At 36.2% G+C, this 144,179-nt stretch overlaps 2 protein-coding genes and 7 pseudogenes across 4 annotated transcripts; 2 read left to right on the forward strand and 7 right to left on the reverse strand.

Annotated features, from left to right (window-relative positions):
* Positions 1–3,837: 3,837 nt before the first annotated feature.
* Positions 3,838–4,823, reverse strand: LOC121210042 (protein argonaute 4-like; annotated as a pseudogene).
* A 20,915-nt stretch (positions 4,824–25,738) lies between these two features.
* Positions 25,739–26,634, reverse strand: LOC107892210 (germin-like protein subfamily 1 member 14; annotated as a pseudogene).
* A 3,147-nt stretch (positions 26,635–29,781) lies between these two features.
* LOC107961905 (germin-like protein subfamily 1 member 14) lies at positions 29,782–33,113 on the reverse strand. The gene is made up of 4 exons (XM_041082118.1): positions 33,010–33,113; positions 30,737–30,767; positions 30,452–30,635; positions 29,782–30,335 (listed from the first exon to the last, which is right to left on the reverse strand). Exons 1-4 carry the CDS (start codon positions 33,111–33,113, stop codon positions 29,782–29,784), a joined length of 873 nt encoding a protein of 290 aa, XP_040938052.1.
* Positions 33,114–36,608: 3,495 nt separating this feature from the next.
* On the forward strand, positions 36,609–37,700 carry LOC107892220 (germin-like protein subfamily 1 member 7). 3 transcript variants are annotated; one of them, XM_041080385.1, is made up of 2 exons: positions 36,609–36,813; positions 36,885–37,700. In XM_041080385.1, exons 1-2 carry the CDS (start codon positions 36,686–36,688, stop codon positions 37,495–37,497), a joined length of 741 nt encoding a protein of 246 aa, XP_040936319.1. In that variant the 5' UTR covers positions 36,609–36,685; the 3' UTR covers positions 37,498–37,700. The 3 variants fall into 3 exon arrangements, with proteins under 3 accessions (XP_040936319.1, XP_016672728.2, XP_040936320.1); XM_016817239.2 differs by having other exon boundaries at positions 36,609–36,809; positions 36,944–37,700; XM_041080386.1 differs by having other exon boundaries at positions 36,609–36,806; positions 36,944–37,700.
* A 21,147-nt stretch (positions 37,701–58,847) lies between these two features.
* On the reverse strand, positions 58,848–59,590 carry LOC121210043 (protein argonaute 4-like; annotated as a pseudogene).
* A 21,576-nt stretch (positions 59,591–81,166) lies between these two features.
* On the reverse strand, positions 81,167–82,007 carry LOC107892201 (germin-like protein subfamily 1 member 14; annotated as a pseudogene).
* A 3,928-nt stretch (positions 82,008–85,935) lies between these two features.
* Positions 85,936–91,704, reverse strand: LOC107892166 (germin-like protein subfamily 1 member 14; annotated as a pseudogene).
* A 1,164-nt stretch (positions 91,705–92,868) lies between these two features.
* LOC107892175 (germin-like protein subfamily 1 member 7) lies at positions 92,869–98,699 on the forward strand (annotated as a pseudogene).
* Positions 98,700–141,385: 42,686 nt separating this feature from the next.
* LOC107951659 (protein argonaute 4-like) lies at positions 141,386–142,214 on the reverse strand (annotated as a pseudogene).
* Positions 142,215–144,179: the final 1,965 nt, after the last annotated feature.

The raw sequence follows: 144,179 nt of genomic DNA on the forward strand, positions 1-144,179 counted from the left end.
GCATCATGAAGCATAGATGTACAAAATATTCTAACATTTCCATACAAACATAAATAATATCATTAAGACAAAACTAAATAACATGAACATGCGTTTAATGAAAAATCATACTAGGGTAAATAATAAACAAATAAAAACATGAGTAAACTAAAAGAAAAACATAATACATGCAAAAATTATACAACAATATATATCATAAAATAGCACATAAAAGAAATAATTAAACATAGCATATAAAAAAAATGAAACTATGCACAAATAAGATAAATGACATACACTAAAAAAATGAATAAATAGAACATTTACAAATTATGAAAATATAATGCAATAGTTCAAAATACATAAAATGATAATATAATATATATACATGCATAGAAAATATATATTTGAAAATAAACTATATAAAAAGGTTAAATATTATAATATATAAAATACATAATCAAATGTATAAAATATAGGAATAAATATACATATTTGAAAAATGAAGAAATTAAAATAAAAAAAAGGTTGAAAAACTAAGATAGACGAAGAATAAAATAAGAACAAACCAAAGAGAGTAAGAACGCAAGAGGGAGAGAAATTTGAGTGGATGCTTTCAAGAATTCTTATTGCTTCCCAAAACTCAAGTCATTTACAATGAAGGGAGAGGCCTCTATTTATAGTTGAGTCTCCCCAAATCCAACGGTATAGATCAATTACATCAACGATTAAGATTAAAGGATATCTACAAATTAAATCTCCAAGATTACAAGATCATATCTTCAAGATTGCATATCATATCATATCATATCTAAGATTGCATATCCTTAAAGATTATATTTCCATATAAGTCAAGCTTGTAGATGGACCGTAAATCTTTTCAAGTAATGGGCCATTCTGATCGAGCCAAATTATATTTGTAATTCTGGACTGAACTTGGACTTCATTTTTTTTGGGTTTATTATATTTTTGTTTTTGGACTTATTTCTGGGCCCGGGCAAAATTGAGTGTCTATAGCTGCCCCTCTTTGCTCATTGCTGTGTAACAGGAATCGAGCAAAGACTCATAGAAAGACTAAATTTGCCCGGCCTGATCGGATCATAGTCCACAATCTGCTCATTGCAAACTCAAGGCTGTCATATTGATATCTTCGATCTACTCTCCGTCGAACACAGAGACGCCAAATCTGCTTCTTCGATTTGTTTTCTGACAATACAGAGATGCCAAATCATCTTAGATCTGCTTCAGCGTAAACACATGAAAGCCAAATTTGCTGTGTCTTCAAATTGCTCCTTGTGAACACAAGGATGCCAAATCATCTTGGATCTGCTTCAGTAAAATCATCTGAAGGTCAGATCTGCTATGTCTTTAATCTAGTTCTTGTAAACTTATGACTGTCCTGTTGATATCTTAATCTGCTCTCCGCCGAATACAGAGACGCCAAATCTATTTCTTCGATTTGTTCTCTAACAATACAGAGATGCCAAATCATCTTAGATTTGCTTCGGTGTAAGCACGCGAAAACCAAATCAGCTATGTCTTCAATTTGTTCCTTGTAAGCACAAGGATGCCAAACCATCTTGGATCTGCTTCAGTCATCTAAAGGTTAGATCTGCTATGTATCTGCTCTCCGTCGAAATGGAGATGCCAGACTTCGATTTGTTCTCTGATAATGCAGAGATGCCAAATCATCTTAGATTTGCTTCATCGTAAGCACGTGAAAGCCAAATCAGCTATGTCTTCGATTTGTTCCTTGTAAGCACAAGGATGCCAAACCATCTTGGATCTGCTTCAGTATAAACATCTGAAGGTTAGATCTGCTATGTATCTGCTCTCCGTCGCAATGGAGATGCCAGACTTCGATTTGTTCTCTGAAAATACAGAGATGCCAAATCATCTTAGATTTGCTTCAGCGTAAACACATGAAAGCCAAATCAGCTATGTCTTCGATTTGTTCCTTGTAAGCACAAGGATGCCAAACCATCTTGGATCTACTTTAGTATAAACATCTAAAGGTTAGATCTGCTATGTATCTGCTCTCCGTCGAAATGGAGGTCCCAGACTTTGATTTGTTCTCTGACAATACAGAGATGCCAAATCATCTTAGATTTGCTTCAGCGTAATCACGTGAAAGGCAAATCAGCAATGTCTGCAATTTGCTCCTTGTAAGCACAAGGATGCCAAACCATCTTAGATCTACTTCAGTATAAACATTTGAAGGTTGGATCTGCTATGTGTCTGCCCTCCGTCGAAGTGGAGATGCCAGACTTCGATTTGTTCTCTGACAATACAGAGATGCCAAATCATCTTAGATTTGCTTCAACGTAAACACGTGAAAGTCAAATCAGCTATGTCTTCGATTTGCTCTCCGCCAATACAGAGATGTCAAATCTGGTATCTTCGATCTGCTCTCTGACAATACAGAGATGCCAAATCTGCTATCTTCAACTTGTTCCCTATAAGCACAGGGATGCCATGCTGAAATCTTCGATCTGTTTCGCTGTAAGCACAGGAATGTCAGATCTGTTATCTTCGATCTGTTTCCTATAAATACAGGGATGCCAAATCTTATTTCTTTGATCTACAGTGTCCCATAAAAGACATAACCTGTAGAATGCATATGAGTTCATGCCTAATAATTAGGATGCTATGATCGAAGTGAGTCAAATTCTCCTAATTAGACATGTTATAATGCAAAATGTTATGAAAATGATTCCTATTTCGGATCACTCATTCCTTCATCGAAGTTTATCCTTACTTCTCTCGAAGTCTCATTCCAACTCAAGTTGTGGGTTTGTACCATTCTTCAAATGCTGTGACCCGCTGAAATGTCTGTAAGATGATCATCTCTTAGGATCGAATCGTTTGATTTGTTCAATCATCATTTAGACTGAAGAAGAAATTTCAGTTTTCCTGAGTACATCCGACCCTCATATATGGGAATTCCTTAAACAATTGTCTTGTTTCAGTTTCTTATATTGTCTAGAAATTTCCAGAGTAATATGCAAAACTTCATTTGTAAAGATATTTTAGTTCATCTATCATTATTTCAATGCAACATGCTTTATGAATAATGAGAGACAAATAAATTGATCCTGAGGATAATTAGATTTGGACAAATTATTGGAAGGAATACAAAAAGATTAACTTGAGAACATATCTTTGCGAAGAAAAAGAATCCAAAGATAGTAAATAGGACAGAAATCAGATGCCCCAGATATCGCCGCTTGAGTGTCTATACACCAGCTCCATGAAGACTTTCTTGAGTTCAACATGTGTTTAAAAGATCCAAATTAATTCGTTGATACCTCGATATACTTCACTTCTCTTCGAATCTGGTTTAGCAAGGTCACTGCATGACTTTCCAAATTTGAGCTGCCCTTTCGGGTTTTCAACTCAAAACCCCTTTGGTCTCAAGGCGCCCTTTGCGGGTTTTCACCTTGGCCTTTCCATTTTTCTTTTTTCTCTTTTTTTATTTTTATTTTTATTATTTCCTTTTTTTTCTTTTTTCCTTTTTTTTTTGAAATAGAAGTCCCAAAGTGCCCTTTGCAGGTTTTCACCTTGGCTTCCCTTCTCCTTCAGACAAAGTACTCCTTGACCGAGTCCGAATGCACTGGATCAGATAAATTCTTCCTATTCATTTCTTGTCAAAATCAGTGCACCTCTAGAGAAAGCCCTCTTCGCAACATATGGCCCTTCCCAATTCGGCATTCTTTTGCATGGGAAGGATCTCTTTCAGCACAAGGTTTCCTTTATGAAATTCTTTTGGACGAACCTTCTTTGTCATAAGTCCGTGTCATCCATTCTTGGTACATTTTCTTAGGATGAATACTTTCAAGTTAAGTTTACTAGAGGTATTCAATTCTTGATTCCATCAAAGCTTGAAGGAAAAATCTTGATCCATAAACCCATGAGAAAGGGATTGCCCCAGCAGCAATCCTGGTTGTTGTTTGTCAAACCCTACAAAAAGATGGTTCAATGATTCTCAGCAGACAAGAATGAAGTTGCTGACTTTATCCTTCAACCTGGAAAGCTGAGGTACAGGGATTACTCCCAGAACATACATCCCACCACGACTCGATGATGTTTCTGAAGCATCCCTAATCTTCATAAATTGCCCCCAACTGTGAAGCTGCCAAATTAGCGTAGCAAATAGGAGCCACAACAACTATGGCTGTGGTGCTCCTTTGATATATATAGGATAGAGAATGAACAAACTCTTGCAGATCATCAGCCGAAAACCTAGCCTGGTCTAAGAGAACATGATAGTGGGTCTGCCTCGTGATTCCAATCATTCTAGCATGGGTATCAAGGTAAAAATCATTGTTCTTTGGATGGCATACTTTGTTGTCAATGATAGTACCATGTAGCACATTGTCAGGAGATCACTGCTGAAAAAACTTGGTATGATGGTTTTTCGTACAACAATAACCACAATCTTTAGGGTTCCACTTCTCGTCAAGGAACTTGCAAGCCTCAATATCTTGATCAAAACTTGATTGAATTGAGACTCGCTAACTCCATCCCTGAAAATAATGATTTGATCAGGTTTCCTCTTCCCTGAACTTGTATAGAAGTCTAAGAGAGCTTCCTTCATGATACCGTCATCCACTTTATCAGAAATTGATTTTGAAGAAAGAATCTATCATTTTAAGCTTCAGGGACTGTGTACGGCCTGATGCCCCATAGCTGGAAATCAATGGCCACCGCCTGGAGCTAACCATCACAGCTGTTGACGGCACATCAGACTGCTCAGGAAAGCCAAACAATGCACCCATTCCAAGAATGATGGTTGGAACCTTTGAAACAGCTGGAATTGAAGGTGTTTGCCCCAGCGTAAGCATAGAGAGTGGGCGATAGTTTCTTATGCGAATTTTTACCAGTCTCGGTCATCTTCTGTAATTTTTTTCTTCTTTTTCTTTTCTTTTGGCAACCTTTGTTGTACTGTGGTATGGCGCATTATCTTTGAAAAGACTACAAACTTTTGGCATTGTGCAGTTATATATAATCTTTTTTTTCTTTTTTTCTTTTTTTTTTGGAAATGGATGACTTTTGACTTTGTAATATTGGCATATGAAGCTATCTCCCCCTCTTAATAGAGTAGTTGACGTCCACAAAGATGAGTCATTGTCAGCTTGAAACTTTTGACGAGTTCGGGCCCAAAACATACATGCCCCATAAGTCTTGACTCCTTTAAATTTGGCATTCATTGTACAACTGATGCGATCCCTTTCCATGGTGGACCAACAGTGCCCCAAAACCTCATGTTTATCCTGGCAATTGCAAATTCTCTTGCATGCGTCTTTGGACCACATTTTTGAATTCCCATAATAGTCTCAACAAGGTCTTGTTTTGTCTCCTCAGCTAATTCCAATTTCGCAATCTTTCCTTCCTTTAAGGCTATATTTCCTACCACCACTTCATGGAGTAAAAGCCATTTTCAACAAATTCAGAAACAAGTCACAATTTCTGTCACCTTCAAAGTACTGAGATTCTTATAAACACATATCGCACTCAAAAGGAACTCTGAATCTGTAGTATCATTGCCTGTGTCATTGATATCTAGGGATCTATGATAGGCACACAAAAGAATATACAAGGAATTCAAGAATGACTATTTACATGAAATGAAAATTTATAAAGAATGTCAAAGGTCAAAAGAATCAGAATGAAATAATATTTACTCAGATAAATAATAAAAATATGTTTTATTGAAAATAAAAATGTCTGAACATGAGCCCACTTCTCAAAAGAAATCTCATTACTCCTAGGCTTTAGAGCAACAAGAGTGTTCTAAATATTACTCCGCAAAAATCCTAAAGATTACAGGAAGTTCTTCTGCAGTCCAATTGTTTAAAGAACTTCCCGGTTCGTAAGGGCGAATGCCCTCAAGGTTTCTTTGTTCAGTTCCTTCCTCATGTATGACATTGATGGGATAATTTTCATTTCCAAACATCCTCTTGTCCGGGTAAGCTATCCCTCCTGACACAAAAGTCAGGGATATGTAAGGGAACGTCGTTAATTCCTATTCAACTTCTTTTTCACTCAGCCGTGACCCTCTTCTCTCTCTCTTTTTCTTTCTCTTTTTAATAACTTTAACTAATTAGGGTATTTTTATAATTTTGAATGCAAATGATGTAATGAAATGTTATAAGGTGCAGATGAATGCAAAAGGTATCGATCTCGATTCAATCTCATTTAGAAAACTTTATTTAGAAAAAGAATATCTTTACATATAAATGGATTACAAATACGCTTTCGCCTTAATGCCCAAAGTTTTAACTCTATCTAATAAAAGGGCTAACTCTCGTCCTATATCCGATGACGATCCATACATTAGACTCAATACATCAGCTCGTATTGCCAAATCTTGCACATATTCTGCAACCTCTCGAATCTGGGCTACGGCTTCACCAATGACGTGATCCCTTTCTCTGACCTGTCCTCTAGACTGATGAAGCTCTCCTTTTAGATAATCTTCTCGCGCCTCGAGCTGCTCAATCCGAAGTTCACCATCATGCAATGCTACTTCCAAATCTTCCACCTTACTTTTTAGCTCCTTTAACTCGACCATAGGATCATGATTTCGATGCCAACGAAGGGAACTTCCAAGCTTAGTTACCTTGGTCTTCAACCCTTTATTTTCTTCCTCTAATGTCAAATTCTGCGACGGCATCTCTTGGAGCTTCCTCTCCCAATACTCGGCTTTAGCTTTTTCCTCTTGGACCTCTTTCTGCAACTGATCCGAAGACCCCCTTATTCTCGCTCTCCTCAAGGATACTTGTGCCTTTTTGTAATGCTCTTTCAAATCATCTCGATCTTCCTCTTTTCTTTCCTCTCTTTCTTGACCTCCATCTTTTGAACGTCGACGTCTAAGTTCAAGTACATCTTTTCTTCTTCAAGCTTTGCTATCCTTTTCTCAAGCTCTAAGTTATTTCTCTCGAACTCTTGCTTCATAATTTCTAACTCTGAGGGCATCATTTGCAAATATTCCTCTATCGGTCGAGCTCCTTCCACTCTTGGCTTAGGGATGTTATCATTAATCCTTCTACCTCTCCACTCGATATACTCCGGAGTCGTAGCAGGGCTAATAACTACTCCCTTTAATTAACAAGTCTTGTTCCAAGCACTAGAGATCTCACTGACCTTCCTCTTGTAGTCAGCTCCTCTATACATGAACTCACTCTGAACCAAACCGTAAGTTGCCGGTATGAACTGTCTCAATCCATGTTGCCTCAACACAAGCAAAGGGGCATAACTAATGGCACCCCAAATTCCCAATAAAAGAACCCAATCAAAACTGCCGCATCGGTAAAGAATCTCACCAGGAATCATCTATGGAGCCCTCCACTCCACATCCTTTGACTGCAGGTTCTGAAGTAGCGCTATCTAATTTTTTTAGGAACATCAACTCTCCTAGTTGAAGCTGCTATGTCCTTCAACGGGGAGTAACCCTCGAAGAAGACCTGACAAACCACTCTATCTATCAATCGGAAGTGACTGTAGAACTAAGCTAAAAGTAACTGAGCACAACCAACAAACCTGCCTGCACCAGCCCTCTTACATGCACCTAAGGACCTGAATATCTCCGCCAAAATCGCAAGGACGGAAGTGACCTTTTTACTGAGTCGATGAAAAAGATCCATGGTTGCCTCGCCCACATATCCCAAAGCCCTAGGGAAAACCATCAGTCCATACAAACTTAAGGCAAAAACATCTACCTTCTTCGTCTCATCGGGGTGTGTCAAAATCAGATCTTTTAAAGCATCCCATGAAATGCACTTGCACTCACCCTTCTCTTTAATTCTGGTCGTGATCCACTGCTCGCTCATCCCTGTAATAGTCATTAATTTCTTCTAAAAGGTAGGGACACAAGCAGCTCGAGAATAGATCCCATCACTCAGACACTTGGGACAACGAAGTAAGGCAATGTACTCCTCCACGGTAGGTACCAAGTCTACTTCCCCAAAAGTGAAACAACTGTAGGCTGGGTTCCAAAACTGAGCAAGGGCTCAGAACAAGTGCTCATCTACCTGAACATCAAGCAAGTAAGGTAAGTCTCCGTAACTATCGTAGAAAAACTGTTTGGTCTCATTGCCCCACAGATCCCAAATTTCCTTAAGCTCTTGGAGATTATTCTGTGTGACACTAATACGAGTATAACCTAATAGCTCTGACACATATCCCATAGTTATACTGTCCCCATTTTCTAGTTGAGTTTGCTCAGACCATCTATGGACGGTAGCATTGCCCTCCACTCTATCAAGAAGTCAGTTCTCCATAATAAAACTTCCTAACTTAGAAACTGACCGTGAATCGATACCTTTGTAAATGCAAAATAACATGTGAACAAAAGAAAAGAAATAGTTAGTATCACATGATATCAATAAATCTCAACGATAATTTATAAGGGTAATATCTAAAGTTTAACTTTAACCAAGTTGGGCTCTTACGGTTTTTCTATATGAGGTTGGCTCTAAAGTTTGAGGTACCTGAACCAACAGATTTCTCGATTCTCACCCATTATAGGCTCATTTGAATCGAGTTCAGTTCAGGGGAATACATTTCCATATGGCTATACGGAGATAAAAATCTCATGAAACCATAGGTACGGATGTATCCCGAAAGTGATCCACTATCTTGCACAGAGGCGAAAACCTCACGAAGGTGTAGTTTCTCACTCCCACTTAAGGGTGTGACCACAACGGTCATGCAAATGCAATGCGCATCAGAATATAGCAACACATGCAATAATACAAACACATGTAATGTAAAGAGGATTAGATTTTTAAATTTTTAATTTCCGACATTAAGATAAGAGATAATCAATTACACGGCTTGACTCTCTTATGGAGTCCCCAGTGGAGTCGCCAAGCTGTCGAGACCATTTTTAAATAGAGTTTTGGAAAATGATAATCGACTTTAAGAAAAACGAAAACGGGAGTCGCCACCAATCTCTTTAGGTGTGATTGGATCACCTTATAAAATGTTTTGTTTTAAAACATTAATTTTGGTCTACGAAAGTCGAGAAAACGGATTCGAGAGTCGGTTACGTACGAGGAAGGGTTAGCACCCTTGTAACGCCCAAAAATTGGTACCTAATTGATTATCAAGTGTCTTTAATGTCGGAAATTTGAAAGTTTTAAGATGCAAACCTCTTTTAATTAGAATGTCTCAATTTTGAAAATTAAGGCTCACTTATTTCAAATGAGTCAAAACATCACATCCAGTAAGTTAGGACGCAACATTTTAAAACCTTCGAAACTAAGCTCATCTTTCGAAAATTTCTATCTTGAAACAAACAAAACGCCATATCCAGTAAGTTAGGACACTATGTTTTGAAATCTCGAAATAATTGTTTAAGTTTTGAAAACTCAAAATCACTTAGAAGGGTGCTTGACTATTCGAATTCAACGAGAAAAGTCACAACCCAGTAAGTTAGGGCACTACCTTTCTCGAAGTTTCCAAACATCAAGCATTGCCTTTTAATTTTTTTTTAAAAAACCTTGGAATATTATTTTAAATGACGTTTTAGGATGACATATTAATGTATCATGAAGCATAGATGTACAAAATATTCTAACATTTCCATACAAACATAAATAATATCATTAAGACAAAACTAAATAACATGAACATACGTTTAATGAAAAATCATACTAGGGTAAATAATAAACAAATAAAAACATGAGTAAACTAAAAGAAAAACATAATACATGCAAAAATTATACAACAATATATATCATAAAATAGCACATAAAAGAAATAATTAAACATAGCATATAAAAAAAGTGAAACTATGCACAAATAAGATAAATGACATACACTAAAAAATGAATAAATAGAACATTTACAAATTATGAAAATATAATGCAATAGTTCAAAATACATGAAATGATAATATAATATATATACATGCATAGAAAATATATATTTGAAAATAAACTATATAAAAAGGTTAAATATTATAATATATAAAATACATAATCAAATGTATAAAAGATAGGAATAAATATACATATTTGAAAAATGAAGAAATTAAAATAAAAAAAAGGTTGAAAAACTAAGATAGACGAAGAATAAAATAAGAACAAACCAAAGAGAGTAAGAACGCAAGAGGGAGAGAAATTTGAGTGAATGCTTTCAAGAATTCTTATTACTTCCCAAAACTCAAGTCATTTACAATGAAGGGAGAGGCCTCTATTTATAGTTGAGCCTCCCCAAATCCAATGGTACGGATCAATTACATCAACGGATAAGATTAAAGGATATCTACAAATTAAATCTCCAAGATTACAAGATCATATCTTCAAGATTGCATATCATATCATATCATATCTAAGATTGCATATCACATCTAAGATTGCATATCCTTAAAGATTATATTTCCATATAAGTCAAGCTTGTAGATGGACCTTAAATCTTTTCAAGTAATGGGCCATTCTGATCGGGCCAAATTATATTTGTATTTCTGGACTGAACTTGGACTTCATTTTTTTTGGGTTTATTATATTTTTGTTTTTGGACTTATTTCTGGGCCCGGGAAAAATTGAGTGTCTACACCATATATTTAAATGAACTAATTGTTGTCCTACCAAAATTTGGATTGGAGATAGGTAACAATATTCTTGTCCAACTGGAAGGCCTTAGTGAGAACATCAGGATTAATAGGAGGGTTAGAGCCAAATACTGCATTTGCAATCGTGATAACTCTTGGATTTTGGCTGCTAAGACCAGCAAATGCAACTACTTTGGTATTCCCGATATTGAACTGGAAATGGATGAGATCGACAGGGAAAACAAACACATCACCAGGGTTTAGGACTTTGGTGATGAGGCGGTTATCTGTGTTAGATGTAACGAAATTTGGTATTTGATTTTGATTTGGCTAAAATTTGATAATGTGATATGTTTTATGATTATTCATAGCTAAAGACAGCATCGAATCCTTGAAAGGGAAAGAAAAAGAAAAAATTGTTGATTAGTGATGCGTAAAATTTAGGTTTGTACATTTATGATTTATGGCCATTTTAATTTATTGCATTTCATGTAAATCGTATATGGGAGTTTCAAGTTGAGTATTTAGTGATAAATTAAACTACTAAATTGAGCTTGAATTTGAATTTCTGAAATAGAGGACTAAAATGAATAAATTGTAAAATAACATGAATTGCTTGAACTATGATATGTATTATGGGATTTGAGTGAAGACATATGGTAAATGATATGAATTGCCTATGTTATGTTAATAAATTGAGTTGTGACAGTGAATATGTTTAGTGATCGTACTAAATTGTAAATAGAATTGAATACCCTATTAATTAGTTGGGATGCCATAGATTGGATTGAGTATGGGATTATGTGCTTATGCCCCAGGATGCATATCATGTGCTAGATATGCGCTTTTTACTCCAGAATGTGCTTCGTGCGCCATTATTCACATTCATGCTAGTTTACCGTATTTTAGTTTATCCGGTGATGCACTTCGGTGCTAGTTTGGTGTGTTAGTTGGATGATATTGAGTATTCATCTGAGTTTGAGTCAAGTTAATAGGGGCTACATATAAGAAGTTAGTAAATGATTCGGATAGAGTAATGTTTAATACTATCGAGCTAAACTTTTAGTTATGTGAATTGAAATAAATAAGATATATAGTTATATTGTGATTCTAACTGAAAATGAGCCCTGAAGGCCAAAATGAATACGAATAAGTCATTAGATTCCAGAGGCGATTCAAAAAGTATGAAATTGGTATGAATTGATTGAATGTTAATGGCTAAATAAGTTGAAACTAGTTATAAATAATGAAATATTGGTAAGGTTATGTTGGACTTAATATAAGTATGTGTACATATGTAAGTTGATGGTTATAATTTGCTTGTCACCTTAGATCATGAAATTTTTTGATTAATATGTGCATATAAGCATGTTTTATATTGAATTGTAATGTTAATTCTTGTAATTATATATTGGATCCTAAATGTACCATTGAGCCCTATTACTCAGTGTAGAGTCTATTTTCTCCGTGCGCAAGTTTAGGTGATTTTTGAAGCCTCAATATTTGAAGCCAACATCCAGACTATGTGTAACACCCCGAACCCGAGACCATCGCCGGAGTCGAACACGAGGTGTTAACAGACTTCAAACCACTTATTAAAATTTTTCCAGACAAGCTGTCAATCTGCGTACTAGTCGCTTTAAAAATCATATCTTGAGCTCTGGAACTCGAAATCCAGTTCCGTTAATTTTCCCTGAAACTAGACTCATATTCCCATCTAAATTTTTTCTAGAATTTTTGGTTGGGCCAATTAGTACAGTTTATTAGTCAAAGTCTCCCATGTTACTGGGGTCGACTACGCTGACCTTTGCGCATTACAACCTGGATATCTCCCTGTACAGAGCTTCAATACTGATGCCGTTTGTTTCTATAGAAACTAGACTCAGAGAGGAATCTATACATATATGGTATGACTCCTAATTATCTCTGGTTAATTTATAATGAATTTCCAAAGTCGGAGCAGGGAATCCAGAAACCATTCTGACCCTGTCCCACGAGAACCTGATTATCTCTTAACATACTGTCCATATGATCTTTTCGTTACTTCTATATGAAAATAGACTCATCGAACTTCGATTACATAATTTATTCATCAATTAATTTCACTCTTACTATTTTTAGTGATTTTTCAATCTCATGTCACTGCTGCTGCCAGCATCTGTTACGAAAGCAACTATGCCCACTTCGTGTTTACTCCTTGATCTAACTAATAATTCATCATGCATATCACAAATTATGATCATGACTAACCATGCCAAAGGCTAATCATTGTCAAACTTCCCCCTACTACACTATTGCCATATCATGAATTTTAACACCAAAATAATCAACCATGACGTATGGCATAAAAAGGTCGAATTATCAAGATTTGCGACCTAACGTATGAATCCAAACCCAACCGAACATTTATGCCATTTTCGCATGGCTAAAAGATTACATACCAAAGTTCAAACACAACATAATAGCCTATACATGCCGAAATGTTCTCCTAAGCCAACTAAGAAGAAAGTACCAAAACTTGCTTTCCGGTGTGATGACTTCGATGACGGCCCGACCACGCAAAAAGAGACGAGTCCAAGAAACCTAGTATGGGTGACAAGGAAACACCGAGTGAGTTTATAGCTCAGTAAGTCATAAGCAATACACTACCATCCATTAATAACATTATCACAAGAGGAAACAAAATGGAACGAGGCTAGTTACTCCATCCATACCGAACCATACCATAGTTCCTCCGACCTATCGGTTCAATCTCATACCAAATCATGCATTCACATTCCATATACTCATCAATAGGATATTCGAGGCATTTTCATAAATCATTTTATTTTCGTTACAATCATACAACTAAACGGCCTTTCACCCATTCCACGATCTTATGTACGTGACTTCAAGTATATTCGTCACATGGGTTCAAACTTACCAAGCTCAACTCCAAATATAGACATAGCACCTATTAGCCATGAGCTCAAGATACTTACCCGATCCGCTGTCCGTGATCGACTCAATAGTGTCGCACACTTAGTGTCCAAAATGATTCAAGAACATATTAAGTCCGCACACTCAGTGCTATATAATCAGCTCGCACACCTAGTGCTACATAATCAAACTCGCACACTTAGTGCTACATAGTCAAACTCGCACACTTAGTGCTACATAATCAAACTCGCACATTTAGTGCTACATAGTCAAACTCGCACACTTAGTGCTACATAATCAAACTCGCACACTTAGTGCTACATAGTCAATTCGCACACTTAGTGCTGCACAATTTAAACCCGCACTCTTAGCGCCAATCTCATGGTCATACTTGTTTATACCCGCACATTTAGTGCCGAGATCAACAACTCAATACATCTCACCTCTTTTCTTTTCATTCAACACTTTCATCATCACATACGTACATGCATATATATATATTTATTCATTCCATTCAGCATCATTACATAGACGTTATGACCATTTGAATTAATACCAACTATATGCTTAATGACTTACTTTATGTTGGGTAAAATAATTCCGAGTCGGCTACTCGATGACCTTCGATTTCCCCTTGTTGGACGCCTCTCCTTTAGGTTCTTGAGCTTAAATAATACAAATAAGAGTATTCAATATTTAACCCAATAACATGAATTTATTTATCACATTCGGCAATCACATATCATTAAATTTTCAAACCAAAATGTCATTATATGACCACATATACACATATCCATATACTTAAGCTCAATAATTATAATGTAATATCATGTACCCACTTTAAGTATTTTGCTGAATATACTTAATCATACATACACCTAACCAAAACAATTTCCTAAAATCTTTATATCATTTATACACTAAGCCGAATACTCTCACCAAGTTCACCTATATTCTTCAACAATTCCTTCATTGATCAAACACATATTCGGCTAAAGAAATGGCAATTTTAGCAACCTTCGATTTAGTACTTAACTTTTACCACATATCAAATAACTCATTTCCTTACTCATGTGACCACGTATATTCGGTCATGCATACACACATAAAATCAATTTGGAGACTCTATCAATCCAACATACATTCGGCACCTTCATCCACCATTCTACCAAGCATGTAATATTCAAACACAACCAAACTCACATTCGGCCCTAGCTCATAACAAGGTAGCCGATTATTTTTATAGTTCAAACACTCCTCTATCATCATTCACCTAACTTTCACATGAAACAACAAAACTCACCATTTCTCATCCAAATAACATGAACAACAACCATTTCTTGAACACTTTCTCATGACCGATTGCTCATGTTACTAACAAGATTCAAGATTTGAACATGGGCTATTTAGAACTCAAGTCAATTACTAAAACATGCATGCATCTCAAGGACAACATCAAACATACCTTAGTCTAGCAAACCACCATAGCCGATTTTCTCAAGCTTTTCCCCTTCCTTTCTTTCCTCTATTCGGCCAAAGATGTTCAAGAATGAACACTTTTTTTTTGTTTTCTTTCTTCAATTCACGGCAACAAGGGGGTATGGATGAGACCATATTATTTTTTTTTCATCACCCTTGCTTTCATTATTTAATCACCATGCTCATTATTTTATTTTTCTTAACATACATCACTAGCATAACATGTTGGAGACATGTTTCCACCCATAGCATGGCCGGCCACTATGCTTTAGTTTGGCTAATTTGACATGCAAGGACAACACTTTCCCACTTTAATACTATTTGGTCCTTACTTATTTACCTATCATAATTTTCCAAGTCTTTCAACTAGATCCTTTCAAGCAAAATTCACATTCCTAATATAAAATTAAAACATCAAATTTTTGTACAAGTACTATCACACATATAAGATATGCAAATAAAATTTTAACTAAATTTTATGACTCGGTTTTGTGGTCCCGAAACCATATTCCGACTAGGGTCGAATTAGGGCTGTCACAATTTTCCCCCACTTAAGAAATTTTCGTCCCCGAAAATCTTACCGGTAAATAGGTTTGGGTATCGTTCTTTCATCGAGCTCTCAGTTTCCCAAGTAGCTTCCTCGATCCCGTGTTTGAGCCATAACACCTTCACTAACGGAACCCTTTTGTTTCGCAACTCCTTCACTTCACGAGCTAGGATACACATCGGTTCTTCTTCATAACTCATATCGGCTTGAATTTCAACCTCTGATGGGCTAATTATGTGCGATGGATCAGATCGATAGCGTCGAAGCATCGAAACATGAAAGACGTCGTGAATCTTTTCAAGCTTAGGGGGCAAAATTAATCGGTATGCAACTAGTCCAACTCGTTCGGATACTTTGTACGGGCCGATGAATCTCGGACTCAATTTGCCCTTACGACCAAATCTAAGCACCTTCTTCCAGGGTGAAACTTTGAGAAATACTTTATCTCCAACCTGATATTCAATGTCTTTTCTTTTCAAATCTGCATACGACTTTTGACGATCCGAAGCGGCTTTCAAACTTTCGCGAATTACTCGAACTTTCTGCTCGGCATCCTTAATCAAATCAACCCCAAAGATTTTACTTTCACTAAGTTCAGTCCAAAATAATGGGGTACGGCACTTGCGACCGTATAAAGCCTCGTAAGGTGCCATCTTAATGCTTGATTGAAAGCTATTGTTATAATCAAATTCAATCAAAGGCAAATATCTTTCCCATGAACCACAGAACTCTAAGACGCAACATCTCAACAGAGTATCTGAATTGTTCGTTCAGATTGACCATCGGTTTGGGGGTGAAAAGCGGTGCTAAAATGCAGCTTGGTACCCAAAGCTTCTTGCAATTTCTTCCAAAATCGCGATGTAAATCTTGGGTCTCTATTTGACACAATAGAAATAGGTACTCCATGTAATCTCACAATCTGAGAAACGTACAATTCAGCTAGTTTATCCAATGAAAAATCCGTACGCACGGGGATAAAGTGAGCCGACTTAGTCAGTCGATCGACAACAACCCAAATCGCATCCTTCTTACTTGCTGACAATGGCAGCCCGGACACAAAGTCCATTGTGACTCGATCCCATTTCCACTCGGGTATCATGATCGGCTGAAGTAATCCTGAAGGCACTTGATGTTCTGCTTTCACTTGTTGACATATTAAGCATCTCGAAACAAAGTCAGAGATGTCTCATTTCATACCATGCCACCAAAACTTACGTTTCAGATCATTGTACATTTTAGTACTACCCGGGTGGATAGACATTCGGCCACTATGAGCCTCATTCAAAATCATCGAAATAAGTTCCGAATTCCTTGGAACACACAAACGACTTCTAAACCTCAAACAATCATCATCATCCATTCGAAACTTCGATTCCTTGTTCAGAACACACTCAGCCCGTTTTGCAACCAATTCATCATCAACTTTCTGGGCTTCACGAATTTGATGAATCAACAATGGTTTGGCTTTTAATTCAGCTACTAACACATTGTCGGGTAGAACAGACAAGTGCACATTCATCGCTCGTAAAGCAAACAGCGATTTTCGGCTTAAGGCGTCCGCAACCATATTAGCCTTTCCCGGGTGGTAATCAATGACAAGCTCGTAATCTTTCAACAATTCAAGCCAACGTCTTTGTCGCAGATTCAAGTCTCGCTGAGTCATCAAATATTTGAGACTTTTGTGATCCGAAAATACATGGCACTTCTCACCAAATAAATAATGTCGCCATATTTTTAAAGCAAATACGATGGCAGCTAGTTCGAGGTCGTGGGTCGGATAATTTCTCTCGTGTGGCTTCAATTGTCTCGACGCATAGGCCACAACTCGACCTTCTTGCATCAACACGCAACCCAACCCAAGTAGGGATGCGTCACTATAAATGACAAACTCTTTGCCTGATTCGGGTTGCACTAAAATTGGTGCTTCAGTCAAATGAGTTTTCAGTTGATCGAAGCCTTTCTGACATTTCTCCGTCCATTCAAACTTAGCATCCTTTTGAAGTAGCTTCATCATTGGTGTGGCTATCATCGAGAAACCTTTGACAAATCGTCGGTAATAACCGGCGAGTCCCAAAAAGCTCTGAACCTCAGTAATATTTCTCGGAGGTTTCCAGTTAAGTATGGCTGAGATTTTGTTCGGGTCAACTCGAATACCCGATGCGGATACCACATGACCCAAGAAGCTAACCTCTCTTAACCAGAACTCACACTTACTAAACTTAGCATATAACTGCTTATCCCGCAAAATTTGCAACACTAAATCTCAGGTGTTCAGCATGTTCAGTCTCATCTCTTGAATAGACCAAGATGTCATCAATGAACACAACTACGAACCGATCCAAATATGGTCTGAAGATCCGATTCATCAAATCCATAAATACCGCAGGGGCATTAGTGAGCCCAAACGGCATCACTAAGAACTCGTAGTGACCGTACCTCGTTCTGAAAGCAGTTTTGGGTACGTCCGAATCTCGAATCCGCAACTGATAATAACCCGATCTCAAATCTATCTTTGAAAACACTGATGCTCCCTTTAATTGATCAAACAAATCATCAATACGCGGTAACGGATACTTATTCTTTATCGTCACTTTATTCAGTTGACGATAGTCAATGCACAACCTCATGGTTCCGTCCTTCTTTTTCACAAACAATACTGGTGCACCCCAAGGTGAGAAACTTGGTCGAGCAAAACCTCTATCCGTCAATTCTTGCAACTGAGATTTTAACTCTTTTAACTCGGTTGGTGCCATACGATACGGAGCTATCGAAATCGGCGTAGTCCCAGGTACAAGCTCAATACCAAACTCTACCTCCCGAACAGGTGGTAAATCCGGTAATTCTTCAGGAAAAACATCCGGGTATTCACAAACCACCCGCACAGATTCGGGTTTCTCTTCTAATTCTTTATCATCAAGTACATACGCAAGGTATGCTTCGCACCCTTTTCTTACATATTTCTGGGCCAACATTGCTGATATTACAGCTGGCAACCCCTTCAAATCCGTAGACTCAACTCGGATTACCTCGTTATTTGCGCACCTCAAATCAATAGTCTTGCTTTTGCAATTTACAACCGCATCATGCGCGGTCAGCCAATCCAAACCAAGAATAACATCAAATTCATCAAACGGCAAAAGCATCAAGTCCGCCGGAAAACAAGAACCTCGAATTACTAGGGGACATCTCTTACACACTTTGTCGACAAGCACGTAACGACCCAAGGGATTTGACACCCGAATTACGAACTCAGTAGACTCAACGGGTAGAGTCTTACTGGATGCTAAGGTTTCACATACATATGAATGAGTAGAGCCAGGGTCAATCAATGCAATCACATTCGTATCAAAGAGAGTGAAGGTACCAGTAATGACGTCAGGGGAGGATGCCTCCTCTCGTGCGCGGATGGCATATGCTCTAGCAGGAGTGCGGTTCTCGGCTCGAACAGCCGTATCAGAGGCCCCTCTCTGACTACCACCCCTACCTCCTAAAATTCTCGGTGGTCTGCCTCTAGTTGTCACTCCACTAGGTCTTGCACCTTGAATCTTATTCTTCTCATCCAGCTCCGTGCAATCTCTAATGAAGTGGTCCTTCGAACCGCATCCGTAACAGGCCCTGTTAATAGACTTACCCCAACATTCACCTATGTGTCGTCTTCCACATTGGGGACATTCAGGTTTCTCTAGACGATTATTGCCCACACTAGCTACCGAAGTAGCTCGGGAGTCCGTCGATGGTCTTGCTCTGATGGAAATTCCCGCAGTCGTCCTCGACTTATTAGTGTCCTCCCTGAACTTCTTTACGGCTGAGAATGGGGCTTTACCCGTCGATCTTTTACGGTAGTCTCTAGCTTCAAATTCAACCTTCTTCTTCTCCTTTCCAAGTTCTTCCGCCTTGCAGGCTCGTTCGACTAGTGTTACGAATTCTTTTATTTCCAAAATACCCATTAGTAGCTTTAAATCCTCATTCAATCCTTCTTCGAATCTTTTGCACATAGCAACCTCATCAGCTACACACTCCCGGGCATACCTACTGAGTCTTACGAATTCATGTTCGTATTCAGATACTGTCATACGGCCTTGCTTGAGTTCCAAGAATTCCTTACGCTTTTGATCAATGAACCGTTGACTAATATATTTCTTTCGAAATTCCGTCTGAAAGAAGTCCCAAGTTACTCGTTCGTTTGGGACTATGGAAATCAGGGTCCTCCACCAATAGTAGGCTGAGTCCCGCAACAAGGATATAGCACACTTTAGACATTCATCGGGTGTGCATGACAGTTCATCAAACACCCGAATGGTGTTATCAAGCCAGAACTCGGCCCTTTCAGCATCATCAGTAACTATGGCCCCGAACTCCTCAGCCCCGCGCTTCCTAATCAAGTCTACAGGTGGCTTACTCAGCCTCACAGGATCAGTAACTGATGGCATTACTGGCTCCGGGGGTGGATTATTCAAATTCGGGAATTGTTGGACAGCCGGATTGGTTCGGGCATATTGCGCGACCCACTCATTCATCATGGTAAAAAAGGCTTGTTTAGCCCCCTCACCTTGATTATTCGCAGATGACTGAGGTTCAACAGGCGGCGTCCCTTGTGCAGGAGCAGCCGCTACGCTCTCAACGTCATCCGCTAAGGTTCCTTCTACACCGGGGTCCATTTACTAATCAAAACAAAAACATTTTAACCGTCAGAAGTCATCACACATTTAAACATTAACATTAAGGCATGTATAGCTAGACTCATACGTGCTATGGTAGTCCTAGAACTGACTAAACCATAGCTCTGATACGAATCAAATGTAACACCCCGAACCCGAGTCCGTCGCCGGAGTCGAACACGAGGTGTTAACAGACTTCAAACCACTTATTAAAATTTTTCCAGACAAGCTGTCAATCTGCGTACTAGTCGCTTTAAAAATCATATCTTGAGCTCTGGAACTCGAAATCCAGTTCCGTTAATTTTCCCTGAAACTAGACTCATATTCCCATCTACATATTGTTTTCTAGAATTTTTGGTTGGGCCAATTAGTACAGTTTATTAGTCAAAGTCTCCCATGTTACTGGGGTCGACTATGCTGACCTTTGCGCATTACGACCTGGATATCTCCCTGTACAGAGCTTCAATACTGATGCCGTTTGTTTCTATAGAAACTAGACTCAGAGAGAAATCTATACATATATGGTATGACTCCTAATTATCTCTGGTTAATTTATAATGAATTTCCAAAGTCGGAGCAGGGAATCCAGAAACCGTTCTGGCCCTGTCCCACGAGAACCTGATTATATCTTAACATACTGTCCATATGATCTTTTCGTTACTTCTATATGAAAATAGACTCATCGAACTTCGATTACATAATTTATTCATCAATTAATTCCACTCTTAATATTTTTAGTGATTTTTCAATCTCATGTCACTGCTGCTGCCAGCATCTGTTACGAAAGCAACTATGCCCACTTCGTGTTTACTCCTTGATCTAACTAATAATTCATCATGCATATCACAAATTATGATCATGACTAACCATGCCAAAGGCTAATCATTGTCAAACTTCCCCCTACTACACTATTGCCATATTATGAATTTTAACACCAAAATAATCAACCATGACGTATGGCATAAAAAGGTCGAATTATCAAGATTTGCGACCTAACGTATGAATCCAAACCCAACCGAACATTTATGCCATTTTCGCATGGCTAAAAGATTACATACCAAAGTTCAAACACAACATAATAGCCTATACATGCCGAAATGTTCTCCTAAGCCAACTAAGAAGAAAGTACCAAAACTTGCTTTCCGGTGTGATGACTTCGATGACGGCCCGACCACGCAAAAAGAGACGAGTCCAAGAAACCTAGTATGGGTGACAAGGAAACACCGAGTGAGTTTATAACTCAGTAAGTCATAAGCAATACGCTACCATCCATTAATAACATTATCACAAGAAGAAACAAAATGGAACGAGGCTAGTTACTCCATCCATACCGAACCATACCATAGTTCCTCTGACCTATCGGTTCAATCTCATACCAAATCATGCATTCACATTCCATATACTCATCAATAGGATATTCGAGGCATTTTCATAAATCATTTTATTTTCGTTACAATCATACAACTAAACGGCCTTTCACCCATTCCACGATAAATCTTATGTACGTGACTTCAAGTATATTCGTCACATGGGTTCAAACTTACCAAGCTCAACTCCAAATATAGACATAGCACCTATTAGCCATGAGCTCAAGATACTTACCCGATCCGCTGTCCGTGATCGACTCAATAGTGTCGCACACTTAGTGTCCATAATGATTCAAGAACATATTAAGTCCGCACACTCAGTGCTATATAATCAGCTCGCGCACCTAGTGCTACATAATCAAACTCGCACATTTAGTGCTACATAGTCAAACTTGCACACTTAGTGCTACATAATCAAACTCGCACACTTAGTGCTACATAGTCAATTCGCACACTTAGTGCTGCACAATTTAAACCCGCACTCTTAGCGCCAATCTCATGGTCATACTTGTTTATACCCGCACATTTAGTGCCGAGATCAACAACTCAATACATCTCACCTCTTTTCTTTTCATTCAACACTTTCATCATCACATACGTACATGCATATATATATATTTATTCATTCCATTCAGCATCATTACATAGACGTTATGACCATTTGAATTAATACCAACTATATGCTTAATGACTTACTTTATGTTGGGTAAAATAATTCCGAGTCGGCTACTCGATGACCTTCGATTTCCCCTTGTTGGACGCCTCTCCTTTAGGTTCTTGAGCTTAAATAATACAAATAAGAGTATTCAATATTTAACCCAATAACATGAATTTATTTATCACATTCGGCAATCACATATCATTAAATTTTCAAACCAAAATGTCATTATATGACCACATATACACATATCCATATACTTAAGCTCAATAATTATAATGTAATATCATGTACCCACTTTAAGTATTTTGCCGAATATACTTAATCATACATACACCTAACCAAAACAATTTCCTAAAATCTTTATATCATTTATACACTAAGCCGAATACTCTCACCAAGTTCACCTATATTCTTCAACAATTCCTTCATTGATCAAACACATATTCGGCTAAAGAAATGGCAATTTTAGCAACCTTCGATTTAGTACTTAACTTTTACCACATATCAAATAACTCATTTCCTTACTCATGTGACCACGTATATTCGGTCATGCATACACACATAAAATCAATTTGGAGACTCTATCAATCCAACATACATTCGGCACCTTCATCCACCATTCTACCAAGCATGTAATATTCAAACACAACCAAACTCACATTCGGCCCTAGCTCATAACAAGGTAGCCGATTCTTTTTATAGTTCAAACACTCCTCTATCATCATTCACCTAACTTTAACATGAAACAACAAAACTCACCATTTCTCATCCAAATAACATGAACAACAACCATTTCTTGAACACTTTCTCATGACCGATTGCTCATGTTACCAACAAGATTCAAGATTTGAACATGGGCTATTTAGAACTCAAGTCAATTACTAAAACATGCATGCATCTCAAGGACAACATCAAACATACCTTAGTCTAGCAAACCACCATAGCCGATTTTCTCAAGCTTTTCCCCTTCCTTTCTTTCCTCTATTCGGCCAAAGATGTTCAAGAATGAACACTTTTTTTTTTCTTTCTTCAATTCATGGCAACAAGGGGGTATGGATGAGACCATATTATTTTTTTTTCATCACCCTTCCTTTCATTATTTAATCACCATGCTCATTATTTTATTTTTCTTAACATACATCACTAGCATAACATGTTGGAGACATGTTTCCACCCATAGCATGGCCGGCCACTATGCTTTAGTTTGGCTAATTTGACATGCAAGAACAACACTTTCCCACTTTAATACTATTTGGTCCTTACTTATTTACCTATCATAATTTTCCAAGTCTTTCAACTAGATCCTTTCAAGCAAAATTCACATTCCTAATATAAAATTAAAACATCAAATTTTTGTACAAGTACTATCACACATATAAGATATGCAAATAAAATTTTAACTAAATTTTATGACTCGGTTTTGTGGTCCCGAAACCACATTCCGACTAGGGTCGAATTAGGGCTGTCACACTATGGTTTCCAACCCCACAAATTTTGTATAAAGTGACTCATTTTGGTCTTTTGGGCATGTACCTAGGAAGCTTAGGCTAAAAGTCTCAAATGTTAAGTTACATATGATATGGTCTTTTGTTAATTATTTAAACTTGTGTTGAAATGAATTCTAGTTGGTGTGGGATATATATGAATTGGTTGTATTAAAATGTATATATGTGATTTTAGGTCCCTTTTAACTTGTAAACAAGTTGATTTTGGAAGAAATAGATTGTCACGTTGCGATGATGAACTTCTAACATCGCGACGAGAAACAAAGCAAGGTTCTTGCGATGACACTGTTGCTTTGAAGTCACGACAAGCACCAAACAGAGATTTGTGTCGCAACAAGGAACCCTTGGCATTTTGATGTCAACCTAAAATTTTGGAATCCTTACAATTAGGTTCTTTTTCGACCTTAGGTTAACAAAAGAGCTTTCATAAACTCGTATAAGATTCGAAAATGATGATGTATCGTGTTATACACATGTTTTAGTTATATTTGAATGTTTAACAATTTGTAATTTGATCTTAATTGCTCTGACAATGAATGTGGCACATTATAACTCAGACCCGATGATCGAGTTGAGTATCGGGGTGTTCCATCTCTCAAAAACTTAGTACATAAACCTATTCAAGTCTCTCAAATATATAGGACTTTTTGAGACTTGCTAGCATACCAAAGATTGACCACAATCCCTTCTTGACAACAACTAAAATTGCTAAATAGAATATTATAACAATGACCAAAGTAAGTTGGGTTGTTGGAAGATAAGTTTCAAGTTTTGTCTCAATCTAACATCCTTAATTCAAGGAATTTGGTACACTCGATCCAATCCGATCCTTAGGATATGCTTCTCTAAGTGAATTGATAATCATTGATGGACTTGAATAATCCCACAATATAACACAACCTAAAAATTTATTTCAATAAATTGACAACTTTCAAATATGGCAAGCTGCTTTCTTTGATGCAGTGGTGATGGAAGTGGGTATTTTCATTGGCAAATTGCAACGATATCAAATATTTGCCTCAACACCACCGTTAAATGGTAACAAAATTTTAATGGTGAATTTCCACGTTAGTCACGCTAAAATTTGTGTAAACTACTACCTATTAATCACTCAAAATAAGGGTCATTCCTATTTTGGTGACTCCAAAATTTTTCATATAAATGCACCGTAAGTCTTCCATTACCATTTGTTAGTGGAGTGACCAATTTGATAAATTTCTTATTTAGGTGACTAAATTTACAAAATAAAAAAATTGGGGTGACCAAATTAGAGACGAGCCCTATTTAGAGTGACTAACGATATAATTTACTCTAAATTTTTTGACATACAATAATGAGACATACAAATATAATAATTTAATTGATTTTAAGGTTTGAGCCTAATTTTGCTTGGGTTGGGGCTAATATTCACGTAAACTTTCCCAACAATAATGGCCCTAAGATTCAAACTCAATCCAAATTCTTAGGGAAAATGTCTAGGGCTACTTTTTCCAACCATTTGTTAGTATAATTTAATTGATGTATATGATATATAAGATTCACCCATGATTTATTAACCAATAAAGATTAATAATTATAAATAATAATGAGTAAAAATTGGTTAATTCTAAAATGTATAGTTTTTTAATAAATAAAAAAATTAGTAGAAAAATGATTAAGTTAATTATAAATATACTATGATGAGTCATAATTCTCGTAATAAAGTATACATAATTTTTTTAAAAATATAACTTACAAAATGACCTAATATTATAGCTTATAAGAAACTATTAACAACGAAAACACCATGTGATATGCTAAGTGGGAGGTTGTAACACCAATTTAAAATAATCACTATCTAGAAAATTAGCAACTAAGCAAATCTTAATACAAAATGCAAGACAGAAAAAACTTAACATGAAACATGAGTCACTAGCTCTTAACATTGCAAGTAGACTAGCAGACTAGAAACCATGCCATAACCATCAGATCAGGCACATTATTAATAAAAACACACATTATTTAGAACAAAACAATCATAACTTCTTATGATTGAAGAAATTTTATTCCCATATATTTAAATGAACTAATTGTTGTCCCACCAAAATTTGGATTGAAGATAGGTAACAATATTCTTGTCCAACTGGAAGGCCTTAGTGAGAACATCAGGATTAATGGGAGGGTTAGAGCCAAATACTGCATTTGCAATCGTGATAACTCCTGGATTTTGGCTGCTGAGACCAGCAAATGCAACTGCTTTGGTATTCCCGATATTGAATTGGAAGTGGATGAGACCGACAGGGAAAACAAACACATCACCAGGGTTTAGGACTTTGGTGATGAGGCGGTTATCTGTGTTGGATGTAACAAAACCGACATAAAGTGTGCCTTCCAAAACCACTAGGATCTCCGTTGCACGAGGGTGCGTGTGAGGAGGGTTTAGGCCACCATATGGAGCATAGTCAATTCGGACTAGAGATATGCCGAGAGCTAAGTCCCGGTATTTGTGCCACATTGACAGGAGTCACAGTTGATCCAACCGGATTTGAGGTGTTTCTAGGGATATTAAGCCCTGAATAGAAGAAGTCTTCTGCATTGGCAAGCTTTGGGTCCTTGCAGAACTTTCCATTTACAAACACTGCATGAAATAAAGTAAGGTTAGTCAATATCGTGAATCCATGCAAAAGTATGAATTCTTATGAAGAACATGTTACTTCAGATCAAAGGCTCTAGCGTCTTGCATAATTATGGACTTAAAGATACTAGTCAACAAGAGAGTACTGAGAAGTACCACCATTCTTGGTGTCATTGATGGCTACACAGAAGCCTTGCAGGGGGCTGGGATCAGAAGCTGAGGTTAATAAGGGACTGAAGGCCAAGATGGCAAAAGCTGCAACGAAAAGTTAAAGTCGTTTCATCATAATTGATGTGCAAGCACGAAATGTATGCTACCAATTGGGAGAGGGGTGGGAAATCCTGCATGGCAAACAGGTCTATATATAGGCATTGAAACAAAAGAACTCGTCCTGATTTGCCTTTCATCAAGAACGTCAAGACTAGGCGTTTGCCTTCACAATTAGTTATTTCTTATTAGGAGGTGAATCATTCTTCAACCACTACACTTTCTAGTTCTGTTCTCCTCGTACATCATTTCAATATATGTCGTGGAATTGGTCTTAATTCACTCGCAGTTCTAAACATTTTCTTATCCAGGCTTTGACTTTTCCTTCTCAGACTAAAGTTGATGGGAAAAGGAGGTGCTGAAAATACATTGTTATCTTATAATTTGCTAGTGACAAGAAAGTTTTCTTGTAAAATACTTCTTTCAAATATATATATTGCATCAAATATGAACTCAAAAATAATTCCATCTGGCCTTAGGCAAACAAATATATATATATGTAATTTTTTATTCAGATTGTGGGGATAATTTAATTTAGATTTGGAGTTGCTGCAAGCAGCCGGCAGTTTTGAATGTAAAACTAAACTCGGTCATTCTTTTAGTTAGCATGATCAAGGAAATGCTATGGAGACAAAAACTTAAGCTTGATTAAAGGCTTCTGATTTTGTCTGTAATCAACATGTTATACGATCTCAGTTGACATAGTCTATTCTGGCATGTTCATTTGTTCTGACATCTGTGCTTATCACATCCACAACATTGTCAATTTCTTGCAAGTTCAATGAAGCATGCATGCAAGAGCGAAACTTTCCAAGTCTGTTGATCACTTCAAGTACCCAAAAATGAGCTTTGAATTAATCACTGATCCAATTCGTTGCCAACTTTGTAATAAAATATTTTTTAAGCCTAATTAAAGACTTGAATTTTTCCTAGTACAGAATAAACTTCAAGGCTTCAGTTACCTCACAGACTTCGAATCATATTAGTTTGAGTGATCACACCGCTTTGTTTAATACAAGTTTATTGCTAGTCAGTAACGCCATGAACTAACAGGTACGATATGATGCAATAGCAAAGAGTTTGATATATTAAGAAAGTGGTAAATTTGGTGTAGGCTTATCCAATGTTGTCCAAAATCGAATATACAGACTTTACCCAGTCAAAATCAAGTGATTAGGTATATGATATATTCCACTTCTGGATTAATCAAAGTGATTAGGCATGTTTGGACCTCCTTTACAATTTTATCTAATTACATTAACATTTTATATCTATTCATAATTCTCTTTCTAATATTTAAATTTAAATATGTCAAAGGTTCTTGTACTCTTTCAAATTTAAAAATTTAGTCCCTATATTTTAAATTTCCATGCTTTTTTATTTAAAAATTTTAGTTCCTTTGTTTAATTTTCCCGTTAAAGTTAACATTGTTAAAGGTAAAATAACATTTTTAGACTTCAATATTTACAATTTTTTTTTGTCAATTTGGTTCTTACCCTTTAAAAGTTCATAATTTTTTTTAAAAAATAATTTATTTTTCATATTCTCTGATTTTTAAATTTCTAGCTAGAACGATGGCTCACCATTGGCTAAAGGCAGTTAAGGAAGGGGTTTTCGTTAATAAGTGGACTTGCAAGGATGACTTAATCATATGTGTCCAATGTTGTTGTGTGTTAAAGTAATTTCAATATTCGGTGGGATCCCCATGTAAAAGGAGCTTAGAAGTTTAATGTTGACGATTCCATTTTCGAGAAACTAGGGACTTCAGGTTGAGAGAGTATGTTGCATTATGATTGTGGGGCTGATAGGATTTCAAGATTCTAAAGATACTAAAATTGTAACCGTTAAATGTGCCCTTAACTTAAACTAAAAAAGTAAGATAAAACTGGTCATTAAATAAGATTGAAGAAGTGGCTTTCTCTATGGTGTTTTGAGTGGCTAATGAGATAGCTCACTCTTTGGCAAAAGCAACATGCTTTAGGGGTGTCATGTTTTCTATTTTCTAGTAGTGATGGAGTGGTTCTTTTATTATTCATGTAATCTATTATAATCTAGTTTATGTAATCCAATGTTGCTTTTTTAAGGTGTGTCGAACTGCATTGCTTGATTTGCAAAGTAGGATATGATAATTAAGAAAATTACCTTTCAACGAAAAAATTGTATATTTAAAGGGAAAAAAAAACATTACTAGCTTATGCTCCTATAGTCGAACTTCATGCAGGATTGACCTAACCTTGCATTCCAAATAGAAACTTCTTGCACCAATTAATGCTCATACTTGCTTATGTTCCTATAGTTAAATCAGCTAAGGAATGGTTGTCGCTAAAGTGCTCAACAATTTTTCCTCTTAAGTGGAATACGGGTACATAATAAATATAGCTTAAAACACAAGAAAAGAAAAAGTCAAATCATTAAGGAAACTATTTAAAAACATAAAAAATAAAAAGTAGATATAAGTTTAAAAAAACTATTTAAAAATAAAAGATAAAAAGATGTTTTAAAAACTATTTTAAAAACATAAGAAATGCTAAAATTTAATTCTATTTAAACTGGACCAGATCGATTGGGTCAAGAACTAGTTAGGGTATCGATCCGATGAGAGGTAAAAAATTAGTTGACCTGCAAGTTAGTATGAACTGGTTAAACCGAGCTAAAAAATCCGCTGAACTGGAGGTTGATTCGTTTTTTATATTTTTTTTTTATTTTTCAATAATTTATTTGCTTTGAATCGATCGGATTAGTTGTTCTAGAAATCAATTGCCTAGATCAATTAGAAATCAGTTCAAACTATTTTTTAGCTCAGTTCAAGCAGTCCATACCAATTTTAAGCCAACTGATTTTTTACGTCTTGTCGGCCTAATACCCAACCGGTTCCCACTCCGATCAGTCAGTCCAGTCCAATTTAGATAACATTAAATTTTAAGTTTTTTATATTTAACATCATTTGAAAGAGTTTTTTTTTTGAATTTTTTATATTTAAAAAGCATTGAATCTACAGTACTACCATAAAAAATGAAAATTGAAAACAAATTATTAATAAAAAAAAGAAAGTAAAAATAGCAATAACGAAAACAATAAATTTCATTACTTAACAAAGAAGCTTACAGCAACATAAGCAAATAATTTTTATATTTATTCTTTCAAAAAAAATTATTATTGTAGAAAAGGAAACAAGTCAAAGATTATTGCAAACAAATTGTGAATTTGAATCCAAATTGAATTATACCCTAATTGTTAGCCCACCAGAATTTTGACTGAAGATTTTTCACCACATTCTTGTCCAATTGGAAAGCCTTGACGAGAACATCGGGATTGATGGGTGGATTTGATCCAAACACTGCATTGGCTACGGTAATGACACCAGGATTCTGGCTACTCAAAGCAGCGAAGGCAATGGCATTGGTTTTCCCCACATTGAATTGAAAGTGAATGAGACCAATTGGGAAAACAAATACATCTCCAGGGTATAAGACCTTGGTAATGAGACGATTATCGGTGTTGGATGTCACGAAGCCAACGTAGAGTGTGCCCTCCACAACGACTAGTATTTCGGTGGCACGAGGGTGAGTATGAGGGGGGTTTAGGCCACCATTTGGTGCGTAATCAATTCGAACCAATGAGATGCCAAGAGTGTTAAGCCCTGGTATTTGAGCAACATTAACTGGAGTAACAGTCGATCCCACTGGATTTGATGTGTTTCTGGGGATGTTGAGCCCTGAATAGTAAAAGTCTTGTGCTTTAGCAAGCTTTGGGTCCTTGCAGAACTTTCCATTAACAAACACTGGAGTGGAGACGAGAAGAAGAATGTTATAATTTCATGTACCATGCCATGAAGAGGTTGTAGAATGTTTTATTTGAAGGTCAAGTTTAAGAAGAAGAGATAAAAACAAAACTTACTAGCATCCTTGGGGTCATTGATGGCTACGCAGAAATCTTGGAGAGGACTAGGATCAGATGCATAGGCAAATGGGGAAGCTAGAGCCAAGAGACAAAATATTAGGATGAAATGGGCAGTTTTTATTGTGATAAATGGAATTTTGATTGCTTTGGAGAGGATGAGGAACTCTGCTGCAGAACATGACTATTTATACATTACAGTCTTTGAGCTAGTCTATGTTTTTCCATTTCTGATGAATTGTTCTTCAACTACTACCCTTGTCTCTTCCCACTTCTAATGCTTACATCAGTATCATTGTCATGGAAGTAGTCAAATCTGTAATTAAATTATGTCTTTTGTATTACTTAATACAACTTGGTCCATTCGAACGTTGACTTTAGGAGATATCCAAGGTTGCTATGGCTGCGGGCAGGCAACCCTGTTCATGCAAGATACAATGAAAATAATGTTAACAATAATCCAAGTTGGAAACATTTTGCCATTTGTGTTGGTGCTGTAACTGAAACTAACAGATTCAGTGCAAACTTGTCAAGCAAGTCTCAAGACTTGCTGAGCAAACAAGAGAATTCGAGCAAGAGAAAGAAAGAAAAGCTAAGAAAAATGAAGAGAAAAATTGATGAACAAACTGAACTTCATTCATAAATTGCATAATGGCACAATGCCAATACATAAACCAAGCACTAAGCTTGTCAAAAACAGCAAATAATTACCTAAACATCACCTACCTCCACTAATGACATGGAAACTTGAAATTTTGGCTTGTAAACTTATACAAAGTTGTGTTTACAGCTCATACATAAGCTAATTACATCAGTCAACAACCTAACTTAGTTAGAAATGAACTAAGATTACATTTCATTGACTAGGAATTACAAAATAAACAAAATAAGCTTGCATCAGCAGCTCCTGCATGACTTGGTCTTCTTGGCCTGCATGCTGTCGAGTTTGCTGCATGCTGAACCAACTTCATCACTCCTCATTGGTTTGCATGGAGCAAACACCTAGCTTCTTTCTTAGACATTCGAACCTTGTGACACTAAGGGCTTTGGTTAAAATGTCTGCAAGTTGATCCTCTGAATTACAGTGGATCAGCTTTACTTCCTAAGCTTGCTCCATTTCTCGAACAACATGCAACTTGATGCTGAAATGTTTTGTTCTTCCATGGAACACTGGATTTTTAGCAATTGCTACTGCAGATTGGTTGTCACAGAAGATCTCAGTAGCTTCCTCTTGATGCACATTCAAGTCAGCCAATATTTTCCTTAGCCATATGGCTTGGTTGACAGCACTTGCTGTTGCCACATACTCTGCTTCAGCAGTAGATTGAGCTACTAGACTTTGCTTCTTTGAGCTCCAACAAAACATGGCTGAACCAAGGTTAAAAGCATACCCTGAGGTGCTTTTCATGTCATCTATCGAGCCAGCCCAGTCACTATCAGTGTAGCCAACCAGCTTCAGATTTCCTTCTTTGCTGTACTTCAAACCATAGTTTAAAGTGCCTTTGACATATCTCAGCACTCTCTTTGCAGCTTGGAAATGCTTCTCATTGCAGCAATGCAAGAACCTTGAGAGCAATCCTACAGCATACATGATGTCTGGTCTAGTGGCAGTCAAGTATAGCAAGCAACCAACTAAACTCCTGTAGGTTGTTTCACAAACTTGCTTAAAATCACCTTGGCTCGATAGTTTTTCTCCAACAGCAACAGGTGTTTTAGTTGCCTTGCTGTTTTGCATGGAGAACCTGGTCAGAATCTTTGTGGCAAAGCTTCTTTGGCTTAAAAATATCTCATTCTATACTTGAGACACCTCCATTCCAAGAAAATATGACATCTCCCCAAGATCAGACATTTCAAACACTTCCTGCATCTTGGTCTTGAAGTCAGCCAGCACTACTCGATCTCCTCCTGTCACTAGAAGATCATCAACATACAGGGACACAATGAGTTGTATTTGTGTCCCTTGTTTCTTGACATACAGTGTTGGCTCACTCTTGCTTCGATCGAATCCCAGATCAGTCAAGTAGCCATCGATTCTGCTATACCAAGCCCTTGGAGCCTGTTTTAATCCATATAGGGCCTTCTTCAGTTTGTAGACCATATACTCTCTGCCAGCTATTTCAAGCCCTTGTGGTTGTTCAACATAGATGTCTTCATCTAAGAAACCATTTAGAAAGGCTGATTTCACATCAAGTTGATGGATCTTCCATTCGAGCTGTGCTGCTAAGGCAATCAGCAGTCTGATGGTGTCGAGCCTGGCCACTGGTGCAAAGGTCTCCAGGTAGTCCAAGCCATACCTCTGACTGAACCCCTTAACAACTAGCCTTGCTTTCAGCTTGTTCAAGGTACCATCAGCATTCTGCTTGGCTTTGTACACCCATTTCACCCCAATCACCTTCCTTTTGACTGGCCTTTCAACCAATTCCCAGGTCTGGTTCTTCTCAATCATGCTGATTTCCTCAGCCATTGCCTGCTTCCACCCTTGCTGAGCCTCAGCCTCTTCAAAGTTGCTTGGTTCAGCTATGGCTACATGAGCCCTTTCATAAATCTCAGCCAATGACCTTGTTCCTCTGACTGGTTCATCATCAATATCCATTTCAGGGACATTTTTGGTCTGGCTCAGCTTGGTCTGCTGCAAGTTCTTCAGAAACTTCTTCAGGTTCATGTCTTTCCCAGTTCCAACATGACCTCTCATCAAATACCACATCCCTGCTTACTGACACTTTGTTTGTTGAAGGATCTAAAATCCTATAGCCCTTCTTAACAGTGCTATACCCCACCAAAACACCAGGTCGAGCCCTTTCAGACAATTTGTCCCTTTCAACAGCAGGTACATGTGCATAACAGATGCATCCAAAGACCTTCAGATGAGCCAGTGATGGCTTGATGCTAAACCAGGCCTCGAATGGAGTCTTTTGATCCAAAGCCTTGGTTGGAAGTCTATTTTGAATGTATGTTACAGTGTTAACTGCTTCTGCCCATAGTGCTTTAGGCAGATTCTTCTAAATCATCAAGCACCTGGCCATATCCATCAAACTCCTATTCTTCCTTTCACTTACCCCATTCTGCTGAGGTGTATATGTGTTGGTAAGTTGATGTTTGATGCCTGCCTTATCACAGAAGGCTTGGAACTGAGCTGAGGTGTACTCAGTCCCATTATCAGACCTTATGGTCTTCAGCTTGCAGCCTGTTTCAGTCTCAGAAGCAGTCTTGAACTTCCAAAACACAGTGGCCACCTCTGATTTCTATTTTAAGAAGTAAATCCAGCAATATCTCGAGAAATCATCAATGAACAGTATGAAATACCTGTTTCCACTTAATGACTCAGTCTTCATAGGGCCACACACATCAGTATGCACCAGTTGGAGTTTTTCAGAGGCTCTCCAGGCTTGATTCGAGGGAAATGGGAGTCTGGCCTGCTTTCCTAGCTGACATACTTCACATACATCATCATGGTCCACTGAGTTGATGAAATTTTCAGCCAGGTCCTCTCTGACCATTCGGGCCATTGATCTGAAGTTGGCATGTCCCAGTCTTTGATGCCACAGCTTGGATTCATCTGAAGTGGCTGTGTAGGCAATGTCTGACTTTTTTGTCCAGTCAACCACAAAGCTCTTATCAGCCATAGGGACTGCCATCAGTTTGGATCCACTTGGATCACTGATTTGGCACTGGTGGTCTTTAAACACAACTGAATAACCTTTTTCCAGCAACTGAGCTATGCTGAGCAGGTTTCTGTCAATTTCAGGCACCAACAGCACATTTGAAATTACTTTGCTACCTGTAAGGGTTTATATCAGCACATCACCCTTGCCTTCAGCTTGAATAAAATGACCATTTCCTATCTTGACTTTAGTTCTGCAGCTTCTGTCTAAAGACTTGAAGATTGCAGCATCAGGTGTCATGTGGTTGGTGCATCCACTGTCTAGGAGCCAACCAGATGAGGACCTTTCCTGAGCAGCTGAGCATGACACAGCAAAGACTTGCTCCTCTTGGTCACTGTCCTCCTTAGCTACTCGAGCCTCAGCTTTCATCTGTTGAGTCTGATTGTGCCTTGATTTGGCCTTGCTCTTACAGACTCTCTCAACATGACCCTTTTTCTTACAATGCTGACACACAGTATCTGGATTAAACCAGCATTTTTCTTCTGAATGACCAGCCTTTCTGCAGTGCTTGCAAGTCTGACCTTCTCTCCTTGCAGCATCATTCTTTGGCTTGTCTCTCCAGGCCTTCTTGCCTTTGTAGGCAGTATTTGTTCTTGCCTAAAAGGCACCTTCTTGGTGCTCCTCCAGTCTGCTTGCTCTCCTCTGCTCTTGAGCATATAGAGCATTGATCAACTCTATCAGGGAGATGGTGGACAGATCCCTTGAGACCTCGAGAGATGAGATTTTTGCCTCATACCTTTCAGGCAGAGTTGCTATAACCTTCTCCACTATCCTAGCTTCATTGAACTGCTCTCCAAGGAGCCTGATGCTGTTAACCACAGCCATAATCCTGTCAGAATATTGCTTGACAGTTTCTTCTTCCTTCATCTTCAAATTCTCGAAATCTCTCCTCAAGTTTAACAACTGTTGCTGCCTTGTCCTCTCTGTCCCTTGAAACTCTTCCTGCAACTTGTCTCAGGCCTGTTTTGGTGATTCACAGGCCATAATCCTTGTGAAAATCACATCAGACACTGAGTTTTGGATGCAAGACATAGCCTTGTGCCTCTTGGTCCTTTCATCAGTATGCTGCCTGATCTGAGCCACTGTTGGATTAGCTCTAAGTGGCTCTAGTTCAACATCAGAGTTGACCACCTCCCACAGATCGAAAGCCTGCAGGTAGGTCTTCATTTTGACCACCCATATGTGATAGCCTTCTCCATTGAAGACTTGAGGTGCAGCTGGTGAAAAGCTTGATGAAGCCATGGATTTGTGTAACAGATCCCTTAAGAAATAGGCTCTGATACCAATTGTTGGTGCTGTAACTGAAACTAACAGATTCAGTGCAAACTTGTCAAGCAAGTCTCAAGACTTGCTGAGCAAACAAGAGAATTCGAGCAAGAGAAAGAAAGAAAAGCTAAGAAAAATGAAGAGAAAAACTGATGAAAAAACTGAACTTCATTCATAAATTGCATAATGGCACAATGCCAATACATAAACCAAGCACTAAGCTTGTCAAAAACAGCAAATAATTACCTAAACATCACCTACCTCCACTAATGACATGGAAACTTGAAATTTTGGCTTGTAAACTTATACAAAGTTGTGTTTACAGCTCATACATAAGCTAATTACATCAGTCAACAACCTAACTTAGTTAGAAATGAACTAAGATTACATTTCATTGACTAGGAATTACAAAATAAACAAAATAAGCTTGCATCAGCAGCTCCTGCATGACTTGGTCTTCTTGGCCTGCATGCTGTCGAGTTTGCTGCATGCTGAACCAACTTCATCAATTTGGCAGTGTTTACCAGCAGCTGGGCTTGGTTAAAGTGTGAAAGAGATTGCCATTGTGGGTTGAGGGAGATTAACTATTGAAACCTTTGACATGATCTTTTTCCCTCATTATCATCTCCTTTTGCAATTAGTGATCTCAATTTTATTTTATTTTTTAAAAAAATTAGAGGAACTTTTTTTCCAGGCCGGCTTATTAACCAGCTTCAACATCTATTAATTAATTCAAATAAAATTGCTTGATTAAGTAAGAAGTATTTGCAAGAAAAGCGCCTCGGAGTGATTCAATACTTGTGGTTTTATATCTCTCTGAAAATACACGTGCATGGACATCTTCATGAAAGCCCGGTTGCATTAAATGTAATCTGCATATAGTTTTCACCGTTCTATGGATATATAGGAGCACTGCAACTTTGAAATACTGCTAGAGGCTAATCAATTGTGTATATATATATATTATATATTTATATATATATGTACACATTCAAAGTCAGTAGAGTAGTTAAGACGACATTCGGTATGTTAAAACGACCAGTTCGACGAGGTTGAAGGTGTAGAGTAGTTGAAGAATGATTCCTTCAGATTTCTTTAAAATCCAGTAATCGCTTCAGACTTGGCAAACCTCTTTTTTTATTTTCCTTTTTAAAATGGAATTGTTAAAGAAATAAAATGACAATGGACCTGTTCAGTGACTACTATCTATAAATGGACATGCTTTGAAACCAGAATTATCACCCCTCATAAAGCAACAAATCCTAGAAGCTCAATTTGATCAGGTTCAGGACTGTTGCTTACAACAATGAAAGGTGTTCAATTCCTTGTAGCATTTGTCCTCTTGGCTTTGGCTTCCAAACTTGTCTCAGCTTCAGATCCCGGCCCTCTTCAGGATTTCTGTGTAGCAATTAATGATACTAAAGACGGTGGTGTGTTCTTATAATTCTTTGAAATTTCATCTTTGCGATATATTCGTTTTAACTCTGAAAAGTGGAGAAATATAGCAAGTACAAGTATTGGACAAGTGTCCAAGTAGTAAACTCTTTTCTTTCCATTTATGCAGTTTTTGTTAATGGCAAGTTCTGCAAGGACCCCAAGCTTGCAACCGCAGAAGACTTCTTCCTGCCTGGCCTCAACATTCCTGGAAATACATCAAACCAAGTAGGATCAATGGTCAATCCAGCCAATGTTCAACAAATACCTGGACTTAACACTCTCGGCATATCTCTTGTTCGAATTGACTATGCACCTTACGGTGGCCTAAACCCTCCTCACACTCACCCTTGTGCCACCGAAATTCTAGTCGTTGTGGAGGGCACACTATCCATCAGCTTTGTCACATCGAACACGGATAACCGTCTCTTTACCAAAGTCCTTTACCCCGGAGATGTATTCATTTTCCCCGAAGGTATGATTCACTTCCAGTTCAACATAGGGAGTACGAATACGGTTGCCTTTGCTGCTCTTAGTAGCCAAAACCCAGGGGTGATCACCATTGCAAATGCAGTGTTTGGCTCTGACCCGGCCATCAATCCTGATGTTCTTGCCAATGCCTTCCAGCTGGATCAAAATATCGTTAAACAACTTCAGTCCCGGTTCTGGTGGGACAACAACTAGGGGATACTTCTAAACCCCATGAACCTTACTTAGTAGCTAATTGTTTGGATGATGTTTAACTTATTTTTCACGTTGAATTTAGTTGAAAGAAAAATAAAAAAGATAAAAGAGGTTTCTCATGTACCTTAGCTTATTGTAACCTGTCGTAATATTATTTTTGTCATACCATATGGAGTCTTGCAATTACAATTTATTTTTAGTTTGAAGTTTGGATTTCAGACCTTCGTTTAGGGATATGAATGAATCACTACGATTGAATTCTTATATTAAATTGATAGAACGAGTTGATTTCTTATGTACTTAAAAAAGTTAGTTTATGATAAATTTAAATTATTTAATTTTTTATTAAAATAAAATTTATATTGTTTTTATTGCCACTAAAATCAAAATTCTTATTAAATTGAAATTGCTTAATTAATTATATTTATTAATCTATTAAGTTTTTTTCGATATCTAAATAGAATTGAAGTTTTTTATGGTTCCAACTAGCCTATCTCTATTCTACTTATCATCAACAAAGATGTGCTTTCACAATCAAATGGCTAGGCATTTTAACTTAGAATAAAGCGAAACACATGAATGAGTTGAATAATATAAAAATTGGTTTGTTATGTCTCTCTAAGTTATTTCTTTTATATATATATATATATATAACCAGTTTCCTTCACATTCAAGATGTATAATATCATATTCAAGACACAAGGAATTGCCGAGAGGGATGAAGGAATGGTTAGACAAGGGTATGGAGGTTCAAATTATCCAGGCGTGAAGGTGGTTTATCTGTGTCCTAAGATCTTGTGCTTTGAAAAACATACATTTAGTGAATGATATGTTGAAAGTTATTGAGCAAAGCATTTCATATCACAACCTGCAAGTCCAGATTGCTTATTAGGTATTTCTGACAAAATTTTACTTTAATTTTCTTTCTTTGAAAGGCTAAGAACATTTTATACAATAAACAAGGGGCACAGAAGCATATAAAAAAATGTTATTCAACTAAAAATATTTTTCCTCAACCACAAATGAACATTTTAATTGATTGGGAAGGTAGAATATAGTTGTTTCCATTGAGTTTGTGACCTATGATAGGAGTATGAAAACTTTCAAATCCATCCTGATTCCTTTTGGACATTGTTTCATGTTTGGGTGAGATATCGACCGACAACTCCATTGTTTTTTTTCTTCAGTCTTGCAATTTCTAGTCATTGGGAAAAATTGGATTAATGATATATGTTTTGGAATTGATACCTTGAAGAATTTGAAGAATGAAAAACTATTTTATTCTAATTGAAACTATTTAGATGCTAAAGTGGGGAAAATTAAGAAACTAATATACTATTTCACATAAAATTAGGGAAAATATCAATGGCCGATTTCACAAAAGTAAGTTTCCAAGTAAATCAGATTCTCTGGTTTCAATATTTCCAACTAAAATGATGGCTTACTACTGGCTAAAGGCAGTTAAAAATGGGGGTGTCATTAATGAGTGGACTTTTTAGGATGACTCAAGCTTGTGTGTCCAAGACTGTTGTGTGGTTAAAAACAAATTTGATGTTCGGTGCGATCCCTATATAGAGGGAGTTTTGAAGTCAAATGTTTTTTTTTTGGCTTAATCAAGATATTACAAATTTCAACATTTGCAAGAAATGCTAACATTCAACAAGATACAAAATTTCCCCAACGAATACAACCCTAACCCAAGATCAAAAAACCAAACTCAAACAGATAATAGCAAACAATAACCCACAAAAATCCCAAAAAACCCTGTCTATTGAACAATCCTCAAAACAAAACAAAAAGCTACACAAAGCACCCCATAAAACCACATAACAGCTTACAAACACACCAGTAGGAACACAACTACATCATACCAAAAAATCACCACCATGCCTTAAACATACCCGGCCTTTTCAAACCTGCAAGCCAGCGTAAATGCCATCTTATTACCGTGCTTCTCTACTTTCGAGAAGGAAACATTGCTAACTCTAGACAACCTGATTTCAATTTCCTTAAAGAAAGTATACAGCAACCACGGTCTCAAACCTTTGTTCTCAACCCAACTAAACACCTCAATGGATCGAACTTCAATGATTAAAGAACCTTTACCTTTCCAGCCCATCGCTAAAAACAAATCCAAAGCCATCCTAATTGCACCCATCTCAGCTGCGAAGAAGTCTTTCACTACAAATAGTCCAAAAAATAATGCCCTTGCCACCCCAGTCGAATCTCTTAAAACCCCTCCACACCTGACTTTATCATCAATCTCCATACTACAAACATTAAATTTTACCCAACCAACACTCAGAGGACACCAAAACCTGCCACTAAACCCAGATTTTCTAAAATCACTCTAGCTTCTATATGGACAAAACCACCAAATTCTCTCATCCACTCTTAATTCATCATGCACCGATCTAATCCACATCAAAGCCCACAACTTTGAATGAAAAACCAAACTGGATGTTGTAGGCCACTTTCTATCAAACACCAACTCATTCCTTGCTAGCCACACCGACCAGCAAACCGCTCCATTCCACCTTCCACCATTCAAAATTTTTTCTCCAAAGTCCCTCAATGAATTTGAATCAGAAAAGGAGATGCACCTCTTTCTCCGGTTCTCTACTGCACCAAGGGCATCCACTCTTCATTTGGCTAATCTTCACACCTCTTCTAATTAGGAACTCCTTAGTAGGAAGTCGATCTATTGAAACCAACCATAGGAAACGTCTCACTCTAGGAGGCACCTTTAACTTCCAAATCTTATCATAAGCAAAACTAATGTTAACCAAATCTTCTTTTATCAATAATTCTGTTAATTTCTTTACCAAAACACCCTATTGCTATCATGAATCCAAATTAATCTATCCTCCTCCTCAGGTATCAATACATTACTGCTAACAGCTTCCTTTAAACGGACGACCATATTCAACTCCTTGCTCAATTATCCTCATTAAACCTATTTGAAATCGAAAATTTTTTTACCAACTCTTTCTTATTCATGGTTAAATGAAACAGCCTTGGAAATTCCACTCTCAGAGGCTTGTCACCACAACAAATATCCTCCCAGAACAAATCCATATTACAGTTCCCCACCAGCCAACGAAAAGACTCATTCCCCATCCATTTAACCAATTTTGAGTCTTTCGCATTCTCCACAATACCCCTCCAAACCACCGGCATATCTTTTAAATTGCTCGTTCTAAATCGCCATTGTTACACGGGGGAACCATACTTCGCAACAATAATTTTTCTCCACAAAGCTCCTCTGTCCATCTCGAATCTCCAGCTCTATTTGGCCATGAGTGACTTATTTTTGACCCTGAAATCCACCACACCCACGCCCCCTTTTTCCTTTGGCAAACAAATCTATTTCCACTTTACCTTCACCATTTTCCTCCTACCACCTACACTACCCAATAAAAAATTCCTTCTAATTTTGTTAATCTTATTGACCACTCCAATAGGAGCTTGAAATATTGACATAAAATAGATAGGAAAAGAGGATAACACAGCATTAATAAGCACAACTTTGCTTGCCCAAGAGAGAGATCTACATTTTCAGTTCGATAGTTTCCTCTCTACTCCTTCCACAATTCCATTCTAAGAAGAAATCTTCCTTGGATCAGCTCCTAAAGGTATACCCAAATAATTGAATAGCAATTCCTCTATCTTACATTTACATACTGTAACCATTCTAAATAAGAACTCCTCTTCAGTTCCAAATCCCACTAAGCATGACTTCCGAAAATTAATACTTAATCTAGAAAAATTTCAAAATAGCGAAGAATGTACTTAGTATTCCTTACCACATCCTTTTCCGCCCTTAAGAATAAAATGGTATCGTTCGTAAATTGGAGATGTGAAACTAAATGATTCCACTTTCAGAAAACTAAGGACTTTAGGTTGTGGGGTTGTGTTTCATTATGATTGTGGGGTTGATAGGAATTCAAGAATATGAATATGCTAAAATTGTGACTGTTAAATGTGTGCCTGACTTAAACTAGAAAAGTTTGAATCTCCAACATCTTCTCGAATAAATCCCTAAATTTTACTCGCCAAAATAGAAAGAATGTCCTTTAAAATAGTCGGACTGGCATACTGTGCATTTTAAGGGACATTTTCTAAGATAATTACCCCCACATCTTCATTATAAGAAGCCAAGAGTTTTATTAGTTCAAGAAAGTTACCTTGATATCCTGAATCTTGTGCTTCATCGCGTCCCTTAAAGGCACAAGCTTGAAATACAAGTGACTTAACAACATCTATTGACACCTTAATCTGTAGCTGATTTCTTGCAACTTGTTCAGAATTTTGTTTCTCAATAATCCTCTCAATATTTTGGAAGGAATTACAAAGATCGAGATAACTTTTCATAGCATTCATATGTAAAGAATTTGCATCTTTACTCATATGAGTAGCAAAAGGACATTTAGATCCTTCATTGACCTTCTTCCATAATCAAAATCCTTGGCTTGTAAAAGTATTTCAATGATACCCAAATGGCTTGTTGAAGAGAAAACAAGAAAGGAAATACCAAAATAGCATTCTAGAAATTCAAATTTTGATGAAGGCATCGATACTTTAGGCCTAGGTATTGATATCGATGTTAAAAACGATACCAAAATCACATTCTATTTTGGAAATTTTGAGTTAAAAGTTCCAAATCAGTTAAAATTAGTTAAAAGCTCACTAAAAACTCTACAATATATTGGATTCAACTCAACATTTAAAACCAATTCAAGATGCATTTAAACTACTTAAAATAACTCTAAATCAATCACAATTATTACTTTCACAAAACACATTTGCATACATACTTATAACCTCAATAATTCATTTCATATAGAACTAAAATACTTCAAATAAAAACCAAAATAGATAGAGTTTCAAGATTTAGCATTTTAGTCCCTAACACTTGGGAACACTATAACACCCTAAATCTTAATGTTTCTGCTTTTGCGACTAATTGACACAAGTGTGTATCTACTTCAATGGTTAAGTGTTCTGGGTGTGTGTGAGTGGTCCTAAGTTCAAGCCATATCTTTGGATAATTTTGGCTTTTTCCTGAATTAAGCCTTAATTGCTAGTACAACAGGCTTATATTAAGTTATTTGTAATTTCATATCAGAATGGGCCTACTGGTCTGGTGGTTAAGTGATGTGTTGGTAAGCTAATGGTCTTGTGTTCGAATGCCAGCACGAGCAAAAACGATATATTTTTGCTCGATGTTGTGTTAGAGTTTCGGTCAAACAAAAATTTTGAGTAGTAGGAGAGAAGTTAGGGATATGTGATCAGTTTTCCTATTTCCCCAAAAGTCTCCTTTCTTTCTGACATCAGAACCCTTTCCTTCTTTTCTCTTTACCAAATTTTGCTTCTTACTCCCCCACTTTGTTTTGTTTTCCTTTTAGTTTCCAGTTTGATCAGTGATTGAAGGCACGTTTTGTAAGTATATGTTTGTCTCTTTTTATCATTGTATGGCTAGTTCTTTTAAAAGGATTGTTTTGGTTATTTTGGTTTAGGCAAAACTCAAGAACCAGCAGGTACTCCATAAATGGTTTGAGTGTTAGGGATTTTCTGTCGCTGTCGGTAAGTGTTTAGAGTACGTTTTGATATTCTAATGGTTTTATTATGAAATATTTCAGTTTAGTGTTCGCTCATCTTACTAAATTTGGACCTTGGTAATGTCAATCATAGGGTCTGGAATATGATATTGCATTTTGAGAGTGAAAATAGACTAGGTGTGTACCTGAAAACACAGAAAACAAGAATCGATGAAAGCCAAAAAATGAAACTGTTGACACCACACAGGCGTGTGGTCACCCGTGTGGTAGGCCATGTGGCAGTATACAGGTGTGTGATCGACGAACCAGGCAGTGCGCGCGTGACACAGGTGTATGACACGGGTGTGTGATCTACGAATCAGGCAGTGCGCGCTTGACACAGGTGTATGACACGGGCGTGTAAGGATTGGTGAGGCCGTGTGCTAGACACGGGCTGGACCAATTAGGCCATGTGGGACACATGGGCATGTGGGCCCACACGTGTGAACCACGCGTGCGTGTGTGATTCTGGGCCAGGCCGTGTGATCCACACGACCAAGGATAATTTGGGGCGTATAGGAACACATGGGCAAGCCATATGAGTGTGTGAACCTAATTTTCTAAAATACTCTAAAAGGTTACTTGGGTCCCCAAGTCGATTGGAACCTACTGTATGGTCGGTAAGAGTTATGTGACCCCTGATTATGTGATCTGACTATGTGATATATGTGCTCCAACATGTTACTCTTGGCATGTAGACCGATTTGTATTTATGATATGTTGATTGCATAATTGCATGTCATGTATTGTATGCCGCATTACATAGGGGTTAGGTTAATGTATATGGAGGAAGTATTCTGAAAGGCTCCTAAGCCTGATATCTAACAGAACAGCTACAATTATCTAATTATGAGCCGTATTTCCAGTATAGCATGGTGTGTAGGGATGGGTGGGTCAATTATATCCCCACATGGTATGTAAGGCTGGATGGAGTTGGTGTGTAGAGGCTAGTAGGTAGGACTCTATTATTCTACTCTGTTTTGCATGATATATCTAAGATGGGCTATGGTCCAGTTCGTATCTGATTCTGGATTTAAGTGAACTAATATTTACACCGGTTCTGTAAAAGGGGTCAGGCATAATTATCTGATATTTGGACATACGACTAATTTCTGCTCTTGTGTGTATTTTCTAAGTAAAAGATAATAATCGGAATGATTTTAAGGTCAATGTGTTTTCAAAAACACTCTCATGTGACATCGTTAGATTCGGCCATAACGTCTAGGCTGGGTTTGGGGTGTTAGGTTTAATGGTATCAGAGTCAGGTTGCAAAACTCGGCTATGGATTTGGGTTTTAAAGATTGGTTTTAAAGAAATAATTTGTAAATAATTAGAAATATTTTTGGAATAAGTATGTGGTACACCGAGTCTCCAGCACCGATCCTGTAAGTTTTCTAGACCTCTGTTTAAAATTGTGTGGAAGTATGATTAGAATATACTGAAACTACTTTAGTTAGTATATTACACTGAAAACACTTTAGGAAGTGTAAACTAAAAACTGTAGTGAGACTACAATTCGCGATAACAGACTCTAAACTTTTGATACTGTTTTACATAAAATATTAACTGTTAACTAATACATAAAACTGTTAATACAGATAAATTCCAAAATTTACGATGAGCACAAGTGGTACTAGAGGCCGAGGTAGAGGCCGTAGAGGAGCTCGAGCTGAGTCCTTTTCCATGGATAATATATCAAATTTGGACACGAGTGAGACGCCATTGTCGCCTGCTGCTGAAATTGGGTCTCATGATCGTATGGCCGGGGACGATGCATTGTCCCAGACTATGCTCAGGATTTTGGATAGGGTCGCTAGGCCCAATGTTGGATCTGAGGGCCGTGGGTCTATTACGGAACGACTTCGGTCTAATAGGGCTGAGTTATTCAAGGGTGTCACTGGAGTTGCCCCTAACGTGGCTGAGTATAGGATGGAGGCCACAAAAAGAATTATGGACGACTTGGATTTTACTGCTGAGTAGAAGCTTAAGGGGCTTGTTTCTCTATTACGTGACGAGGCATACCAGTGGTGGCTCACGGTTAAGGAGGGCACTCAGCCCGACCGATTGTCCTGGGATTATTTTAAGTTTACGTTCCAGGGTAAGTATGTGGAGGCCAGCTACATTTGATGCCAGGAGGCATGAGTTCCTTAATCACACTTAGGGAGACTATTCAGTGGTTGAATATGAGGCTGAGTTCATGAGGTTGAGCCGTTATGCGTGAGGCATGGTGGCGACTGAGTATGAGTGCTGTGTCCAATTTGAGGATGGTCTCAGGAATAGTTTTCGAGTCTGAATAGCTCCGCAGAGGGAGCGTGACTTTTCTGCCCTATTTGAGAAGGCAAAGATTGCCGAAGAGGTAAAATGCACTAAGCCCCAAAACTAAAACAGGAGGAAAAGTAAGAGGGATTTGGAGCCCTTAAGTTTTAGGATGAGGCCTAAGAAAAGGGCCAGGTCGGATGGGCCAGTGAGAGTTGGGCCCCTTGTGGCACCTACTGGGGTGGCGCTTTGTGGACATTGTGGTAGACGCTATCCGGGCGAGTGTTGGAAGACTACTGGGGCGTGTCTGAGATATGGGTCCATTGAGCATCGTGTCAAAGATTGTCTACTAGAACCGATCAGATGCAAGCTACGGGTACTGGTACTGTGCAGCCGCCGAGAGTAATTCAGCAGCCACCTAGGGGCCGTAGTCAGACAAGAGGTGGTAACGGTATGGGCCATGGACAGAAAGCACCGGGCAGAAGGTGCTGGACATGCAGAGGCGAGGTAACCTGCACTAGTTTATGTTGTTGGTCGCCATAAGGACAGAGATGCGCCAGACGTCATCACGGGTACATTTTTAATTTATAATGTACCTTATTTGGCATTGATAAACATAGGCTCTACTCACTCTTATGTAGCTAGTACTGTGTCTGAAACCTTGGGTATTTTGGTTAAGAGTACTTCTAGCGAGGTAACTGTTGTGAGTCTGCTGGGACAGTCTATCTGAGTAAGTAAACTGTTTAGAGATGTTCTACTAGAGGTCCAAGGGACAGTATTTCTGGCTAATTTAATGGAGCTTCCATTTAAGGAGTTCGATCTGATTTTGGGAATGGACTGGCTGGTTAAACACCGAGTGAGTCTAGATCGTGCGACAAAAAGGGTCGTCTTGAGGACTGAGGAGGACAGTAAGGTAGTGGTGATTGGGGAACGACGAGACTACCTGACTAATGTGATCTCTACTTTGGCAGCAAAAAAAGTTCATTCAAAAAAGGTGTGAGGCATTCTTGGCATACGTCAGTATTTCTGATTCTGGGGACTCTTCGGTTAAAAACATCAGAACAGTGAGAGATTTTCCAGATGTGTTTCCTGATGAGCTACCGGGGTTACCTTTGAGCCGTGAGGTGAAGTTTAGGATTGAGTTATTTTCTGGCACAACTCTGGTGTCTATCGCCCCTTACAGAATGGCACCAAAAGAGCTGACAGAACTTAAGGCTCAAATTTAAGAACTGTTAGACCGTGGGTTCATTTGTCCTAGTTTGTCTCAGTGGGGAGCACCTTTTCTATTCATGAAAAAGAAAGATGGGACAATGAGGATGTGTATTAACTACCGTCAGTTGAACAAGCTAACGATTAAGAATAAGTATCCACTTCCAAGGATAGATGACTTATTTGACCAATTCAGAGGAGCATCTGTGTTTTTAAAGATCGATCTGCGATTATGTTACCATCAGTTGAGAGTTAAAAAGACCGATGTATATACGACAACATTTAAGACTCGTTATGGACATTACGAGTTCCTAGTTATGCCCTTTGGGTTGACTAATGCACCAACAACATTTATGGACTTGATGAACTGTGTGTTTCAGCCTTATCTAGACCAATTTGTGGTGGTATTTATTGACAACATTTTGGTGTATTCTAAGACAGAGGATCAGCACGATGAACATCTCAGAGTGGTTTTCTAGATTCTTGGGAGAAACAGTTGTATGCGAAGTTCAGGAAGTGTGAATTCTGGCTTCATGAAGTGACATTTTTAGGACATGTGGTTTCTAATGAGGGGATACAAGTTGATCCTCGTAAGGTTGAAGTAGTATTGGATTGGAAATGGCCAAAGAATGTGTCTAAGATCCACAGCTTTCTGGGGTTGGCAGGTTATTATCGGTGCTTTCTAGAAGGGTTTTCCTTGATGGTAGATCCGTTGACTAAACTTCTACGAAAAAGGAGTACATTTCGTTGGGACTGATGCACAACAGGAGAGCTTTGATAAGCTCAAAACTATTTTAACTCAGGCTCCTGTTCTGATACAGCCTGAGTCTGGTAAAGACTTCATAGTATACTGTGATGTGTCGCATGTGGGCCTGGGTTATGTTTTAATACAAGACGGAAAATTAGTTGTTTACGCGTCTTGACAGTTCAAGACTAATGAGGCTAACTATCCGACGCACAATTTGGAGTTGGCAACAGTTGTCTTCGCTCTGAAAATCTAGAGGCAATACCTCTACGGTGAGAAGTGTACTATCTACACAGATTACAGAAGCCTCAAATATCTCCTCACTCAGAAGGAGTTGAACCTTAGGTAGTGTAGATGGGTTGAACTGCTTAAGGATTACGACTGCACTATCGAGTACCATCTTGGTAAGGCCAATGTGGTGGTCGATACATTACCGATCTGAGAGCGATGTTTGGTCAACTTAGTCTCTTAGATGATGGGAGTCTGTTGGCAGAACTTCAGGTTAGACCGACATGGATTGATTAAATTAGAGATAAACAGATGGGGGATAAGTCTCTGGAGTTGCGTTTCCGTCAGGCTGAGAGAGGTACTACTATGGAATTTGGGATTAATAAGGATGGGATATTGTGTTTTCACGGTCGGATTTGTGTACCGAATGATAAGGACTTGAGACAGTCGATTCCGAGGGAGCCGCATAGTAGCTTTTATGCTATGCATCACAGCAAAAATAAAATGTACTGAGATATGTGAGATGTATATTGCCGCTAGGATTGAAGCGTGAGGTTACTAACTTTATTTCCTGTTGTTTGACTTGTCAGCAGGTTAAATCTAAGCATCAATTACCTTCGGGTTTGCTGCAGCCGATTAGGATACCGATGTGGAAATGAGAGCGAGTAAAAATAGACTTCGTTTGTGGGTTGCCTCTAATACCCACTAAGAAGGATTCTGTCTGGGTCATTGTGGATCGATTAACCAAGTCTATGCACTTCATTCCGGTCAGGATAGACTTCTTTGCAAAAATTTGCCAAGCTTTATATTTCTGAAATAGTGAGATTGCATGGGGTACCTGTCTCGATTATTTCTGATAGGGATCCTCGTTTCACTTCTTGGTTCTAGAAGAAACTTCAGGAGGCTCTGAGCTCAAGATTAGACTTCAGTAGTGCTTTCATCCTCAGACAGATAGTTAGTTGAAGAGGGTGATTCAGATACTGGAGGACATGTTAAGGGGTTGTATTATTGATTTCTGAGGCAGTTGGGAGAAGTACTTGCCATTAATAGAGTTCGCTTACCATAACAGCTACCAGTATAGTATACAGATGGCATCTTACGAGGCAGTGTATGGTTGTAAGTGTCGTAATCCCTTATGCTGGACTAATTCAAGTGAGTGAGGTATTCTGGGTCTAGAGTTGGTTTCTAAGACTAAGGACAAGGTATGTTTGATTCGAGATCGATTGAAAGCGGCTTCTGATCTATGTAGATCTGAAGGGTCGAGAGATAGAGTATTCTATGGGAGACTTCGTTTTTCTCAAGGTCTCGCCATGAAAGAAGGTTCTGAGGTTCGATCCTAAGGGTAAGCTAAGCCTTAGATTTATCGAGTCGTACCAGATTCTGAAGCAAGTAAGGCCAGTCGCCTATCAGTTAGAGCTACCTCCGGAGTTGGATCGCATACATGATGTGTTCCACGTCTCAATATTAAGATACTATCGCTCTGATACCATGCATGTTGTTTCTGTTTAGGAGATCGAGGTTAGGCCAAATCTGAATTTCGAGGAGGAGCTGGTGCAGATTTTGGGTCACGATGTAAAGGTTCTAAGGAGGAAGTCTATCCCACTGGTTAAGGTTCTATGGCATAACCATAGCTCTGAGGAGGCTACATAGGAGCCGGAGGATGCGATGCAACAGCAGTATCCTCATCTGTTCTGATTAGGTAAAATTTCGAGGATGAAATTTTTTTAGGGGTAGAGTTGTAACGCCCCAAATCTTAATGTTTCTACTTTTACAACTAATTGACACAAGTGTGTATCTGCTTCAGTGGTTAAATGTTCTGGGTGTGTGTGAGTGGTCTTAAGTTCGAGCCATGTCTTTGGCAAATTTTGACTTTTCCTGAATTAAGCCTTAACTGCTAATACAACAGACTTATATTAAGTTATTTGTAATTTCATATCAGAGTGGGCTTGTTGGTCTGATGGTTAAGTGATGTGTTGGTAAGTTGGTGGACTTGTGTTCAAATGCCAGCACGAGCAAAAATGATATATTTTTGCTCGGTGCTATGTTAGAGTTTAGGTCAAAAAGAAATTCTGAATAGTGGGAGAGAAGTTAGGGATAAGTGATCAATTTTTCAGTTTCCCCAAAAGTCTCCTTTCTTTTTGACGTCAAAACCCTTTCCTTCATTTCTCTGTATCAAATTTTGCTTCTTGCTCCCCCTTTTTGTTTAGTTTTTCTTTTGGTTTCCAGTCTAATCAGCGATAGAAGGCACGTTTAGTTAGTATATGTTTGTCTTTTTTTTAGCGTTGCATGGCTAGTTCTTTTCAAAGGATTGTTTTGGCTCTTTTGGTTTAGGCGAAAATCAAGAACCAGTGGGTGCTCTACGAACATTTTGACTGTTAGGGATTTTTGTTCGCCTTTGGTAAGTGTTTAGAGTATGTTATAATGTTCTAATAGTTCAATTATGAAATATTTCAGTTTAGTGTTAGCTCGTGTTACTAAAGTTGGACCTTGGTAATGTCAATCATAGGGTCTGGAATACGAGATTGCATTTTGGGAGTGAAAATGAACCAGGTGTGTACTCGGAAACACAAAAAATGAGAATCAACGAAAGCCAAAAAATGAAACTGTCAATGCCACACGGGCAAGGGCGTATGATCGATGAACTAGGCCATGCGCGTGTGACAAGGGCGTATGGCACGGTCGTGTAAGGACTGGCGAGGACGGGTGCAAGACATAGGCTGGACCACTTGTGCCCTTTGGGCCACACGGGTGTGTGGGCTCACACGGGTGAACCACACGCGCGTGTGAGATTCTGGGCCAGGCTTTGTGATTCACATGGCCATGGCCAATATGAGCAGTGTGGGCCCACACGAGCAGACCACATGGGCATGTGAGCCCAATTTTCTGAAATACTCCAAAAGGTTGCTCAGGTCGCCCAAGTTGACTGGGACTTACTGTAGGATCGGTAAGAGTTATGTGACCCCTGATTATGTGATCTGACTATGTGATATATGTTCTCCAACATGATACTCTTAGCATGTAGACCGATTTGTATGTATGATCTGTTTATTGCATATTTGCATGTCATGTATTGTATGCCGCATTCCATCGGAGTTGGGAAAATGTATATGGAGGAAGGATTTTGAAAGGCTCCTAAGCCTGATATCCGGCAGTGCAGGTGCAATTATCTTATTATGTGCCATATTTCGGTACAGCATGGTATGTAGGGATGGGTGGGTCGATTATATCCCCACATGGTGTGTAGAGCTGGACGGAGATGGTGTGTAGAGGCTAGTGGGTAGGACTCTATTATTCTTCTCTGTTTTGCATGATATATCTGAGATGGGCTATGGCCCAGTTCATATCTGATTCTGGATCTGAGTGAACTAATGTTTACACTGGTTCTATAAAAGGGGTCAGGCCCGAATTATCTAATATTTGGACATATGACCGGTTTCTGCTGTTGTGTGCATGTTCTGTGGGGATTATACACTAAGTTTGTGAAAACTCACCATTTTCTGTTTAATCTGTGTAGGTAATCCCCAGACTTGACGAGTCGGCGCAGTGGAGCACTCGACGGTGGCCACACATATTTAGACTATTTTAAACTCTATTTCGGTATTTATTTCTTAATTATTTTCTGGGTTGTTTTGATGTAATATGGGGACTTTATGGACTGTTGGACTTTATTTGGATTTTTAAACTGTTTATGGGATTTTAGTCTAAACCCGGTTTTAATCAAAATGACGGTAGTCTTAAATATGAACGGTTTTCCAAAGACGAATTTTATCAAAAGCTTCCGTGTAAAAGAAATTTTTTAAAGCAAATCAATTAGACCTCGTTTTCCTGAGCTAAGTAAAAGATAATAATTGGAATGTTTTAAGGTCAATGCATTTTCAAAAACACTCTCATGTGACATCGCCAGATTCGGCCATAACGTCCAGGCTGGGTTTGGGGTGTTACAAACACATTTGGCCTGCCTATGTGTATGCCATTTTAACTCAAAATATAGTACCTACTCTTGTAACTCTTGAGGATGTGATGAGATGAAAGTCTCCTAGCCTGACTCTAGCTCTTCAAGTCTAATTGTACCTACGCATTAAAATAAACGCATTAAGCCAGTGAAGGCGTAGTAAGCACTACAAGAATAAATAGGTAAATGAATCGTAACATAATGTTTAAAATTATTCAATTAGTACATGCTTACACACATACAAAATTCATTCAACTATACCTTGCTTTAACAAAATTTAACTTGCCTTTGAAAGTTACTAAACTTACCTCAACACTTTGATTATTCACTTTTGTTCACATTTCATATCTTTAGCCTATAGTAGACTTTTTCTTATAAATCAAAAAATTGTTGGTCTTTCTCTAATGAAGAACTCTTTCTTTGACTGGTTACCAGAGTAAAAATAATGTAATGGAATAGAAGGGAAGAAACCCCACAATAATAACTTTACTTATAAAGCTTACAGCTCTCACAATAACTTATACATGGCTGACATGCAAAGTTGACTCACCACCTTAATGTGACCAACATAGTAATTTCTAGGAAAATTCTACCATAATTATTCGTTGCACTTTAGTTAATTTACAACTAGATCTTAACAAAAACTCAAATAAAATTGTACAGAAAACACATGCTCAAGCAAAAAACTATCAGGTCTACAACTCAACAATCTGCCATTGGTGTTCCCAGAAAATATGGGGAAATTTTGCACTTGCACACCCCTGACAGTTCCACAAGAAAACAAAAAAATACAAATCCATATAGAATAAAAGGCGAAGAAAAACCTACCTTTAATGTCGAATGACATCTTCGATTTCTAGTTGCTTTTCAACCACTTTCAGTCCTCCTACATCACCTTTCTTTCCAATCTGAGCAGAGATAAGTTCAACCATGTTGTTGACCGATTTCGATAGGGGCACTCGAGAGCTACTTGACATCTTGAAATGGCTCCCCCAATCTCACTTTGTCTTGTTAAAAATTCTTCCATTTCTGCCAGCACTGACTTTTCCTCCAGTGATCTGCCTTTTAGAAGTCGAATCATCGTGCGCAACACCTTCGCTCGATCATCATCCACTAACTCAAATAGATTTGAGTGATTATTTTCCTTAAAAATAGTTATCGACTACTTTGCTGGGTCAAGTACACCTTCTTGCAATGTCATCGTAACCTCCAATGGAGCATCAAAAGTTGAATTAAAGTGACTAATTTTCACAGAGCTATTACCTTCAAAAGGCCGATCTCTAGTTGCATTGCTAAACTCACCTGGGTCTTTTCTAGAAACTACAGAAATGAAAGAAGTGGATGCATCTTAGGTTCATGATCCTTCATTTCGAAACCCTTGGCTTGTAAAAGTATTTCAATGACACCCAAATGATGCGACATTCTTAGTTGGAGAAAACTCGAGCCAATCTAGGAATAACTTGCACTAAGATGGGAGAAATTAGCGTTCATTCTTGTCAATATATTGAGAAGATGTTGGTGCCTCACTTCGAGGAATCAATTTATATAGCCCAAGCTTAAAGTAAGCTTGACGGAATTCATCCTGTTGATTTGGAGGGTAATCCCAAATAGAATTTCGAAGTCCTAGATCACACCCTAAAGAAAAAGCATAAAACTCTTTTTTTTCTACTTCGACGCCTTACGATGATGTTCAAGAACTTGAGAAGACTAGATATCTTGTTCAGGAGTGTGTAAAAACTGAATATCTCATTCAAGATCTTGGGATTGAGAAGACTAGATATCTCATTCAGGAGCTTAGGACTGAAAAGACATGATATCTTGTTTAGGAGCTTGAGAAGATCTGATATTTGATTTTTCTCCACTAATAATAGAAGGTTGAGGAACCGAATGATCATTATTGCTTTCTGACACCCATTTCTTGAAAAAAGATTCGATCTTTTTGTTGACCATAATTTAATCGAAAAACCTGAAAACTGTAATAATATATTAAACAACTACACATTAAGAAAAGGAAAAATAATAATAAGTCAAATAAATAAAGAACATAATTTATGCAAAAATGTAAGGAGTCGAGAGAAAGATAATTTATATTTTTTTTACTCTGTGTTCTCAGTCTAGGCATCAAACTACTTTCTTTTTTCTCTCAGCAATGTCGACAACTTACCAGAGTAAGATAATTCCTTAACAAGACAAACAAATCAAAATACAAGAAAGTCAGTAACCTAATATGTATGGGTATAGGCCAAATCAATTAATTCTTGAATTTGAATTCAAAGTGCATATGGAGCATCTAAATTTAGTTTTTCAAGACCCATCAAGTATTAATATTTGATTATTATTAAAGTTATATAATTAAAAACTGAAAAATACTTTATTAATATAAAGTATAACCTTATGGCTTAATGGGGCGAATTATATGAGATACAATTTGGCCAAGGGGGTGAATTTTACACAATGTAGATATCAATCTAAAATACATGATAATTTATATATAAAATTAAAAAAAATCTAAAAATTTCAAAGGGGGGACCACCCCTTGGATCTGTCCTTGCTATGAAATAAATTTGGACTCAATTATGTCAATTTCTATTTTGTTTATATAGGTTCTTATTAGCCATGTTCACAGTAATTTGAGGAAAAATACTAGCATTATATGTGATTCAGAAACATATGATTCCTTATTCTTCATGATAGCAATGTTTCTTGTGAGAGATTGTCACGGTAAATACAACTTCATTAATAATACATACTTCTTTCCTAGGCATTTGAACCACGTTCGAAATCTAGAGTCGTCATTGTTGGGAGGGCTTTATCTGAATACCACCTTCAGCCCGAACAAGAATAGATTCAGACCGTAAAGCGAATGAGGACATTTGTGGTTATGTGCCAAAAAAAATGAATAATATATTCTAGAATATGACACACTTAGATGTAGGTGAAAAAAAGAATTATATAACAAATATATTTGTAAAAATTTGATATAAATAACAAATAAATTTCTGGTTGAATTGGTGAAGTATAAAGGTTAAAAAGCCATAAAGGCTTGAGTCTAAATCCTATTATCTGTGTATTTTTTTATATGAAAGATATAAAATGACAAAAAGAGCATCGAAATACTTCAATTTACTTTGAAAATGTAAAGATATTTTTTTATTATACCCAGTTGACTTGTGACACCAATTGAGCCAAATACTTATAGTTTAAATATGCCAGTGGTCTTATACCCGTTCAAAATTTAAAATTTAGTCCCTATACTTTAATTTTGAACATTGAGTCCTTATACTTTTTTTTTAGATAAAAATCTTGATGCCTCCATCTAATTTTGTGGTTAAAGTTATTTGTTTTTGTTGAAACCATTTTTTAAAGGGTTGTTTGAAAAACGGCATTCAACTTTTTGAAAAATGAAAATGGGAGTTGCCACCAACCTTTTTAGGTTGATTGGATCACCTTTATAAAACATTTTGGTCTACAAAATTCAAGAAAATAGGTTCGGGAGTCGGTTACGCACAAGGAAGGATTAGCACCCCCGTAACGCGCAAAATTGATACCGAATTGATTATTTATTGTCCTAATGTCGAAAATTTGAAATGATTTTAAATTTTGAACAATTTAAAGTTGAAACTTGAGATTCTTTTGTTCCAAAAGTATACAAACATCACATCCAGCATGTTAGGACATGATGTTTTAAATCCTTGAAACTAAAATTATCTCATGATTTTGAAAATTGATTAAAAAGGATATTTGGTTATTTAGTCAAACAAAAAAATCGCAACCCAGCATGTTAGGGCATTATTTTCTGAATTTCTAAACACCAAACATTGCCTTATTTAAGAAAATTTTTTTTAATTAAATGAAATATATTTTTTAAAAAGAATGAATAATATAGAATTTAATAAATAATAATAATTTGATATAATGCTAAAATTACTAAAAAATAAAATATAAAAGAGAATTAAAAAATCAAGGAGATAGGGATTAAATAAAAAAGGTTGAAAACGAAGATGAAAAAAGAATAAATAAGAACAAACCGTAGAAAATAAGAACGCAAGAGGGAGAGAAATTTGAGTGAATGCTCTCAAGAACTCTTATTGCTTCCCAAAACTCAAGTGTGTTTACAATGAAGGGAGAGGCCTCTATTTATAGTTGAGCCTCCCCAAATCCAACAGTACAGATCAATTAGATCAACGGTTAAGATTAAAGGATATCTACAAATTAAATCTCCAAGATTACAAAATCATATCTTCAAGATTGCATATCATATCATATCATATCTAAAATTGTATCATATCTAAGATTGCATATCACATCTAAGAGTGCATATCATATCTAAGATTGCATATCCTTAAAGATTATATTTCCATATGAGTCAAGCTCATAGATGGACCTTAAATCTTTTCATGTAATAGGCCATTCCGATTGGGCCAAATTATATTTGTAATTTTGTACTGGACTTGGACTTTGTTTTATTTTTATTTTTTGGAGTTTATTATTTTAAATACTGAAATGGGCCGGGAAAAAATGGGCTATTACAGCTGCCCCTCTTTGCTCATTGCTATGTAACAGGAATAGAGCAAAGACTATAAAAGGACCAATTTTGCCGGGGCTCGCCGAGTCTTGAGTTTTTGATCCTTGATCTTCTTCTTGACGGTTTCAATCTGCTTCACTGCAACTCAGGAAGGCCATATCTGCTATCTTTAATCTGCTCTCTATCGAACACAGAGATGCTAAATCTGCTTATTTGATTTGTTCCCTAACAATACAGAGATGCTAAATCATCTTAGATTTGCTTCAGCGTAAACACGTGAAAGCCAAATCTGCTATGTCTTCGATTTGCTCCTTGTGAACACAAAGATGCCGAATCATCTTGGATCTGCTTCAGTAAAATCATCTGAAGGTTAGATCTACTATGTATCTGCTCTCCGTCAAAATGGAGATGCCAGATCTGTTATCTTGGATCTGCTTTGGTGTGAGAACATTCGAAAGTCAAATCTGCTATGCCTTCGATTTACTCTCCGTCGAAGATAGAGAAGCCAAATCTTGTTATCTTGGATCTGCTTCAGTGCAAACATGCGAAGGCCAGATCTGCTATGCTTTGGTCTATTACCCTACTGCTTAAGGGTTAAGGTGCATTGTCTTCGATCTACTCCGCTACTGCTTAGGGATAAGATCTGCAAATTTAACCTGTTACCCTACTGCTTAGGGAGATAAGATCTGCAAATTTAACTTGTTTCCCTACTGCTTAGGGGATTAAGGCAAGTCATCATCGATCTGCTCCGCTACTACTTAGGGAGATAAGATCTGCGAATTTAACCTGTCACCCTACTGCCTAGGGGATTAAGGCAGGTCTTCGATCTACTCCACTATTGCTTAGGGAGATAAGATCTGTAAATTTAACGCGTTACCCTACTGCTTAGGGGATTAAGGCGGATCTTCGATCTGCTCCACTACTGCTTAGGGAGATAAGATCTGCGAACCTGTTACTCTTCGATCTGCTCCACTACTGCTTAAGGAGATAAGATCTGTAAATTTAACCTGTTACCCTACTGCTTAGGGGATTAAGGCTGGTCTTCGATCTGCTCCACTATTGCTTAGGGAGATAAGATCTGCAAATTTAACCCGTTACCCTACTGCTTAGGGGATTAAGGCGAGTCTTCAATCTGCTCCACTACTGCTTAAGGAGATAAGATCTGCGAACCTGTTACTCTTCGATCTGCTCCACTACTGCTTAGGGAGATAAGATCTGCAAATTTAACCTGTTACCCTACTGCTTAGGGGATTAAGGCGCTAAATTTTGTAATTTTCAAGCAATCTGGCTACATTGTCCACTGGGGAATCCACCTGTAGAATTGATTTCCTGGAATTTATGCTTATGCCTAATAATTAAGATGCCATGATCGAAATGAGTCAAATGCTCCTAATTAGACATATTATGATGCAAAATGTTTATGAAAATAACTCCTACTTCAGATGTTATCACTCATTCATCTATCGAGCTTTCCACCTCATTCTTTCGACATATCAATCATACTCTGCTCGTATGCCTCGAATCTTCTCCATCAATTTGGTCTACCGTACCATTCCCCAAATGTTACGACCCACTGAATATGTTTATGAAATGATCTTTTCTTAAGATCAATATTGCTTAAAACATCCAACCACCTTTTGGACTGGAGAAGAAAATCTCTCGAGTATCTCCAACCCATACATATGAGAATTCCTTAAACAATTGTCTTGTTTTAGTTTCTTGTATTATCTAGAAATTTCCAGAGTAATATGCAAAACTTCATTTGTGAAGATATTTTAGTTTATCTATCATTATTTCAATGCAACATGCTTTATGAATAATGGGAGACAAATAAATGGATCCTGAGGATAATTAGATTTGGACAAATTATTGGAAGGAATGCGAAAAGATTAACCTGAAAACATATCTTTGCGAAGAAAAAGAATCCAAAGATAGTAAATAGGACAGAAATCAGATGCCCTAGATATCACCGCTTGAGCGTCTATACACCAGCTCCATGAAGACTTTCTTGAGTTCAACATGTGTTTAAAAGATCCAAAGTAATTCGTTGATGCCTCGATATGTAACATACTTCACTTCTCGTCAAATCCGGTATAGCAAGGTCACTGCATGACTTTCCAAATTTGAGCTGCCCTTTCGGGTTTTCAACTCAAAACCCCTTTGGTCTCAAGGTGCCCTTTGCGGGTTTTCACCTTGGCCTCTCCATTTTTATTTTTTTATTTTTTATTTTTTATTTTTATTTTCTTTTTTCCTTTTTTTTAAAATAGAAGTCCCAATGTGCCCTTTGCGGGTTTTTACCTTGGCTTCCCTTCTCCTTCAGACAAAGTACTCCTTGACCGAGTCCGAATTCACTGGATCAGATAAATTCTTCCTATCCATTTCTTGTCAAAATCAGTGCACCTCTAGAGAAAGCCCTCTTCGCAACATATGGCCCTTCCCAATTCGACATCCTTTTGCATGGGAAGGATCTCTTTCAGCACAAGGTTTCCTTTATAAAATCCTTTTGGACGAACCTTCTTCGTCATAAGTCTGTGTCATCCATTCTTGGTACGTTTGCTTAGGATGCATACTTTCAAGTTAAGTTTACTAGAGGTATTCAATTCTTGACTCCATCAAAGCTTGGAGGAAAAATCTTGATTCATAAACCCATGAAAGTGATTGCCCCAGTAGTAGTCCTGGTTGTTGTTTGTCAAACCCTACAAAAAGATGGTTCAATGATTTTCAGCAGACAAGAATGAAATTGCTGACTTTATCCTTCCACCTGGAAAGCTGAGGTACAGAGATTACTCCCGAGCATACATCCCACCATGACTCGTTGATGTTTATAAAGCATCCCTAATCTTCATAAATTGCCCCCAACTGTGAAGCTGTCAAATGAGCGTAGCAAATAGGAGCCACAACAAATATGGTTGTGGTTCTCCTTTGATACATATAGGATAGAGAATGAACAAACTCTTGCAGATCATCAGCCGAAAACCCAGCCTAGTCTAAGAGAACATGATAGTGGGTCTGTCTTGTGATTCCATCATTCCAGCATGGGTTCCAAGGTAAAAATCATTGTTCTTTGGATGGCATACTTTGTTGTCAATGACAGTACCATGTAGCACATTGTCAGGAGATCAATGCTGAAAAAACTTGGTATGATGGTTTTTCGTACAACAATAACCACAATCTTCTGGGTTCCACTTCTCGTCAAGGAACTCACAAGCCTTAATAACTTGATCAAAACTTGATTGAATTCAGACTTGCTAACCCCATCCCTGAAAATAATGATTTGATCAGGTTTCCTCTTCCTTGAACTTGTATAGAAGTCTAAGAGAGCTTCCTTCATGATACTGTCATCCACTTTGTCAGAAACTGGTTTTGAAAAAAGAGTCTATCCTTTTAAGCTTCAGAGACTATGTACGGCCTGATGCCCCATAGCTGGAAAATAATGGCCACAACCTAGAGCTAACCATCGCAGCTATTAGCGGCACATCAGACTACTCAAGAAAGCCGAACAATGCACCCATTCCACGGATGATGGTTGGAACCTTTGAAACAACTGGAATTGAAGGTGTTTGCCCCAGAGTAAGCATAGAGAGTAGGCGGTATTTTCTTATGCCAATTTTTACCAGTCTCGGTCATCTTCTATAATTTGATTTTTCTTCTTTTTCTTTTCTTTTGGCAACCTTTGTTGTACTGTGGTATGGCGCATTATCTTTGAAAAGACAACGAACTTTTGGCATTGTGCAGTTATATATAATCTCTTTTTTTTTCTTTTTTTTTGAAATGGATGACTTTTGACTTTGTAACATTGGCATATGAAGCTATCTCCTCCTCTTAATGGAGTAGTTGATGTCCACAAAGATGAGTCATTATCAGCTTGAAACTTTTGACGAGCTCGGGCACATAACATACATGCCCCATAAGTCTTGACTCCTTTAAATTTGGCATTCATTGTACAACTGATGCAATCCCTTTCCATGGTGGACCAACAGTGTCTCAAAACCTCATGTTTATCCTGGCAATTGCAAATCATCCTGCATGCGTCTTTGGACCACATTTTTAAATTCCCATAATAGTCTCAACAAGGTCTTGTTTTGTCTCCTCAGCTAATTCCAATTTCGTAATCTTTCCTTCCTATAAGGCTATATTTCCTACCACCACTTCATGGGGTAAAAACCATTTTCCACAAATTCAGAAACAAGTCACAATTTCTGTCACCTTCAAAGTACTGAGATTCCTCTAAACACATATCACACTCAAAAGGAACTCTGAATCTGTAGTATCGTTGCTCGTGTCATTCATATCTAGGGATCTATGATAGGCACACAAGAATATACAAGGAATAAATGAATTCAAGAATGACTATTTACATGGATGCAATGAAAATTTAAAAAGAATCAAAATAAAAGAATATTTACTCGGATGAATAATAAAAGTATGTTTTATTAAAATAAAAATGTCTGAACATAAGCCCATTTCACAAAAGAAATCTTATTTCTCCTAGGCTTTAGAGCAACAAGAATGTTTTGAATATTACTTCGTATAATTTTTGAATACTACAAGAAGTTCCTCTGCCTTCCAATTGTTTAAGGAGTTTTCCAATTTGTAGGGACGAATACCCTCCAGATTTCCTTGTTCATCCTCATCTTCCCCAATCACATTTACCCCCTGATCGCTATAGTTTGGCAATGGGTTCTCTGTACCAGGCTTATCATCAAACTTTATAACACCCATTTTGGTGACTTTTTCAACCAATTTCTTGAAGGTAGTAGAATTTTCTATGGAATGTCCTGTTATCCCTGCATGGTACTCACATTGAACATTTGCATCATACCATTTGGGATATGGAGGTTGCATTGGTTTTAAGTAGAAGGGAGCTACCACGTGTGCATCAAATAAATTCTAATAAAGTTCCTTGTACGTCACTGGAATGGGTGCGAACTAGATCTTTTTAGAATTCTGTCTCATACCAGATTCATTCCTTTGCGAACCCCGCTGTCCTACAGTTACTGCTCTTGGTTGACTAACCGTAGCTGATTTCGAGACCTCATTTCTCCTTGGGGTTAATCTCTTAGCAGTTTCCCCTTCTATCTTACCGCCCCTTATGGCGTTTTCAATCATTTCCCCTGCCATAACCATGTCAATGAAACTTTTTGTAGTATTTCCAATCATATGGGTAATGAATGGAGCCTTCAAGGTGTTGATAAAGAGCATAGTGGTTTCCTTCTCCAAGAGCAGTGGTTGAACCTACATAGCAATCTCTCTCCATCTCTGTGCATATTGGCTAAAGCTCTCATTAGGCTTCTTCTCCATGTTTTGCAACGTGATCCTATCCGGACTCATGTTAGTCATATGATTGTACTGCTTCATGAAAGCTTGCGCAAGATCCCTCCATGAATTTATTCTGGCCCAGCTCAACTGATTGTACCACCTGGTTGCTACTCCAATTAGGCTGTCTTGGAAACAATGGATCAACAGTTGATCATTATTCACGGAACCCGTCATCCTTCTACAAAACATCGTAATGTGGGCCTTTGGGCAAGTAGTTCCATTGTACTTCTCAAACTCTGGCATCTTGAATTTGTGAGGAAGCACCAAATCTGGGACCAAGCTTAGATCTTTGGCATTAACTCCCTGATGCCCTTCAGCACTTTCTAAGGCCTTAAATTTCTCCTCCAACCATCTGCAACGTTCCTCTAACTGTTTTGTAGATTCGATTCTTGTACCTTCCCTTTCAGCCATATCTAAGTCAGAAACGAGAGGATTTGCAGGATTGTCCCCCAAATTGAATCCCAAGCCAGTTGGGAAATTTATGGGGATCGTAGCATCGACTTGACCCTGTTGAGGCCTTATTGTGATAGGCGGCCCTCGGAGATATGCCTCAGGTTGAGTTTGTACGTGAGGTGGAGTGAAACCAGGAGGATGACCTTCGTTCTCTTCTTCAGTGATTGCCATGGGAGCCTTTCCCTTATCAGTGGCCCTCAGTAGTTGAGCCATCTTAGCCATCATATTCCTCTGAGCTTTTAGCATTTGTTCCCTCATGTCATTTTGCATTTTTGCCAATTGCTCTTGCAATTGGTCTTGCATGTCCTTCTGTAGCTGTTCAAATCTTTGGTCCATATTCTTCGACTTAGCGCATGTACCATAGGGATGTGTTGCTTCCAGATTTTCCCTAACTTTGTAGTAATTTTAACTAATTAGGGTCTTTCTATAACTTTGAATGCATATGATGCGATGAGATGCTATGAGATGCATGAATGCAAAAGGATATCGATTTTGATTCAGTTTCATTTTAGAAAACGTTATTTAAGGAACAAAAATCTTTTCATAAAATGAATTACAAATACGCTTTCACTCGTAGGCCCAGAGTCTTAACCCTATCTAATAACAAAGCTAACTTTCGACCACGATCTGACTGTAGCTCATATTGGTGCTCAACATGCTTGCCCTTTCTACCAGTATCTGTAAATGATCAGGTACCTTTTGAATTTGAATTACGGCTTCACCTATGAAGTAAGCTCTATAGCCAAAGACATCTCCTCTAATGTCTGTGAAGTTGCTCTGATTACCTTGAAAAAAAGATTGGCGAACAAGTAGGCATTCCCGCTCCGCAGCATACTGTCTTAAAATTATATCAAACATCCTCAGTTCTTCTTGAGAGTCTTCAAATTTCTGCCCCCACAGAACATTTTGAATTGCTTGCATGGGTATCTTCGCAGCATAGCTAATCTCCACTTTAAAAGTCTTTAAACAATATGATCTTCTTTAATTTCTTTCTTTCATGCTCATTTGGGCTGTCCCGACCATTAGGTCTTACATTTCCATTATTTCTGATAGGTACAACATCCTAAAGTACCACAGTAAATTCCAACTTGCTGTTTGGTAGCAATCCTATAGTAAGTGAGCCTTTCTACCATCATAAGCAAAATTCTTTCCATCCAATTCAATTTTGTATGTCTTATACCCCTACCATCCACGAGGTGACTATCTTCATCTGTAATGGTAGAAGTGTCCCTCAGTACTCCCCACGCTCACCTTGAATTGTTCATCTATCTTCATGTCAAGCAAACACTGCAATTCCCCATAACTGTTGTAGAACAACTGCTTGGCTTCGTTACTCCATTAATCCAATATTTCCTTTAACTCTTGGAGGTTATTTTGCATCACACTAATGAGAGTGTAATCCCATAATTTTGATGTGTATCCTTCGGTGACACTATTTCCTTTTTTTATCTGGGTTTTCTCTGACCAAGCACAAACGAAAGAGTTGTCCTCCACTTTATTAAGATATTCGTTCCCCATTACAAAACTTTCTAACTCGAAATTCGAACCTTGAATTGACACCTTTTAATGATAAATTACATGCAATGATAGCAAAATAAGAAAAACAAGTCAGTGTCACATATATAAAAAAATAATAAATAAGAACTTATAAAGGTAGGCACTAAAGGTCATCATCATACTACCTGGAGCAAGCACTTAAAGTTCACTATATGTAGTTCGGTTCTAAAGCAAGGGTACTTGAACCAGCAGATTCCTCGATCCTCACCAATTATAGGCTCATATGAACTAAGTTCAGTTCAAGGGGACACATTTCCCTATGGCCATCCGGAGATGAAAATCTCACGAAGACATAGGTACGGATGTATCCTGGAAGCAATCCACTAGCCCATGCGGAGGTGAAAACCTCACGAAAGCATAGCTTCTCACTCCCACTTAAGGGTGTGACCACAACGGTCATGCAAATGCAATGTGTGCGTAAACAATAACAAACATATGCAACAAACACATGTAAAAAATGACGTATTTTAAAAATTTTCCAATTTTCCGACATTAAGACAGAAAATAATCAATTTTTGCCTTGACTCTCTTATAGGTCCCCAGCGGAGTCGCCAAGCTATCGAAACCATTTTTTAAAGGGTTGTTTGAAAAACGGGGTTTGACTTTTTGAAAAATGAAAATGGGAGTCGCCACCAACCTTTTTAGGTGTGATTGGATCACCTTTATAAAACATTTTGGTCTACAAAATTGAAGAAAACAGGTTCGGGAGTCAGTTACGCACAAGGAATGATTAACACCCTCGTAACGCCCAAAATTGGTACCGAATTGATTATTTATTGTCCTAATGTCAAAAATTTGAAAAGATTTTAAAATTTGAACAATTTAAAGTTGAAACTTGAGATTCCTTTATTCGGAAAGTATACAAACATCACATCGAGCATGTTAGGACACGATGTTTTAAATCCTCGTAACTAAAATTTTCTCATGATTTTGAAAATTGATTAAAAAGGATATTTGGTTATTTAGTCAAACGAAAAAATCGCAACCCAGCATGTTAGGGCACTATTTTCCGAATTTCTAAACACCAAATATTGCCTTATTTAAGAAAAAAACTTTTTTAATTAAATGAAATATATTTTTTAAAAACAATGAATAATATAGAATTTAATACTAAAATTATTAAAAAATAAAATATAAAAGAGAATTAAAAAATCAAGGAGATAGGGATTAAATAAAAAAGGTTGAAAACGAAGATGAACAAAGAATAAATAAGAACAAACCGTAGAAAATAAGAATGCAAGAGGGAGAGAAATTTGAGTGAATGCTCTCAAGAATTCTTATTGCTTCCCAAAACTCAAGTGTGTTTACAATGAAGGGAGAGGCCTCTATTTATAGTTGAGCCTCCCCAATCCAACGGTATAGATCAATTACATCAACGGTTAAGATTAAAGGATATCTACAAATTAAATCTCCAAGATTACAAAATCATATCTTCAAGATTGCATATTATATCATATCATATCTAAAATTGTATCATATCTAAGATTGCATATCACATCTAAGAGTACATATCATATCTAAGATTGCATATCCTTAAAGATTATATTTCCATATGAGTCAAGCTCATAGATGGACCTTAAATCTTTTCATGTAATGGGCCATTCCGATTGGGCCAAATTATATTTGTAATTTTGTACTGGACTTGGACTTTGTTTTATTTTTATTTTTTGGGGGTTTATTATTTTAAATACTGAAATGGGCCGGGCAAAAATGGGCTATTACAGTGTTAAAGGTAAAATAACTTCTTTAGCCTTCAACAATTACTATGTTTTTCAATTTGGTCCTCACCCTTTAAGAGCAAATAAAGCAAATTTGAAAAATTATTTTTTTCCAGTTTTTAAATAAAAACATAAAAATAATAAAAACCTATGAAAAATAATAAAAACTCATTAAAATTTAAAACAATAAAAATAATTTTAAATATTTAAAAAAATTCCAAAATTCATTGTTATCTAAATAAAACCGGTTGGATAGGGGATCGGTTGGAGTATCAATCCAGTGAGAGTTAAAAAACAGGTTGACCTGCGAACTGGTACGGGCTTGTTGAACTGTGCTAAAAAAATTGGTTAATGGATAATTAAACCTATTTTAAACTGGTTTGACCAATTGGTTCCCAAAATGACCTATCCGATCAGTTCAAAGTAAAAAAACTATTCAAAAATAAAAAATTATAAAAATCGGTTCAACTTTTTTTTTAGATCGGTTCAACTAATCCATACTAGTTTGCGGGTCATCCAGTTTTTAAAAAATTTAAACTATTTTTGCCCTCAACATTTATAGTTTTTTCAATTTGGTCCTTATCATTTTTAAAAGTATATAATTTAAAAAATAGTTTTTTACTTTTTTCATATTTAAAAAATTTAACAAACTATAATTTTAAAAACTAAAAATATGAAAAAAAACTGCTTTAAAATTCAATTTTTTTAAATATAAAAATTCAATGTCATCTAAATTGGGCCAGATTGGTTGGATCAAGAATCGAATGAGATATTGGTATGATGAGAGGTAAAAAATTAGCTGACCTATGAACCAATACAAACTTGTTGAACTGAGCTAAAAAATCAGTTGAACTGACCTTTATAATATTTATAATATTTTATTTGCTTTGAACTGGTAGGATTGGTTGTTTTGGGAACCAATTGGTTAGACCAATTCGAAATATGTTTAATTGTTGTTTAAATCAATCCATACCATTTCACGAGTCAACCGGTTCTTTACTTCTCATCGGATTGAATTCCATTCCTAGTCTAATTGGTCCAATTTAGATAACAATGAATTTTTGCAAATTTTTTTATATTTTTAAAACATTTTTATTTATTCTAAACAATTTTTATTATTTCAAAATTCTTTATTTTTTAAAAAAATTTAAATTTTTATGTTTTTATTTAAAACTTGAAAAACATTAATTTTTAATACTTTTCAAAAAAATTTTAATGTGCTTTTAAAGGTTAATGACCAAATTGACAAAAAAATGTAAATGTTGAGGGATAAAAAAGTTATTTTATCTTTAACATTGTTAACTTTGACAACAAAATTAGACGGATAAATCAATTTTTTTTTAAATAGAAGGACTCTATGTCTTAAAATTAAAGTTTAGAAAGTAAATTTTAAATTCTGAATGAATATAGTAACCTTTGGCATATTTAAACCAATACTTATTATATAGTATACATCATATATATATATTAAAAATAGTAGCTTTTAAAGATTTTTTTTCCAAAGTAATTTAGCGTTTTTAGGTTAAAATATGTTCCAAGTCCTTGCACTTTTCATGCATTTTGAATTCAGTCCTTCTACTTTTATTTCAAGAAATTCAGTCCCTCTGCTAGCTCTGTATATCGCTGATGGTCTGCATTTAAGTTGATGATGTGAAAATATGAAAACAACGAATAAGAGAAATGGATCGTATGGATCACTATTTATACTAAATGCGTTTCTCACCATGAACAAGAGATGAATTAGAGAATAAATTAATATCTTTGAGCTATTATTTAATTGAATAGTAATTAAAAAATTGAAGTTTGAAGTGAAAATTAAATTAATTAGTCATCACAGTTTCATAAGAACAAGTTAATTACATTTATTTACTCACTGATTCTAATATGATAAAGTTGTTATGTCTTCAACAAGATCAAAATGGGGTAAACTACCCTATTATTCACTGTAAACAGGGTCTGTTCTAGTTACCCTAAAAAAGAAATTGATCAAATTGGCCACACCACCTATTGACCTTGAACCAATTGTTAAATGCAAGAAACAGAGTACAAGCAGAAGTGACAGTGGAAGTGGGAACTTCTAATCAAACTACAATAAAACATAGAAAAAAAAGGGGACATCAAATTTTTCTATGTTATTCAACTTCCCTATATCTACAGAGCCTAGCTCAGTGACATGAATCCACTATCTTCAAACTTTATATAACCAGTGATCCTAGTTCTAATACATCCCAGTGAAGAATCATCACTTTTATACTTCAAAGACTATACCTCTCACCATTAAATTCTCCTATGAGAATTTAGTTTGTAAAACCATTAACAAAAGCTATTACTATCTCAAATGCACTCTTACAAAAAATGTTCCTCAATGAACTGATAAGTGCTCTTGTAACAACCTAGTTTCTAGTGGTGTCAAAAAAGGGATTTTAGGACCCCATTTCTGTAAGCTAAGTCTGTAAATATTTAATAAATATAGTTATTGAGTTATTATATTGAAGAATTGAAATTTGGTTAAGTGATTTAACCAAAATTGTGAGTAATTAAGACTCAGGGACTAAATTGTAAAAGTTTAATTGCTATAGATTTTTAATTAGTATAAGGCTTGGATACTTAGATAGCAATTATCAAAAGGATTAAAATGACAAATAAACCAATTCTAAATGAATGATGTGGGATATGATCTTAAATGTCATTAACTTAAGTTAATTAAGGATTAAGGTTTAATTAATCATGATTAAGTAAATTAATTAAGATTAATTAAAATTAAACTAAGTATCTAAATGAAATTTAGTGGGAAAATATGACAAAAGTCATCATGTTCCCACAAAAGCCACCATCTACCTTAGAAGTCATTGATGAAAGCTTACAAACCTAGTTTTAACATTCAACCATCTTTACAAGTAAGTCTCTAGCCATTTTTCTTTGATTTTAATAGATTTTTTTTAATCTTGAGGCTTGATTTAGCTAACCTACAAATAAATTTTATCAATTGGTAAAGTTTTGATAACATGCCATTATTGAGAATTGGATGATTTAAATGTTAAATTGATAGAAATTAAGCTTAGTTTAAGAAAATGACTAAATTGTAAAGCTTAAGTGTTAGTTTCGTACATTGGAGACCGACTTGAATAAAATTAAAAACTTTCATAAAATCATATTCTAATCCGATGCCCTAAATTGAAAGTTATGGTTATCTCCGTTTTAGGGACTAATTTGAATAATTTGCAATATTTGTGAAATTTGGTATTTTATTCTGATTTGGATGAAATTTGATAATGCGATATGTTTTATGATTATTCATAGCTAACGACCACATTGAATTGTCAATAGGAGAAAGGAAAGGCAAAAATCGTTGATTAGTGACGTGCAAAATTTAGGTTTGTACATTTATGATTTAAGGCCATTTTAATTGATTGCATTTCATGTAAATCGTATACAGGAGTTTCAAGGTGAGTATTTAGTGGTAAATTAAACTATTGAATTGAGCTTGAATTTGAGTTTCTAAAATAGAGGACTAAAATGAATAAATTGTAAAATAACATGAATTGCTTGAACTATGATATGTATTATCGAATTTGAGAGAAGAAATATGCTGAATGATATGAATTGCCTATGTTAAGTTAATAAAATGAGTTGTGACGATGAATATGTTTGGTGATTGTACTAAATTGTAAATAGAATTGAATACCCTATTAATTTGTTGGGTTGAGTTTGATATAGTTAGGATGCCATAGGATTGGATTGAGTACGAGATTACGCGCTTATACCCCAGGATGTATTTCGTGTGCCAGATATGAGCTTTGTGTACTAGGATGTGCTTCGTGCGCCAGTATTCACATACGTGCTAGTTTACACTATTTCGATTTATTCGGTGACCAGATATGAGCTTTGTGTACTAGGATGTGCTTCGTGCGCCAGTATTCACATACGTGCTAGTTTACACTATTTCGATTTATTCGGTGATGCACTTTGGTGCCAGTTTGGTGTGTTGGTTGGACGATATGAGTATTCATCCTAGTTTGAGTTGAGTTAATAAGGGCTACATATCATAATTTAGTAAATGATTCGGATAAGGTAATATTTAATACTATTGAGCTAAACTTTTAGCCATGTGAATTGAAATAAAAAAGATATGGAGTTATATTGTGATTCTAACTAAAAATGAGCCATGGGGGCCGAAATGAATACGAATGAGTCATCTGATTCTAGACTTGATTCAAAAAGTATGAAATTGCTATGAATTGATTGAGTACAAATGGCTAAATAAGTTGAAACTAGTTATAAATGATGAAATATTGGTAAGGTTGTGTTGGACTTGATATAAGTATGTCTACATATGTAAGTTGATTGTTAAAAGTTGCTTGTCACCTTAAACCATGATTTTCCTTTATTAATATTTGCATAGAGTCACGTTTTCTATTAAATTGTAATGTTAATTCTTGTATTTATATCTTGAATCCTAAATGTACCACTAAGCCCTATTACTCAGTGTGCAGTTTGTTTTCTCCCTGTGCAAGTTCAGGTGATTCTCGAAGCGTCGAGATTAAAAGCTAGCATCCAGACTATCGTTTCCAACCCAAAAAAGTTTGTAAAAGTGACTCATTTTGATCTTTTGGGCATGTACCTAGGAACCTTAAGCTAAAAGTCTCAAATGTTAAGTTACATATGATATGATCTTTTATTAATGATTTGAACTTGTGTTGAAATGTATTCTAGTTAGTGTGGGATATATATGAATTGGTTGTATGAAACTGTATATTTGTGATCTTAGGTCCCTTTTAACTTGTAAACAAGTTGATTTTGGAAGAAACAGATTGTCACATTGCGACGATGAACTTTTGACGTCACGACAAGAAACAAAGCAAGGTTCTTGTGGCGATGCCATTGCTTTGAAGTCACAATGAGCACCAAACAAATATTTGCACCGTGACGAGGAACTCTCGGCATTGTGATGTCAACCCAAATTTTTTTAATCCTTATAATTAAGTTCTTTTTCGACCTTAGGTTAGCAAAAGAGCTTTCATAAGCTCGTATAAGGTTCAAAAATGATGATGTATCATGTTATAAACATGTTTTCGTTATATTTGAATGCTTAACAGTTTGTAATTTGATTGTAGTTACCCTAAAAATGAATGTGGCACCATATAACTCAGACCTAGTGATCCAATCGGGTATCGGGTTGTTACGTCTCTCAAATACTTAGTACATAAACCTATTCAAGTCTCTCAAATATATAGGATTTTTGGAGACTTGCTAACATACTAAAGATTGACAACAATCCCTTCTAGACAACAACAAAAATAGCTAAATAGAATATTATAATAATGACCAAAGTAAGTTGGGTTGTTGGAAGATAAGTTTTCAAGTTTTGTCTCAATCTAACATCCTTAATTCAAGGAATTAGGTACACTCAATCCGATCTGATCCTTAGGATATGTTTTTCCAAGTGAATTGATCTTCATTGATGGACTTGAATAATCTCACAATATAACACAACCTAAAGATTTGTTTCAATAAATTGACAACTTTCAAATATGGCAAGTTGCTTTCTCTAACGCAATTGTGATGGAAGTGGGCATTTCCATTCGCAAATTGCAACAATGTTAAATATTTTCCTCAACACAACTGTTAAATGGTAAAAAAAAATTAATGGTGAATTTCCACGTTAGTCGCACTAAATTTTAAGTAAACTACTTATTGTTTTTTTTTACAATGAAAGGGCCCTGAGACCACAACCTCAAATCAAATTGCAGAAGAAATTATAAGGTTATAGATATTACTAGAGTAATCCATTTGAAAAGACAAATTACAACAATTAGATAGTGACCAATTACAAAGAGAATCAGACATTTTATTACATTCGCGATCCACCCATTTGACTTCGACTTTAGAGAAAGAATCAAGCATCTTACGAGCCTCCTTAATACAGTAGCAAAAAATAGTGATATAATTCTTGTGCTTACAAAATTGATTAACGATACAAGCACAATCCATTTCAGAGATAACCTTGTCAAGATTGAGTGACTGAGCAAGCCAAATACCTTCAAGAAAGGCATACGATTCCACCCACTCGGAGTTAACAATCCTGTTAATGAAAACCACTTTACCACTGAGAAGAAGGCCATCTGAATCTATAACGATAATTCCCAAGCCCATTCTATTCCCATTCATAGATGCATCAACATTTACTTTAATAACACCCACCTGTCGTTTTTCCTATTTGCAAGTTCTAGGAGCCCAAAGTAAGATCAGCTGAATATAGAAATTATGAATGCAAAAATCAACATTAAATTTGTGGTCACTTTCCCAAATCACGCGAGCATCCTCCTCCTTGCCCCTAAAAATTGCATTATTTCTGTAGTTCCAAATATTCGAAAGGGTAGTAATGAAGTCCTCGAAAGTTTTTTTGTCCAAGAGATGCATAGAGTCTTCAATCCAATCAATGCAAAACTCATATTTATTAATCAACAATCTATTATCAAAACCACTAGCAACAAGGACATCTTAAGCTTTAGGGTAATCTCTTAAAGCATGAATCATCGTTTCATCACCGTCTGTACACATCGAGCAAACCAGATCAACATTATGTTTAATAGTCGATATCTTAACGTTAGTGGGAAGCAATTCATAACTGATCCACCATGCCAAAAAAATTCAGGAAGGACTCTCATCTTCCAAATGAACTTCTAAAAGAACTAATACAAGCCAAACCCAATGCCTTTAAGTAGCAACCAAGAATATGTTGATTTGGCTGTGTAAAGTCCATGGACATTTTGGAACCAAACCATCCTACCCTTCGTCCTATGAGGTAAAATTGGGATGTCACAAATTCGGCTAGCCATAAAATCGCTGTACAGCTTACGCTCACGATCCATGTTCCAACCACCATAATGTGGTAACCAAAGAGCATGGACACAAACTCAGGAAGAGAATCGGTCAAGATATGTAAGGCATTTCCTTCAAGACCCTCAAAGCCTAATTTGTCATTGTCATGCCAAATTCTACAACCATCCCCCACATGCTAGCCAAGCCCCTTATCAAGAGCTCTTGTAGCCTCTAAAATGCTTGACCAAGTAAAGGAAGGTTTATCAATCTTTTTAGGATGGAATAAATCACCTTCAGGAAAATATTTCAAGCTAAGAACATAGAAGGAAAAAGTGTCCTTATGCGGGATGAGCCTCCATACTTGCTGACCAAGTAAGGCAAAGTTAAATAGCCGAAGGTCTCTGAATCCAGTTCCACCCATACTATTGATAAATAAAGATTATCCTAAATGAGCATAGCCCAACCACGTCCCTTCTCTTTGCTTGCCCACCACCAACGACGAATTTTTGAAGTCATCTCCTCTATCGTACCTCTAAGAGTAAGGAAAATAGACACAGCGTAAATAAGTAATGATTGTAGAATATATTTGATAAAAAATCTCTTCACCACTATAAGAAAGCAAGTGTTTAGACCAATTGTTAATCCTATTGGAAAAATGATCCAGAATATGCTTAAAAGCTCTCTTTTTTTCTTTCTAATAAACAAAAGAAGCCAAGATAATGATCCAAATTCACCACCACCTGCATCCCTAGCTTGTCACCAAAAAGTTGTTTTTGATACCTCGGCATATTGGGACCAAACCAAACCATTGATTTAGAAAGGTTAATTTTTTGCCCAGAGACCCTTTCGAAATTGTCTAAGGATCAACCTCCTTATTTTTTGTTCTTGATGAAGAGAAACACATCATCAGTGAAATAGCTCGATTTTATCTAAATCAGAATAGTGGTTTTGAAACCACAAATCTGAGGTCATAAAATTATTTTAATATTATTTTTGGTGTTTATAGCATGTAAATATGTATGTGTGAAAATTTCGTAAAATAATTTTAGCGTTTGAGTGCTTAATTTGATGAAAGGACTAAATTGCGTAAAATGAAAAAGTTGCAATCTAATTTTTTAAGTGTTTAATTGCTATGGTTTATTAAGCGTGAAGACCTTATGTTGTGAATAGACCATTTTATAGTGGGAATGGACTTAAATGGGCATATATTTGATGTTTATTAATGTTTTAAACAAAGGTCAAATTGGCAAATTAGTGATTAATTTATGTTTTAATAAAACAAAACATAAAGCCATCTTTATGTTCATCTTTTATGGCCGAATGAAGCAAAGAAGAAAGCTAAAATAGGGTTTGAAATTTTGGAACTTGCATAGCTTGATTGAGGTATGTTTTGAGCTCGATTTTTGATGATTTTTACGTTTTTGTGATCATTGCTTAGTAATCTAGCTAGCCTGTATCTTAATTTTTGAATTTTTATGATTTTGTGAAGTGCCATTGATGAAAGTTTAAGCTTTTGAATGATTGATGATGACATATGAAATCTTGATGATAATTTTAAAGTTTTGTTAAGTGATTTTAGCTAAAAATGCATTTTAGGGATTTAATTGTGAAAAGTGTAAATTGGGGGAATAAAATGTGAAATAAATGAAAGTTTTGGGCTGTTAGGGCTCCCTATGAAATTTGGCTAGCATGTAATTAGATTGAATTGTGTGAATTTTGTGTATTTTTGAAATAAGGACTAAATTGAATAAATGTGAAACTTTAGGGGCTAAAGTGTAAAAATGCTCAAATAGGTATTTTTGGATGAAATTGAATGAACAAGTGATTAAATGAGTTAATTTTGAATTTATATAGATCAAGAAAGAAAGAAATCGGATTTAGATCGGGGGAAATCAAAAGTTATTGAGTAATTGATCCGATTTGTCAAATTCGAGTACGAGGTAAGTTCGTATGTGATAATTTCATTATAATTGTATGTTATATGCTTTGGTATTGCATAAAATGTGATTATGAGATTACGGATAATGTTTGAATTGTGAATACGACTATACAGATGTGTTCGACGATGAAATCGACAAGTGAAACTTCCCGATTGAACCTTAGGAATAGTTAGGATGCTAATGACATGTCATTAGGTTAATGTATTGGCTTCGGGCCATGATATTGGCAATTCGGGTGCGAATAATACCTTGATTTGGCTACGGGCCATGGTATAGGTATTTAGAGAGGAGTTACCTTGATTTGGCTATATGTAAGTTGATGGTTATAATTTGCTTGTCGCCTTAGATCGTGAAATTTTTTGATTAATATGTGCATATAACATGTTTTCTATTGAATTGTAATGTTAATTCTTATAACTATATATTGGATCCTAAATGTACCATTGAGCCCTATTACTCAGTGTAGAGTTTGTTTTCTCCGTGCGCAAGTTTAGGTGATTTTTGAAGCCCCGAGATTTGAAGCCAGCATCCAGACTATCATTTCCAACCCAACAAATTTTGTATAAAGTGACTCATTTTGGTCTTTTAGGCATGTACCTAGGAACTTCAGGCTAAAAGTCTCAAATGCTATGTTACATATGATATGATCTTTTGTTAATGATTTGAACTTGTATTGAAATGAATTCTAGTTGGTATGGAATATATATGAATTGGTTGTATGAAAATGTATATATGTGATTTTAGTTCCCTTTTAACTTGTAAACAAGTTGATTTTGGAAGAAATAGATTGTCACGTTGCGATAATGAACTTTTGACGTTGCGACGAGAAACAAAGTAAGGTTCTTGTGGTGACACCGTTGCTTTGAAGTCGCGACAAGGAACCCCTGGCATTGTGATGTCAACCCAAAATTTTGGAATCCTTACAATTAGGTTCTTTTTTTACCTTGGGTTAACAAAAGAGCTTTCATAAACTCGTATAAGATTCGAAAATGATGATGTATCATGTTATACACATGTTTTAGTTATATTTGAATGTTTAACAATTTGTAATTTGATCGTGATTGCTCTGATAATGAATGTGGCACCTTATAACTCAGACCCGACGATCGAATTGAGTATCGGGGTGTTAAATCTCTAAAATACTTAGTACATTTCAAGTCTCTCAAATATATAAGACTTTTCGAGACTTGCTAGCATACCAAAGATTGACCATAATCCCTTCTTGACAACAACTAAAATAACTAAATAGAATATTATAATAATGACTAAAGTAAGTTAGGTTGTTGGAAGATAAGTTTTCAAGTTTTGTCTCAATCTAACATCCTTAATTCAAGGAATTTGGTACACTCGATCCGATCCGGTCCTTAGGATATGTTTCTCCAAGTGAATTGATATTCATTGATGGACTTGAATAATCCCACAATATAACACAACCTAAAAATTTGTTTCAATAAATTGACAACTTTCAAATATGGCAAGTTGCTTTCTTTGATGTAGTGGTGATGGAAGTGGGCATTTCCATTGGCAAATTGTAACGATATCAAATATTTTCCTTAACACCATCGTTAAATGGTAACAAAATTTTAATGGTGAATTTCCACGTTAGTCACGCTAAAATTTGTGTAAACTACCTATTAATCACTCTAAATAGGGGTCATTCCTATTTTCGTGACACCAAAATTTTTCACATAAATGAACCGTAAGTCTTCCATTACCATTTATTAGTGGAGTGACCAATTTGATAAATTTCTTTTTTGGGTGACTAAATTAACAAAATAAAAAAATTGGGGTGACCAAATTAGAGCGAGCCATATTTAGAGTGACTAACGATATAATTTACTCTAAAATTTTTGACATACAATAACGAGACATACAAATATAATAATTTAATTGATTTTAAGGTTTAAGCCTAATTTTGCTTGGGTTGGGGCTAATATTCACGTAAACTTTCCCAACAATAATGGCCTTAAGATTCAAACTCAATCCAAATTCTTAGGCAAAATGTCCAGGGCTACTTTTTCCAACCATTTGTTAGTATAATTTAATTGATGTATATGATATATAAGATTCACCCATGATTTATTAACCAATAAAGATTAATAATTATAAATAATAATGAGTAAAAATGGTTAATTATAAAATGTATAATTTTTTAATAAAAAATTAGTAGGAAAATGATTAAGTTAATTATAAATATACTATGATAGTCATAATTCTCGGAATAAAGTATACATAATTTTTTTAAAAATATAACTTACAAAATGACCTAATATGATCGCGTATAAGAAAGTATTGACATCGAAAACACTACGTGATATGTTTATTGGGAGGTTGTAACACCAATTTAAAATAATCGCTATCGAGAAAATTAGCAACTATCGAAAGCAAATCTTAATACAAAATGCAAGACAGAAAAAACTTAACATAAAACATAAGTCACTAGCTCTTAACATTGCAAGTAGACTAGCAGACTAGAAACCATGCCATAACCATCAGATCAGGCACATTATTAATAAAAACACACATTATTTAGAACAAAACATTCACAAGTTCTTATGATTGAAGAAATTTTATTCCTATATATTTAAATGAACTTGTGAAAATAAAATAAAGAATACATAGATTTTACGTGGAAACCCTTTCGGGAAAAAAAACCACAGGCATAGGAGAAAAAAATTCACAATGTCGAATTTAAATGATTACAAGAGGAATAGATTATTTCTATTTATAGGCTTGTAAAGCCATATTCTAGTAAGATTGAAACACCTTATTCTAATCAATATAAAATAGATGGAGTTTAATAAGGTTTAAAAAACCTTATTCTAAAATAAAATAAAAGAAGTATAGTTCTATATGGATTTTACTTTTATTTTATTTTACCACTATATTTTATTTAAATAAGGATTCGGGTCATTTAATTCTAACAATCTCCACCTTGACACGAATTCTCAATGAACAAGTTCTTCATCGCGAACTCTCAACGAACAAGTTCTCCACCTCTTCCATAAAACCCCTTAAGGGCTTAACTTCAACAATGAACACCAATCAAGTCTAAGCAATGCTCAAACTTGGTTATAGGAAGTGACCTAGTCATCATATCTGCAGGATTTTCATGAGTACTAATTTTGCTCACAACAATATCACCACAACCTATAATATCACGAACAAAATGATACCGAATATCAATGTGTTTTGTTCTCTCATGAAACATTTGATCTTTTGTAAGGAAGATTGCACTCTAACTGCCACAAAATACTGTACTAATTTGAAGGACTTCATTGAGTTTACTAAAGAGTCCCTTCAACCAAATAGCTTCTTTACAAGTCTAAGTAATCACCATGTACTCAGCTTCAGTGGTAGACAAAGCAACTGTAGTTTGCAAAGTTGCTTTCCAACTGATTGCACAACCTCTGATTATAAAGACATAACCTGTGAGAGATCTTCGTCTATCAAGGTCTCCAGCAAAATCAGCAACAACATACCCAATGACTCCATTTCTAGTTCTTCCAAACTGTAAGTAGACATCAGTAGTACCTCCTAAGTATCTTAAAATCTACTAAACTATTTTCCAGTGTTCTTTACTAAAATTCATCATGTATATGCTAACTGCATTGACTGCATATGATAAATATGGACGTGAACAAACCATAGCATACATGAGAGATCCCACTGCACTAGAGTATGGAACATGTGAATGTACTCAATCTCATCATCTGATTGTGGAGACAAAGCTGATGAAAGTCTAAAATGGGCTACTAAAGAAGTACTAACAGGCTTAGCACTCCGTATATTGAACCTGCACAGAACTTTCTCAATGTACCCCTTCTGACTTAGGTACAATTTACTTGTTTTTCTATCTCTGAGAATCTCTAGACCAAGTATCTTCTTTGCTGGTCCCAAATCTTTCATTTCAAATTCTTCACTTAGTTGGGCTTTAACCTTTCTTATCTCTCCTTTATCTTTTGCTGCTATCAACATGTTATCAACATAAAGAAGTAGATATATGAAAGAACCATCACTGTTTTTCTTAAAGTAAACACAATTGTCAAAACTATTTTTTTTGAAATCATGAGAAGTCATAAAGGAATCAAACCCTTGTACCACTGTCTTGGTGATTGTTTCAAACCGTAAAAGGACTTTTTCAGCAAGAAAACATAGTCCTCTTTTTCTGAGACTGTAAAACCCTCTGGTTGTTGCATGTAAATGTCCTCCTCATGTTCTTCATGCAAAAATGCAGTCTTTACATCTAACTACTCAAGCTCCAAGTCATGCATGGCCACAATACCAAGCAAAGCTCGAATCAAACAATGCTTCACAACTGGGGAGAACACATTTGTGAAGTCCACTCCTGGACTTTGAATGTAACCCTTTACAACAAGCCTTTCTTTATATCTAGGTTCTTCAACTCCTGGAGCCCGTTCTTTCTTTTTAAACACCCATTTACAACGAACAGCCTTTTTACCTTTAGAAAGTTTTACAAGATCTCATGTTTTGTTTTTGTGGAGTGATTTCATCTCCTCTTGCATAGCAAACATCCACTTTTCTGAGTCTTCACAGCTAACTGCCTCAGAATAATTAGATGGCTCTCGGTTTGTATCTATATCTTCTACCACATTTAAAGCATAAGCAACTAGATCAGCCTCAGCATACTTCTTTGGAGGTTTAATTTCTCTTCTAGTTCTGTTTTTGGCAATAGAGTGTTGTGGTGAAGAAGTAACTCTACTCTCAATTTTTGTACTGGCTTGAGAAGTCGACTCTGTATTAATCTGATGCTCCACCTACTTTTGATTTTCTTTATTGGAAGATTCTTTAAGAGATAAGTTAGGTAGCATAGCAGTTTCATCAAAAATGACATCTCTGCTAATCACAACTTTTCTATTTTCAGAACAACATAACTTATACCCTTTTACGCCGACTTTATAACCAAGAAAAACACATTTAATGGATCTCAGTTCCAATTTCCATTATCAACATGAGCATACGCAGGACACCTAAAGATCTTTAAATCAAAATAATTAGCAGGATTACCAGACCATACCTCTTGTGGAGTCTTTTTCTCAATGGCAAAGGATAGAGATCGATTGATCTAAAAAACATACAGTAGAGACTGCTTCTGCCCAAAACGACTTCAGTAAGTTGGCATTTGACAACATACATCGAACCTTCTCCATGATCGTTCTATTCATTCATTCTGCAATGCCGTTTTGCTGTGGAGTATGACGAACTGTCAAGTGTCTCACGATTTCTTCTGACTTGCAAAGTTTATTAAACTCATCAGAACAGAACTCTAAGCCATTGTCTGCGCAAAGGTATTTTATTTGTTTTCTCGTCTATATTTCAATCATAATTTTCCAAGACTTAAATATGGAAAACACATCGCATTTCTGCTTCAAAAATAACGTCCAAAATTTTTTGGAAAAATCATCAATAAAAGTTAGCATATAATTAGCTCCATCTCTCGATGGCACTCTGGATGGCCCCCACAGATTAGAATGAATATACTCCAATGTTCCTTTCATGTTATGAATTCTTCTGGTGAATCAAACTCTCTTTTGCTTCCCAAAAAAATAGTGCTCACAGAACTTCAGTTTGCAAATTCCTCGCCATCAAGAAGTCCTCTTCTGCTCAACTTTGTCATGCCATTCTCACTCATATGCCCTAGGCATATATGCCAAAGTTTAGTAATATCATCATTTGACAAGGAAGAGGAAGTGACAGCTACATTACCAATAATAGTAGAACCCTGTAAAACATATAACTTGGTAGTCTTTCTCAGCCCTTTCATCACAACAAGGGAACCTTTGGAAATCTTTAAAACTCCACTTTTAGCTGTGTATCTTTATCCTTTTGAATCAAGAGTACTAAATGAAATTAAATTTCTCTTCAATTTTGGAACATGTCATACGTCACTAAGTGTTCTAACAACTCCATCAAACATCTTAACTTTAATTGTTCCAACATCTGCGATTTTACATGAAGCATTAATTCCCATCAAAACAACGCCTTCAGACACTGTTTCGTAAGTTGTAAACCAATCCCGATTGGGACTCATGTTAAAGGTGCAACCTAAATCAAGTATCCACTCCTCACTCACTTTAGAATTTCCCCATCGCTATAGGCTTCTACAACATCAGCTTCACCAGAATTTTCTAGTTGTTTTCCTTTTTGATTCGCAGCCTCCCTTTTAATCTTATTCTGTAGCTTATAGCATTCAGATTTAATCTGCCCTTTTTTCTTACAAAAGTTACAATTTTTACCTCTATTTTTAGACTTCGATCTACCCTTAGATTTACCGTAAGGATTCCATTCCTATGTCCTTCCACGATCATCATCAGCATTCCAATCTTGTCTCACACGAACAATGAGACCCTCTCCCTGAGAGTCGAGTTTAACTACAAGATGCTTCATCTTATCATATGAGGTCAAAGAATCTTAAACCTCATCAACTGTAAGAGACTCACGGCTATATAAAATCGTGCCTTTAACGGTTGAATAAGACGGGGGCAACCAACAAGGTAGAATCAACCCTAGATCTTCCTTATCATACTGAACCTCCATGGCCTTCAAGTTTGAGAGAATTTCTTTAAACACTATTAAGTGTTCGTGTACAGACCCACCTTCCTCCAAACGATAAGCATAAAGATGCTGCTTCATATGCAACTTGCTTGTTAGAGTTTTTGACATACATATTTGTTCCAGCCTCTTCCATAATGCAGCGTTGGTCTTCTCCTTCATCACATCCTGCAAAATTTCATTGGACAAATGCAGATGTAATTGTGTTAACACCTTTTGATCCTTATGCTTCTTCTCTTCATCTGTTAATGTCGAAGGCATCTTATCTATCCCTAGCAGAGCATCTTCCAGATCCATCTGGCAAGAACTGCTTGCATCTTAATCTACCACAACGCAAATCTGGTGTTATGATCCATTAGTGGAATTTCATACTTCAAAGATGCCATTACCATGATCAAGATGAACTACTCGAAAGCTCGGATACCAATTTGTGAAAATAAAATGAAATAAAATAAAGAACACAGAGATTTTACATGGAAACCTTTTCAAGAAAAAAATCACGGGCAGAGGAGAAGAAAATTCACTATGTTCGAATTCAAATGATTACAAGAGGAATAGATTATGTCTATTTATAGGCTTGTAAAGTCATATTCTAGTAAGATTGAAACACTTTATTCTAATCAATATAAAAAGATGGAGTTTAATAAGGTTTAAAAAACCTTATTCTAAAATAAAATAAAAGAAGTGTAGTTCTATATGGATTTTACTTATATTTTATTTTACCACTGTATTTTATTTAAATAAGGATTCGGGTTATTTAATTCTAACGGAACTAATTGTTGTCCCACCAAAATTTGGATTGGAGATACGTAACAATATTCTTGTCCAACTAGAAGGCCTTAGTGAGAACATCAGGATTAATGGGAGGGTTAGAGCCAAATATTACATTTGCAATCGTGATAACTCCTGGATTTTGGCTGTTGAGACCAGCAAATGCAACTGCTTTGGTATTCCCGATATTGAATTGGAAGTGGATGAGACCAACAGGGAAAACAAACACATCACCAGGGTTTAAGACTTTGGTGATGAAGCAGTTATCTGTGTTGGATGTAACGAAATCAACATAAAGTGTGCCTTCCAAAACCACAAGGATCTCTGTTGTACGAGGGTGCATGTGAGGAGGGTTTAGGCCACCATATGGAGCATAGTCAATTCGGACTAGACATATGCTGAAAGTGTTCAGTCTCGATATTTGTGCCACATTGATAGGAGTCACAGTTGATCCAATCGGATTTGAGGTGTTTCTAGGGATATTAAGCCTTGAATAGAAGAAGTCTTCTGCATTGGCAAGCTTTGGGTCCTTACAGAACTTTCCATTTACAAACACAGCATGAAATAAAGTAAGGTTAGTCAATATCGTGAATCCATGCAAAAGTATGAATTCTTATAAAGGAATTGTTACTTCAGATAAAAGGCTCTAGCGTCTTGCATAATTATGGACTTAAAGATACTAGTCAACAAGAGAGTACTGAGAAAAATAGTGTACCACCATTCTTGGTGTCATTGATGGCTACACAGAAATCTTGCAGGGGGCTGGGATCAGAAGCTGAGGCTAATAAGGGATTGCAGGCCAAGATGGCAAAAGCTGCAACGAAAAGTTGAAGTCGTTTCATCATAATTGATGTGCAAGCATGAAACGTATGCTACCAATTGGGAGAGGGGTGGGAAATCCTGCATGGCAAACAGGTCTATATATAGGCATTAAAACAAAAGAACTCGTCCTGATTTGCCTTTCACCAAGTACGAGAAGACTAGGCGTTTGCCTTCACAATTAGTTATTTCTTATTAGGAGGTGAATCATTCTTCAACCACTACACTTTCTAGTTCTGTTCTCCTCGTACATCATTTCAATATATTTCATGGAATTGGTCTTAATTCACTCGCAGTTCTAAACATTTTCTTATCTAGGCTTTGACTTTTCCTTCTCAGACTAAAGTTGATGGGGAAAAGGAAGTGCTGAAAATACATTATTATCTTATAATTTGCTAGTGAGAAGAAAGTTTTCTTATAAAATACTTCTTTCAAATATATATATTGCATCAAATATGAACTCAAAAAAAAAAATTCCATCTAGCCTTAGGCAAACAAATATATATATATATAATTTTTTATTAGCTCTAGATACCAATTGTTGGTGTTGAGAGCAAAGAGAAACAAGTTTTGAACTAAAAGACTTGAGCAGGAAGGCTCGATGCTTGGTGAACAAACAAGCAGAATTCAAGAATGAAATTTAAAAACAATGAACAATGGAGAATATGGAAAGAAAATCTAATAATTTCATTCAAAAAGAAAACTTTAGCATTAAGCCTTTACATAAACAAGACATAGGTTGATCATTACAAGTCAAATTTACCTAAACATCTACCTAACTCCACTAAAAATACATTGAAACTTGTTAAACTAACTTGTTCATATAAACAAAGCTGATTTTCAACTCAATCACTACCTAAACACATCAAATACATCAACAACAAGTTGAAATCAAACTAAATTACATAACAACTACTTAGAGTAGCAAAATGAACAAAATGAAACAATTTCATCAGCTGCATCCGCTAGGCTCGAGCTGCATGGTCTGCTGCTTGCTGGTCTTAGTGTCACATGCTGGCCAACTTCAACAGACTTTTCCTTCTCAGACTAAAGTTGATGGGGAAAAGGAGGTGCTGAAAGTACATTATTATCTTATAATTTCCTAGTGACAAGAAAGTTTTCTTGTAAAATTTTCAAATATATATTGCATCAAATATGAACTCAAAAATAATTCCATCTGGCCTTAGGCAAACAAATATATATATGTAATTTTTATTCAGATAGTGGGGATAATTTAATTTAGATTTGGAGTTGCTGCAAGCAGCCGGTAGTTTTGTATGTAAAACTAAACTCGGTCATTCTTTTAGTTAGCATGATCAAGGAAATGCTATGGAGACAAAAACTTAAGCTTGATTAAAGGCTTCTGATTTCGTCTGTAATCAACATGTTATACGATCTCAGTTGACATAGTCTATTCTGGCATGTTCATTTGTTCTGACATCTGTGCTTATCACATCCACAACATTGTCAATTTCTTGCAAGTTCAATGAAGCATGCATGCAAGAGCGAAACTTTCCAAGTCTGTTGATCACTTCAATTACCCAAAACTGAGCTTTGAATTAATCACTGATCCAATTCGTTGCCAACTTTGTAATAAAATATTTTTTAAGCCTAATTAATGACTTGAATTTTTCCTAGTACAGAAAAGTAAACTTCAAGACTTTAGTTACCTCACAGACTTCGAATCATATTAGTTTGAGTGATCACACCGCTTTGTTTAATACAAGTTTATTGCTAGTCAGCAACGCCATGAACTAACAAGTACGATATGATGCAACAGCAAAGAGTTTGATATATTAAGAAAGTGGTAAATTTGGTGTAGGCTTATCCAATGTTGTCCAAAATCGAATATACAGACTTTACACAGTCAAAATCAAGTGATTAGGTATATGATATATTCCAATTCTGGATTAAATCAAAGTGATTAGGCATGTTTGGACTTCCTTTACAATTTTATCTAATTACATTAGCATTTTATATCTATTTGTAATTCCCTTTCTAATATTTAAATTTAAATATGTCAAAGGTTCTTGTACTCTTTCCAATTTTAAAATTTAGTCCCTATATTTTAAATTTCCGTGCTTTTTTATTTAAAAATTTTAGTCCCTTTTTTTAATTTTCCCGTTAAAGTTAACATTGTCAAAGGTAAAATAACTTTTTTAGACATCAATATTTACAATTTTTTTTGTCAATTTGGTTCTTATCCTTTAAAAGTACATAATTTTTTAAAAAAAATAATTTTTTTTCATATTCTTTGATTTTTAAATTTCTAGCTAGAACGATGGCTTACTATTGGCTAAAGGCAGTTAAGGAAGGGGATTTCGTTAATGAGTGGACTTGCAAGGATGACTCAATCATATGTGTCCAATGTTGTTGTTTGTTAAAGCAATTTCAATGTTCAGTGGGATCCCCATGTAAAAGGAGCTTAGAAGCTTAATGTTGACGATTCCACTTTCGAGAAACTAGGGACTTCAGGTTGAGGGGGTGTGTCGCATTATGATTGTGGGGCTCATAGGATTTCAAGATTCTAAAGATGCTAAAATTGTGACCGTTAAATGTCCCCTTAACTTAAACTGAAAAAGTAAGATAAAACTGGTCGTTGAATAAGATTGGAGAAGTGGCTTTCTCTATGGTGTTTTGAGTGGCTAATGAGATAGCTCATTCTTTGGTAAAAAGCAACATGCTTTAGGGCTGTCATGTTTTCTAGTTTCTAGTAGTGATGGAGTGGTTCTTTTATTGTTCATATAATCTATTATAATCTGGTTTATGTAATCCAATGTTGCTTTTTTAAGGTGTGTCGAACTACATTGTTTGATTTTCGTAGTAGGATATGATAATTAAGAAAATTACCTTTCAACGAAAAAATTGTATATTTAAAGGAAAAAAAAACATTACTTGCTTATGTTCCTATAGTCGAACTTCATGCAGGATTGACCTAACCTTGCATTCCAAATAGAAACTTCTTGCACCAATTAATGCTCATACTTGCTTATGTTCCTATAGTTGAATCAGCTAAGGAATGGTTGTCGCTAAAGTGCTCAACAATTTTAATTTCCTCTTAAGTGGCATACGGGTACATAATAAATATAGCTTAAAACACAAGAAAAGAACAAGTCAAATCATTAAGGAAACTATTTAAAAACATAAAAAATAAAAATAAAAAGTATATATAAGTTAAAAAATATATTTAAAAATAAAAGATAAAAAGATGTTTTAAAAACTATTTTAAAAACATAAGAAATGATAAAATTTAATGCTATTTAAACTAGACCAGATCGACTGGGTCAATAACTAGTTAGGGTATCGATCCGATGAGAGGTAAAAAATTAGTTGACCTGCAAATTAGTATGAATTGGTTAAATCGGGCTAAAAAATCAGCTGAACTCGTTTTTTATAAAAAAATTTATTTTTCAATAATTTATTTGCTTTGAATCGATTGGATTAGTTGTTCTGGAAATCAATTGCCTAGATCAATTAGAAATCAGTTCAAACCATTTTTTAGCTCAGTTCAAGCAGTCTATACCAATTTTAAGTCAACTGATTTTTTACGTCTTGTCGGCCTAATACCCAACCAGTTCCCACTCCGATCAGTCGGTCTAGTCCAATTTAGATAACATTAAATTTTAAATTTTTTATATTTAACATCATTTGAAAGAGTTTTTTTTTTGAATTTTTTATATTTAAAATGCATTGAATCTACAGTACTACCATAAAAAAATGAAAATGAAAATAAATTATTAATCAAACAAAAAAAAAGAGCAAGTAAAAATAGCAATAACGAAAACAATAAAGTTCACTACTTAAAAAAGAAGCTTACAGCAACATAAGCAAATAATTTTTATATTTAATCTTTCCAAAAAAACAAATTATTATTGTAGAAAAGGAAACAAATCAAAGATTATTGCAAACAAATTGTGAATTTGAATCCAAATTGAAATATATTTGGGCGCCCTAATTGTTAGCCCACCAGAATTTTGACTGAAGATTTTTCACCACGTTCTTGTCCAATTGGAAAGCCTTGACGAGAACATCGGGATTGATGGGTGGATTTGATCCAAACACTGCATTGGCTACGGTAATAACACCAGGATTCTGGCTACTCAAAGCAGCGAAGGCAACGGCATTGGTTTTCCCCACATTGAATTGAAAGTGAATGAGACCAATTGGGAAAACAAATACATCTCCAGGGTATAAGACCTTGGTAATGAGACGATTATCGGTGTTGGATGTCACGAAGCCAACGTAGAGTGTGCCCTCCACAACGACTAGTATTTCGGTGGCACGAGGGTGAGTATGAGGGGGGTTTAGGCACCATTTGGTGCGTAATCAATTCGAACCAATGAGATGCCAAGAGTGTTCAGCCCTGGTATTTGAGCAACATTAACTGGAGTAACAGTCGATCCACTGGATTTGATGTGTTTCTGGGGATGTTGAGCCCTGAATAGTAAAAGTCTTGTGCTTTAGCAAGCTTTGGGTCCTTGCAGAACTTCCCATTAACAAACACTGGAGTGGAGACGAGAAGAAGAATGTTACAATTTCATGTACCATGCCATGAAGAGTATTGAAGTAATGGTCAGCATGCAGCAACCAAGACCATCGAAGGCTCAACATGCAGAAGTTGCTGGTTGATCTAGTCAGCAAGCTGTTTATGTTTCATTTTGTAATTTTAAGTTAGTGTAATGTAACTTAGTTGCTTTATAACTATGTTAGGTTTATGCTTGATGTAATTTTGATGTTGATTGAGCTGATAAATCAGCTTTGTTTATTTGTTCAAGCTAGTTAGCACAAGTTACTATGTGTATTAGTGGTAGTAGGTGAAGTTTAGGTCAACCTACTGTTTTGTCAAGATTGTAAACTTGTTTATGTATTGGCTTTGTGCCATTTTGAAGTTTAAGGAATGAATTCAACAAGTTTTCATCCAATGCTCTCCATTTTTAGTTTTACTTAAAAAATCCATTTGAGTTTTCTGCTTTGTTTCTCCTACAAGTCACGAGACTTGCTAGACAAGCATATTGCTGAAGCTTGCTGCTGCTGCCTCTTGCTCCAACAATTGGTATCTAGAGCCGTATTCTTAGAGGACCTGTTGTAGCTCAACATCAAAACGATGGCATCATCAGGTTTTTCACCAGCTTCACCACCTGTCTTCAATGGAGAGGGCTTCAACATTTGGGCAGTTAAGATGAGGACTTACCTGCAGGCATTCGACCTATGGGAAGTTGTCAACTCAGATGCTGAGCCAGCACCTCTTCGAGCTAATCCAACAGTTGCTCAAATAAGGCAACACACTGATGAAAGAACAAAAAGGCACAAGGCCATGTCATGCATACAGAATTGTGTGACAGATGTGATCTTTATGAGGATCATGGCCTGTGAAACACCAAAGGAGGCTTGGGACAAGCTGAAAGAAGAATTTCAGGGGACTGAGAAAACAAGGCAACAACAGCTGCTCAACTTGAGAAGAGATTTCGAAAATCTCAAAATGAAAGAGGAAGAAACAGTTAAGCAGTACTCAGATCGGATTATGGCTGTTGTAAACAGCATAAGGCTCCTAGGAGAGCAATTCAGTGAAGCTAGAATGGTTGAGAAAGTCATGTCCACTCTACCAGAGAGGTATGAAGCTAAAATTTCATCCCTCGAAGACTCAAGGGACTTGACAACTATCTCCTTAACTGAGCTAATCAATGCCTTGTATGCACAAGAGCAAAGAAGAGCCAGCAGACAAGAGGAGCACCAGGAAGGGGCTTTTCAAGCCAAAGAAGCCTCGAGCATCAAAACTCATAAAGGCAAAAAGTTCTGGAAAAACAGGCCTAAGCCTGATGCTGCTAGGAGCAGTGACCAACTCTGCAGACATTGTAAAAGAGCTGGTCATCCAGAAGATAGATGCTGGTTTAGACCAGATGCAGTATGCCAACACTGCAAGAAAAAAGGCCATGCTGAAAAAGTTTGCAAGAATAGAAGCAAACCAAGACAGAATCAATTTCAGCAGCAAAAAGCAGAAGCTCGAGTAGCTGAAGAAAGCAGTGATCAAGAAGAACATGTTTTTGCTGTGTCATGTGCAGCAAATCAGAAAAAGGGTTCAAAGGGCTGGCTTCTAGACAGTGGGTGCACAAACCACATGTCACCAGATGCAACTATCTTCAAAACCCTGGACAGAACCTGCAAAACCAAAGTAAAAATTGGAAATGGTCAGTTAATCAATGCTGAAGGAAGAGGAGATGTGCTGATTCATACCTCTACAGGTGGCAAAATCATTTCAAATGTACTTTTTGTACCTGAAATCGATAGGAACCTTCTCAGTATAACTCAACTACTTGAGAAAGGTTACTTAGTTGTTTTCAAGGAGAAAGAATGTCAAATTTTTGATCCAAGTGGATCAAACCTTATAACAGTCACCATGACTGATAAATGTTTTGAAGTAGACTGGCCAAATGACTCACATTCAGCCTGCATAGCCTCCACTGATGACTCGAGACTCTGGCACCAGAGGCTTGGACATGCAAATTACAAATCCATAGCCCGCATGGTCAATGAAGGTCTGGCAGAAAATTTCATCGATTCAGTGAAGAATGATGAGCTTTGTGAGATATGTCAGCAAGGAAAATTGGCAAGATTGCCATTTCCAACAAGCACAACATGGAGAGCATCAGAGAAGCTCCAGCTTGTGCATACAGATGTGTGTGGACCAATGAAGACTGAGTCTTTCAAAGGAAGCAGGTACTTTATTTTATTTATTGATGACTTAACAAGATACTGCTGGATTTATTTTCTAAAACAGAAGTCAGAAGTTCCATCTGTGTTCCTGAAGTATAAAGCTGCTGTTGAAACTGAGTCTGGTTGCAAACTTAGAGCAATGAGGTCAGATAATGGAACTGAGTACACCTCAGCTCAGTTCCAAGCCTACTGTGAAGAAGCAGGTATCAAACACCAGTTGACTAATGTGTATACACCCCAACAGAATGGGGTCAGTGAAAGGAAAAACAGAAGCTTGATGAACATGGCAAGATGTCTTCTGTTTGAGAAGAATTTGCCCAAAACTCTGTGGGCTGAAGCTGTTAACACAGCAGTCTATCTCCAAAACAGGCTCCCAACCAAGGCTCTGGCTGAAAAGACTCCATTTGAAGCCTGGTTTGGGTTTAAGCCATCACTGGCTCATCTCAGAACCTTTGGTTGTCTGTGCTATACTCAAGTTCCAGCTGAGAAGAGAAGCAAGCTAGATAAAAGAGCTCAAGCAGGGATCTTGATCGGCTACAGCTTGGTTAAGAAGGGCTACAGAATCCTAGAACCTGCTACAAACAAGATATTGGTTAGCAGGGATGTTGTTTTCAATGAAAAAGGACACTGGAATTGGGAGAAGGCTGAACCAGAGGCAGTGGCTGAAGATCTCGCAGTGGACCAAGTTGAAAATGATGAAAACACACCTGAAATGGATGTAGATGATGTTCCAATCAGAGGCACTCGATCACTTGCTGATGTTTATGAAAGAGCACAAGTGGCTACTGTTGAACCAAGTTGCTTTGAAGAAGCAGAAAACCAGGAGGACTGGAAGCAAGCAATGATTGAAGAAATCAGAATGATTGAAAAGAATCAGACCTGGAGTCTGGTTGATAAACCAACAAACAGGAAGATTATTGGTGTCAAATGGGTTTATCGAGTAAAGAACAATGCTGATGGTAGCCTAAACAAGTTAAAGGCTAGATTGGTTGTGAAAGGTTTCAGTCAAAGGTATGGGTCAGACTACCTGGAAACCTTTGCACCAGTGGCCAGGCTAGACACTATCAGACTGCTAGTTGCCTTAGCAGCACAAAAACAGTGGCTGATACACCAACTTGATGTAAAATCAGCATTTCTGAATGGATTCCTTGAAGAGGAGATTTATGTGGAGCAACCTCAAGGTTTCAAGGTGTCTGGCAAGGAAGAAATGGTGTACAAGCTCAACAAAGCCTTGTATGGCTTGAAACAGGCTCCAAGGGCCTGGTATAGCAGAATAGATGGCTATCTGACCAGTCAAGGATTTGAAAGAAGTCTTAGCGAGCCAACTCTGTATGTTAAATCAACTAGTGCTGAAACTCAGCTCATTGTCTCAATATATGTCGATGACCTACTGGTGACAGGAGGAGATCATGAGATGCTAAGCAGTTTTAAAGTCAAAATGCAACAGCACTTTGAAATGTCAGACTTGGGATTAATGTCTTACTTCTTAGGCATGGAAGTAACTCAAGCTAAGAATGGGATTTGGCTAAGTCAAAAGACCTTTGCTATGAAGGTTCTCAACAAATTCTCAATGGAGAATTGCAAAGCAACCAGCACACCAGTTGCTGTTGGAGAAAAACTCTCGAGCCAAGACAAGCATGAAAAGGTTTGTGAAACAACCTATCGAAGTCTAGTTGGATGTTTGTTATATTTGACTGCTACTAGACCTGATATAATGTATGCTGTGAGTCTACTCTCGAGGTTTATGCATTGTTCAAATGAAAGTCATTTTAGAGCTGCAAAAAGGGTTCTAAGATACATCAAAGGAACCTTGTCCTATGGAATGCAGTTTACCAAGGCTGAGAACTTGAAGCTAGTTGGATATTGTGACAGTGATTGGGCTGGTTCCTTGGATGACATGAAGAGCACTACAGGTTATGCATTCAACATAGGCTCTGCTATGATTTGCTGGAGCTCAAAGAAGCAGGAAGTAGTGGCTCAGTCGACTGCAGAAGCAGAATATGTAGCTGCTGCTGCAGCAGTCAATCAAGCCATATGGCTTAGAAAAATTTTGAAAGATATCAATCATGAGCAAAAGGAAGCAACTGAGATAATGTGTGACAACCAATCAGCAGTTGCTATTGCTAAGAATCCTGTTTTTCATGGAAGGACCAAGCACTTCAACATCAAACTTCATGCAGTTCGAGAAATGGAACAAGCTCATGTTGTTAAGCTGATACATTGCAGTTCTGAAGAGCAAATTGCTGATATTTTAACAAAAGCACTAAGTGTTTCCAAGTTTCAACATCTGAGAGCTAATATGGGAGTTTGCAACATGCTAACCAAGGAGGAGTATTGAAGTAATGGTCAGCATGCAGCAACCAAGACCATCGAAGGCTCAACATGCAGAAGTTGCTGGTTGATCTAGTCAGCAAGCTGTTTATGTTTCATTTTGTAATTTTAAGTTAGTGTAATGTAACTTAGTTGCTTTATAACTATGTTAGGTTTATGCTTGATGTAATTTTGATGTTGATTGAGCTGATAAATCAGCTTTGTTTATTTGTTCAAGCTAGTTAGCACAAGTTACTATGTGTATTAGTGGTAGTAGGTGAAGTTTAGGTCAACCTACTGTTTTGTAAGATTGTAAACTTGTTTATGTATTGGCTTTGTGCCATTTTGAAGTTTAAGGAATGAATTCAACAAGTTTTCATCCAATGCTCTCCATTTTTAGTTTTACTTAAAAATCCATTTGAGTTTTCTGCTTTGTTTCTCCTACAAGTCACGAGACTTGCTAGACAAGCATATTGCTGAAGCTTGCTGCTGCTGCCTCTTGCTCCAACAAAGAGGTTGTAGAATGTTTTATTTGAAGGTCAAGTTTAAGAAGAAGAGATAAAAACAAAACTTACCAGCATCCTTGGGGTCATTGATGGCTACGCAGAAATCTTGGAGAGGACTAGGATCAGATGCATAGGCAAATGGTGAAGCCAGAGCCAAGAGATAAAAGATTAGGATGAAATGGGCAGTTTTCATTGTGATAAATGGAATTTTGATTGCTTTGGAGAGGATGAGGAACTCTGCTGCAGAACATGACTATTTATACATTACAGTCTTTGAGCTAGTCTATGTTTTTCCATTTCTGATGAATTGTTCTTCAACTACTACCCTTGTCTCTTCCCACTTCCAATGCTTACATCAGTATCATTGTCATGGAAGTAGTCAAATCTGTAATTAAATTTTCTCTTTTGTATTACTTAATACAACTTGGTCCATTCGAACGTTGACTTTAGGAGATATCCAAGGTTGCTAAGGCGGCGGGCAGGCAACCCTGTTCATGCAAGATACAATGAAAATAATGTTAACAATAATCCAAGTTGGAAACATTTTGCCATTTGGCAGTGTTTAAACATAAAGTGCCAGCAGCTGGGCTTGGTTAAAGTGTGAAAGAGACTGCCATTGTGGGTTGAGGGAGATTAACTATTGAAACCTTTGACATGATCTTTTTCCCTCATTATCATCTCCTTTTGCAATTAGTGATCTCAATTTTATTTTATTTTTAAAAAAAATTAGAGAAACTGTTTTTCCAGGCCGGCTTATTAACCAGCTTCAACATCTATTAATTAATTCAAATAAAATTGCTTGATTACGTAAGAAGTATTTGCAAGAAAAGCGCCTTGGAGTGATTCAATACTTGTGGTTTTATATCTCTCTGAATATACACGTGCATGGACATCTTCATGAAAGCCCGGTTGCATTAAATGTAATCTGCATATAGTTTTCACCGTTCTATGGATATATAGGAGCACTGCAACTTTGAAATACTGCTAGAGGCTAATCAATTGTGTATATATATTATATATTTATATATATATATACACATTCAAAGTCAGTAGAGTAGTTAAGACGACATTGGGTATGTAAAAACGACCAGTTCGACGAGGTTGAAGGTGTAGAGTAGTTGAAGAATGATTCCTTCAGATCTCTTTAAAAACCAGTAATCACTTCAGACTTGGCAAACCTCTTTTTTTTTATTTTCCTTTTTAAAATGGAATTGTTAAAGAAATAAAATGACAATGGACATGTTCAGTGACTACTATCTATAAATGGACATGCTTTGAAACCAGATTTCTCACCCCTCATAAAGCAACAAATCCTAGAAGCTCAATTTGATCAGGTTCAGGACTGTTGCTTACAACAATGAAAGGTGTTCAATACCTTGTAGCATTTGTCCTCTTGGCTTTGGCTTCCAAACTTGTCTCAGCTTCAGATCCCGGCCCTCTTCAGGATTTCTGTGTAGCAATTAATGATACTAAAGACGGTGGTGTGTTCTTATAATTCTTTGAAATTTCATCTTTGCGATATATTCGCTTTAACTCTGAAAAGTGGAGAAATATAGCAAGTTGTTGGGTTTTTCACACAGGAAAAAAATAGATCTAATTTACCCGGGTAAAATATGAAGCTTTTGTTGAAATTAGAGCAACAAAGCAATATTTTCGGATAAAGTATGAAGTAAGTTTTAGATTCAAAGAAAAAGAGAGTTGCCAGAAAAGCAACAAACAGAAGCAAAAAGGAATGAGAAATTGAGAGAACAAGAATATGATCAGTTCATTTCATTGATTCATCAAATATATGATATACATAGAGAGCTTACAACAATATTTTTAACTTGTTGAAGTGAACAAACATTAAATTCATCCTAATGATAACCTAGGACCTGTCTAAAACTGGAAAGTACTTGACAACTTTATCCAGTCAAAAAGTTTCTGTCAAATCATATACAGGTCGTCTGTTACAACAAAACGTACTTCATCCAGATAACATACGTACATTTGTAGTTGTTGTATTTCATCCAGGTAATATACATACTGCTGTTTGTTGCCACCTTTAACACTCCTCCTTGGCTACAAAACAGCAGACTCCAATTTGCTTCTTCAAATACTCGAACCTAGTGGCAGCTAACGGCTTGGTCAAAATGTCTGCCAATTGAACTTCTGAGCAGCAATGGACCAAGTTGATCTCCTTTGACAACTCTGCCTCCCTCACAAAATGGTATTTGATCTTGAAATGCTTAGTTTTGCCATGAAACACAAGGTTCTTGGCAATTGCAACAGCTGACTGATTGTCAACTTTTATCTCTGTTGCTTCAACTTGCTCTTCATTCAAGTCATACAAAAGTTTCCTAAGCCAAATGGCTTGATCAACAGCCCCAGCAGCTGCAATATACTCTGCTTCAGCTGTTGATTGAGCAACAGTTTGTTGCTTCTTTGAGCTCTAGCTAAAAACTCCTGATCCTAGAGTGAAGAAGTATCCCGATGTACTCTTCATATCATCAACTGAGCCAGCTTAATCACTGTCTGAATAACCGACCAGCTTCAGTTCCTCAGCTCTCTCAAACTTCACACCATAGCCTAAGGTGCCTTTAACATACCTTAGGACTCTTTTAGTAGCTTTAAAATGTACAACATTGCAGCAGTGCATGAATCTCGATAGAAGGCTAACAGCATACAAGATGTCTGGCCTTATTGCTGTCAAGTAGAGTAGACAACCAACCAAACTTCTATACTCCTTTTCATCTACTCGATCATGCTTACTGGTGCTTGAGAGTTTCTCTCCTAGTGCAACAGGAGTGCTCACAGGCTTGCATTTTAACATGCTGAATTTACTTAAAACTTTCTGTGCAAATGCTTGCTGGCTTATGAAAATGTCATGCTCATTCTGATTAACTTCCATACCAAGGAAGTAGGTCATCAAACCTAAATCAGTCATCTCAAACACATCTAGCATTTGTTTCTTGAAATCTTCAATCAGCTCACCCTTGCAACCAGTTACTAATAAGTCGTCCACATAAAGTGAGACTATCAACAAGGTTTCCTTTTCAGCCTTCTTCACATAGAGTGTAGGCTCACTTATACTCTTCTCAAATCCAAGATTTGACAAGTATGCATCAATCCTGTCATACCAGGCCCTTGGAGCCTATTTTAGGCCATACAAAGCCTTCTTGAGCTTGTAAACCTTGTGTTCTTCACCAGCAACCTTAAATCCTTCAGGCTGTTCTATGAAGATTTCTTCCTTGAGAAATCCATTTAGAAATGCTGACTTTACATCCAATTGATGCACCTTCCACTGTTTTTGAGCAGCTAAGGCAAACAACAACCTTATGGTGTCTAACCTTGCAACAGGTGCAAAGGTTTCAACATAATCAACACCTTGCTGCTGACTGTACCCCTTCACAACTAGTCTGGCCTTATGCTTGTTCAGAGATCCATCTGCATTGTTCTTGGTCCTGAACACCCATTTGACACCTATTATCTTTCTATTTACTGGCTTATCAACCAGCTCCCATGTGTCATTTTTATGGATCATCTCCATTTCAGCTTCCATGGCCTTCTTCTAGCCTTCTTCCAGCATTCTTCTTTAGCAGCCTCTTCAAAATTTGAAGGTTCAACTATTGCAACATTACATCTTTGATAGATGTCTGCAATAGTCCTTGTCCCTCTCACAGGTGCTTTATCAAAATTATCATCAACTAGCCCTTCTTCAGCTAGTTCCAAACTATTTTCCAGCTGATCTTCATCAGTCAACCTTGTATTAGCATTATTCCAGCTCCATACTCTGCCTTCATCAAACCTCACATCCATACTCACCAAAATCTTCTTAGTTGAGGGATCATACACCCTGTAGCCCTTTTGATGCTGCTGTAGCCAAAAAATATTCCAAGAGCAACCCTTCTCTCGAGCTTGGTTCTCCTCTCAGCTGGAATAAGGGCATAGGAAACACAACCAAACACTTTTCGGTGTGAAACAGAAGGTTTGATTCCATGCCAGGCTTCAAAAGGAGTCTTTTCCTTCACAACAACGGTTGGCAACTTGTTGAGTAGGCACACTGAGGTATTGACAGCCTCAGCCCAAAACTTGGTTGGCAGCTTGCTCTCAAACAGCAAACATCTAGCCATATCAAGTACTGTTCGATTCTTCCTCTTACATACTCCATTTTACTGAGGAGTATAGACTGTTGTTAGCTGATGGTAAATCCCAGCTTGTTCACACAACTTCTGGAACCTTTCAGACAGATACTCAATGCTATTATCTGTTCTCAAGGCCTTAATCTAGCAACCAGATTGATTTTCAGCCAATGCCTTAAATTTGTTGAAGGCTTCAAACACTTTAGATTTTTGATTCAAGAAATAAACCCAGCAAAACCTGGTCAGATCATCTATAAACAGCACAAAGTACTTACTGTCATTTAAGGAAGAGGTCTTCATTGGTCCACAGACATCAAAATGGACTAAATCAAGTTTTTCTCGAGCCCTCTATGCCACATTAGCAGGAAAAGGTAACCTGGTTTGCTTGCTAAGCTGGCAAACCTCACAGATAATGTCTTTGGCATCAACTTTCGACATGTCTTCAACTAAGTTCAACTTGTGCAACTGATCAAGTGACTTGTAATTAACATGTCCTAATCTCCTGTGCCATAGACCAGCATCATCAACAAGGCTGGTGTGAGCCTTCTTCTCAAGTTGATTGACATCAAGCATAAAACACCTATCTATCATTGCTACTGTGACCAACTCCTGACCATAAGAGTCTTCAACAATGCATGAACCATTCTTAAAAGTAAGTGAGTAACCTTTTTCTACAAGCTGAACAACACTAAGTAGATTCTGATCTATGTCAAGCACAAAAAAGTACATCAGAAATCACTTTGTTACCTGACTTTGTGTTGATCACCACATTGCCCTTGCTTTTGGCTTCAATCAGGTTCCCATTGCCAATCCTGATCTTTAAGGCAAAACTTCTGTCGAGCTCCTTGAACAGTTTTTCATCAGCTGCCATGTGGTGTGTGCAACCACTATCCACTAGCCAGTCACAACTGACCTTACTCGAGGTTACAAAACAGGAGGCTGTAAAAACATGCTCCTTCTGAGCTTGAAGATCCTCAGCAGCCTTAGCTTGCATTTGTTGCTGAGCTTGTGCCTTCCCTCTGTTTTTGCATACCCTCTCAACATGTCCCAGCTGTTTGCAACTCCTGCATTGAACATCTGGTCCATGCCAGCAGTTCTTCTCCAAATGTCAAGTTTTCTTGCAGTGAATGCATGGTGGAAATCTAGTTTTCCCTGCATCTCTCATTGATTTCTCCCTTCTATTGACCTAATGTTTCTTCCCTTTTTGACTAGAACCTAAACTTTCCTTGGCCTTTTCTTGGAAAGCTCCTTCAGAATGCTCTTCCTGCCTATTGGCCCTCCTTTGCTCAAGTGCATATAGGGAAATTACCATCTCAGACAGTGAGATGGCTGATAAATCACTCGAGTCCTCCAATGAAGAGATCTTTGACTCAAACTTCTCTGGGAAAGTTGTAATGACCTTTTCAACAACTCTGCTCTCACCGAAATCATCACCAAGGAGCCTAATGTTGTTGACTATGGCCATTATTCTGTCAGAGTACTGCTTAATGGTCCCTGATTCTCTCATCTTCAAATTCTCAAAATCCCTTCTAAGCTTTATCAACTGTTGCTGTCTTGTTTTGTCTGACCCCATAAACCCCTCCTTAGCTTCTCCCATGCTTTCTTTGGTAAGTCACATGCCATTATCCTAGTAAAAATCACATCGGATTCTCCATTTTGCAAGCAAGCCATTACTTTATGCTTCTTGGCACAATCTTCACTATGTTGTCTTATCTATGCAATGGTGGGATTGGCCCTCAATGGTGGTGGTTCAGCATCATTCTCTACAACATTCCACAAATCATGTGCTTGAAGGTACGTTTTCATCTTAACTTCCCAAATGTGGTAGTTCTCTCCAGCAAACACAGGTGGTGGTGGTGTAAAGCTCATCTTTGCAGCAAACAAATAGACCAACAAAAAAAAATAGCTTCTGCTTCTTTTCTTTCAAACACAACCAAGGTCCTTAAAGACTTAGGCTCTTGATACCATTTGTTGGGTTTTTCACACAGGAAGAAAAATAGATCTAATTTACCAGGGTAAAATATGAAGCTTTTGTTGAAATCAGAGCAACAAAGCAATAATTCCGGATAAAGTATGAAGTAAGTTTTAGATTCAAAGAAAAAGAGAGTTGCCAGAAAAGCAACAAATAGAAGCAAAAAGGAATGAGAAATTGAGAGAACAAGAATATGATTAGTTCATTTCATTGATTTATCAAATATATGATATACATAGAGAGCTTGCAACAATATTTTTAACTTGTTGAAGTGAACAAACATTAAATTCATCCTAATGATAGCCTAGGACCTGTCTAAAACTGGAAAGTACTTGACCAACTTTATCCTGTCAAAAAGTTTTTGTCAAATCATATACAGGTCGTCTGTTACAACAAAACATACTTCATCCGGATAACATACGTACATTTGTAGTTATTGTATTTCATCCGGGTAATATACATCTTGCTGTTTGTTGCCACCTTTAACACAAGTACAAGTATTGGAAAAGTGTCCAAGTAGTAAACCCTTTTCTTTCCATTTATGCAGTTTTCGTTAATGGCAATTCTGCAAAGACCCCAAGCTTGCAACCGCAGAAGACTTCTTCCTGCCTGGCCTCAACATTCTTGGAAATACATCAAACCAAGTAGGATCAATGGTCACTCCAGCCAATGTTCAATAAATACCTAAACACTCTCGGCATATCTCTTGTTCGAATTGACTATGCACCTTACTGTGGCCTAAACCCTCCTCACATTCACCCTCGTGCCACTGAAATTCTAGTCGTTGTAGAGGGCACACTATCCATTGGCTTTGTCATATCGAACACGGATAACCGTCTCTTTACCAAAGTCCTTTACCCCGGAGATGTATTCATTTTCCCCGAAGGTATGATTCACTTCCAGTTCAACATAGGGAGTACGAATGCGGTTGCCTTTTCTGCTCTCAATAGCCAAAGCCCAAGGGTTATCACCATCGCAAATGCAGTGTTTGGCTCTGACCCGACCATCAATCCTGATGTTCTTGCCAAGGCCTTCCAACTGGATCAAAATATCGTTAAACAACTTCAGTCCCGGTTTTGGTGGGACAACAACTAGGGGATACTTCTAAACCCCATGAACCTTACTTAGTAGCTAATTGTTTGGATGATGTTTAACTTGTTTTTCACGTTGAATTTAGTTGAAAGAAAAATAAAAAAGATAAAAGAAGTTTCTCATGTACCTTACCTTATTGTAACCAGTCGTAATATTATTTTCATCATACCATATGGAGTCTTGCAATTACAATTTATTTTTAGTTTGAAGTTTGGATTTTAGACCTTCGTTTAGGGATATGAATGAATCACTATGATTGAATTCTTATATTAATTTTTTGTTGTTTTTTTTCCAACTACTGTTTAGAAACAAAATTCAAGAATCATCTATACACCCTTCAAAATTATATAAACCCTTTGTAATTTCTCTGGCTTTTCCCTCTCCCCTCAAATTATATATAAATGTATGTATTAGAGATAGTGAATGAAATCTTTATTCTTATTTTTTTTTTTAAAATTTAGTTGTTTGTAGACACTCAATTTTGCCCGGGCCTAGAAATAAGTCCAAAAACAAAAATAATAAACCCCCAAAAAAAACCGAAGTCCAAGTTCAGTCCAGAATTACAAATATAATTTGGCCCGATCGGAATGACCCATTGCTTGAAAAGATTTAAGGTCCATCTACAAGCTTGACTCATATGGAAATATAATCTTCAATGATATGCAATCTTAGATATGATACAATCTTAGTTATGATATGCAATCTTAGAAGATATAATTTTGTAATCTTGGAGATTTAATTTGTAGATACCTTTTAATCTTAACTGTTGATGTAATTGATCTGTACCGTTGGATTTGAGGAGGTTCAACTATAAATAGAGGCATATCCCTTCATTGTAAACACACTGGAGTTTTAGGAAACAATAAAAATTTTTGAGAGCTTTCACTCAAATTTCTTTCCCTCTTACGTTCTTATTTTCTACGGTTTGTTCTTATTTTATTCTTTGTTCATCTTCGTTTTTCAACCCTTTTTATTTTGATTTAATCCATGTTTCCTGGATTTTTTTATATATTTTAATTTTTTAATAATTTTAGTATCATATCAAACTCTTTCATTTTTCAAAAATTTTTTTAGTATTACTCTTAGTAAATTATTTTTTAAAATTTACTCAAATCATTATTTTAAAAAAATATATTTCATTTAATTGTCATATTTTATCCAAATTTTTTTCTAAAATGAAGCAATGTTTTTCGTATTTAGGAATTTGGGAAATAGTGCCCTAACATGCTGGGTTGCGATTTCCCGTTTGTCTAAATGCCTAAAGTATCCTTCTAAATAGATTTTGTAAATCAAGAGATGATTTCAGTTATGAGAGTTTAAAAATACCGTGTCCTATCACGCTGGATGTGATGTTTGTATTCTTTTGGAGATAAGGAATCTAGATTTTTCAACTTAAATAATTCCGGTTTTAAAAAAGGGATCCTATTTTTAAATCCTTTCAAAATTTTGACATTAAGACAGAAAACTATTCAATTTGGTACCAATTTTGGGCATTGCGAGTGTGCTAATCCTTCCTCATACGTAACCGACTCCCGAACCTATTTTCTTAATTTTCATAGACCAAAACGTTTTATAAGGTGATCCAATCACACCTAAAAAGGTTGTTGGCAACTCCCATTTTCGTTTTTCAAAAGTCGATCCCCATTTTTCAAACATCCCTTTAAAAAAAGGTTTCGATAGCTTGGCGACTCCACTGGGGCCTTAAGAGAGTCAAGCCAAGAAATTGAGTATTTTCTGTCTTAATGTCGGAAGTTTGGAAAATTTAAAATTGGATCCTTTTTACACGTGTTTGCTACATATGTTTGTTACCTTATTGCTATACATTGCATTTGCATGACCGTTGTGGTCACACCCTTAAGTGGGAGTGAGAAGCTACGCTTTCGTAAGGTTTTCACCTTCGTATGAGCTAGTGGATTGCTTTCGGAATACTGTACCTATGTCTTTGTGAGATTTTCATTTTCGTATGGCCATAGGGAAATGTGTCCTCCTGAACTGACTTGGTCTATATGAGCCTATAATGGGTGAAGGCCAAGGAATCTGCTAGTTCAGGTACCCTGGCTTTAGAGCTAAAACTCATATAGTAAACTTTAAAGAGTTTAGGAAAGATAGTGATAGCCTTTAGTAAGCTATCATTGTAAGTACTTGTTTATCATTTTTTTATTGTACTGACCTATTTTTATTTTGCTGTCATTGCATGTCATTTGGCATTTAAAGGTGTCGATTCACGGCTCGATTTCTAGATTAGAAAGTTTTGCAATGAGGAATGAATACCTTGATAGAGTGGAGGACAATGCTTCTGTCTGTACCTAGTCAGAGAAAACCCAGTTAGAGAAAGGAGATAGTGTCACCGAGGGGTATACGTCAGAGTTATGGGACTGCACCCATATTAATTCGACACAGAATGAGTTTCAGGAGCTGAGAAACATTTGGGCCCAATGGGATGACGAGGCTAAGCAGCTTTTCTATCAAAATTATGGATACCTTCCCTATTTGCTAGACGTCAAAGTAGATAGGCACTTGTTTCGAGCTATGGTACAGTTTCGGAATGCTGCTTATAGTTGCTTTACATTTGGTGATGTTGATCTTGCACCTACTTTGGAGGAGTATACGACTTTACTACGTTGCCCGAGGATTTAGGGTCACAAGGCTTATGTTAGGCCTGCTAGTCTTCCAACTTTTGCAAAGAAGTTGGTGATGATTACTGGGATGAGTGAGCAGTGGGCTGTAGCTCGTATACAGCAAAAGGGTGATAGTAAGTACGTTCCATGGGCCATTTTGAAGGATTTTATATCGACACATCAAGATGTAAAGAAAAGGGTCGACGTCCTGGCTTTGAGTATTTACGGCATGGTGATTTTCCTAAAGGCGTTGGGACACATAGATGAGGCAGTTACGGATTTGTTCGATCGCGTTGGTAAGTAGAATACACCGGGACCAGCAATCTTAGCTGAGACATTTAGATCTTTGAGTGCATGTCGGAAAGTCAGCGAAGCTAGATTCATTGGATGTGCACAGTTGCTGTTGGTTTGGATCCACAGTCATTTTTGGAAGCTTGATAAGGTTCCTTGCCGAGTATTCTTTGAGGGTTATTCACCCTTAAAAGAAGCAATAGACATGCCGAGGAGAGATGACATTTCAGAGGAGAGGTGGATAGACATTCTTCAGAATCTTCGAGAGGAAGATGTTATGTCGAAGGCTCCTTAGTTGGTTCCCAGTGAAGTCATTTACCGCTGTGGCAGTTTTGATTGGGTCCCTTTGCCAGGAATTTGGAGAGTTGTTGGATATGCACCATTGCTTATTCTAAGGCAATATAGAGTGAGGCAGTTCATACCGGTTACACAGGGTCTACCTCAAAGTGATTTCACTTATAAAGGAGATCACTATAAGAAGAAGATGCCAGAAATTTTTTAGGCTTGGAAGAAGCCTTTTTGTATGAAGATCTTGACCGAAGGCTCGACGTCAATCCTTGAGTATAAAGGGTGGTTTAATAGGAGAGTTAATGATAATGTCCCTAGGCCAATTTTGGGAGTGGCTCGATCATTAGAGGAGAGCTTACGAGTGATTCCATCAGAGTTAGAGGTTATGAAGCAAGAGTTCGAGAGAAAGAATTCGGAGATTGAAAAGAGGATTGAGAAGCTCGAAGAGGAAAAATGTGCTTAAGTCTCGACGTCGATGTTCAAAAGATGGAAGTCGAGTAGGTGAAAAAGGAAAAAAGAAAGATCGAGGAAACTCGAGATAATTTAAAGACGCACTACAAAAAGGCCCAGGTAACATTGAAAAGGGTCAGATTAGAGAGATCTCCAGAGCAGTGGCAGTAAGAGATTCAGGAAGAAAGAGCCAAAGCCGGGTATTGGAGAAGAAGTTCCAAGAGATGCAGTCGCGTAATCAGGCCCTAGACAAGGAAAATCAAGGATTAAAAACTAAGGTGGCTGAACTTGGACGATCTCTTCCTCATCATCGAAGTCGTAACCTTGCAATCGAGTTACAGGCAAGCTTGAATAAGATCAAGGAAATGAAGCACAATATTGGAAGGTTGGAAGCAGCACTACAGGGCTGTGAGCTACAGATTGAGCAGCTCGAGGCAAGAGAAGAACAGTGGAAGGGAGAACTTCACCATCTTCAGAATCAAGTTGGAAATAGGGATTATTTCATGGGAGAAGCCTTAGTTTAGATTCGAGAGGTTGCTGAACACTTGCAGGATTTGGCAGTACAAGCTAGAACACTGAGTATAATGTATGAGTCATCGTCAGACAGAGGACGAGAGTTAACATTGTTATTAGATAGGGTTAAGACTCTAGGCCTACGGGCGAAAGCGTATTTGTAATCTGTTTTATGAAAAGATTTTTGTTCCTTAATTAACATTTTCTAAAATGAAATTGAATCAGAATCGAAACTTTTTGCATTCATTTGCATTTCATAGCATCTCATTGTATCATATGCATTCAAGTTTATAAAAGACCATAATTAGTTAAAATTAATAGGGAGAAAGAGAGTAAGAGAAAGAAAATCTGGAAGCAACACATCACTACGAAACTCATTCTGTGTCAAATTAATACGGGTGAAGTCCCATAACTCTGACGTATATCCCTCGGTGACATTATCTCCTTTCTCTAACTGGGTTTTCTCTGACCAGGTACAGGTAGAAGCATTGTCCTCCACTCTATCAAGGTATTCATTCCTCATTACAAAACTTTCTAATCTAGAAATTGAGCCGTGAAACGACACCTTTAAATGCCAAATGACGTGCAATGACAGCAAAATAAAAATAGGTCAGTATCATAAAAAAATGATAAACAAGTACTTACAAGGGTAGCGTACTAAAGGCTATCACTATCTTTCCTAAACTCTTTAAAGTTCACTATATGAGTTTTAGCTCTAAAGCCAGGGCACCTGAACTAGTAGATTCCTTGGTCTTCACCCATTATAGGCTCATATAGACCAAGTTCAGTTCAGGGGGACACATTTCCCTATGGCCATACGGAGATGAAAATCTCACGAAGACATAGGTACAGTATGCCGAAAACAATCCACTAGCTCATACGAAGGTGAAAACTTTACGAAAGCGTAGCTTCTCACCCCCACTTAAGGGTGTGACCACAACGGTCATGCAAATGCAATGTACAGTAATAAGGTAACAAACATATGCAGCAAACACATGTAAAAAGGATCCAATTTTAAATTTTCCAAACTTCCGACATTAAGACATAAAATACTCAATTTCTTGGCTTGACTCTCTTAAGTCCCAAGTGGAGTCGTAAAGCTGTCGAAACCATTTTTAAAGGGATGTTTGAAAAATGGGGATCGAATTTTGAAAAACAAAAACGGGAGTCACCACCAACCTTTTTAGGTGTGATTGGATCACCTTATAAAACGTTTTGGTCTACAAAAATTAAGAAAATAGGTTTGGGAGTTGGTTACGTACGAGGAAGGATTAGCACCCTCGCAACACCCAAAATTGGTACCAAATTGAATAGTTTTCTATCTTAATGTCAAAATTTTGAAAGGATTTAAAAATAGGATCCCTTTTTTTAAAATTGGAATTATTTAAGTTGAAAAATCGAGATTCCTTAGTTCTGAAAGAATACAAACATCACATCCAGCATGATAGGACACGATATTCTTAAACTCTCGTAACTGAAATCATCTCGTGATTTACAAAATCTATTTAGAAGGATACTTTAGGCATTTAGACAAACGGGAAATCGCAACCCAGCATGTTAGGGCACTATTTCCCGAATTCCTAAATACGAAAAACATTGCCTCATTTTAGAAAAACTTTTGGATAAAATATGACAATTAAATGAAATATATTTTTTTAAAATAATGATTTGAGTAAAATTTAAAAAATAATTTACTAAGAGTAATACTAAAAAAATTATTAAAAAATGAAAGAGTTTGATATGATACTAAAATTATTAAAAAATTAAAAAATATAAAAAATCCGGGAAACATGGATTAAATCAAAATAAAAAGGGTTGAAAAACGAAGATGAACAAAGAATAAAATAAGAACAAACCATAGAAAATAAGAATGTAAGAGGGAGAGAAATTTGAGTGAAAGCTCTCAAAAAATTTTATTATTTCCTAAAACTCCAGTGTGTTTACAATGAAGGGAGAGGCCTCTATTTATAGTTGAACCTTCTCAAATCCAACGGTACAGATCAATTACATCAACAGTTAAGAATAAAAGGTATCTACAAATTAAATCTCTAAGATTACAAAATCATATCTTCTAAGATTGCATATCATATCTAAGATTGCATATCATTGAAGATTATATTTCAATATGAGTCAAGCTTGTAGATGGACCTTAAATCTTTTCAAGTAATGGGCCATTTCGATCGGGCCAAATTATATTTGTAATTCTGGACTGAACTTGGACTTCGTTTTTTTTTTGGTTTATTATTTTTGTTTTTGGACTTATTTCTAGGCCCGGGCAAAATTGAGTGTCTACATTCTTATTTTATTCTTTGTTCATCTTCGTTTTTCAACTCTTTTTATTTTGATTTAATCCATGTTTCCCAGATTTTTTATATATTTTAATTTTTTAATAATTTTAGTATCATATCAAACTCTTTCATTTTTTAATATTTTTTTTAGTATTACTCTTAGTAAATTATTTTTTAAATTTTACTCAAGTCATTATTTTAAAAAAATATATTTCATTTAATTGTCATATTTTATCCAAAAGTTTTTCTAAAATGAGGCAATGTTTTTCGTATTTAGGAATTTGGAAAATAGTGCCCTAACATTTTGGGTTGCGATTTCTCGTTTGTCTAAATGCCTAAAGTATCCTTCTAAATAGATTTTGTAAATCACGAGATGATTTCAGTTACGAGAGTTTAAGAATATCGTGTCCTATCATGATGGATGTGATGTTTATATTCTTTCGGAGCTAAGGAATCTCGATTTTTCAACTTAAATAATTCCGGTTTTAAAAAAGGGATCCTATTTTTAAATCCTTTCAAATTTTTGACAATAAGAGAGAAAACTATTCAATTTGGTACCAATTTTGGGCGTTGCGAGGGTGCTAATCCTTCCTCATACGTAACCGACTCCCGAACCTGTTTTCTTAATTTTCGTAGACCAAAACGTTTTATAAGGTGATCCAATCACACCTAAAAAGGTTGGTGGCGACTCCCGTTTTCATTTTTGAAAAGTCGATCCCCATTTATCAAACATCCCTTTAAAAAATGGTTTCGACATTATTCAATCTATTTTAATTAAAATAAAATATATTATTATTAACATTAATATCTTTATTAAAATAAAATTCTTTAATTGATTATTTTTATTAAATTAAATATGGACTAGTTTACTCATTATTTCTATATTTAAATTGATAGAACGAGTTGATTTCTTATGACTTAAAAAAGTTAGTTTATGATAAAATTTAAATTATTTAATTTTTTTATTAAAATAAAATTTATATTTTTTTTCTTACCATTAAAATCAAAATTCTTATTAAATTGAAATTGCTTAATTAATTATATTTATTAAATTAAACATTGACTAATACTTTCTATTAAGATTTTTTTGATATTTAAATAGAATTGAAGTTTTTTATGGTTCCAACTAGCCTATCTCTGTTCTATTTATCATCAACAAAGATGTGCTTTCACAATCAAATGGCTAGACATTTTAACTTAGAATAAAGTGAAACACATGAATGAGTTGAATAATATAAAAATTGGTTTGTTATGTCTCTTTAAGTTATTTCTTTTATATATATATAACTAGTTTCCTGCACATTCAAGATGTATAATATCATATTCAAGACACAAGGAATTGCTGAGAGGGATGAAGGAATGGTTAGACAAAGGTATAGAGGTTCAAATTATCTAGGCGTGAAGGCGGTTTATCTGTGTCCCAAGATCTTGTGCTTTGAAAAACATACATCTAGTGAATGATATGTTGAAAGTTATTGAGCAAAGCATTTCATATCACAACCTGCAAGTCCAGATTGCTTATCTGGTATTTCTGACAAAATTTTACTTTAATTTTCGTTCTTTGAAAGGCTAAGAACATTTTATACAATAAACTAGGGGCACAGAAGCATATAAAAATGTTATTCAGCTAAAAATATTTTTCCTCGACCACAAATGAACATTTTAATTGATTGGGAATGTAGAATATAGTTGTTTCCATTGAGCTTCTGACCTATGATAGGAGTATGAAAACTTTCAAATCCATCCCAATTCCCTTTGGACATTGTTTCATGTTTGGGTGAGATATCAACTGATAACTCCATTGTTTTTTTCCTTCAGTCATTGGGAAAAAATTGGATTAATGATATATGTTTTGGAATTGATACCTTGAAGAATTTGAAGAATGAAAAACTATTTTATTCTAATTGAAACTGTTTAGATGCTAAAGTGCGAAAAAAATTAAGAAACTAATATACTATTTAACATAAAATCAGGGAAAAAATCAAAGGCTAATTTCACAAAAATAAGTTTCCAAGTAAATCAGATTCTTTGGTTTCAACATTTCAAACTAAAACGATGGCTTACTACTAGCTAAAGGTAGTTAAAGAGGGGGTATCATTAATGAGTGGACTTTTTAAGATGACTCAAACTTATGTGTCCAAGACTATTATGTGGTTAAAACAAATTCGATGTTCGGTGTGATCCCTATATAGAGGGAGCTTTGAAGTTTAATGTTGATGATTCCACTTTCAGAAAACTAGGAACTTCAGGTTATGGGGTTGTGTTGCGTTATGATTGTGGGGCTGATAGGAATTCATGAATATGAATATACTAAAATTGTGACCGCTAAATGTGCACTTGACTTAAACTGAAAAAGTTTGAATCTCTAGCCTCTTCTTGAATGAATCCCTGAATTTTTCTCGCCAAAATAGAAAGAATGTCCTTTAGAATAGTCGAACTTATATATTGTGCATTTTGAGGGACATTTTCTAAGACAATTACCCCCACATATTCATTATAAGAAGCCAAGAGTTTTATTAGTTAAAGAAAGTTACACCGGTTTCTTGAATATTGTGCTTTAGAGTGTCCCTCAAAGGCACAACCATGAAATACAAGCCACTTAACAGCATCTATCGGCACCTTGAGCTATAGTCAATTTCTTGCAACTTGTTCAAAATTTTGTTCAAGGAGTTATGAAGATCGAGATAACTTTTCATTGCATTCTTATATAAATAATTTGCATCTTTACCCACATGAGTAACAAAAGGACATTTAGATCCTTCATTGACCTTCTTTCATGATCTAAATCCTTGGCTTGTAAATGCATTTCAATGAAGCCTAAATGGCTTGCTGAAGAGAAAATAAAGAAGGCAATATGTGACATTCTTAGTTGGTGAAAAATTGAGCCAATCCAGGAATAACTTGTACTAAGATGGGAGAAGTTAGCGTCCATTCTTGTCCATATACTGAGGAGATGTTGGATCCTCACTTAGAGGAATTAGTTGATATGGCCCAAGCTTAATGTAAGCTTGATGGAGTTCGTCCTGTTGATTTGGAGGGTAATCCCAAATAGAATTTTGAAGTCTCAGATCACACTCTAAAGAAAAAGCATAAAAATCATTTGTTTTGGCTCTTGACACCTTACGAGGATGTTCAGGAACTTGAGAAGACCTAATATCTAGTTTAAGAGTTTGGAAAGACTCAATATATCATTCAAGATCTTGGGATTGAGAAGTCTAGATATCTCGTTTAGGAGCTTGTAAAGACTAGATATCGCGTTTAGGAGCTTGGGATTGAGAAGACATGATATCTTGTTCAGGAGCTTGAAAAGATCCGATCTTTGATTTTTCTCCACTAATAATAGGAGTTTGAGGAACCAATGGATCATTATTGCTTTCTGACACCCTTTTCTTGAAAAAAGGTTCAATCTTTTTGTTGACCATAATTAAATTGAAAAACCTGAAGATTGTAATAATATATTAAACAACAACATATTAGGAAAAGGAAAACAAATAATAAGTCAAATAAATAAAAGAATAATTTATGCAAAAATATTTACCGAAAGGTCTTTTGCATAAAGAGCCGAGAGAAAGATAATTTGTATTTTTTTACTTTGTGTTCTTAGTCTAGGCATCAAACTTCTTTCTTTTTCTCTCAGCAGTGTCAGCACCTTACCAGAGGAAGATAATTCCTTAGCAAGACAAACAAATCAAAATACAATTAAGCTTTGAAGTCCATATGGAGTCTCTAAATTTATTCTTTCAAGACCCATCATACATTGATATTTGATTATTATTAAAGTTATATAATTAAAAATTAAAAAATACTTTATTAATATAAAGTATAATGTTTTGGCTTAAGGGGGCGAATTATATGAAATACAATTCGGCCAAAGGGGCGAATTTTATATAATATGGATATCCAATCTAAAATACATGATAATTTATATATAAAATTAAAAAAAATCTAAAAATTCCAAAAAGGGACTGCCCCCTGGATCCATCATGCTATGAAATAAATTTTGACTCAATTATGGTAATTACTATTTCGTTTATGTAGGTTCCTATTAGCCATGTTCGCAGTAATTTGAGAAAAAATACTAGCATTTTATGTGATTTAGAAACATATGATTCATTATTTTTCATGATAGCAATGTTTCTTGTGAGAGATTGTCACGGTAAATACAACTTCATTAATAACATATACTTCTTTCCTGGGCATTTGACCCATGTTCGAAATCTGGAGTCATCATTGTTGGGAGGGCTTTATCTGAATACTACCTTAAGCCCGAACATGAATAGATTCAGACCGTAAAGCGAATGAGGAAATTTGTGGTTATGTACCAAAAAAATGAATAATATATTCTAGAATATGACACACTTAGGATGTAGGAAAAAAAAAGAATTATATAACAAATATATTTATAAAAAAGTTGATATAAATAACAAATAATTTTTTGGTTGAATTGGTCAAGCATAAAGGTTAAAAACCATAAAGGCTTGAGCCTAAATCCTATTATCTGTGTTTTCCTATATAAAAGATATAAAATGACAAAAAGACCATCAAAATACTTCAATTTACTTTGTAAAGATATTTTGTTATTATACAACTGAGTTAGTGCCCAGTTGACTCGCGACACCAATTGAGTCAAATACTTATGGTTTAAATATGCCAAAGGTCTTATACCCTTTCAAAATTTAAAATTTAGTCCCTACACTTTAATTTTGAACATTGAGTCCATATACATTTTTTTTAGATAAAAATCTTTAACCCTCCATCTAATTTTGTGGTGAAAGTTAATTGTGTTAAAGGTAAAATAGCTTCTTTAGCACTCAACAATTACAATTTTTTGTCAATTTGGTACACACCCTTTAAAAGCACATAAAACAAAATTGAAAAAAATATTTTTTCCATATTTTGTGGAAAAAAAAATTAAGAAACTAGTGTACTATTTCACATAAAACCACTGAAAAAATCAAAGGTTGATTGTGCAAAAATAAGTTTCCAAGTAAATTAGATTCTCTGTTTTCAACATTTCCAACTAAAATGATGGCTTACTACTGGCTAAAGGCAGTTAAATTGAAATTGAAATTGCTTAATTAATTATATTTATTAAATTGAACATTGACTAATACTTTCTATTAAGTTTTTTTCGATACTTAAATAGAATTGAAGTTTTTTACGGCTCCAACTAGCCTATCTCCGTTCTATTTATCATCAACAAAGATATGCTTTCACAATCAAATGGCATTATAACTTAGATAAAGTGAAACACATGAATGAGTTGAATAATATAAAAATTGATTTGTTATGTCTCTCTAAGTTATTTCTTTTATATATTTATATATATAACCAGTTTCATGCACATTCAAGATGTATAATATCATATTCAAGACACAAGGAATTGTAGAGAGGGATAAAGGAATGGTTCGATATTATAACTTAGATAAAGTGAAACACATGAATGAGTTGAATAATATAAAAATTGATTTGTTATGTCTCTCTAAGTTATTTCTTTTATATATATATACATAACCAGTTTCCTGCACATTCAAGATGTATAATATCATATTCAAGACACAAGGAATTGCAGAGAGGGATAAAGGAATGGTTAGACAAAGGTATGGAGGTTCAAATTATCCAGGTGTGAAGGCTATTTATCTGTGTCCCAGGATCTTGTGCTTTGAAAAACATACATCTAGTGAATGATATGTTGAAAGTTATTGAGCAAAGCATTTCATATCACAACCCGCAAGTCCAGATTGCTTATCTGGTATTTCTGACAAAATTTTACTTTAATTTTCTTTCTTTGAAAGGCTAAGAACATTTTATACAATAAACAAGGGGTACTGAAGCATATAAAAAAATGTTATTCAGCTAAAAATATTTTACCTCGACCACAAATGAACATTGTAATTGATTGGGAATGTAGAATATAGTTGTTTACATTGAGCTCGTGACTTATGATAGGAGTATGAAAACTTTCAAATCCATCCTGATTCCTTTTGGACATTATTTCATGTTTGGGTGAGATATCGACCGATAACTCCATTGTTTTTTTCTTCAGTCATGCAATTTCTAGTCATTGGGAAAAAATTGGATTAATGATATATGTTTTGAAATTGATACCTTGAAGAATTTGAAGAATGAAAAACTATTTTATTCTAATTGAAACTATTTAGATGCTGAAGTGGGAAAAAAATTAAGAAACGAATATACTATTTCACATAAAATCAGGGAAAAAATCAAAGGCTGATTTCACAAAAATAAGTTTCCAAGTAAATCAGATTCTCTGGTTTCAACATTTCCAACTAAAATGATGGCTTACTACTGGCTAAAGGTAGTTAAAGAAGGGGGTGCCATTAATGAGTGGACTTTTTAGGATGACTCAAGCTTATGTGTCCAAGACTGTGACACCCTTAATTTGACCCTAGTCGAAAAGTGGTTTCGGGACCACAAAATCGAGTCATAAAAATAATTAACCGTCATAGTTGATGCTTATTATATGTATATATGCATGTGTGAAAATTTCATGTTTGAATTTTGTTAATTGTAAGTGAATTTTATTAAATAGGACTTATGTGAGAAAATTTAGAAATGTGCTAGGAAAATGTAAAGTGGCCTATTAATGCATGTTATGAAAATGATGGGTTTGCATGTCAAATTACCCAAAATTAGAGCTAGTGGCCGGCCATGCTATGGGGTGAAACATGTTGGAAACATGTTGTGTTAGTGTGTTATGTTAGAAAGAATAAAATAAGAGGTTAGTAATAAAGTAATGAAAAGAGAGGGGTGATGAAAACAAAGTTGTCTCATCCATGCCCCCCCTCCATTGCCGTGAATTGAAGGAAGAAAACAAAAGAAAAGAAAAAAAATGTTCATCTTCTTCTCCTACCTCTCTCAAGCCGAAACTAACCAAGAAATGGAAGAAAGCACACCTAAGGCATTCGGCCATCTTGTGTGGGGGGAATTAAGGTATGATATCATGTGATTCTTTTGGAATTTTTGTGAAGTTGAGTTTGTTTTGGTGCTTATAACATGACCCATGTGTTAATTTTTGAGTTTGTGTTGCAAGAAACATTTGGTTATGTCCTTATATGTCAAATTGATGATAAATTTTTGATATTTGGTGAATGAATATGGGTTTCGGTCATGGTAGATAACAAAGAATGTGGTTGTTGTTCATTGAGTAAATGATTGAGGAATGGTTAGAAGAATTTGAATGCTAAACTAGTTGATTTGTTTATAATGTCCGATTATGATCATTTATAGAGATGTGAATGAATTGTTGTTATGTGAATAAATATTTGTTTGATGATATATATATGTATTCGGCAATGGGATAAAATGTGTATTAAGGTAAGTTTCATGGTGATTATGCTTGTGATGTTGGGTTAATATTCGGCATTGAGTAATGTGGGGTAAGGTGATTAATCGGCTATGAAATTAGCTAAATTGAATAGGTATGTTTAATGATATGCTTAGTATAATGTATGATCTTATAACTCGGTTTGGTATTGAGATAAAGGTTAGATGTATGATTGGATTTTGGTATGTGTTAAATTGGTCAATCAAAGATTAAATGATATGTGATTGCCAAATGTGATTGTTAAGTGAATAATATTAGTTAAGTACTTAAGCAAATCTATTGTTTTACTTAAGCTTAAGAGCAAAGAGGATCAAAGTCGGATAGGGGAAAAGAGAAAGTAAACGAATAGCCGTGGACATCTAATCGTCGACCACTTCCGAGGTAAGTTTTAAGTGATTAAACGTTGAGTAAATTCAATCATAATAGGACATAATGAGTTGATTTAATAAGATATGATGTGGCCATGATATGTCTTAAACTCAAATGGTAAGTTCATAAGTGTTTGGACTTGGAAATTTAAGAGCAAATTGTAATAATTTGCTTTGGACAGCAGCAGTAATGTGTATTTAGAAATCACTATAAATTGTTGGTGTGGAATTATAGGCTGAATAAAATATGTAATCAAAGCTTAGTTAGTCTAGTTTCTTATAAAAGAGACCGTGGAAGTAAAGAAATTTCCTATAAAGAGATATTTAAAGTTGTGTGGGACAGTGTCAGAATGACTCCGAAATCCTCTGTTCTATTTTCGGAAAATCATTATAATTTGTACAAAAATGGTTATAAGATAATATTTATATGATTAGACTCCTTAATGAGTCTAGTTTCAAATGAAATCAAATAGAACACATTATGAATTCTGTACAATGAAAAATTTGAATCATAGTGAAGAATGGTCAGATTAGTCAAACAGTGAAACAGGGGAAACTTTATGAAAAATCTGGTATTGATTGGCCAAACCTAAAATTCTGGAAATTTTATGGATGGAAGATATACGAGTCTATATTCAGGGAAAATTAACGTCAAGTGATTTGGAGTTTTGTAGATCCAGTTATAAATAATTTAGTGACTATTTCTCAGGAAAACAGCTCGTAGTGAATATGTGATTTTGTTGTAAACATGGATAAAACTTGTTTTAGTTGCTCATAAGCTATTGATTAAACCCATACGTGAATTCTAAATCGTGATATTGTAAAACGATATATGAGTGTTAGACGGATCTTTGATATTAAAATTTGTGAAATTGTAAGTTTATGAGTATTCGAATATGAAATGATAGTATGGCGTGAAATTGAATTATTCATTGGAAAATGATTGATGTAGATTCGGCCAAGACAAAGTGTATACATGATAGTATATGTGGTATGTGAAGTATATTTGGATAATTGTGATGTGAATACATGAAAATTTATATTTTGATTTAGGATTTTATGTGATGAATGTGAATGTGTATATATGAGATAAGGCCGAATGACCAATGTGATGAATGTGAACATGCATATATGTGATAAGGCCGAATGACCAATGTGATGAATGTGAGCATGCATATGTGTGATAAGGCCGAATGGCCAATGTGGTGAATATGAACATGCATATATGTGGTAAAGCCGAATGGCTAATGTGAAATATGTATGAGATATGTATATGTGGTAAAGCCGAATGGCTAATGTGAAATATGTATGAGATATGCATATGTGGTAAAGACGAATGGTCAATGGGAAATATATATATGAGATATGTATATGTGGTAAAGCCGAATGGCTAGTGTGAAATATGTAGGCGATGTGCGTATATTGTGGCCGAACGACCAAATGTGAAAGGTGTGTATTATTAGATATTTGATGAGGCAAATGAATTACAAATATGACAGTCGATGTGAATGTTGTAACATGTGATTAAATGTACATGAAACTTGGAAATATATTCTGCGTAAGACCCGATGACTACGTGTGGAGATTATGTCCGGGTAAGACCCGATGACTACGTGTGGAGATTTTGTCTGGGTAAGACCCGATAACTTTGTGTGGATATTTCGTCTGAGCTAAAGGTCTCGCCGATAATCCAAGTAGAGGTTAAAGCTATAAGACTTCGTAATAAGAATTGCTTATAAATATATTCAATGCGAAAGGTTAAACAGGTATGTACTCCAAGTTTATATGTGAGCTTGATTTGAACTAAATCATAAGGTAGTTATGTGATGCATACGAGAGCAATCTATGAGACTATTCCTATGATTATGTGACATCGGATCAGTGTGAGAGGTTATGTGAAATCATACAATATATCTATGTCACATGAGCTCACTTTTATGTGAAAGTTTATCTGCCTATTGTATATGATGAGATGTGCATATTCGGTAAAGGGATGGTATGCCCGAAGGAAGAGTGAAATAAAATATACGAACAACTATGTTATAATTTGATTGTTATCTGTTGACACTGCTTAAAACTTACTAAGCATTGTAATGCTTACTCCGTTTACTCTGTTTCCTCTGTTTTATAGATCTCATTGCGAAGCTACAGGCTCGGGGATCGTCAGCAACTAGTCACACTATCACTATCCACCGCTTGTTACTGTGATGTTTAGAATTTTTTTATGGCATGTATAGAATAGACTAGTGGCGGAAGAATATTTTTGGTTAATGTATATAAGCCATGCGAAAATGACATCTTTTGAATGTTTACTTAGTGAAGTTTAAATTTTACCTCTGGCTGTGCTTAGTACTTATTTAAATGAACGATCTTTATTTCAAGAAAAAGTTCAAAATTTTACTGTTCTGACATGAGTTACAAGTCCGGTAATGCCCCTTACCTATTCTGGCGACGGTTACGGGATAGGGGTGTTACAAAGACTGTTGTGTGGTTAAAAATAAATTCGATGTTCAGTGCGATCCCTATATGGAGAGAGCTTTAAAGTCTAATGTTTTTTTTTGTCTCAATCAAGATATTACAAATTTCAACATTTGAAAGAAATTCTAACATTCAACAAGATACAAAATTTCCCCAACGAATACAACCCTAACCCAAGATCAGAAAACCAAACTCAAACAGATAATAGCAAACAATAACCTACAAAAACCCCAAAAAACCCTATCTGTTGAACAATCCTCAAAACAAAGAAAAAACCTACACAAAACACCTCTTAAAACCACATAAAAGCTTACAAACACACCAGTAGAAACACAACTACATCACACAAAAAAATCACCACCATGCCTTGAACATACCTGGCCTTTTCAAACTTGCAATTGCCAGCGCAAATGCCATCTTATTACCGTACTTATCCACTTTCGAGAAGGAAACATTGCTAACTCTAGACAACCCGATTTCAATTTCCTTAAAGAAAGTATTCAGCAACCATGGTCTCGAACCTTTGTTCTCAACCCAACTAAACACCTCAATGGATCCAACTTCAATGATTAAAGAACTTTTACCTTTCCAGCCCATCGCTAAAAACAAATCCAAAACCATGCTAATCGTACCTACCTCAGCTGGGAAGAAGTCTTTCACTGCAAATGGACCAGAAAATAATGCCCTTGCCACCCCATCTGAATCTCTTAACACCCCTCCACACCCGACTTTATCCTCAATCTCCATACTACAAACATTAAATTTTACCCAACCAACACTCGGAGGACATCAAAACCTGCCACTCAACCCAGATTTTCTAATATCACTCTGGCTTCTATATGGAAAAAACCACCAAATTGTCTCATCCACTCTTAATTCATCATGCACTGATCTAATCCACATCAAAGCCCACAACTTTGAATGAAAAACCAAACTGGACGTTATAGGCCACTTCTTATCAAACACCAACTCATTCTTTGCTAGCCACACCGACCAACAAACCGCTCCATTCCACCTTCCACCATTCAAAATTTTTTCTCCAAAGTCCCTCAATGAATTTGCATTGGAAAAGAAGGTGCACCTCTTTCTTTGGTTCTCTACTGCACCAAGGGCATCTACTTTCCATTTGACTAATCTTCATACCTCTTCTAATCAGGAACTCCTTAGTAGGAAGTCGATCTATTGAAACCAACCATAGGAAGCTTCTCACTCTAGGAGGTACCTTTAACTTCCAAATATTATCATAAGAGAAACTAATGTCAACCAAACCTTCTTTTATCAATAATTCCATTAATTTCTTCACCGAAAACACCCCCTAGCTATCATGAATCCAAATTAATCTATCCTCCTCCTCAGGTATCAACACCTTACTACTAACAATTTCCTTTAAATAGATGACCATATTCAACTCCTTATCCAAGAATGGTCGAATAAAGAAATCAGCCCAATTATCCTCGTTAAACCCATTTGAAATCGAAAAGTCTTTTACCAGCTCTTTCTTATTCATGGTTAAACAAAACAGCCTTGGAAATTCCACTCTCAGAGGCTTGTCACCATAGCAAATATCCTCCCAGAACAAATCTGTATTACCATTCCCCACCAGCCAATGAAAAGACTCAATCCCCATCTATTTAACCACTTTTGAGTCTTTCGCATTCTCTACAATACCCCTCCAAACCACTGACATATCTTTTAAATTGCCTGTTCTAAATTGCCAATGTTATGCGGGGGAGCCATACTTCGCAACAATAATTTTTTTCAACAAAGCTTCTCTATCCATCACGAATCTCTAGCTCTGTTTGGCCATGAGTAACTTATTTTTTACCCTGAAATCCACCGTAGCCATGCCCTCTTTTTCCTTTGGCAAACAAATCTGTTTCCACTTTACCTTCGCCATTTTCCTCCTTCCACCTACACTACCCAACAAAACATTCCTTCTAATTTTGTCAATCTTATTCACCACTGCAACAGGAGATTGAAATATTGACATAAAATATATAGGAAAAGAGGATAACACAGCATTAATAAGCACAATTCTGCCTGCCCAAGAGAGAGATTTATGTTTCTAGTTTAATAGTTTCCTCTCTACTCCTTCCACAATTTCATTCCAAGAAGAAATCTTCCGTGGATCAGCTCCTAAAGGTATACCCATATAGTTGAACAAAAATTCCCCTATCTTACATTTACATACTGTAGCCATTCCAAACAAGAACTCCACTTCAGTACCAAATCCCACTATGCACGACTTCCAAAAATTAATACTTAATCCAGAAAAATTTCAAAATAGCGAAGAATGTACTTATTATTCCTTACCACATCCTCGTCTGCCCTTAAGAATAAAATGGTATCGTCCTCAAATTGAAGATGTGAAACTGAACGATTCCACTTTCAGAAAATTAAGGACTTCAGGTTGTGGGCTTGTGTTACATTATGATTGTGGGGCTGATAGGAATTCAAGAATATGAATATACTAAAATTGTGACTGTTAAATGTGTGCTTGACTTAAACTGGAAAAGTTTGAATCTCCAATATCTTCTCGAATAAATCCCTAAATTTTACTGGCCAAAATATAAAAAATGTCCTTTAAAATAGTCGGACTGACATACTGTACATTTTGAGGGACATTTTCTAAAACAATTGCCCCTACATCTTCATTATAAGAAGCCAAGAATTTTATTAGTTCAAGAAAGTTACCTTGGTATCTTGAATCTTGTGCTTCATCGCGTCCATTAAAGGCACAAGCTTGAAATACAAGCGACTTAACAGCATCTATTGACACCTTGAGCTGTAGCCGATTTCTTGCAACTTGTTCAGAATTTTGTTTCTCAATAATCCTCTCAATATTTTGGAAGAAATTGTGAAGGTTGGGATAACTTTTCATAGCATTCGTTTGTAAAGAATTTGCATCTTTACTTATATGAGTAGCAAAAGGACATTTAGATCCTTCATTGACCTTCTTCCATGATCAAAATCCTTGGCTTGTAAAAGTATTTCAATTATGCCTAAATGGCTTGTTGAAGAGAAAACAAGAAACGCAATACCAAAATAGCATTTTGAAAATTCAAATTTTGATGAAGGTATCGATATCGATGTTAAAAACGATACCAAAATCACATTCTATTTTGGAAATTTTGATTTAAAAGCTCCAAACTAGTTAAAATTAGTTAAAAGCTCACTAAAACCCCGTACAATATATTGGATTCAACTCAACATTTAAGACTAATTCAAGATATATTTAAACTACTTAAAATAACTCCAAATCAATCACAATTATTACTTTAACAAAACACATTTGCATACATACTTAGAACCTCAATAATTCATTTCATATAGAACCAAAATACTTCAAATAAAAACCAAAATAGATAGAGTTTCAAGATTTAGCATTTTAGTCCCTAACACTTGCGAACACTGTAACGCCCCAAATCTTAATGTTTCTGCTTTTGCGACTAATTGAAGCAAGTGTGTATCTACTTCAGTGGTTAAGTGTTCTGGGTGTGTGTGAGTAGTCCCAAGTTTGAGCCATGTCTTTGGAAAATTTTGGCTTTTTCCTGAATTAAGCCTTAATTGCTAGTACAACAGGCTTATATTAAGTTATTTGTAATTTCCTATCAAAATAGGCCTGCTGGTCTGGTGGTTAAGTGATGTGTTGGTAAGCTAGTGGTCTTGTGTTCGAATGCCAACACGAGCAAAAACGATATATTTTTGCTCGGTGCTATGTTAGAGTTTCGGTCAAATAGAAATTTTGAGTAGTAGGAGAGAAGTTAGGATATGTGATCAGTTTTACTGTTTCCCCAAAAGTCTCATTTCTTTCTGACATCAGAACCCTTTCCTTCCTTTCTCTCTACTGAATTTTGCTTCTTGCTCCCCTCTTTGTTTGATTTTCCTTTTAGTTTCCAGTTTGATTAGCGATTGAAGGCACATTTTGTAAGTATATGTTTGTCTCTTTTTATCGTTACATGGCTAGTTCTTTGAAAAGGATTGTTTTGGCTCTTTTGGTTTAGGCGAAAATCAAGAACCAGCGGGTGCTCCACAAATGGTTTGAGTGTTAGGGATTTTTGGTCACTGTCGGTAAGTGTTTAGAGTACATTTTGATGTTCTAACAGTTATATTATGAAATATTTCAGTTTATTGTTCGCTCGTGTTACTATAGTTGGACCTTGGTAATGTCAATCATAGGGTCTAAAATACGAGATTGCATTTTGGGAGCGAAAATAGACCATGTGTGTACCCAAATTCACAAAAAACAACAATCGACGAAAGCTAAAAAATGAAACTATCGACACCACATAGGCGTGTGGTCGCCCGTGTAGTAGGCCGTGTGGCAGCACACAGGTGTGTGATCGACGAACCAGGTCGTGCACGTGTGACACGGGTGTTTGACAAGGCTGTGTAAGGACTGGCGAGGCCGTGTACGAGACACGGCCTCGACCAATTGGGTCGTGTAGGCCACACAGGCATATGGGCCCACACGGGTGAACACACGCGCGTGTGAGATTCTGGGTCAGGCCGTGTAATCTACACGGCCATGGTCAATCTGGGGCATGTGGGCACACACGAGCAAGCCACATGGGCTTGTGAGCCCAATTTTCTAAAATACTCTGAAAGGTTGCTTAGGTCCTCAAGTCGATTGGGACCTACTGTAGGGTCGATAAGAGTTACGTGACCCCTTATTATGTGATCTGGCTATGTGATATATGTGCTCCAGCATGTTACTCTTAACATGTAGACCGATTTGTATGTATAATCTGTTGATTGCATAATTGCATGTCATGTATTGTATGCCACATTACATCGGGGTTGGGTTAATGTATATAGAAGAAGTATTCTGAAAGGCTTCTAAGCTTGATATCTAATAGAATAGCTACAATTATCTGATTATGTGTTGCATTTCTATACAACATGGTGTGTAGGGATGGGTGGGTCGATTATATCCCTACATAATGTGTAGAGCTGGATGGAGTTGGTGTGTAGAGGCTAGTAGGTAGGACTCTATTATTCTACTTTGTTTTGCATGATATATCTAAGATAGGCTATGGCCTAGTTCGTATCTGATTCTGGATCTGAGTGAACTAATGTTTACACTGGTTCTGTGAAAGGGGTCAGGCTCGAATTATCTGATATTTGGACATATGACTAATTTCTGCTGTTGTGTGTATTTTCTGTAGGGATTACACACTGAGTTTGCAAAAAACTCACCCTTTTTTGTTTCATCTGTGAAGGTAATCCCCAGAGTTGATGGGTCAGCACAGCAAAGGACTCGACGATGGCCACATATATTTAGACTATTTTAAACTCCGTTTCAGTATTTATTTCGTAATTATTTTCTGGATTGTTTTGATGTAAGATAGGGACTTTATGGACTGTTGGACTTTATTTGGATTTTTAAACTGTTTATGGGATTTTAGTCTAAACTTGGTTTTAATTAAAATGACAGTGGTCTTAAATACGAACAATTTTCCAAAGATGAATTTTATCAAAAGCTTCTGCGTAAGGAAATATTTTAAAGCAAATCAATTAGTCCTCGTTTTCCCAAACTAAGTAAAAGATAATAATTGGAACAGTTTGAAGGTCAATGCGTTTTCAAAAACTCTCTCATGTGACATCGCCAGATTTGGCCATAACGTCTAGGCCTGGTTTGGGGTGTTACATTTAGTGGTATCAGAGCCAGGTTGCAAAACTCGGCTATGATTGGGTTTTAAAGTTGGTTTTCTAGAAATGATTTGTAAATAATTTGAATTATTTTTAGAATAAGTATGTGGTACACCGAGTCTCCAGCACCGATCCTGTAAGTTTTCTAAACCTCTATTTAAAATTTTCTAGAAGTATGATTAGAATATACTAAAACTACTTTAGTTAGTATATTACACTGAAAACACTCTAGGAAGTGTAAACTGAAAACTGTAGTGAGACTACAATTCGCGATAACAGATTCTAAACTTTTGATACTATTTTGCTTAAAATATCAGTTAATAAATATTGAAACTATTAACTAATACATAAATCTGTTAATACAGATAAATTCCAAAATTTAAGATGAGCACACGTGGTACTCGTGGACGTGGTACTAGATGTCGAGGTAGAGGCAGTAAAGGGGTTTGAGCTGAATCCTCTGCTATGGATAATATATCAAATTTGGACACGAGTGAGACGCCAGTGTCGCCTACTACTGAGACTGGGTCTCATGATCGTATAGTCAGGGATGACGTATTGTACCAGGCTATGCTCAGGATTTTAGAGAGGGTCGCTAGGCCTAATGCTGGATCTGAGGGCCGTGGGTTGATTAAGGAACAACTCTGGTCTAATGGGGCTGAATTATTTAGGGGTGTCGCTGGAGTTGCCCCTAACTTGGCTGAATACTGGATGGAGGCCACGAAAAGAATTATGGACGACTTGGATTTTACTACTGAGCAGAAGCTTAAGGGGGCTATTTCTCTATTATGTGACGAGACATACCAGTGGTGGCTAACGGTTAAGGAGGGAACTCAAACCGACCGATTAACCTGAGATTATTTTAAGATTACATTCCAGGGTAAGTATGTGAGGGCCAGCTACATTTGATGCCAGGAGGCATGAGTTCCTTAATCACACTCAGAGAGACCATTCAGTGGTTGAATATGAGGCCGAGTTCCTGAGGTTAAGCCATTATGCGTAAGGCATGGTGGCGATTAAGTATGAGCGTTGTGTCTAATTTGAGGATGGTCTCAGGGACAGTTTGCAAATCCTAATAGCTCCGCAGAGGGAGCGTGACTTTTGTGCCCTAGTTGAGAAGGCGAAGATTTCCAAAGAGGTAAAGTACAGTGAGCGCCAAAACTGAGACAGGGGAAAAGTAAGAGGGATTTGGAGCCCTTGAGTTTTGGGATGAGGCCTAAGAAAAAGGCTAGGTCGGATGGGCCAGTGAGAGTTGGGCCACTATTGGGGTGGCACTTTGTGGACATTATGGTAGACGCCATCCGGACGAATGTTGGAGGACTACTGGGGCGTGTTTGAGATGTGAGTCCATTGAGCATTGTGTCAGAGATTGTCTATTGAGAATCGATCATATGCAAGCTACATGTACTGGTACTACGCAGCCACCGAGAGTAATTCAGCAGCCACCTAAGGGCTGTGGTTAGGTGAGAGGTGGTAACAACATGGGCCGTGGATAGAGAGCACTGAGTAGAGGTGCTGGACATGCAGAGAAGAGGCAGCCTGAACTAGTTTATATTGTTCATCGCCATAAGGACAGAGATACTCCAGATGTCATCACCGGTACGTTTTTAATTTATAATGTACCTTATTTGGCATTGATGGACGTAGCCTCTACGCACTCTTATGTAGCTAGTATAGTATCTGAAACCTTGGGCATTTTGGTTGAGAGTACTTCTAGCGAGGTAACTTTTGTGAGTCCACTGGGACAGTCTATCTGAGTGAGTAAACTATTTAGAGACGTTCTGCTAGAGGTCCAAGGGACAGTATTTCTGGCTGATTTAATGGAGCTTCTATTTGGGGAGTTCGATCTAATTTTAGGAATAGACTGGCTGGTTAAACACTAGGTGAGTCCAGATTATGCAACAAAAAGGGTCGTCTTGAGGACTGAGGAAGACAGTGAGGTAGTGGTAATTGGGGTACGACGAAACTACCTGACTAATGTGTTCTCCGCTTTGGTAGCAGAAAGGTTCATTCAGAAAAGGTGTGAGGCATTCTTGGCCTACGTCAGTATTTCTAATTCTGGGGACTCTTCAGTTAAAAACATCAAAATAGTAAGAAATTTTCCAGATGTGTTTCCTAAGGAGCTATCGGGGTTACCTTCGAGCCGTGACGTGGAGTTTGGGATTAAGGTGTTTCCTGGTACAGCTCCGGTGTCTATCGTCCTTTATCGAATGGCACCGAAAGAGCTGATGGAACTTAAGGCTCAGATTCAAGAACTGTTAGACCGTGGGTTTATTCGTCCTAGTGTGTCTCCGTGGGGAGCACCTAGTTTATTCATGAAAAAGAAAGATAAAACAATGAGGATGGGTATCGACTACCGTCAGTTGGACAAGCTAACGATCAAGAATAAGTACCCACTTCTGAGGATAGATGACTTATTTGACCAATTTAGAGGGGTTTCTATGTTTTTGAAGATCGATCTGCGATCGGGTTACCATCAGTTGAGAGTTAAGAAGGCCGATGTACATAAGAAGGCATTTAGGACTCGTTATAGACATTACGAGCTTCTAGTTATGCCTTTTGGGTTGACTAATGCACCAGCGGCATTTATGGACTTGATGAACCGTGTGTTTCAGCCTTATCTAGACCAATTTGTGGTGGTATTTATTAACGACATTTTGGTGTATTCTAAGATAGAGGATCATCACGATGAGCATCTCAGAGTGGTTTTACAGATTCTTGGGAGAAATAATTGTATGTGATGTTCAGGAAATGTGAGTTCTGGCTTTGGAAAGTGACATTTTTGGGACATATGGTTTCTGATGAAGGGATACGAGTTGATCCTCGTAAGATTGAAGCAGTATTGGATTGGAAACGGCTGAAGAATGTGTATAAGTCCACAGCTTTCTGGAGTTGGTAGGTTATTATCGGCACTTTCCAGAATGGTTTTCCTTGATGGCAGCTCCGTTGACTAAACTTCTGCGAAAAGGAGTACCTTTCGTTTGGACTAATACACAGCAGGAGAGCTTTGATAAGCTCAAAACTATTTTAACTTAGGCTCATGTTCTGATACATCCTAAGCCCGATAAAGACTTCATGGTATACTATGATGCGTCGCATGTGGGCCTGGGTTGTGTTTTGATACAAGAAGGAAAAGTAGTTGCTTATGTGTCTCGACAGTTCAAGATTCATGAGGCTAACTATACGACGTACGATTTAGAGTTGGCAGCGGTTGTCTTTGCTCTGAAAATCTAGAGGCATTACATGTACAGTGAGAAGTGTACTATCTACACTGATTACAAAAGCCTCAAATATCTCCTCACTCAGAAGGAGTTGAACCTTAGGCAGTGTAGATGGGTTGAACTGCTTAAGGATTATGATTGCACTATCGAGTACTATCCTGGTAAGGCCAATGTGGTGGCTGATACGTTAAGTCATAGGGCTATAACCGATCTGAGAGTGATGTTTGCTCAACTTAGTCTCTTCGACGATGGGAGTCTGTTGGCAGAATTTCAGGTTAGACCGACATGGATTGATCAAATCAGATATAAACAGATGGGGGATAAGTCCTTGGAGTTGCGTTTCCGTCAGGCTGAGAGTGGTACTACTACGGAATTTGGGATTAATAAGAATGGGATATTGTGTTTCTATGGTTGGATTTGTGTACCGAATGATGAGGACTTGAGACAATTGATTCTGAGGGAGGCGCATAATAGCCCGTATACTATGCATCTCGATAAAAATAAAATGTACCGAGATTTGCGAGATGTATATTGGTTCTAGGGTTGAAGCGTGAGGTTACTAACTTCATTGTTCGCTGTTTCATTTGTCAACAGGTTAAAGCTGAGCATCAGTTACCTTTGGGTTTGTTGCATCTGGTTAGGATACCGATCTGAAAATGGGAGCGAGTAATAATGGACTTCGTTTGTGGGTTACCTCTAACACCCACTAAGAAGGATTCTATCTGGGTCATCGTGGATCAATTGACCAAGTTCGCACACTTCATCCCTGTCAGGATAGACTTTTCTCTGCAAAAATTGGCCAAGCTTTATATTTCTGAAATAGTGAGATCGCATAGGGTACCTGTCTCGATCATTTCTGATAGGGATCCTCGTTTCACATCTCGGTTCTGGAAGAAACTTCATGAGGCTTTGGGCTCAAGATTAGACTTCAGTACTACTTTTCATCCTCAGACAGATAGTCAGTTGGAGAGGGTGATTCAGATACTGGAAGACATGTTAAGGCGTTGCATTATTGATTTTCGAGGCAGTTGGGAGGAATACTTGCCATTAGCAGAGTTCACTTACAATAATAGCTACCAGTCTAGTATATAGATGGCACCTTACGAGGCACTGTATGGTTGTAAGTGTCGCACTCTCTTATGCTGGACTGAGTCAGGTGAGCGACGTATTCTAAGACTGAGGACAAGGTCTATTTGATTCGAGATCGATTGAAAGTGGCTTCTGATAGGCAGAAGTCCTATGCAGATCTTCAGCGTTGAGAGATAGAGTATTTTGTGGGAGACTTCGTTTTTTATAGAGTATTTTGTGGGAGACTTCGTTTTTCGCAAGGTCTCGCCATGGAAGAAGGTTCTGAGGTTCGATCGTAAGGGTAAGCTAAGCCCTAGATTTATCGAGCCATACCAGATTCTGAAGCAAGTAGGGCCAGTCACCTATCAGTTAGAGCTACCTCCGGAGTTGGATCGCATACTTGATATGTTCCACGTCTCAATATTGAGACATTATCTCTGATCCCATGCATGTTGTTTCTGTTGAGGAGATCGAGGTTAGCCCAGATCTGACTTTCGAAGAGGAGCCGATGCAGATTTTGGGTCACGATGTAAAGGTTTTAAGGAGAAAGTCTATCCTACTGGTTAAGGTTTTATGGCGTAGCCTTAGCTCTGAGGAGGCTACATGGGAGTCGGAGGATGTGATGCGACAGTAGTATCCTCATCTGTTCTGATCAGGTAAAATTTCGAGGTCGAAATTTTTTTTAAGGAGGTAGAGTTGTAACGCCCCAAAACTTAATGTTTCTGCTTTTGCGACTAATTGACACAAGAGTGTATCTATTTCAGTGGTTAAATGTTCTGGGTGTGTGTGAGTGGTACCAAGTTCAAGCCATGTCTTTGGCAAATTTTGACTTTTTCTTGTTAAGCCTTAACTGCTAGTACAACAGGCTTATATTAAGTTATTTGTAATTTCATATCAGAATGGGCTTGCTAGTCTAGTGGTTAAATGATGTGTTGGTAAGTTGGTGGTCTTGTGTCCGAATGCCAGCACGAGAAAAAATGATATATTTTTGCTCGGTGCTGTGTTAGAGTTTCGGTCAAACAGAAATTCGGAGTAGTGAGAGAGAAGTTAGGGATATGTGATAAGTTTTTTCTGTTTCTCCAAAAGTCTCCTTTCTTTTTGACGTTAGAACCCTTTCCTTCCTTTCTCTCTGTCAAATTTTGCCTCTTGCCCCCCCTCTTTGTTCGGTTTTTCTTTTGGTTTCCAGTCTGAGAAGTGATTGAAGGCACGTTTTGCAAGTATATGTTTGTCTCTTTTTATCATTGTATGGATAGTTCTTTTAATAGGATTGTTTTGGCTATTTTGGTTTAGGCGAAAATCAAGAACCAACGGGTGCTCCACGAACAATTTGAGTGTTAGAGATTTTTGTTCGCTGTTGGTAAGCGTTTAGAGTACGTTTTGATGTTCTAATAGTTCAATTATGAAATATTTCGGTTTAGTGTTCGCTCATGTTACTAAAGTTGGACCTTGGTAATGTCAATTATAGGGTCTAGAATACGAGATTGCATTTTGTGAGCAAAAACAAACCAGGTGTGTACTCAGAAACATAGAAAATGAGAATCGAAAAAAGCCAAAAAATGAAATTGTCAATGCCACATGGGTGTGTTGTTGCCCGTGTGGTAGGTCGTGTGCAGCACACGGGCGTATGATCGATGAACTAGGCCTTGTACGCATGACATGAATGTATGACACGGCCATGTAAGGACTGGCGAGGCCGTGTGCAAGAGACGGGCTCAACCAATTGTACCCTGTAGGCCACATGGGCGAGTGGGCTCACACGGGTGAACCACACGAGCATGTGGGATTCTGGGCCAGACCTTGTGATTTACACGGGCAAGGCCAATATGAGCCGTGTGGGCCACACGGGTGTGTGGGCCCACACGAGCAGGCCGTATACGCATGTGGGCCCAATTTTCTAAAATACTCTGAAAGGTCTGGGACCTACTGTAGGATCAGTAAGAGTTATGTGACCCCTGATTATGTGATCTGACTATGTGATATATGTGCTCCAGCATGTTACTCTTAGCATGTAGACTGATTTATATGTATGATCTATTGATTGCATAAATGCATATCATGTATTGTATGCCGCATTGCATCGGAGTTGAGTTAATGTATATGGAGGAAGTATTTTGAAAGGCTCCTAAGCCTGATATCCAACAACACAGCTACAATTATCTGATTATGTGCCGTATTTCGGTACAGCATGGTGTGTAGGGATGGGTGGGTCGATTATATCCCCACATGCTGTGTAGAGCTAGACGGAGTTGTTGTGTAGAGGCTAGTGCGTAGGACTCTATTATTCTGCTCTGTTTTGCATGATATATCTTAGATGGGCTATGACCCAGTTCGTATCTGATTCTGGATCTGAGTGAACTAATGTTTACACTAGTTCTATAAAGGGGTCAGGCCCGAATTATCTAATATTTGGACATATGACTGGTTTTTGCTATTGTGTGTATTTTCTATGGAGATTATACACTGAATTTGTGAAAACTCACTCGTTTCTGTTTAATCTGTGTAGGTAATCCCCAGACTTGACGGGTCGGCACAGCGGAGGACTCGACGGTGGCCACGCATATTTAGACTGTTTTAAACTCCGTTTTGGTATTTATTTCTTAATTAATTTCTGGGTTGTTTTGATGTAATACGGTGACTTTATGGATTGTTGGACTTTATTTGGATTTTTAAACTGTCTATGGGATTTTAGTCTAAACCCGATTTTAATCAAAATGATAGTAGTCTTAAATACGAACGGTTTTCGAAAGACGAATTTTATCGAAAGCTTCCGCGTAAAAGAAATGTTTTAAAGAAAATCAATTAGTCCTCATTTTCCCGAACTAAGTAAAAGATAATAATTGGAACAGTTTTAAGGTCAATGGATTTTCAAAAACACTCTCATGTGACATTGCCAGATTTGGCCATAATGTCTAGGCTGGGTTTGGGGTGTTACAAACACATTTGGCCTGCCTATGTGCATGCCATTTTAACTCAAAATATAGTACCTACTCTTGTAACTCTTGAGGATGTGATAAGATGAAAGTCTCCTAGCCTGACTCTAGCTCTTCAAGTCTAACTGTACCTACGCATTAAAATAAACGCATTAAGCCCGTAAAGGCTTAGTAAGCACTACAAGAATAAATAGGTAAATGAATCGTAACATAATGTTTAAAATTATTCAATTAATACATGTTTACACACATACTAAATTCATTCAACTATACCTTGCTTTAACAAAATTTAACTTGCCTTTGAAAGTTACTAAACTTACCTCAACACTTTGATTATTCAATATTGTTCACATTTCATATCTTTAGCCTACAATAGACTTTTTCTTATAAATCAAAAAATTGTTGGACTTTCTGTAACACTCCTAACCCGAATCCGATCGCCGGATTAAGGCTAAGAGGTATTACCAAACTAAACATTTAATTATCTCATTCACATTGTCAATACAAATAAATAGAGATCGAGCTGAAATACATACTGATATTTAAGTTATACGCCATTTTCGTATGGCCAAAATATTTACAATTTCAAAACATCGTTATCATCAGCCTAACCTGTACATGCCATATCGAGTCCAAAATATAACTGTACCCAAAAAGATCGATAGTGTGAAGAACTGCTGACGATCCCTGAGTCGGTGGCCAAAATCAACAATCTATAAAACAGAGAAATAAAGAACAGAGTAAGCTTTCAAAGCTTAGTAAGATTTAAGCATCACAAACAATTAAGACTTATCAAAAATCGAAACATTCATTTAAACAGACTTATTCTCAATTCAAATTGCTTCATGGCCGAATACACATAAACATAAACATAGATTCTCAGCACATATTTTTCTTTTACTTAAAGTTCATACGATGCATTTAAATAAAATAATCTCATATATTAACAACATTTGACCGAATAGGTCATTGTTTTACTCGTAGATATAACAATCATTCACACTTAAGTATCATTTTTAATACTAATAATTCACAAAATCATTGACTGAATGTAAATGAGTACATAAAGTAATTTTAACATATAATTCATATACAAATATACCATGACCGATTAAATCATTCTCATATTCGCAAATATAACCATCAATCACATTTATATATATATATTCTTCTTTGATGCTAATGATTCACTTCGAAATCAAATCACCGATGTGTAAGTAATACGTACCTGAACATCTTAAATGTATAGTACTTACTCAACGATGGTTTACTGCGAACATTCAATATCGTAATCTTACTTAATTTACTGGCATTAAGCCTGTCAGGTCTTAGAACTTGAAACCAATTACCAGCACAAGCCTGCAAGAATTTAAACCCAGTATAATACCAGCTTGAAGCCTGCAGGACTTTAGCCCGGACATATTTCCAGCACGTAGCCTGTGGACCTTAAGTCCGGTTATAATTCCAGCACATAGCCTGCGGACCTTAAGTCCGGATATAATTCCAGCACATAGCCTGCGGACCTTAAGTCCGGATATACATCACTGAATGTCATGCATACTTATTTGCAAGAAAATTCAATCCACATAGCATCTCACAATCATAGTTCATTTATTTCATTCAAATAATAGCATAACATGGGCACCATTCATATAACTTTTGGCTCAATAACATACATAAAAATATATGTCCATTTTACTTTCTAAGCTTAACTTCTAATGTCTATTCGGCTTTAAGCCTTAAACATAAATTATTTGTCACTCAACTATATTCAAATAGAATCAATAGATTGCAGTACAGTTATCATACACATATCAAGACATTATCAATTACGTACTAAATATGACTACTTACCTCGGATATACTTGAACGGTTGCGGAAAGACTACTCAATTACTTTCTCCTTTCCCCTATCCAACTTCGACCCTCTTTGCTCTTGAGCTTAAATTCAACAATTTTTAAACTAGTCATTATTCGACTATTCAAGCATTACTTCAAAAATATAATATATATATATTCGACTTTCACACATATCGATCATAGTAAGTTTATAAGAAAACATTAAGCAACTCATTAACAAATTTTTATCAATGTTTACCACATAATCACAAATTCACAATAAGCTATCTTCCTGAGCAACAGTCACTAAATTATTTATAATTGGAGCTACAAAACTTCAAATCAATTGCCGTAAAATTTCCCTGAAAATAGACTCATATATCTTTTATCCAAACAATACCATATTTTTCTTAAAGTTTTCCCCTGTTTCACTGTTTGACTAATCTGACCACCCTTTACTACGAATCAAATTTCTAATTGTACAGAAGTCAAAATAAGATCTCGTTGATTTCATTTGAAACTAGACTCATTAAGATTTAATTACATAATTTATTCAGCTTCTAACTCCACTCCTACAATTTATGGTGATTTTTCAAATTCACATTACAGCTGCTGTCCCAAGAAGATTTACTACAATTTACTCTTTCACAACTCTTTGCATTCATATTATTTAAACATGTATGTCACCAATCAATTTCATCACATATATCTATAATTTCACTTAAGCATAATCTTAATACAACACATCATGCTCAAATCATTATTCAAGTTCAAATTCAGCATTTTCACAAATACACATGCCGATTTCATGCACTCATCTCTAATGTTAATTAAGAAATGCCGAATGTCACCAACTAAATGGTATACACACACTCACATGTATAAAAGTTATCCACACTTCCTATAGCTCATTCGGCATTAACAATTTAACCTTACTCAAGCTTCATATAAATTTTTCTTGACCGGATATAAAATGAATTTAAAATCTAATCGATCAAACTTTAACATGTTCATAGCTCTTTTAACAAAATTTCATTCATGTTTCTATCACCACATAATTATGAACTAATTAAAAACTTTCATATTACACCATTTCAATTTATGGCAATATGCCGAATGCACAAACTTAACTAAAAACTCAAAATTTAACCTTCTTCACTTCAATTAACCACTACTTATTCTTCAAAACATCAAATACAATATGAATAACACCTAAACATTTATATCCAAATTTGCTAACACATAGGGCCTTTGGCCGAATGTCATTAAACTCAAGTCACAAAAATATTATTCCTTAAGACACTTTCAAAAACCACATTCGACACCTCCCTTCAACAATTTAACAAATCTCAAATTCACTTACAAGCACATATATATAACATATAAAGCATTAAACATTTTTCATCATGAATCTATAACATAACTGAATGCTTAATTTTTTTTTATCTCCCTAAATTTAAATTCGGCAATCACATAATCAAATACTAAAACCTTAACTTTCAAGCCAAAAAAACTAGCAAACTCAACACATCCAACATAAATCTCCATACCAATGACATCAAAACATCTACCAAGAATTTCAACCTCCATGGCCGAATATCAATCTTCCAAAATAACAAAAATTCGAACCATGAAATAGGTAGAATTCAAACTAACCATTCAAATTATGCATGAATTTCCAAGAGTAGCATTACACATACCTTATTCTAGCAATTTCCTTAGCCGAAAATTTTAACAAAAATTTTTCTTCTTTCTCTTTTCTAGCCACGGCAATGGAGGAACAAGGATGAACCAACTTTGGTTTCTCCTCCCACTAACACATATTTTAGTTCCCTTATTCTTTTATTCATCTTTAATTCATTTAATTCATTATCAATTTAATATTGCAAGAAAACATAACTTAGTGGAAATGATCTTGTCATGGCTGGCCACTCAAAGTATTTTGGGTAAATTGACATGCAAGTCCACATTTTTTTTATTTGCATGCATTTGTAGGTCACCATAAATTTACCCATTATACTTCTCATGTTTCACACTCAAGTCCTATTTGGAAAATTCACATCAAATGACTATATCAAAACATCAAAAAATTTCACACATGATTTAAACACATATAATAGACATAGAAATGAGCATTTAGAATTTTTTTCTGACTCGGTTTTGTAGTCCCGAAACCACTTCTGGACTAGGGTCAAAAAAGGGCTGTCACACTTTCTTTAATGAAGAACTCTTTCTTTGACCGGTTACCAGAGTAAAAATAATGTAATGGAATAGAAGGGAAAAGCCCCCCACAATAATAGCCCCCCACAATAATAACCTTACTTATAAAGCTCATAGCTCTCACAATAACTTATACATGGCTGACATGCAAAGCTAACTCACCACCTTAATGTGACAAACATAGTAATTTCTAGGAAAATTCTACCATAATTATTCGTTGCACTTTAGTTAATTTACAACTAGATCTTAACAAAAACCCAAATAAAATTGTATAGAAAACACATGCTCAAATAAAAAAACTATCAAGTCCACAACTCAACAATCTGCCATTGGCGTTCCCAGAAAATATGGGGAAATTGTTTACTCGCACACCCCAGACAGTTCCATAAGAAAACAAAAAAAAATACAAAATCCATATAGAATAAAAGGCGAAGAAAAACCTACCTTTAATGTCGAATGACATCTTCAATTTCTAGTTTCTTTTCAACCACTTTCAGTCCTCCTATATCACATTTCTTTCCAATCTGAGAAAAGATAAGTTCAACCATGTTGTTGACAGATTTCGATAGGGGCACTTGAGAGCTGCTTGACATCTTGAAATGGCTCCCCCAATCTCGCTTTGTCTTTTTAAACTTTCTTCCATTTCTTCCAGCACTGACTTTTCCTCCAGCGATCTGCCTTTTAAAAGTCGAATCATCGTTGCCCAACACCTTCGCTCGGTCATCGTCCACTAACTCAAACAGATTTGGGTGATTGTTTTCCTTAAAAACAGTTGTTGACTACTTTGCTGGGTCAAGTACACCTTTTTTCAATGTCACTGTAACCTCCAATGGAGCCTCAAAAGTTGAATTAAAGTGACTAATTGTCACAGAGCTATTACCTTCAAAAGGCTGATCTCTAGCTGCATTGCTAAACTCACCTGGGTCTTTTCTAGAAACTACATAAACGAAAGAAGTGGACGCATCTTAGGTTCATGATCCTTTATTTTCCTTCTTCCATGATCAAAACCCTTGGCTTGTAAAAGTATTTCAATGACACCCAAATGATGCGACATTCTTTGTTGGTGAAAACTCGAGCCAATCTGGGAATAACTTGTACTAAGATGGGAGAAATTAGCGTCCATTCTTGTCAATATACTGAGGAGATGTTGGTGCCTCACTTCGAGGAATCAATTTATATGGCCCAAACTTAATGTAAGCTTGATGGAATTCATCCTGTTGATTTGGAGGGTAATCCCAAATAGAATTTCCAAGTCCTAGATCACGCTCTAAAGAAAAAGCATAAAACTCATTTTTTTCGACTCTCAACACCTTACGATGATGTTCAAGAACTTGAGAAGACCCGATATCTTGTTTAGTAGTTTGTAAAGACTTAATATCTCGTTCAAGATCTTGGGATTGAGAAGACCAGATATCTCATTCAGGAGCTTGTGAAGACTCGTTATCGCATTCAGGAGCTTGGGATTAAAAAGACATGATATCTTGTTTAGGACCTTGAAAAGATCTGATATTTTATTTTTCTCCACTAATAATAGAAGGTTGAGGAACCGATTCATCATTATTGCTTTCTGACACCCTTTTCTTAAAAAAATATTCGATCTTTTTGTTAACCATAATTTAATCGAAAAACCTAAAAACTATAATAATATATTAAACAACTACACATTAGGAAAAGGAAAAATAATAATAAGTCAAATAAATAAAGAACATAATTTATGCAAAAACATAAGGAGCTGAGAGAAAGATAATTTGTATTTTTTTTACTCTATGTTCTCAGTCTAGGCATCAAACTTCTTTCTTTTTTCGCTCGGCAGTGTCGACACCTTACCAGAGGAAGATAATTCCTTAGCAAGAAAAAAATCAAAATACAAGAAAGTCACTAACCTAATATGTATGGGTATAGGCGAAATCAATTAATTCTTGAATTTGGATTTAAAGTCCATATGGAGCATCTAAATTTAGTTTTTCAAGACCCATCAAGTATTAATATTTGATTATTATTAAAGTTATGTAATTAAAAACTAAAAAATACTTTATTAATATAAAGTATAACCTTATGGCTTAATGGGGCGAATTATATGAGATACAATTTGGCCAAGGGGGCGAATTTTATACAATGTGGATATCAAACCTAAAATACATGATAATTTATATATAAAATTAAAAAAAATCTAAAAATTTCAAAGGGGGAATTGCCCGTTGGATCCGTCCTTGCTATGAAATAAATTTGGACTCAATTATGTCAATTTCTATTTTGTTTATATAGGTTCCTATTAGCCATATTCGCAGTAATTTGAGGAAAAATACTAGCATTTTATGTGATTCAAAAACATATGATTCCTTATTCTTCATGATAGCAATGTTCCTTGTGAGAGATTGTCACGGTAAATACAACTTCATTAATAATATATACTTCTTTCCTAGGCATTTGAACTACGTTCAAAATCTAGAGCCGTCATTGTTGGGAGAGCTTTATTTGAATACCACCTTCAGCCCGAATAAGAATAGATTCAGACCGTAAAGCAAATGAGGACATTTGTAGTTATATACCAAAAAAATGAATAATATATTCTAGAATATGACACACTTAGGATGTAGGCGAAAAAAAGAATTATATAACAAATATATTTGTAAAAATTTGATATAAATAACAAATAAATTTTTGGTTGAATTGGTGAAGTATAAAGGTTAAAAAGCCATAAATGCTTGAGTCTAAATCCTATTATCTGTGTATTTTTTATATGAAAGATATAAAATGACAAAAAGACCATCGAAATACTTCAATTTACTTTGAAAATGTAAAGATATTTTGTATCATATGGAGTTGACTTATGACACCAATTGAGTCAAATACTTATAGTTTAAATATGCCAAAGGTCTTATATCCTTTCAAAATTTAAAATTTAGTCCCTATACTTTAATTTTGAACATTGAGTCCTTATATTTTTTTTTAGATAAAAAATCTTGATCCCTCCATCTAATTTTGTTGTTAAAGTTATTTGTGTTAAAGTAAAATAATTTCTTTAGCCTTCAACAATTACTACTTTTGTCAATTTGGTCCTCACCTTTCAAAAGCACATAAAGCAAATTTGAAAAATTATTTTTTTTCCAGATTTTAAATAAAAACATAAAAAATAATAAAAAATCATTAAAATTTAAAACAATAAAAATAATTTTAAATATTTAAAAAATTTCCAAAATTAATTGTTATCTAAATAAAACGGGTTGGACAGGGAATCAGTTGGGGTATCAATCTAGTGAGAGTTAAAAAACTGGTTGACTTGCGAACTGGTACGAACTTGTTAAACTGTGCTAAAAATTTTGGTTAATGGATAATTAAACCTATTTTAAACTGGTTTGACCAATTGGTTAAATGACCTATCCGATCGGTTCAAAGTAAAAAAATTATTCAAAAATAAAAAATTATAAAAATTGGTTCAACTTATTTTTTTAGATCGGTTCAACTAATCCATATTGGTTCACGGGTCATCCAGTTTTTAAAAATTTTAAACTATTTTTGCCCTCAACATTTATAGTTTTTTTTTCAATTTGGTCCTTATCATTTTTAAAAGTATATAATTTTTAAAAAATATTGTTTTTTTACTTTTTTCATATTTAAAAATTTTGACAAATTATAATTTTAAAAAAATAAAAATATGAAAAAAAACTGCTTTAAAATTTAATTTTTTTAAATATAAAAATATAATGTCATCTAAATTGGGCCAAATTGGTTGGATCAAGAATCGACTGAGATATTGATATGATGAGAGGTAAAAAAATTAGCTGACCCATGAACCAATACAAATTTGTTGAACTGAGCTAAAAAATCAGTTGAACGGACTTTTATAATATTTATAATATTTTATTTTCTTTGAATTGGTAGGATTGGTTGTTTTGGGAACCAATTGGTTAGACCAATTCAAAATATGTTCAACTGTTGGTTAAATCAATCCATACCATTTCATGAGTCAACCGGTTCTTTACTTCTCATCGGATTGAATCCCATTCCTAGTCTAATTGGTCCAATTTAGATAACAATGAATTTTTGCAATTTTTTTATATTTTTATTTATTCTAAACAACTTTTATTATTTCAAAATTATTTATTTTTTAAAAAATTTAAATTTTTATGTTTTTATTTAAAACTTGAAAAACATTAATTTTTAATATTTTTCAAAAAAAATTTAATGTGCTTTTAAATGTTAATGACCAAATTGACAAAAAAATGTAAATGTTGAGGGATAAAAAAGTTATTTTACCTTTAACATTGTTAACTTTGATGACAAAATTAGACGGATAGATCAATTTTTTTTTAAATAGAAGGACTCAATGTCTTAAAATTAAAGTATAGAAAGTAAATTTTAAATTTTGAATGACTATAGTAACCTTTGGCATATTTAAACCAATACTTATTATATAGTATACATCTTATATATCTATTAAAAATAGTAGCTTTTAAAGATTTTTTTTCCCCAAGTAATTTAGCATTTTTAGGTTAAAATATGTTCCAAGTCCTTACACTTTTCATGCATTTTGAATTTAGTCCTTCTACTTTTATTGCAAGAAATTTAGTCCCTCTACTTTTTGGATTTAAAAATTAACACTGATAAAATTATCTTATTAAATTGATGTTCATTACGACATAGTTTTTTTTTACATGGATACTAAGTGGGCATCTGTTTATTTCAAAACATCACACCAACAAATTTAAAAGAATAGTTTTAATGGTGTTAAGAATTGAACTTAAATTTTGACATTTGAAAAGTAGAGGGATTAAATTCCCAAAAATAATAGTAAAGGGACTACATTTCAAAGTTGCAAAGAATACAGAGACATGGAACATATTTTAACCTTTTTTAAGTATGTGATACATTAAAAGACACGAATACCTCTATCTAGATCTTCCATTAGATAGAATATCCTCTCGGTCTCATCTACTAAATCTTCCACTAAAGGCGTCAATTCTAACGTAGAAAGAACTTTGATACAAATTAATAAACAATTAATCAATAGCATGAATATCAACTTAGATTAGCAATTAATATCACGACCAACCATCAAGAAAATTCAATCTTAATTTCCAAACAAGCATTGTCGAAACCATTTTTTAAAGGGGGTGTTTGAAAAACGGGGATCGACTTTTGAAAAACGAAAACGGGAGTCGCCACCAATCTTTTTAGGTGTGATTGGATCACCTTATAAAATGTTTTGTTTTAAAACATTAATTTTGGTCTACGAAATTATGAGAAAAATAGGTTCGGGAGTCGGTTATGTACGAGGAAGGATTAGCACCCTCGTAACGCCCAAAATTGGCACCAAATTGAATAATTTTTTGTCTTAATGTCAGAAAATTTGAAAAGATTTTAAAACTTGAACAATTTAAAGTTGAAACTTGAGATTCCTTTGTTCTGAAAGTATACAAACATCACATCCAACATGTTAGGACACGATGTTTTAAATCCTCATAACTAAAATTATCTCATGATTTTGAAAATTTATTAAAAGGATATTTGGTTATTTAGTCAAACAAAAAAAAAATCACAACCCAGCATGTTAGGGCACTATTTTCTAAATTTCTAAACACCAAACATTGCCTTATTTAAGAAAAAACTTTTTGAATTAAATGAAATATTTTTTTAAAACAATGAATAATATAGAATTTAATAAAAAAATAATTTGATATAAATACTAAAATTATTAAAAAATAAAATATAAAAGAGAATTAAAAAATTAAGGAGATAGGGATTAAATAAAAAGGTTGAAAACGAAGATGAACAAAGAATAAATAAGAACAAACCGTAGAAAATAAGAACGCAAGAGGGAGAGAAATTTGAGTGAATGCTCTCAAGAATTCTTATTGCTTCCTAAAACTCAAGTGAAGTCAAGTTGTTTTACAATGAGGGGAGAGGCCTCTATTTATAGTTGAGCCTCCCCAAATCCAATGGTACAGATCAATTACATCAACGGTTAAGATTAAAGGATATCTACAAATTAAATCTCCAAGATTACAAAATCATATCTTCTAAGATTGTATATCATATCTAAGATTGCAATCATATCTAAGATTGTATCATATCTAAGATTGCAATCATATCTAAGATTGTATCATATCTAAGATTCCATATCACATCTAAGATTGCATATCATTGAAGATTATATTTCCATATGAGTCAAACTTGTAGATGGGCCTTAAATCTTTTCAAGTAATGCGCCATTCCGATCGGGCCAAATTATATTTGTAATTTTGGACTGAACTTGGACTTCGTTTTTTTTGGGGGGTTATTATTTTTGGACTTATTTTTGGGCCTGGGCAAAATTGAGTGTCTACAGCTGCCCCTCTTTGCTTATTGCTGTGTAACAGGAATGGAGCAAAGACTATAAAAATACCAATTTTGCCCGGTCTTGCCGAGTCTTGAGTTCTTGATCTTCTTTAAATGGCCTCTTGACGGCTTCAACTGCTTCTTGCAAACTCATGATTGTCATGTTGATATCTTCGATCTGCTCTCCATCGAACATAGAGACGCCAAATCTGCTTCTTCAATTTGTTCCCTGATAATACAGAGATGCCAAATCATCTTAGATTTGCTTCAGCGTAAACACGTGAAAGCCAAATCAGCTATGTCTTCGATTTACTCCTTGTAAGCACAAGGATACCAAACCATCTTGGATCTGCTTCAGTCTAATCATCTGAAGGTTAGATCTGCTATATGTCTGTCCTCCGTCGAATATGGAGACGCCAAACTTTGATTTGTTCTCTGACAATACAGAGATGCCAAATCATCTTAGACTTGTTTCAACATAAACACGTGAAAGCCAAATCAGCTATGTCTTCGATTTGTTCCTTGTAAGCACAAGGATGCCAAACCATCTTGGATCTTGCTTCAGTATAAACATCTGAAGGCCAGATCTGCTATGTGTCTGCCCTCCGTCGAATATGGAGACGCCAAACTTCGATTTGTTCTCTGACAATACAGAGATGCCAAATCATCTTAGACTTGCTTCAACGTAAACACGTGAAAGCCAAATCAGCTATGTCTTCGATTTGTTCCTTGTAAGCACAAGGATGCCAAACCATCTTGGATCTTGCTTCAGTATAAACATCTGAAGGCCAGATCTGCTATGTGTCTGCCCTCCGTCGAATATGGAGACGCCAAACTTCGATTTGTTCTCTGAAAATACAGAGATGCCAAATCATCTTAGATTTGCTTCATCATAAGCATGTGAAAGCCAAATCAGCTATGTCTTTGATTTGTTCCTTGTAAGCACAAGGATGCCAAACCATCTTGGATCTTGCTTCAGTATAAACATCTGAAGGCCAGATCTGCTATGCTTTAACCTGTTACCCTACGGCTTAAGGGGTTAAGTCGCATCTTCGATCTGCTCCGCTACTGCTTAGGGAGATAAGATCCACAATTTTGACCTGTTACCTTACTGCTTAGGGGATTAAGGCGAGTGGCCGTTGATTTGTTCCACTACTGCTTAGGGAGATAAGATCTGTAATTTTAGCCTGTTACCCTACTGCTTAGGGGGTTACGGTGAGTCTTTGATCTGTTCCACTACTGCTTAGGGAGATAAGATCTGCAAATTTAACCTGTTACCCTACTGCTTAGGGGATTAAGGCGCTGAATTTTGTAATTTTCAATCAATCTTGCTACATTGTCCGCTGGGGAATCCACTTGTAGAATTGATTTCCTGGAATTTATGCTTATGCCAAATAATTAAGATGCCATGATCGAAATGAGTCAAATGCTCCTAATTAGACATATTATGATGCAAAATGTTTATGAAAAAAACTCTTATTTCGGATGTCATCACTCATTCATCTATCGAGCTTCCCACCTCATTCTTCTCGACATATCAATCATACTCTGCTTGTATGCCTCGAATCTTCTCCATCAATTTGGTCTACCGTACCATTCCCCGAATGTTACGACCCACTGAAGATGTTTACAAAATGATCCTTTCTTAAGATCAGTATTGCTTAAAACATCCAACCACCTTTTGGACTGAAGAAGAAAATCTCTCAAGTATCTCCAACCCATACATATGGGAATTCCTTAAACAATTGTCTTGTTTCAGTTTCTTGTATTATTTAGAAATTTCCAGTGTAATATGCAAAACTTCGTTTGTGAAGATATTTTAGTTCATCTATCATTATTTCAATGTAACATGCTTTATGAATAATGGGAGACAAATAAATTGATCCTGAGGATAATTAGATTTGGACAAAATATTGGAAGCAATGAAAAAATATTAACCTGAGAACATATCTTTGCGAAGAAAAAGAATCCAAAAATAGTAAATAGGACAGAAATCAGATGCCCCAGATATCGCTGCTTGAGCGTCTATACACCAGCTCCATAAAGACTTTCTTGAGTTCAACATGTGTTTAAAAGATCCAAAGTAATTCATTGATGCCTCGATATGTAACATACTTCACTTCTCGTCGAATCCGGTATAGCAAGGTCACTGCATGACTTTCCAAATTTGAGCTGCATTTTAAGGTTTTCAACTCGAAACCCCTTTGGTCTCAAGGCGCCCTTTGCGGGTTTTCACCTTGGCCTCTCCATTTTTTCTTTTTTCTTTTTCTTTTTTTTTCTCTTTTTCTTTTATTTTTTTCCTTTTTTTTTAAATAGAAGTCCCAAAGTGCCCTTTGCGGGTTTTCACCTTGGCTTCCCTTCTCCTTCAGACAAAGTACTCATTGACTGAGTCCGAATTCACTGGATCAGATAAATTCTTCCTATCCATTTCTTGTCAAAATCAGTGCACCTCTAGAGAAAGCCCTCTTCGCAACATATGACCATTCCCAATTCGATATCCTTTTGCATGAGAAGGATCTCTTTCAGCATAAGGTTTCCTTTCTGAAATTCTTTTGGACGAACCTTCTTTGTCATAAGTCTGTGTCATCCATTCTTGGTACATTTGCTTAGGATGAATACTTTCAAGTTAAGTTTACTAGAGGTATTCAATTCTTGACTCCATCAAAGCTTGGAGGAAAAATCTTGATTTATAAACCCATGAAAAGGATTGCCCCAGCAACAGTCCTGGCTGTTGTTTGTCAAACCCTACAAAAAGATGGTTCAATGATTCTCAGCAGACAAGAATGAAGTTGCTGACTTTATCCTTCAACCTGGAAAGCTGAGGTACAGAGATTACTCCCGAAGCATACATCCCACCATGACTCGATGATGTTTCTGAAGCATCCCTAATCTTCATAAATTGCCCCCAACTGTGAAGCTGCCAAATGAGTGTAGCAAATAGGAGCCACAAAAAATATGGCTGTGGTGCTTCTTTGATACATATAGGATAGAGAATGAACAAACTCTTGCAGATCATCAGCCGAAAACCCAGCTTGGTCTAAGAGAACATGATAGTGGGTCTGCCTCGTGATTCCAATCATTCCAGCATGGGTACCAAGGTAAAAATCATTGTTCTTTGGATGGCATACTTTGTTGTCAATGACAGTACCATGTAGCACATTGTCAAGAGATCCCTGCTGAAAAAACTTGGTATGATGGTTTTTCGTACAATAATAATCACAATCTTTAGGGTTCCACTTCTCGTCAAGGAACTTGCAATACTCAATAACTTGATCAAAACTTGATTGAATTGAGACTCGCTAACCCCATCCCCAAAAATAATGATTTGATCAGGTTTCTTCTTCCCTGAACTTATATAAAAGTCTAAGAGAGCTTCCTTCATGATACCGTCATCCACTTTGTCAGAAACTGGTTTTGAAGAAAGAATCTATCATTTTATGCTTCAGAGACTGTGTACGGCCTGATGCCCTATAGCCGGAAATTAATGGCCACTGCCTGGAGCTAACCATCGTAGCTATTGACGGCACATCAGACTGCTCAGGAAAGCTAAACAATGCACCCATTCCAAGGATGATGGTTGGAACCTTTGAAACAACTAGAATTGAAGGTGTTTGCCCTAGCGTAAGCATAGAGAGTAGGCGGTAGTTTCTTATGCCAATTTTTACCACTCTTAGTCATCTTCTGTAATTTGTTTTTTTTTCTTTTTCTTTTCTTTTGGCAACCTTTGTTGTACTGTGGTATGGCGCATTATCTTTGAAAAGACTGCAAACTTTTGGCATTGTGCAGTTATATATAATCTTTTTTCTTTTTTTTTGAGATGGATGACTTTTAACTTTGTAATATTGGCATATGAAGCTATCTCCCCTCCTAATGGAGCAGTTGACGTCCACAAAGATGAGTCATTGTCAGCTTGAAACTTTTGACGAGCTCGGGCCCATAACATACATGCCCCATAAGTCTTGACTCCTTTAAATTTGGCATTCATTGTACAACTGATGCGATCCCTTTTCATGGTGGACCAACAGTGCCCCAAAACCTCATGTTTATTCAGGCAATTGCAAATCCTCCTGCATTCGTTTTTGGACCACATTTTGAATTCCCATAATAGTCTCAACAAGGTCTTGTCTTGTCTCCTCAGCTAATTCCAATTTCACAATCTTTCCTTCCTCTAAGGCTATATTTCCTACCACCACTTCATGGGGTAAAAACCATTTTCAATAAATTCAGAAACAAGTCACAATTTCTGTCACCTTCAAAGTACTGAGATTCCTCTAAACACATATCCCGCTCAAAAGGAACTCTGAATCTGTAGCATCGTTGCTTGTGTCATTGATATCTAGGGATCTATGATAGGCACACAAAAGAATATGCAAGGAATAAATGAATTCAAAAATGACTATTTACATGAAATGAAAATTTATAAAGAATGTCAAAGGTCAAAAGAATCAGAATGAAAGAATATTTACTTGGATGAATAATAAAAGTATGTTTTATTGAAAATAAAAATGTCTGAACATGAGCCCACTTCTCAAAAGAAATCTCATTACTCCTAGGCTTTAGAGCAACAAGAGTGTTCTGAATATTACTTCGTAAAATTCCTAAAGATTACAGGAAGTTCTTGTAACACCCCCGAACCCGAGACCGTCGCCGGAGTCGAACACGAGGTGTTAACAGACTTCAAACCACTTATTAAAATTTTTCTAGACAAGCTGCCAATCTGCGTACTAGTCACTTTAAAAATCACATCTTGAGCTCTGGAACTCGAAATCCAGTTCCGTGAATTTTCCCTGAAACCAGACTCATATGCCCTTCTACATATTTTTTTCTAGAATTTTTGGTCCAGCCAATTAGTACAGTTTATTAGTCAAAGTCTCCCATGTTACTGGGGTCGACTACACTGACCTTTGCGCATTACGACCTGGATATCTCCATGTACAGAGCTTAAATACTGATGCCGTTTGTTTCTATAGAAACTAGACTCAGAGAGGAATCCATACATATATGGCTTGACTCCTAATTATCTCTGGTTAATTTGTAATAAATTTCCAAAGATCGGAACAGGAAATCCAGAAACCGTTCTGGCCCTGTCTCACGAGAACCTGAATATCTCTTAATATACTGTTCATATGATTGTTTCGTTACTTTCATATGAAAACAGATTCATCAAGATTCGATTACATAATTTATTCACTATTTAATTCCATTCCTACAAAATTTTTGTGATTTTTCAAATCCACACCACTGCTGCTGTCAGTATCTGTTTTCAAGGTAAACTTTACCTATTTCGTGGTTACCACGGACCAACTAGGGTTTTGTCATACATAGGTCCGCATATGATCATATTTAGCCATTCCAATGGCTGATCATTTGCTCAACACTTCCATTCCAAACCATAGTCACATCATGAAACCATATATACATACATAAACACAAATGGTCTAATGCCATACTCCACTTCTACAAGCCATTTTCGCATGGCTGTACACACATACATCACAAAAAGTACTTGAACAACAACAATGGGTAGTCCTATACATGCCATATTCAGAGTTCAACTAAAAGAGTACCAAAAGGGCTTTGATAGTGTGGATGAC

The sequence above is a fragment of the Gossypium hirsutum genome, chromosome A11 (genome assembly GCF_007990345.1).
Source record: "Gossypium hirsutum isolate 1008001.06 chromosome A11, Gossypium_hirsutum_v2.1, whole genome shotgun sequence".
Lineage (NCBI taxonomy): Eukaryota > Viridiplantae > Streptophyta > Magnoliopsida > Malvales > Malvaceae > Gossypium > Gossypium hirsutum.

Coding starts and splice junctions, on each gene's coding strand:
- LOC107892220 (XM_041080385.1), top strand. CDS start 36,686: ATGAAAGGTGTTCAATTCCTTGTAGCATTTGTCCTCTTGGCTTTGGCT. Junction 36,814..36,884: donor GATACTAAAGACGGTGGTGT/GTTCTTATAATT, acceptor GGAGAAATATAG/CAAGTACAAGTATTGGACAA.
- LOC107961905 (XM_041082118.1), bottom strand. CDS start 33,113: ATGAACCTGAAGAAGTTTCTGAAGAACTTGCAGCAGACCAAGCTGAGC. Junction 30,636..30,736: donor TCCATGACAATGATACTGAT/GTAAGCATTAGA, acceptor ATGTATAAATAG/TCATGTTCTGCAGCAGAGTT. Junction 30,336..30,451: donor CAATGACCCCAAGGATGCTA/GTAAGTTTTGTT, acceptor TCTCCACTCCAG/TGTTTGTTAATGGAAAGTTC.